Here is a 130,984-nt window from a genome sequence, read left to right on the forward strand (position 1 = left end):
GGCTGGTTTGGGGTTTGCACAGCATGATGGTCTCCAGATAGTGAGACTGATGACCTGGCGGCATGTCACCAAGGTGGAGGAAGGCGAAGCTGCCCGTCCTCGGTCCTGGGCTCTGAGTCCCAGAACTTTCTATGACGGTCAGTGCATCAAAACCAAGTCCCAGGACCAATTGGGTGGAGCATCGCACACTGACAGAGCAAAGGAATTAGTGACAAATTGAGACAGCTGACCACACCAGCCAGCAGCAGAACCAACCAGCTGAGCCCAATCTGGATTGCAGAACCAAGCCGGGAAGGTCTGGGGTGGTTTGTCAGGCACCAATACATAACTGGGACAGACACTGCTTTCATAGTGGCGGCACCCATTTGTAATCCCACAACAACGCGCCAGCGTTGCCTTTCCCCCATCCTCGCCCGCACTTGTTTGACTCCTTGGTGATAACCATCTGATGGGTGTGTGGTGGTATCTCATTGTTTCCGCCCTTCTTTCTGGGTGTAAAAGTCAAAGTCCTGCCAAGAGCCTATTGCTTCTCCTGCCCTCCAGTCTGGGCACAATAGCCACCTCCATTTTGTTATCTTTTTTTTTATTATTAAATATGTTTCCATTGATTTTAGAGAGAGAGGAAGAGAGAGGGAGAGAGAGAAACATCCAGGCTGGTCTCTCCCCCCCCCCCCCCCCCCCCAATGGAGCAACAACGCAGGCATGTGCCCTGACTGGGAATTGAACAGGTGACCACTTGGTGCGTAAGACGATGCTCAACCAACTGAGCCACACCAGCCGGCGGCCGCCTCCATTTTCAAACATGCCAGGAATGTCCCCAGGGGCCTTTGCAGCGGCGGCTCATCCCCGAGCGCTGACAGGACTCACGCCCTCTCCTTCCACTGACTTGTCCGTCAGGCCTACTCTGCTCACCGCCTTCACCAGGACCCCGACCTCTAAAGCCGATCTACGCGTTCCCCCGCGGCATGGATGGCCTCCCAACCGCACAGAACTCACTCCTCACGGGCTTCTGCCTTCCCCGCTGGAATAGGAGCAGGCGCTTTAAATGTATGCGCACTGGTGGGTCCTGGGCGCAAAAGCCAAGCTGGAGTGGTTGCCAGGAGGCAAGGCTGGTAGGCAGGCCCCCCCAAGAGGCAGGCCCCCAAAGAGGCAGGCCCCCAAAGAGGCAGCCCCCCCCAAGAGGCAGGCCCCCCGAAGAGGCAGGCCCCCAAAGAGGCAGCCCCCCCCAAGAGGCAGGCCCCCGAAGAGGCAGGCCCCCCAAGAGGCAGGTTCCGGAAGAGGCAGGTCCCCCAAGAGGCAGGCCGAGAGTCCCCGGGGAAGCGGTTCTACGCCCTGGACGTCGCCCACCTCAGTTAAGGAGCCTGCGGCCGGGGAAGGCTGGTATCGCCTGGGTTGGGGGCCGGCTGCCTGGTCGGGAACGGGGCCCAGTGCGGAGGAGACACGGCGGCGGGGGCGGGGGGTAGGCGGGTCCTCAGCTGGGCTTCTCCGGTGTCCTGCAGGCGCGGCCGGGGCACCGGGGTCCCGCGCTCACTCCCGATCCCGCCCCTGCCGGCTGCCCTGGACGCAGGCCGTTTATGGGAGCCGCGGCGAGTCCTGCACCCTGACCACGGGGCCTCGGACCGCCGGGGGCGCAACGCCCGGAACTGCCCAGGGATCGGGGCGCGGGATCGCGGGTAAAACGCGGGGTCGGGGCGGCCGGAGAGCCGGTGCCGGCACAAAGCTTCCCGCGAAACTGACGTTGCGGGGCGGCCGCGCAGGCCCCGCCCCCGGCCGCGCCCCGCCCCCGGCCGCGCCCCTCCCCCGCGGTCGCACTGCTGCCCCGCGCGCCTGCGCACTGGCCGGCTCCCCATTGGCCGCGGCGAAGCGGCGCGCTCCGGCTGGTGCAGGGCGCGCCCCGCTATTGGCCGGGAGGCGGCGGGCGGGGGTGTGTCCGCGCCGCGCCCCGCCCTCGTCTCCGCTCGCGGTGGTGCGCGCGGCGGCAGCGGCGGCGCGTGGCAGGTCCGGCGGGCTCGAGGCGGCGGCTGAGGCGGCCCGGTCCCGGCCCAGCCTCGTCCCGCCCGGCTGCCCGGACCCGACCCCTGACCGCCCGCCCGCCCGGCTCGCTCGGCGCGCCGCGGCCCCGCCCCGGCCCGGCACCTCCCCAGGGAGCGGCGCCGCCGGCCGAGCGCAGGCCTGGCCATGACCGACTTCAAACTGGGCATCGTGCGGCTCGGCCGGGTGGCCGGGAAGGTGAGCGGCACGGGCCGGGGGCTGGGCCGGGGGGCGCGGCGTCGGGGCGCGGGGCTGGGGCTGGGTCGGGGCCGCGGGGCCTGGCCGGGGGGACAGGGCCCGGCGGTTGTGCGGGTGGCGGGCCGGCGGCGTGTCCCCGCGGGGCACCCTCCTGGGGCCGCGGCCTGGGGCTCGGACGGTGCGTCGCGGCCCGGGAGGCGGCGGCTCTGGCGGCACCTGCGGCGCGGGGACCGCAGCGCCCTTCCGAGGCGGCGCGCTCGCTCCAGGGGAGACCGGTGTGCGCGCCGCTCCGAGCCTGCGGGCCCTCGTGGCGCTTCGCGCAGATTTCACGCGGCCCGCGGTGGCCACGTCTGGCCGCGCCTCCGAGGGCCCCGCCGGGCCAGGCCTCTCTCTGCTGCTCTCCCGTCCCGGCCCCGCCTCCGCGTGTCCGAGGCTGGGGCTCCCGCGCCGGTGGGCATTGAGGCTTGGCTGTTTCCAGGAGCCGGCCGCCGTGCCGCTGACCAGCCGCGGACCGTACCCTGGATGGGAACCCTGTTCCCATCGCCGGCGGCGGAAGCTCCGGGTGGGAGAGGAGCAGAGGCGGTCAGATGCAGGTAACACGGGCGCAGACCCTAGGCGACAGCGTCCCGCCCTGCGAGAGGCGTGGCGCTCCAGCTAGGGAAGGGGGGCCCCTCGGCTCTGAGACCCCGACTCCGCGCCCAGCTGCCTCCATGAGCCTCCAGACCTTTTCCATGGCACAGAAAAGACAACGCAGCGGGCAGCTGTGTGCCGGCCGCCCTACTTAAGAAACGAACAGAGTCGAAACCTTCCGGATGTTCTGCCTCAGTCCCAGCCCTCCCCCTGCTCCCCTGCAGCCGCAATGTCCCGCTAGGCTTATTGGCACCTGAAACCGCACAGAGTCGAGGTTGGCCGGCTTGGTGGCAGGTCGGACGGGCAGCCTCCTGCGGGTGGCAAGTGCAGCCTGGTGCCCGCTCCTCTGGTGCAGTCTCGGGTGGGAATGACCAGCCCTGGCACCGCTACCTGCTCTGTGGCAGGCTGCCCACCCCTCGCCTGCTGAGCTCTGACTCCAGAAGGGGCTGGTCCGTTCCTGCCCGAGCCAGGACCTTGCTGGTCCCGAATGTAACTTGTGAAATGTGGTTACTTTGTAGACCAAGTACACGCTGATCGACGAGCAGGACATCCCGCTGGTGGAGGGCTACTCCTTCGAGGTAAGGGCGGGGGCCCCCTTGCCAGCCTGCTGGGGTGGGAGGGCCCGGGAAGCTCCCTGCAGAACCCGGGCTCCGCGCTGCCTCCGTGGCACTCTTCCTCCCCCAGGGCCGCCCTGATCGCTTCTCCTCCCGAAGACCAGTTGTGTCGCATTCGTGACCGAATTCAACTGGACAAGCCCTGGTGCCTTAGGAGACTGTCCCCCCACCTCCCCTCTGGCCCGGGCCCTGGCCCTCCTGGTGCCCTGTGCTCCTTCCTCTCATCTTCTGGCACCCTTGCCTTCCACTGCCGCTGCCTGACCAGCTTGTGTTCATGCCCGGTCCCCCAGCGCTCCGCCCTCCCTGACATCCCCGGGAGACGACCCACACACTCCTGCAGCGGCTGCTGGTGCAGGGGGCCTCTCACTGGTTGTGGGCTTTTGTAAGGGGAGGGAAGCCCCTCTCTCTCTGTCACAGCACTGTGCACAGTGGCTCGTCCGTCGCGCTCAAATGCAGGAGCTTGGGACACGCTGGCTCTCGTGCGGTGTGCTGGGGACTCCCAGGGTCCCAGCAGCAGACCCGCTCCGTCCCTCTGCCTCATTCACGTCACTCGGTTCCTCTAAGAGGAATTGGAACGGCTTCTCAGCAGCCCTGTGCCTGTTCCTCCTCAGGCCAGGATGGAAGTGGACGCAGACGGAAACGGGGCTAAGATCTTCGCCTACGCCTTCGACAAGAACCGGGGAAGGGGCTCGGGCCGGCTGCTGCACGAGCTGCTGTGGTGGGTGTTTCCAGGCTGCGTGCTCCCCGCTGGCCCTGCATGAACCTGGCGCCCACGGGGTCGGGGGGCCAGGGCGGCCTCCCCTCGTGCTCCTGTGCCCCTCTGCTGGCTCAGGGGAGGGGCCGCGTAGGTCTCCAGACCACGTGCTCTTTCTGCTCGCAGCTCACTGGGCCCTTACGGCCTCCCAGGGAGGGTGGGGTCTGGTCCCTGCCGGCTCTTTCTTTTTTATTATTTTTTTATTTTAAAAATTTTACATAGTCTCCTTTTTCCCCCATTGACACCCTCCCCAGCCATTCCCACCCTGGGCAAGCCCCCACCGCCCCAGTGTCTGTGTCCATTGGTTATGCTAAGATGCCTGCCGGCTCTCGCTGAGCCTGTTGGTGGGACGTGGGGAAGCGGCGGCCTTCTTCGGTGTGCACAGGGGGGCCGCTCAGAGGGGCGTCTCTAGACTGGGCTGCAGGGTTCGGGGTTCCAGCCTTGGCTCCCTGCAGCCCACCCAGCTCTTCCATCCAAGGGCTAAACTGTCAACCTGTCTGGTCCAGCTTGGGCCACGGGCTGGCACCCTGGGGTTCCCCTGGCGTGTGCCCGTCAGTGTGCGAGGGGCAGTTCAGATCTCGCGGCCGACACGTGGGGCTGTCTGGAGGCGGGTCGAAGAGTGTTTGTTTCTAGGGAGCGGCACAGGGGCGGCATCGCTCCCGGGTTCCAGGTTGTGCATCTCAACGCGGTGACCGTGGACAATCGCCTGGACAACCTGCAGCTGGTGCCGTGGGGCTGGCGGCCCAAAGCGGAGGAGACCTCCAGCAAACAGAGGTGGGTCTTCCCAGCTGGCCAGGCGGCAGGGCGGCGCGAGGACCGCCCGCTCTGTCACCAGGCCCAGGTCCCCGCTCTGCTCTGATGCCGCTGTGGTTCAGGGACGGGGGGACCTCCTGTTCTTGGAGGCGGGAAAGGTCCCCACGCTTCTCTCTGTGGGAGGGTCACCCGAGGACGGCTCTGTCGGGAGCAGCGTCGTCTGGGCCGGACGCCTGCACGGGGCAGGACTTCTCCCTGTCCTCGAGGCAGGTGAGGTGTCTGCAGCCCGCTGTGCACACAGACAGCTCTTTTTGTCACGCTCCTTGCCCCACAGTTTACGCAGTGGTTGAGGGAAGCAGGCAGCGTGGGCTGGGGCGTGGTCTCCTCTCTGAGTCCTGCAAACAGCGCTTACGCTCAGGACAGCGCAGGCATCCGCCTGGGTGGGAGGGCTGCTCTCAGGGCAGTTCCTGCGGCCCGCGGGGCGCCCAGCTCTGAGCTTCGTGGAGCCCTTGGAACGAGCTGGGGGACCAGCAGGCCGGGGGCTGGGAGCTGACACTGGTTGCCGACACTAGCCAGGGTGTCTCTGGCCACACGTGCATTCCAGGCTCAGAGGGCTCCCTGGGGTTTCTGCGTGTCCTCAGGCCTCTGCGCAGCTGTTCCCGACGGTAGTGGTGACTCCCAGCAGACAGACGTCAGTGAGACGGGGGAAGTGCCGCAGGGGTCATCCTCACGGTCTTGCCCGAGCCTGAGCTGCGGACTGGGAGCGGCAGGGCTCAGAGGCCAGGTGGAGGGTGGTCCCCAGGCGCTCAGGGCGAGAGGGGCAGGGCTGGGGCCAAGCCTCTGCGTTCTCTCCTCTGATGATAGAGTACGGCCCTAAAATTCCCTGATCTTGAGGGAAACTGACCCTTCTGTAATAGTTATCCTCCTAGATTTGTGGTTGAAAGTGACAGAGCCCTGGCTGATAGGTCAGTCGCCAACCGGTGGCCCACGGATCGCTGCTGGTCTGTGAGGTCCGAGAGGTTGGCGACCGCTGGGTTAGAGCATTGGCCTGCTGGGCAAGTTTCCTACAGACTCAACCAATGAATACACAAATGAGTGGAACAAGACAGGGATCTCTCTCCCCCTTCCTGTCTCTACCACAAATCAATAAATTAAAAACAAAAAAGGAAAGAGCCCTGGCTGGTGTCGCTCAGTGGTTAGAGTGTCAGCCTGCAGACTGAAGGGTCCTGGGTTTTATTCCAGTCAAGGGCACGTGCCTGGGTTGCAGCCTTGGTCCTCAGTGGGGGACATGCAGGAGGCAGCCCATTAATGATTCTATCATTGATGTTTCTGTCTCTTTCCCTCTCCCTTCCTCTCTGAAATCAATAAAGTATGTTTTTTTAAAAAAATATATTTTTTCATCGATTTTTTACAGAGAAGAAGGGAGAGGGATAGAAAGTTAGAAACATTAATGAGAGAGAAGCATCGATCAACTGCCTCCGGCACACCCCCTACTGGGGATGTGCCCGCAACCAAGGTACATGCCCTTGACTGGAATCGAACTTGGGACCCCCAAGTCCGCAGGCCAACGCTCTATCCACTGAGCCAAACCGGTTAGGGCTAGTTTGGTTTTTTTTTTTTTTTTTTAAATATTTTATTTATTTTTTACAGAGAGGAAGGGAGATGGATAGAGAGTCAGAAACATCGATGAGAGAGAAACACCGATCAGCCGCCTCCTGCACACCTCCCACCAGGGATGTGCCCGCAACCAAGGCACATGCCCTTGACCGGAATCGAACCCGGGACCCCTCAGTCTGCAGTCCGACGCTCAATCCACTGAGCCAAACCAGCCAGGGCTAGTTTGGTTTTTTTAATAGCAGCCATGACTGGTGTGAGTCGGTATCTCATTGTAGTTTTGCATTTTCCCGACACGAGTGATGTTGAGCATATTTTCATGGGCTTTTGGGCCATTTGTATGTCTTTGGAGAATGTGTGTGTTCAGGTTCTTTGCCTGTAAATTGTGTTATTTTGTTGAATTGCAGTAGTTCTTCACGTCCTCTGTAATCCATGATCAGGCCTATGGTTGGCAAATCTTTCCCTGGTTTTGTGGGTTACTCTGGACAGTGTCTTTTGATGCACAGAGTTTTTAGATTTTGTGAAGTCCAATGTGTCTGCTTTCTCTTTGTCACCAGTGGCTTGGTGCCATATCCAAGAAATCGTTGCCGAGTCAGGGTAGTGCAGCTTTTGTCCCGTATTTGATTCTGGGAGGTCTTGTGTTTGAGGTCTTATGTTTAGGTCCTTGGTTCATTTTGAGTTAACTTTTGTGTATGGTGTTAGGTGAGGGTGACCCTTCCCTTTCCTCTTTTTTTTTAAAAAAATGTTTATTGATTTTTACAAAAAGACAAGGAGAGGGAGACAGAGATAGAAACATCAATGATGAGCGAGAATCACCGTCTGGCTGCCTCCTGCACGCCCCACAGTGGGGATCAAGCCCGTAACCCTGGGCATGTGCCCCGACTGGGAATCGAACCAGTGACCTCTTGGTTCCTGGGTCGATGCTCAACCACTGAGCCACACCGGCCGGGGCCTCTTCCCTCTTTTACGCGAGTCCCCACAGGCCTGGGGGTTAAACTTCTCTGGAAGGTCACGGTGCTGCCTGTCAGGGCGCCTCACTCTGGAGCCCCGGTTGCAGCCCTGCTGTCCACTCACACAGACCGGTGTTTAGAAGGGTGCGGGGCAGCACAGCATCGGGACAGGAGGAGCAGCCGGAGGCAGAAGCAGGCACTGCTGGGGCCCTGAGCAGGGAGGGGACTGCCTGCTGGCTTGGGTGGCGGGCGCGGCTGGGTCCTGAGGCCGGGTCCTGTGCCTGCGTGGCCCTCGTGCGGGAGACCCAGCCCTGCTCTGCGCCTTTCAGTGGGGAGACCACGTGCTACAAAGTAGGACACGTGGAGATGAGCCCACAGTGCGGTGGGGTCTCCTGAGCAAGAGGACACAGGTGGCCATCCTGGGGTCCTGCCTCATCCCCGGTGCCTGGAGCTGGGCCCCTTCTCCTTCAGGGAGCAGAGCTTGTACTGGCTCGCAATCCAGCAGCTTCCCACGGACCCCATCGAGGAGCAGTTCCCCGCGCTGAGCGCCACGCGGTACTACAACGCCAACGGGGACGTGGTGGAGGAGGAGGAGAGCTCCTGCACCTACTACGAGTGCCACTACCCGCCCTGCACGATGATCGAGAAGCAGGTACGGCCGCGCCACCCCCGCCCTTGGGCCCCTCGGGCCTCCTCAGCCGCGGGCCGGGGCCGGGTCCTCCCATCGGAGTAGTCCCTCCGCAGGACCAAGAGGTACCTGCTCTGTGCTTTCAGCTCCGGGAGTTCAACATCTGCGGGCGCTGCCAGGTGGCCCGGTACTGCGGCTCGCAGTGCCAGCAGAAGGACTGGCCCGCCCACAAGAAGCACTGTCGGGAGAAGCGGCGCCCCTTCCAGCACGAGCTGGAGCCGGAGCGGTGACTGGGCAGCGGCAGCACGGCCCTGCGGCTCCAGGCCTGCCCTGGCACCGGGACACGGTGTGGGGAGCCTGGTGTGGAAGGAGCCAGCGCCCGGAGCGGCAGCGGCGGCGGCGGCGGCCCTGGCTGCGGGCACTTGGCGGGGCCCAGCGCTCCCCGGAAAGTGCTCCTCCAGTAGAGACAGCTGGGAGGCTCCCGCCAGGATGCTTCTCATTATTTATATGTTAATATGTTTGTAAACTCATGTACAGTTTTTTGGGGGGGAGGCCGAGGGGGGTTAGGAATTACAAATAGAATCATTTGCTGTCATCCTCAAGCAGCAGGCGGTCAGCCATGTGTCTAAAACTGTCAGGGAGCAGGAGCCGGCCCAGGAGCGCGGCCTCGGGTGTGGCATCTACTAGGAAAGTAAAGGGCAGTCACCTAGCATCTGCTCTGCACTCCTCCTTGACTGCTGAGCCTGTTTCCGAGTGGGCCGGGCCCTGAGGTGGGGGGCACCTGCCTCCATCCCAGGCTTCTCCCAAGGGAGAGGCCCCGACCCCCTGTCCTGTGGCTGTGGAGCCGACCCAGGGGATCGCAGCCCAGCTCTGCGGTTCTCGCCTGGACTCACTGAGTGGCCGGCAGCTCTGTGGTGGTTCGGCTGGCAGGTCTCTGAGGCACTGCCTGTGAGCAGCAACCAGGAGGATGGGAGGTCTACCCCTCACTCAACGGGCTGGACATCCGCTCTCCCTGGAGCCACAAATGTCGGAGCCGGGCCGCTTCTCCCCCGTGGCAGCACGCCTTGCACGGCCACCCTGGGGCAGTGAGCTGGGCTGTGTGGTTGGCATCTGGCAGGAGGGTGAGGCTGGCCCTCCAGTGTGGCTGTCTGGAGGTCCTGCTACGCTCCATGGCAGCTCTTCTGTGTGCCCACTGCATCCCTGGCTGGGCAGCCCCGTGCTGGCCTCTGGTCCCCCTGAGCTTCCTGTCCTTGCATGCGAGGTGTCCTGTGTGTGTGTCCCGGAGAACAGGATCACCGGGAAGGCAGGGCTGTTCTCAGCCTGCAGGAGGGTGTTCTGAACGTGAGGACGCCGTACCCCACACACTTGTTTGCCCCAGAAGCTCCTATGCGGCTGCAGGTCAGGCGTGGGATTCCTGGGTCTGAGACAGTTTTGCTGCACCTGGGAGGTCTGTTCAGGTCCCTCCAGACCCTGGGTTGGGCAGTGATGGGCTCAGAGCCAATGGGGACAGTGACATGTGATCCTGAGAGACGGCTGTCCCTACAGCTTGTTTGAGCTCTTGGGACATTCTCAGGTGACTCCTTCCAGAGGCCAGTTCTGGCCAGGACCGTTGGGGGCGGGGCCTATGTAGGTGGGCATGTTGCGTTTGGATGGTCTTCCCTGCAGGGGCCCCAAGTGCTCAACAGTTGCTTTTAAACAAAGGTTCCTGGGCAAGGAGGCACCAGGCTCTGGCTGTGGGTTTTGCCTGTCCTTTGGGGAGTGGCCAGGGTGATGTCCAGCTGGTCTACACCCCCTGGCCAGCACACAGTGCTCTGCGGTCAGCCATTTGTCAGAAAACCGCACGGGAAGGGCGGTGCCCAGGGTCTGCTGACCACAGCGCCCACTGGGTCCTGACACTTGGCTGCTTTCTACAGTGTCCCGTGGCGTTTCGGGCAAAGCCTTGCCCTGGGGATCGCTGTCGGCCATGGAGCTGGAGCCACAGGAGGCAGCCAGCCCATAGCTGATGTCCATGTGTCCAGTCTGTGCTGATGAAGGGCCCTGGGCTGGAGCTGGGAACATGGCCTTGGCCTAGAGTTGGTCTCTGCAGTAGTCCCTTCCCTGTGCTCATGTCTCCACCATGGCACCTGGAGCACTAGCTAGACTAGACGGTCCACTAGCTTCCCTTGTCCACTGCCTGGTACCCAGCCCCAACCTCTTGATCTTTGTAGCCACGCAGCTGAGAGCAGCTATGAGGCCCATTCAGAGGGTTCGTTCACTGCGGGGCTTGTTTCTAACCTGTTGGGAGTGTGGGGCGGGCTGTTGACCTCGTTTGTCCCAGATAGAAAAACATCTCTTTTCGGGGTCACTACAGCCCATAGCAGGGTCCACGACTTGTCTTCCCTCCTAACTCTTCAACCGTGTCAGCATCCTCTAGCCTCCCGGGTTGACCATGGCTGTGCTGGCCACTCCCTTATATCCTAGATCTAAGTGGCGGGGGACCCCTGCCCTCCCTGGACGCTGGCTGTTCTCCGTGCACCTGCACCTGCTGCCAGGATCCCTCGGCACCTCCAGCTGGGCCTGTGTCCTCCCCCGCTGCCCTGGCGGGCAGGCCTGCGTCCCCGCTGCGCCCACTTGCCTTACTGGGTGGGAAGGAGGGCAGCCGAGGCCCAGCTCCTTCCACCCTGGACCCCGCTGCATGAATGTCTAGGCTCTTTGCACGCTTCCACCCTCCTCCGCTCCCCTCGTGGGCCCAGCTGTCCTGCCAAACCCCAGGCAGGGGGCGCGCCCTGGCACGTGGGGCCGGCTGAGGTCCGCCGGCCGGCAGGGGGCGCAGGAGCCTGGCCTTACGAGGGGCGGCAGCGGCGGCCGGAAGTCCCTCCCCGGCACACCGGAAGGGGTCGGGAGGGAGCCGACAGCGGGTGAGGAAGAAGTACCTCCTCCCACGCTAGGGTTCCAGCCCCAGACCCCAACCCCGCTGTCACCCCGGCCTCGGCCCGACCCGCGTCGCAAACTGGCCTCGCCATCCCACCACCGCAAGTGGGTCCTCGGCGTGCCCGACGGCCGGGAGCCGAGCGGCTGCGTGCAGCTGCTGCAGGCGGTGGACACGGAGTACTCGGCGGACGCGGTGGAGTGGTGCCCGTTGGAAGGCTGCAGGCACGTGCTGGCCTGCGGCACCTACCAGCTGCAGGAGCCGGAGGACGAGGTGCGCGGGCCGGCCCTGGCGTCTGGCCGTGCTCCCCGGCGTGTAGCCGCGCGCAGTGGGTCTGGGAGGGCGAGATGGGGCTCCTGGGGCCGAGCACCCCGCCCCCATGGCCAGACCGCTCTGCAGCCGGGGAGCTGAAGGGCGCCCCCCCCCCCCCTGTGGAGTCACAGGAGGCGGCGGGGCGACGCGGGCCTTGTGGCTGGGAGTAGGCCCTGTGTGCAGCGTGGCTCCAGCTGATGGGTCAGGTCTCCAGTAAAGAGGAAGTGTAGGGACTGCACCCCATCTGTGGGAGCAGACATGGGGGCCCGGCCGGACCCTGGGGAGTGACAGCTGGCGCCGGACGCAGGCCTCCGCCAGGACTGCCCTGCGCGGCCCTGAGCTCAGCTGGCCCCGTCGGCTGGTGTAGGAGGCTCTGCGCTGGGCCCGCACATCGCACACGCGTGGGAGGGACGTTCTCCAGCCCAGAAAGGCCGGGCAGCTCGCAGGCAGGATCCGCTCCCCACCTCTTTCCCTCGCCCCTGCCCCGCCAGCAGCCTGGGTCAGGGCCACCTGGACACATCTGCGTCCTTTGTAGAGCGAGCAGGACGTCCCTAAGCCCCAGGCCCGGCTGGGCCGTCTCTACCTGTACAGCTGCGATGACGGCTCTGTGGCTGAGATCCAAAGAACAGACATGGCTGCCATCCTGGACATGAAATGGTACGAACTCGCTAGCAGCCCCGTGGCCCATATCTTGTCACTGGCAGGGAGCCCGATGCCTGGCAGCACCCCACACAAGGGCAGCCTCTGAGCTGTGGCTTGTCTCTTTGCTGTCCTGCCCACCTGCGGGCACTTGGCGGGGTGATGCAGCCTTGGGGTTCATTTCCTTTGTCGGTCTCCGAGCCCCAGAGCCAGGATTGTTCTGAGAAGTGGTGCTGGTGTTATGATTCATAAGCTGTGAATCTTGTTGGGACGGGGTTGTAGGCTCCAAAACAGTGTAGGGGCTTCCGTGTGAATGGCAAGTTCCTGGGGTGCACTGTGCTGTCCTGTGTCCCGTTCTGACTGGCACGTGAACTCCCCGCTCAGGTGCCATGTCCCGGTGGCCGGCCATGCCCTCTTGGCTGTGGCCGATGCTGATGGGCTCATAGGGCTGTACCAGCTGCTGGGATCCAAGGTTAGTGGCTGGGGACGGGCATCCTCGGCGGGGGGGGGGGGACGCGATGGAGATGGTCTGGGAGGGAGTGTCTTTGGGGGTTCGTCTCTGCCGGGAAGTCTGGCACGCAGTGGTTTAAGGCAGCGCACAGCCCACTTTAAAGTAGCGGGTTCTGCCTCTCACTCCGAGAGGAGGTCGCTTACGTGTCACCCGCAGAAGGGCTAAAGCCACGGGCTGCTGGCTTACCTGTCGATGGGTCTGAAAGGTCCTCTGTAAGGAGAGCCTAGACCACCGTTCTTTTTATTTTATTTTATATTTCTTATTGATTTCAGAGAGGAAGGGAGAGGGAGAAACATCGATGATGAGAATTACTGATCAGCTGTCTCCTGCATGCCCCCCGCTGGGGATCGAGCCCACAACCATGACCTCCTGGTTTATAGGTCGGGGCTCAACCATTGAGCCGCACCGGCCGGGCAGCAGTGACTCTAATGTGGGACTGGCCCTTCTCAGCGACAGTTGGGAGAGCACAGGACCGCTGCGGGGACTCGCTGGGTGTTTGACAGCAGCCCTGACCGTTGCGAGTCCTGCGGGGCGGGGAGTGGACAGCCCCCAGGGCGATGCCTGCTCTGGAGCACACGGCCTGCGGCGAGAGGGCTGGAGCAGAGGCCCAGGGGCGCCGGGTTCGGGTTCGTGGCAGGGGAGGGCTCCGGTGGAAAGGCCTTGCTCCTGGCCTCGGGGAGCAGCAGCCTGTCCTGGGGACGAGGGAGGAAGACGGGACCCAGGGATCCAGGCAGGAGCCGTAACCGGGAGCCGCCTGAGGGGCAACTGCTGGGAGCCTGTGGGTGGGGTGAAGCGGTCCAGGTTGCGTAATAAAACCTACCTAGATCTTAGGAGAGAGACAGCACTTAGTGGCCAGTGGTGGCTTTTGAAAAAGAACCCAGAGGAAAGTCGTCTGTGTCTCTGAGGGCCCAGCGGCCTGGGGAGCTGAGGGCGGCCACCAGGGCCCTTCCAAGCCACGTAGGGGTGTGAGAGCTTGGGGGGCGGGAGGGGAGCACGGGCAGCCAGGGGCTGAGGAGCGAGGCCTGCCTCCCCAAGGTCGCTGCTGGGAATCCCTCCCGCAGGTGTGTGAGCTCTGGGGCCTCCCCGTGAGTGCAGACGTTCACCTGGGAGTGAAGGAGGGCGAGAGGGCGTGGCGGCCGCCGGAGCTGGAGGCTGACCCCCAGGGTCCTGGGCCGCCCTTGACTCGGTCTCTCCCCCAGGAGACCACCTACACCCTGCAGCCATTGGCCAGCTTTGCCCTGGGCAAGCAGTGTCTGGCCTTGTCCCTGGATTGGTCCACTGGGAAGGCGGAAAGGTAAGGGCCACGTCTTCGCGCTCACGGCTCACTCCTGCTTTCACGCGGGAGCATTGGCACCACCTGTGCTGCCCCGGCTGCGGCTCCCCAGACCCGGGGGTGTCACGCCAGCCCCCCGAAAGGACGGAAATGCCAGCCTTCTAGAGGAAGGGCGGGGTCTCCACCAGGAGAGGCTGACACTGACATGTCCACAGGCTGAGTGGGAGCTCCGCTCTGCCAGGTGCCCAGGCACCTGCTTACAACAAGGCACATGCCAGGCCATGCAGAGCCTCGCCCGGGACCGGCTCGGGGCACAGCGTGTTGCTGCGGTGATGAGTTTGGGTCTGGGTGAAGTTCAGCGGGTTCTCCATTGCTCCCCTGTGTCTAGGGCCAGTCCGCAGCCCTTAAAAATCATCAGCAGCGACTCCAAGGGCCAGTTGCACCTCCTGAAGCTGGACGAGGCGGGGCCCGGGCTGCACGAGGTGGCCACCTGGCAGGCCCACAGCTTCGAGGCCTGGATTGCAGCTTTCAATTACTGGCAGACGGAAGTGGTATATTCAGGTGGGTCTCCTGCGCTGGGCGGCGGTCACACGTCGGCCTCACGCTCCCTCTCTGAACACCGAACGTGTGCAGGCAGGAGCGAGCACACGAGGTGGTCGGGCCCTGACCCTGGCCTCGCTGGGATCTGAGACCTTGTGTGCAGAATGCGCTTTCTGGGGCCAAAGCTCTGGCTGGTCCCCACCTCTCAGCACAGCGGCGTCCGCTGCAGGACCTGCGGGGCCTGGGTGGCGGCAGCGGGAGCCCTCCCTCTGCGGTGCTGTCTGTGCCGAGTCATCGGAGTCCCGGGCTGGCTTGGTAGCTGGATTTCGTGTTGCTGCTGCCCTTATGGGGGGTTACCTTCCTGAATGAAGGGGAAAGGGAGAGATGGGTCGACTTCCTGGGGCTGCGACTTGGGGACGAGAAGGGAACGGTGGCCTGTGCAGCCTCTGACCCAGGCAAGTTCTCCCCCCGGAGGTGGTGGCCTTGGTCTCTGGGGGGACAGGAGAGGAGCGGCTGGATGTGCAGGACGCAAAGACCCCACCTATTCCTTCTCCGTCGCGGCTGGGAGGAGAGGCAGGCTGTTCTGTCAGACCCAGGAGCTGGGCACCCCCACCAGAGCCGTTCCTGCCAAGGTTCTGGCCGCGGCTCATTCGGCCCATCTTGCTTGGCTCCTCACCAGCCGTCCCTTCTTCCCCTGCAGGCGCCTGAGTCTGAAGGCAGTTGTGGCTCAGGGGTGCTCTTCAGTCTGGTGGCAACCAGAAACTCCAGGAAAAGTTGCCCCTCAGACTCGGGTTCCCTCCCTGAGACACGGCCACCTGCTGCCCCAGGGCCCTCGTCAGTGGTGCTTCTCTCCCACAGGTGGGGACGACAGCCTGCTGAGGGGCTGGGACACCAGGGCACCTGGCGAGCCTACGTTCACCAGCAGGAGGTAAACCCAGGGCCGGCAGAGGCTGTGACCGCGCCGCGTCCGCCTGCCCCGCGCCTGCTGAGGTCTCGCCCTTTGGTTGCAGACATCGCATGGGGGTGTGCAGCATCCAGAGTCACCCCCACCAGGAGGGCATCCTGGCCACAGGGAGGTGAGGCCGCGGCGGTTCCCCGGTCCTTCCTGCCATGGGGCCAGGGTGCGGGTGTGGGCGGGGGCTCGGTCCCGGGTCCTGGTGCGTGGGGCGGGCTCCCGGGAGACGTGCCGCACTGGGGCCCTGTTGTTGGGTTTCAGCTATGACGAGCACGTTCTGCTGTGGGACACGCGGAACATGAAGCAGCCGTTCGCAGACGTGCCTGTGCAGGGCGGGGTGTGGAGGCTCCGGTGGCACCCCCTGCACAGCCACCTGCTCCTGGCCGCCTGCATGCACGGTGGCTTCAGTGTCATCGACTGCCAGCAGGCCACGGGTGAGTGGGGCTCCCAGCTCCTGCCCGCAGCCACCAAGCCCCGCACACCCCAGGGTCCCAGGCCCGGCTGTGGTCGCCCCGAGTCTCAGTTGCGAGCACTGGGCCCTTGCGCTGCAGCTCTTCCCTGACCAGCTTGGGTGTTCTGGAACCTTCTGCATTGCTAGGGACCTCTGTGGCAGGAGCCTTCGCACTTTCACGTTCCTCACCACCCTTGGCCCACCTTCTGCCTGTTCTTCCTGCCGGCGCAGTGTGGTCTGCGTGGCCTGGGGCCCCAAACATGCTTCACTGACCCTCACTATGGGCGGAACCAGCACCGGTTCCGCCAGCTCTGCTGGGCCTTCCTGCAGCGTGTGCTATGGCAGGTCCTGAGAATTGCCAGGCATCGCCCTGGCCTGCGCGGCCCTGCTTCGTCCTTGCGCGTTCTGATCGCGAGTCAGGTTGCTGTGCCCCTGACCCCTGCGCACCCTCACTGGCCCTGGCTTTCCCCAGCGGCTCCTGCCAGCCTCGGCCCTGCCCTGGACCCGGGACCCCCTCAGGGTTAGAGACCGCTCATTTCTTCTGGTCGTGTTGCTCTCAGACCTTCCTCAGCTTTGTGCCTCTGGATGGAGGCCTGGCCTCTTCCCAGTCCCACCTCCAGCCTCAAAGTTGCCATAGCAAATCACCACCAGGAAACTGCTCCTGTTCAGACTCTCCGAGCTGAGCATGCTGACGGGGTGACCTGCCCGCCTGGTCGCAGCCCCAGGCCCTTCCCCCGTCCCTTGTGTGTGGTTCCTCACGGGAGCCCTGTTCTCCCTCCGCCTCACGGGTGCTTGTTCCGCTCCTCCTGCCTCCCCCTCCCCTCCCCGGCAGCTCCTTTGTCCTCAGCTGCGCACGTGTCCTGCCAGCCCGGCCGAGTGCTCTCAGGTGCAGGGCGCGTCACGCCTGGTGTCGCTCGCCTCTGTCCACATTGCATGACTGAGGGCGGGCAGGGCCAGTGGCGGGGTTGAGACCGGCTCTGCGTAACGTTGCGTTCCCTGTTCCATCTGTCCAGAGAAGCAGCAGGACATGTGTACTATCTCTGTGTCCCGCACGCTGCCCAGTTCCCTGCTGTACGGAGCCGACTGGTCCTGGCTCACCTTCTGCCGCCTGCCTGAGACTGAGCCATCATCCCACTCGGGGTCCTTGTCCGGCAGCGACCCAGGAGCCGGAACAGAAGACGAGGCTGGAGACCAGTGGCCGGAACCTCCCTGTCCTGGTAGTCTAACAGCCGACGGGAGCGGAAGCAAGGAGAGGACTCCTCCCCAGCCGTCCCCTGAGGACGTGAGGAGGGGCAGCAGCCAGCTGCACAGCCCCAGGACCAAGATCTGTGTCTGTGACTCGGGCATGGAAGCAGACCTTAGCATCCACCTGCTGGCCACTTGCTCCTTCTATGACCACGTTCTTCACCTCTGGGGGTGGGAGAACAGCTGAGGCGGGGGACGGGTCCCGGCTGGGGATCATAAAGACCGTGCTGGGAACGAGCTCTCAGACCCTCACTGGGCTTGCTGGTCTCCGACGCCTGGTGTAGGGCCGCATCTCGGGGAATCTGCAGAGTGGACAGCCAGGAGCTGTTGGCTCTTAGTGACCCTTATCTGCTGGGCCCTTCCAACGGTGACGCTGGCCCTGACTGGTGCGGCTCAGTGGGTACATCGGCCTGCAGACTGAAGGGTCCCAGGTTCGATTCTGGTCAAGGGCACAGGCCTGGGTGGTGGGCTCGATCCCCATGGGGGCGTGCAGGAGGCAGTTGATCCATGATTCTCTCTCATCATTGATGTTGCTATCTCTCCCTCCCTTCTTCTCTCTCTGAAATCAATTAAAAAAACACAAAATGTGGTGATCCTGGCCGGAGGGCCTGGTGGGCAGTGGAGGGCCTCTCCCAGTTCTCGGGCTTGTCTTCTATGGTTCCGATTTTCAGTTCTTCCTCTTCATTTAAGCAACATTTATAGTAATTGGAGGAAGTTTTTTAAAGCTACTTTATATCACCAGAGGGATCGTACATGAAATTTTAAAATAGCGGTTCTCAACCTGTGGGTTGAGACCCCTTTGGGGGTTGAACGACCCTTCCACAGGGGTCGCCTAAGACCATCCTGCATATCAGATATTTACATGTCGATTCATAACAGTAGCAACATGACAGTGACGAAGTAGCAACGAAAATGTTATGGTTGGGGGTGACCACAACGTAAGGAACTGTTGGGGCATCAGGAAGGTTGAGAGCCACTGTAAAGGATCACCTACCCACCGAGGAACCAGAAGCACACATTTGCCGGCTTTGCAGCACCAAGAGGGTGTGTGCGCATGCAGTTGCCTGACCTGTGGGGGGAGGGGGGGGCTGGGGCTGGCCACTTCCTCGTGTGGCGTCGGGGTGGGAGCTTCCCGGGTTTGCACATGAGACCCAGACACACTGGGCTCCTGACCCCCGGCTTTCAGACCGTTCATCGTAGGGGCCACTGTTGGACTCCAAACCGTCAGCGTTACCGAGGAGGCGGGTGTTGAGCGGCAACGTGGCTTCTGGTTTATTTTCTGATGATGCAACTCAGCACGCGGGCGGTCGGGTGTTCGGCTCTTGTAGGCCAGTGGCCGGCAAACTCATTAGTCACCAGAGCCAAATATCAACAGGACGACGACTGAAATTCCTTTTGAGAGCGAAATTTTTTAAACTTTATCTAGGTAGGGACATTGTGATTAACTTAATTAGATTACCCCCATGCTGGCCTTTGCTAAAAACGTCCTCGGTCTGATTGAGGTCGACCCCTTCCAACTCTCCCATCCACTCTCGTCTCCCACCCAACCCGTCCTGTATACCTGTTCCATCTCCTTTCCGAAAACCCAGCTCTGCGCATGGGCCTCCAAGTTTCAATCGCACTGTACCCGCGCCCACACGTTATTTTGTGGAAGAGCCACACTCAGGGGGCCGAAGAGCCGCATGTGGCTCGCGAGCTGCGGTTTGCAGACCACGGTCTTTATGTCCACAAGCGCTTACCGTCCTTCAGAGCTTAGGTGACTGAAGGTCCACCACGTACTAAGGTCACAGGGCCCTGGGGTCGCCGCCGGGCACACAGGAAGCCAAGTGACCAGAGACCCTGCGGTCCCCGCCTCACCCTCGGTTGGCCCCAGGGGCGCGGCGCCTCCACGTGACATGCCCCCACCCCGCCGAGCCGCTCGGGACCCCGTGATCGGGTCACCCCGGGCCACCGCAGGGGGTGAAGGGCGGAGACCGCCCGCGGGGCCGCTACCCCCACCCTCCGTTCCCAATGACCACAGGCCAAACGCGCGCCGAGGAAGCCACGGCCTTTAATGGGCGCCGGGGACGGAGGCGCCGGGGGTGGGGGGCGCGGCGGGCTAGCGCGGGAAGTTCTTGGGGTACAGCTGGAAGAGCTTGCCCTCCTGCGTGGGCTCGAAGCCGTACTTCTCCAGGCGCTCGGGGTCGAAGGTGCCGGCCCTGAAGTCCTCCTCGATGGCGGGCGCCACCGCCTCGCGGAAGAGCCGCTCGGCCGTCAGGGGCGTGTCGGTGCCCGCGGGCGCGCGGTAGTTGACGTAGGGCTTGAGCTTGAAGCCGGCCAGGTCGGGCACCACCAGCTCGGGCACCTGCTCCCGGACGAGCACGAACTTGCCGCCGCGGGCGAGGTGGCCGGTGCCCTTGGCGCCGCGGCTCTTGTAGAAGGTGCGCGGGCCCCGCTTGCTCGTCCACTTGCTCATGCGGTCGGCCCCGCGGACCACGCAGCGCGCCGCCGCGCCCAGGAGCCCCATGCCGCCGCCGCCGCCGCCCTCGTGCGCCCCGGGCCCTCCGCGGCGCGCTTCCGGCGCTAGAAGCGGCTTCCGGCGCCCGCCCCCCGCGCCGCAGCAAGAGCCGCTCCGATTGGCTGCTCCGCGCCCAATGCGCAGCCGCGGCCCTGCGAGGGGGCGGGACCGGAGGGCGCCCGGCCAATGCGCGGGGAGAGCCGGCGTCGGTGCGCGGCGGCGAGAGCGCGGGCTCGGTGAGTGGCCGCCGCGCGCCCCGAGCGGCGACCGGCGTCCGGCCCGCGGGGAGGGGCGGCCGCTGCTCCCCACCCGCGCCGGGCGCACTCGGCCGCTCCCCTCGGGCCGGACGCCGACCGTGCCCCCACCGGCGCCCCCAGCTCCTGCCCCGTAACCGTGTTGCTGCTCTAACACCAGCGCCCTAACCGCGTCGCCCCTCACACCCCAGGAACCATGAAGCCCCCTACCGACGCCCCTCTTAACACCCATGTCCCTGTAACACCGACGCCCCCTACCCGTGGCCCCTGAACCCCGAAGCCACGGTAACACCGACACCCCCTAACCTGACGCCCCTGTCACACTGACGCCCCATTACCCCGACCCCCGCAAACCCCCAACTGACGCCTCCCTAACCCTGGTGCCCTCGCAACCCCAGTGGCCCCCCTAAATCTCACGCCTGTTAATACTCCTGTTCCCTAACCGCCACAGCCAGCTCAGACACCCCCTAACTTGCCATTCCCACTAATCCTGACACCCTAACGCTGGACACCCCTAACCCGGTATCCCCCCAACCTCGACCCGGGCTCTGCAGGCCCCCAACCCTGATGCCAGGGCCCTCGCCTCTGCACCGCGTCCCTCCCCTCTGGCCCCAGAGCAGTGGCAGCAGGTGCTGGCGGGTGTGGGGAGGCCTGGTCAGGGCAGTAGCCGGCCACAGGGGGCGTCCAGGTCTGCTGGCCCTGGGGGACTCCGACGGGTTTCCCGCGGGGTGGGGAGGGCACAGGACATTGGACCCCGGGAGCAAAGGCACCTGACCCCACGCCTGCCGGCTCCCTGACCTCTGGGTGGGATTTTGGAAGAGAGAGACCCTCCCTTGCTCCCACTTTGCCGCGGGGCCTGGGAGCTGCAGGGCGAAGACCCCAGACCTGGCCAGGGGAGCGAGGCTGGCCCCCTGGACCCAACACACCCCCTTGAGGGCTCAGCCACACGGGGCCGGCGGGGGGAGAGGTCCCCAAGCCCGGGCCTCTGGGGAGGGTGCCCTCCGACCTGTGCCCAGCGCCAGCTTGGAACTGGCGCTGGCTGGGCAGGCATGGGGCCAGCTGCTCGCTGCCCTGCCGGCTGCGTGGGGGGGGCGGGGGGCAGGGCTGGCGGAGGGTGTGTGTGGGGGGGCCTGGGCTGCAGTTCCAGGTGCCGGCGGCCTCCTGGGGGCTGTTCATGGCGAGGGGGCGGCGTGGTGCTTCGGAAAAGGCAGCCCCTCTTCGGGGAGAGACGTCTCCTTCCCCGTCTGGGCCTTGCTGTCGGTGAAAACAGGGTTGTTTGTTTACCTTAGCTCGTGTTTGTCTGTTGTTGGCCTCCCCGAGGGTATTTCCCGTGGGTTGTTCGAGTAGAAGCGAGAGGGAAAGTCAGACAGAAACAGCAAGGAGAGAGAAACATCAGCTGGCTGCCTCCTGCACGAGCCCTGACCTGGGCCCCGGCCAGGGAGGAGCCTGCGACCCCGGTACATGCCCTTGATCGGCTCGAACCCGGGACTCTTGGGTCTGCAGGCTGGCACTCTACCCACTGAGCCAAACTGGCTAGGGCTGAAAACATAATTTTAAAAAACCCTTTTAAATATGTTTTTAACGATTTTAGAGAGAGGGAGGGGGGGAGAGAGAAACACGGGCCGGCTCTCTCCAGCACTCCCGCTGCTGGGGATTGAGCGGGACCGAGCCTGCCACCGGCATGTGCCCAGACCGGGATCGAGCTGGTGACCTTTGGTGCACAGGGCCGTGTGCCAGCCACCTGGGCCCTCGGGCCAGGGCTGAAAACCTAGCTTCACGCGGAAGGGAGCCCAGGGCAAGGCGGGAGGCTCGCTCTCCTAGGCGGCTGAGTTGGTGGGACACTCATCCTCGGGGGAACGTCTCTCTCGTTTTCACCTGGACCGTCTGCTTCCCTTCCAGCCATGGAGCAGGAGGAGCACGCCGGCCCGCAGGTAGGGAGCTCGCGTTTCCCCGTTGTGGACCGGGGGTGGGGGGGTGGTGGGGGGTCCGCGCAGCCTCTGGCCAGCTCCCTGGGGCCTGCGGAGCGAGGCGGTGGCCCTGCGTCTCCCTCCCCCGGGTGGTTCCTGGCCTCAGCGTCACCGTGAGGCGTTGGGAGTCTGAGGCGCGGGACCTCGGGGACTGCACGTGGGCTCTGGACAGTCCTGAGCTTGGCGTGAGGGGTGTGGCCGTGGGGCTGAGCACCCCGTCTGGGTTTCCGGGACGCTTCCTGTGGCCCGGACGGACGCAGCGCTCTGCTCGGTGCTGTCCTGCGGGCCCGGCCGTGCCCGTGGTTTTCTGGCTCCGGTGCCAGCTCTGGGGGGTCAGGCAGGAGCTGGTGCAGAGCTCGAAAGGACGGACCGGCGCCATCCTGCTCCTCCGCCCGGGGAGCAACCTGCGGACAGGGAGGGGCGGGGCCGAGCTGGCTTGTGTGCTGGTCTCCTTTTCCTCCTCACCTTCTGGGTGGGCGGGGGGGCGGGGCAGCGTCCTCCGCCCCTGCCTCTGCCACTCTCCAGGGCTCACCCCCCCCCCCGGATTTCTGAAGGCAGCTTAGCTCTTCCCCAGGGGCAGCGTGGGGGGGCGGGGGCAGGCTGGCAGCCTTCTCTGAGCTTCTCAAAGCCCAGGTGGCTCCTGGGGTTTCCCGGCACCACTGGCGCTTGGGCTCCTGAGTGCCCAGGGACCAGCAGCTCGAGGTCCTGGTGGTGACCGGAGGGCGCTGAGGGGTGGCCTCTGCACCCCCACGGCCAGCGGGCCTTTCCCTCTGGACTCGCAGCCTGAGAGCGTAGGATTCAGATGCGTTAATGGCGCATGGAGCGTTTGCCGTCGGCACAGCCGGGCTGCCGGCCCTGCCCCGCAGGCCCGAGGGCGGCCGTGGACACAGGTCTCGCTCCTGAGAGGGGCCCAGGCCCTCAGCGTCCGGAAGTCCGCTGCCTCCCTGGGTCCCCTCCCCGACCCTGAGCGCGGTCTCTGCCCTGGAACCCGGGCCTGCCCTGCCTTCCTGACCTCTGCGCTCTCCCCCAGGCTGGCGTCTGCCTGGGCACCGCCCTGCAGTCCTGGTGGCTGCTGGTGATGGAGCAGCAGCCGCAGTCTACCATGGTAACCAGCGCCCCGGCCCTCCTGCCCCTGGGCCCCCCGTGCTCTGCCTGTGGTCGGGTGGGACAGGCCTCAGCCTCGCTGACGGGCGCTGTCTGCCCTCTCCCAGCTGACGGGGATGGCGATCGGAGCCCTCCTGGCCCTGGCCCTCGTGGGCATCGCCGTCCTTCTTGTGCGCAGGAGGCTTAACCGGCAACGTGAGTCCGTGGCTACCGACTCCGGCTCTGGGAGGGACGGGGAGGTCCGGTGACTTGCCCCGTGTTCCGAGCTCCTGGGAGCGGCCATCAGGCCCCTCCCCCGCCCCCGCGGCTTTGGGTGGAGACCCCTGGCTGTGCAGGCAACGCTGAGCCTGTGGGCCCCACAGGGTCTGTGTCTGTCCACACTTTCTCCAGTCCCGTCCAGGCCGCCTTCCCTCTGGGGGTCCCCTCGGTGGGTGTGTCAGCCTGGACGCTCGCTGCCCTTCCTCCCAGCACTGAGCGGGGAGGGGCTCAGGCGGCCACTCTGCTCCCTTGCAGGACAGGTGCAGCCCACCCCCCAGTACAGGTTCCGGAAGAGAGACAAAGTGATGTTCTACGGCCGGAAGATCATGAGGAAGGTAGCCTGGCTGTGGCCCACGCTCGGCCTTGACCCCGAGGCCGAGGCCCCTGCTAGCCTGGCGGGGGTGGCTCTGTGGCTCTGTGCTGGGCGGTGGGGCTGGGGGGATCTGGGGGGGCTGGGTGTGGCTTGCCCTGGGCTGAAGCCCTGAGCTGCTCTGGCACGTGTGCCGAGACCGAGGCCCTGTGGCCCTGGGGTGGACATTCGCTGGAGAAGAGGTCGGAGGCCCCTTCTGGAAACATCTCGAGGGCGTGTGGGCACAGCGGGTCCCTGCTCCAGGGCTGAGGTGGGCGGTCCTGCCAGGATTTGGGGCCAGGTCCCCACGGGTGGAAGCCCCTATCTGGGGATGAGCAGCCCGGCCCCGCCGGTCCTAGTGACCCGAGCCCACTCCCAGCTCTGAGGGCGGGAAGGACTCCAGACGCCCGAGGCCGCTGTGCTCAGAGTACAGGCTCCGAGGAACCCGTGAGCTGCCTGGTCACACGGGTAACTCGCGTTCTTCACAGACAACGCGCAGCGTCAGACGAGAAGCGTGTGCGCCTGGCCTGGGGCCTGTGCTCCGACCAGTGTCGGGTGTGGGACGCGAGGTCGGCTGGGGCTGCTCCCGGCGTGGCGGCCGCTCAGGGCCTGGACGCGCTGCACCTGCTGCTGGCAGGGGCCGGGCCTGGGTGTGGGCACAGTGCCGCCGCCTCCAGCCTCTGCAGGGCACACAGATGGCCCGGGCAGGGTGAAGGAGCGGTGCCTGTCGGGCAGGGCCAACGGGGGCCCAGGAATGCGGTCCAGGGTGCGGGGGCACCTGGCAGGGCCCACACCCACCGCGCAGCTGAGACCCTGGGCCTGACACCTCCCGGGGAGGGAGAGCTGAGGGACAGCCAGGGGCCAGGACGGGTCCTTGTTGCGGGGGGCAGCCCCGTTGGCCTGACCCTGGGGAAGGGGAAGGGCTTTCCAGCCCCGGGCGATGGTGCAGAGCCGGGCTGGAGGGAGGCGGCAGGGCAGGCTCCAGAGGCTGTGGGAAGAGGTGGCCAGGCCTCCTCTGGGGGAGGGGTCAGGCGCTCTGTGGGCAGCACTGGCCTGTGGGGGTCACTGTCCAGAGCACCGAGGTTGGTCCCACGTCCTGGCTGGCTGAGGGCAGGAGCTGCGGGCTGGGACTGACCCCCAGGCCGAGACCTGGGTCTGGCCTGTCTCGGCTTGTGACGTGGCCCCCCCCCCCCCCCCGTTCACTCTGCAGGTGACCACGCTCCCCCACACGCTTGTGGGCAGCACGGCCGCCCCCCGGCAGCGGGTGAGGAAGAGGACCAAGGTGCTGTCCTTGGCCAAGAGGTACTGGGGCTCTCCCAGGGGCCCCTGCTGAGCTCCCGGCTGCGGGCTCTGCTCAGGGCGCGTCTCTGCTTTGTAGGATCCTGCGTTTCAAGAAGGAGTACCCGACCCTGCAGCCCAAGGAGCCGCCGCCCTCCCTGCTGGAGGCCGACCTCACGGAGTTCGACGTGAAGAACTCGCACCTGCCGCTGGAGGTCCTGTACATGCTGAAGAATGTCAGGTGAGGAGCCACCTGCGGGGCCTGTTCCGTGGCCCCGAGGGTCCCCAGAGGCCCCTCCTGCCGCCTCGGCCTGCCGGTCGGAGGCGCCTCCTTACCCGTCTTGCTGTTGTGTTTGCGTGCGTGCCAGCGCGCTCACCTGCCGCAGGGCACTCGGAGCGAGTGTGGGAGTCGCAAGTCCGGGTCCCCCGCCTCTCCCTGACCCTTCCCTCCTCTTCTAGCCCCTTCCCTGGCCGGGAGGTGCCCCTCACCTGGCCTTGGCGGTGGGTGTGGCTCACGTTCAGAGTCCCGGAGCCACGGAGCTTGGAGCTGAAAACAGCTGGGGGCGTTTCTGTCCCGATGGGGACTCCAGGCTGCAGCCCGGGGGGAGCTGGGTCTGGGTCCGGCAGGGGAGGGCGGGAGGCTGGCCGGGCCCCATCAACCTCTTCCCAGGCCTCCCCCTCCCTGAAGGCGCCACCTGCCCTTCGGCCTCGCAGGGTCCTGGGCCACTTTGAGAAGCCGCTGTTCCTGGAACTCTGCAAGCACATGGTCTTCATGCAGCTGCTGGAAGGGGAGCACGTGTTCCGGCCGGGGGAGCCGGACACCAGCATCTACGTGGTGCAGGACGGGCGGCTGGAGGTCTGCATCCAGGACGCGGTGAGAGCCCGGGCGCGAGGGCGGGGCCTCGGGGTGCGCGAGGGCCAGGAGGGCGCCTGCTGTGTGTTTCCTGGAGGTCTGCCCTCTTAACGTTTTCTTAAGTTTTTCCCTTGAAAAGTTAGTGCAAACTCTTAAGTTTTAGGACTTCGAGGAAAAAGGCACACGTAGATCCTGTCCTCGGGTGTGGACGGCCCTGTGGGTGGACGGCCGTCACGCGGGCGGCTTAGCTGTTCTCACGCGTGTCCCGTCGTCTGCTTTCGAGCGCATCGCTCTGGTCCTGCAAGTCTGCCCGGGGGTGGCCCCTGCCGCTCGGACGGGCCATGGAGGCCGGCTTGTCCAGCTGGCCGAGCCCCCGCCAGTGGACCCCTCTGCTCTGCTCCCACACGCAGGACGGCTCCGAGGTGGCGGTCAAAGAGGTGCTGGCCGGGGACAGTGTCCACAGTCTGCTCAGCATCCTGGACGTCATCACCGTGAGTGCCCCGCCCGCCCCCCGAGCCGGCAGCCAGGGCCTCCGCCCAGGACAGGGGCCCCGGGGGCCGTGCGTCTCCGCAGAGCTGGTTGCTCACGGCCGTGGGGTGTCTCTTAAACGACTGTGTTGGGACTGGGTCACCCCCACACGTGGTCCAAGACCCAAAAGGCCTGCAGCGTCACGGGTGGAAACGTCCCTTGCGCCCCAGGGGGACTCAGCTGGCACCTCCTGGTCACTGTCACCGGGTGGCCTTGTATGGGCGTCGATTCGTGTGCTTGAGTCCAGTCTGTAGGACAGTCCTCCTGGGTCCCAGGGGCGCCCCGCTCAACGGAGGCTGAGCCCCTCACGCTCCTGCCCCAGCTGGTGAGCCGTCTGAGAGGTGGTTTTGCTGGTCTAGTTGGTGACGGCACCGCATCGCCTGTTACCTTGGGGTTTCTAAGCGTTTATCGTGGAACGTTCCAACATTCAGCAGCCGGGAGGCAGGCAGGCAGGGATGAGTGTGTGTGCCGGGCGCCAGCCGCGGCTCTGCCCCTCGCCTGCCCCGCCCTGGAAAGTTTCCTTCTGAGTCGAGTCCACGCCGTAACCCAGACCTTCCCGCACGTTAGCCACGCTCATCAGCGCGCACGCCTCTGTCACGCGACAGGTGCACTGATTTCAGCCTCTCCTCGGAAGTGGCACCTCCTTTGTTAACGCTCACCTGGACGTTTCCCCCTTGTGTTTTAGAGAGAGTGGGAGGGAGGGCGGTGGAGGGAGAGAGACACCGATGCTTGCCTCCCACCCATGCCCGACCAGGGCCAGGGCGGGGACCAGGCAGGTGCGATGCGTATGCGGGTCCACGGCTGGTGGAGAGCCAGCGAGAGAAACACCGGCTCCTAAAGCCCGTGTGAATGCCCGCAGCAGCTTCCGGCGTGACTGTCCTGCCCTGGGAGCAGGGGTCCGAGAACCGCCCCGTTCTGGGCAGTTAGCCGTCCTGACCAGGGACAGGAGCCAGGCCTCACGTGCACAGAAGAGAGCTGGCCGGTGGCAGGGACAGTGGTGGGAGGAGCGGGGGCGGGACTTAGCTGGGCAGAGCGGGCGGGCCACCCAAGGGGACCCTCTTCCGCGAACATCAAGCCGGGGCCGTGCTGACCAGCGCCTCCTTGGCGCACGGGTGAGGCTCCGTGGGGGCCGCTGGCTCCAGGCGCCTGGCGGGAGGCCCTCACTGGTGCCTGGTGTGCCTGTTGCAGCAGGGACTTGAAAGCCGGGTGCGAACCCCAGGCTGGGGGAGCCCCGACGTGCCTGTCATTGCAGGGCCACACCGCGCCCTACAAGACCGTGTCTGCCCGCGCCGCCGCCCCATCCACCGTGCTCAGGCTCCCCGCCGTGGCCTTCCAGGGCGTGTTTGAGAAGTACCCGGAGACCCTGGTCAGGGTGGTGCAGGTGGGTGCTCCCCGGGCTTGTGGGTGTGCGGGCTCCAGTCCGTGCAGGCAGGGGGAGGTGTGCTCCACAGTCAGAGCCCACACCTGTGACCTCCGAGGGGCTCAGACCTGCACGAGCCCCAGAGCTTCCTTAGCCTTAAGTTCCTGTTTGAAGCGGTTTTAGATGGATAGGAAACTCACAAAGATGACGCAGAGAGCTCACGCCCGGTGCTGACATCTTAGGCGACCATGGAGACTGCCCAAATGGGGGGGGGGGGGTTCCGGCCCGCGAGGCCCCGGCGGGCTCGCGGCTCATGGCGTGCGGCCCTGTTGCCCAGATCATCATGGTGCGGCTGCAGCGGGTCACCTTCCTGGCTCTGCACAACTACCTGGGCCTGACCACGGAGCTCTTCAACCCCGTGAGTGGCGGGGGGGGGGTCGGGGGTGACAGGGGGGGGCAGCCGCGGGGCCGGCTGGGAGGAGCGCTCCTCTCCAGGCCGGGCTGGTCTCTCCTGGCCGCACTACCCGTCTGCCGGTGGCCTGTGTACCCTGCGCTCCATGAGGAGTCCCGGGTCTGAGCCCGGCTCCTGTCACCTGGCGCATCCAAGGGACGGCCGTCATGGAGGCTGTCTCCTCCTTCCCCGGGCGCCCTTGACCCTCTTCCTGTCGGCCGGCCGGCGGTGAGCTGGTGGCTGGGAGGTGGGCTACGCCGGCTCCCACCCCGAGTCCTCGGGAAGTAGATGGGACCCGCATGACCCGCTCTGTCCCCAAGCCTGGGGGCCGCCTAGCCCTGCGAGCCCGGGGCCCGGTCCGAGCCCAGCACCCGCACGGGGCCTCTCCCGCCTGGCCCTCTCCGGTGCTGCGCTGGTCTCAGGCCAAGCCCTCCTGCTCCCACGCTATTTTCATCTGATGAAGAGTTACGGTTTCTGGCCATTTTGATCCTTTTTTATGCTGGGTCTCTGTCGCCTTGAGCGAGCCAGCTCTCCTTTTACGGAACTGGTTTCAAGTCCCCCCTGCCGGCTGCCCCACTCCGAGGGTGCACGCCGACCGGGCGCCCGGACGCTCAGGGCAGCCCCTTCTTGCTCACGTCCCAGGAGAGCCAGGCCATCCCCCTGGTGTCTGTAGCCAGTGTGGCAGCTGGAAAGGCCAAGAGGCAGATGAGCTGTGGCCCCGAGGAGCGGCCGGAGCGGCCCCTGCGGCCCCAGGAGCCCTGCGACCCAGGTACTAGTCCGGGACAGGCTCCACCTGGTCCTGGCCTCCTCCCCCGACTGGCCCTCGGCCACCGCTGTCTCCCCGTCTCTGCTGGGGTCTGGCCCGGGGAGAAGGTGTTGCGGGGTAGGCTCTGCGCTCTGAGCCCCAACCATGGTCATCCGAGATCTCAGGAGGGGCTGAGATTTGGGGAGAGAAACCGACCGTGGAGGCTCCTCGGCCAGGGGTCCCCTCCAGGAGACGCACTGGACTTGATAGGCACGTGGCTGACGGTGCGTGCGGTGCAGTGCAGCCTGTTGCTGGGGTCCCTCCTGCGGGCGGTGTGACCCACGCGCCCGAGGACGGTGGGGCGCTGCCGCTCGCAGGGCTGGCAGCTGTGCCCGGGGCCGCCGCCGAGGGATGGCTCTGAGGAAAGGGCACCGTGGCTTCCTCTGGGCAGGAATCGGCCCTCACGGGGCCCAGCCAGCAGGCAGGGGCCGGCCAGTTCAGGAAGCCCGTGGGTCGGGCAGAGCAGGGCCTGGGCCCAAGGCTGTCCCTGGCGCATCAGTCACCTGGGCAGGTGGGCACAGGCGGTGGGCCGGGCAGGTGCAGAGGACGTGGCCTGCGAGGCCCCGAGACGGCGGCGTGTGCTGCTGTGGGGACGGAGGCCCGCCTCACCACGCCCTCCGCAGACCACGGGGGCGGCCGGGCAGCTGCGGGCGGGCCGCTGCTGAAGAGGAGCCTCTCCTTCCCGCTGCCCTCCGTCCACGAGGAGATCGCGGACGACCTCGGCCAGGCCCAGGCGGGCGACCAGGCCGCTGCGGCCCCCCCAGGTGAGGACAGGCCACACGCACACGGGCTCCCTCCAGCACCCCTGGCCTTGAAGGTTACACACTGCGGTCGTGACACCTACATCTACACGCAGCCCAGGCGGGCGGCCTGGGATGGGCGCATGCCTACCACGGGGCGTGGGGTCGGTTTGTTTTTAAAATAGACGTTGGTGTCCTAGTACCTTGGCTTACTAGTTCTTTACATTATGCTTTTACTGATTTCAGAGAGGAAGGGAGAGAGAGAGAGAGAAACATCACCGATGAGAGAGTCATGGATATCATGGATTGGCTGCCTCCTGCACGCCCCACACTGGGGATCGGGCCTGTAACCTGGGCTTGTCCCCTGACTGGGAATCGAACCCTCACCTGGTTCATAGGTCGACACTCTAACCATTTAGCCACACCAGTTGGGGCAAAATATGATATGTACTTAACATTGTAGCACAGCGGTTCTCCACCTTCTGGCCCTTTAAATGCAGTTCCTCATGCTGTGACCCAACCATAACATTATTTTCGTGGCTACTTCATCACTGTCATGTGGCTACTGTGATGAATCGTCATGTAAATATCTGAGATGCAGGATGGTCTCAGGCGACCCCTGTGAAAGGGTCGTTCGGCCGCCAAAGGGGTCGCGACCCACAGGTTGAGAACCGCTGCTGCAGTAGAATAATGTAAGGACTGGAAATACATGGTATCCCAGGATGGGAAAAGTAGTTATAAGCTGTTGTTTTTTATTTTTATTACTTGTTTTTTGTTTTTTGTTAATCCTCGCCCGAGGGTTTTCCAGTGATTTTTAGAGGGAGAGGAAGGGAGGAGGAGAGACAGAGAGACCGACGTTGGTGAGAGACGTTGGTTGGTGGCCAGGGGTCGAGCCTGCCGCCGCGGTGCGTGCCGGATGGAACAAGCCGGACCCTTCCGTCCTCCGGCCGATGCGCTACCTGAGCCACCGGCTGGGGCAGAAACTGTTACTTAAACGCTTTGGAATCTTAGTCACGTAAGCCAGTAGCTGTACAGACTTATTTCCTGTGAAACGCGACCTGGAGACACTCGTGGGAACTGGCCGTGCGGTTCCTGGCGAGAGTCCGTCTGTTGTTTCCCCTTCGAGTGCAGGCTGTTCGGAGCCGGAGCCGGAGCCGGAGCCGGAGCCGGGCCGTGGAGGGCGGTGTGGCCCCGCCCCCGGGGCTTTCCCGAGTGTCCCCTCGCAGCCCTCGCGCTCCGTCGGCTCCCTTGGAGCCCTCAGCCCCTCTGGCGGCCTCTCCTCCGCGGGCCCTGAGCCTGGCTGCACCCCGGGGCGGGCGCGGCTGGACCCGCTGCAGGGCGCCTGTCCCCACCTTCTGAGGTGGAGGCTTTCAGTGCGGACAGGACTGTGGGCGCCACCTGGTCCGCAGCACCCCGCCTGCCTCTCCTCCCCTCGGGGCCTCCTCCGGGAGCCCGCTGACCTCCCCCAGCCTGACACGCGACCCGGACTCTGCGTCTGTGGGGGACTCCCGGCTCTGCTGGTGGCCGGAGGCAGGCCCAGAGGCTGAACTGGGAGTGTCTGGGCCGAGATGGGCTAATGCCGCTCGCTGCCCGTGTGAAAGGCCCGCCAGCACCGGGGCCTCCCTCGGGAACGGGCTCCTCCACACCGCAGGCGTGGGGGCCGCCAGCACGACCCTGAGTCTCCCTGTCTGCAGGTGCCCCCTCGGACCTGCGCATGGCCTGTGACCGCGCCAGGGTGCCCCTGCGGGCCGAGGAGCGCCCCGGGAGCGCGGCCAGCAAGGTAGCGGTGCCCTCCTATGCTCTCCCTCCCCACACCGGCGACCCCCTCCCTGCCCCCTCCCTCTGACCCCACCGCGACCCCCCTCCCTGCCCCCTCCCTCTGACCCCACCGCGACCCCCCTCCCGGCCCCTCCCTCTGACCCCACTGCGACCCCCCTCCCTGCCCCCTCCCTCTGACCCCACCGCGACCCCCCTCCCTGCCCCCTCCCTCTGACCCCACCGCGACCCCCCTTCCCTGCCCCCTCCCTCTGACCCCACCGCGACCCCCCTCCCTGCCCCCTCCCTCTGACCCCACCGCGACCCCCCTCCCTGCCCCCTCCCTCTGACCCCACTGCGACCCCCCTCCCTGCCCCCTCCCTCTGACCCCACCGCGACCCCCCTTCCCTGCCCCCTCCCTCTGACCCCACCGCGACCCCCCTTCCCTGCCCCCTCCCTCTGACCCCACCGCGACCCCCCTCCCTGCCCCCTCCCTCTGACCCCACCGCGACCCCCCTCCCTGCCCCCTCCCTCTGACCCCACCACGACCCCCCTCCCTGCTCCCTCCCTCTGACCGCTGTCCGTGCCTCTCAAGTCCAAGAAGAGCGTGCTGGTGGCAGAGACGCCCTCCGCCGTCTTCCTCTACTCGGACTGCAACCTGGACGAGACCGTCGCCAGCACCAAGACGGACGCCATCTTCCGTGCCGCCAAGAAGGACCTGCTGACCCTGATGAAGCTGGATGTAGGTGCCCCCCCACCCCCCCACCTGACTCCCACAGACCGGGCGCTGCCCCATCCACGGCACCAGGACCTGCCGTGCTGTCCGAGCCGCGTCGACGCCCTGTAGCCTGCTGCCTGGCTCGGAGCCGCGTCCTCACGGCTTCACAGGGAATCTCCTCGAGTTGTCTCCGGAGGCTCCTGCCACGCCCTCCCGAGGCTTCGCGCAGAGGGAGTAACGGAAGGACGTGCGCAGGGTCCCAGGAAGGGCCGGCACAGACATCTCCTCGGCCAGGGCTGCAGGCCGGCCTCCCGCTGCCCCCCGCGGCCCCCCTGGGCTCCGTGCGCACTGGGTCCACAGCAGCGGGTGTTGGACGCGTTGCACGAGACGCCGGCTCGAGTCCCCTGTCCCTCAGGCCGCCAAGGTGTCCGCCGCACGTCTGGCGCTCTGCGGGTCGCACTGATGTCTGCTGGGCGCCATCACAGGGTGGCGCCGGGTGGCAGGGTGCCAGGGCGGCCTCCGCTTGCACTGGCTGCTCCGAGCTCCCTGTGCTGACTCCGTTTCTGTTCCTAGGACCCTTCGCTGTTGGACGGCCGCGTGACGTTCCTGCACGTCCCGGGGGGCACGGTGGTGTCCAAGCAGGGAGACCAGGTGAGCAGGAGGCCTGGCTTCGAGCCCTCGGGACACGAGCGAGTCCCTCATCCCTGTCCCAGAGGGCTCTCCCAGGCTTGTCCTCCCGGGCTAGGCACGTGCCCACCCTCCCACTACTCCCACCCCTCCCTTCGCTTTTGTCCCCCTCGGAGGAAAGAAGGGCTTTCCCCGTCCTCACAGGAGGCAGGCGTTGGCTTGCCTCCCACACTCCGGGTCTGGGTCACCTGTGGCAAGTCCTCTCCAGGGCCTCTGCGCCCTCGGCCTGACCCCCAGCTGCCCACTGGCCTGTGCCCACACGGCCTGTGCCCACACTGACCAAGTCCATTTTGGTCTCTGGCCCTTCCTGCCCAGACCACAGGGACGAGGTCCGGGGGGCAGGGTGAGCAGGTTTGGAGAGAGGCCTCGTGCGGACAGATAAGGTGGGGTTGGCACGAGCGTGGTTTCCCTTGTCAAGGTCGGACCCGGGATGCCTGTGATGGGGGCGGGCGGGCGCCTTGTCGGGCCGCGCTGACCGCCTGGCCTGGCCTGGCAGGACGTGAACGTGGTCTTCGTGGTCTCGGGGCTGCTCCACGTGTACCAGCGGAAGATCGACAGCGAGGAGGACAGCTGCCTGTTCGTGACGCGGCCCGGGGAGATGGTGGGCCAGCTGGCCGTGCTCACGGGCGAGCCCCTCATCTTCACCATCAGGGCCAACAGGGACTGCAGCTTCCTGTCCATCTCCAAGGCACACTTCTACGAGTGAGTCCCCCCGGGCCCATGCCCACGTGCGCCCCAGGCCCTGCCCTGGAGCCGAGGCGAACCCACTGGGCGCCCTGGTCAACACGCCAGCCCCTCCAGGCCCCGACGTGGGAGCAGCCGCTGGGGCGCGTGGCCTGGTCCTATGTGTCCTCCCGTGTGTGTGTCCGTGTTGTGTGTGTGCTCGCTGCGTGAGTCCCTGATGCGGCAGCTCCCTCCCTGCAGCCATGCCCACCTGCTGTCCCCAGGGTCCTCGTCCCCTCAGACTTCAAGCACCAAATCCCGTCCCCCAGCCTCGCTCCTGCGTCCCGGCTCGAGTGCCGGCGGGTGCTGGGCGTCCCCTGGCGGTGCAGGGGCTTCCACGCGGCCTCGGCAGAGCCCAGGTCCCCAGCTTGCTCGGCTCCTGCTTTTGTGATTGTCACTCCATCCGCCCACGGCTCGGGCTGTGTCCTGAGCCTCCCTGTCCAGCCAGTGCAGCTGCGAGCTGTGTGCTCCCCCCTCCCCGCTGCCTTCCGGAGCCCGCACAGTGCAGTGGGCCTGCTTCTGCCCTCAGCAGCCTGTGACACGGGCAGCCGGGGGGCAGGTGGGCCATGTGCCCACGGAGCCTCTGGGTGCCCCGCCCCCCATCTTTGTGGCACATTGGGGGGCAGGGCCCTGCAGCCGCAGCCGGATGGGCCTCGTGTCTGTGCTCCAGGGACCTCCCTGGGAGGGTGGCCGCTGGGAGGGGCTTCACGGCTCCCCCGAGGCTGCCGGCGGCCGGTCGCTAGGGCGGATGGGCAGGTGGAGGCTGTGCTCTGCGCTCCTCAGTGGGAGTCGTGGTCTGACAAGTGGGGCGCAGGTCCCGTGTCCTCTCGAGGGCCGGGCCTGGCGGGAGGGGCCTGCTGATGGGCCGTCTCGGCAGGATCATGCGGAAGCAGCCGACCGTGGTCCTGGGCGTCGCGCACACGGTCGTGAAGCGCATGTCAGCCTTCGTGCGGCAGATCGACTTCGCCCTGGACTGGATGGAGGTGGAGGCGGGGCGCGCCGTGTACAGGTGGGTGCGGCGAGGGGTGCGGGCTGCGTGAGGGTCCTGAGATGGCGCAGAGCTCGGGGTGGAGGCTCCAGGTGTGGCTCCCAGGGCTCCCGTGGCCCGTGCTCACCTGCTGGGCCGGCTGGGCCTGGGCTCGCGCACACGATGCCCGGCAGATCCACACCCGCCTGGCACGGCCCGCGGTGCCGGCAGCGCAGCGTGTGCAGGTGCTGCTGGGCCCGGCGTCCCGGCGCCTCTGCAGAGGGAGGGCTGAGTGCAGACGGGGTCACAGCGCCCACGTTCCGTCAGCTGTCAATCAGAACCAAGGACGCTTAGGACGCTGCCTGGCTGAAGGGTCACCGTAGACCTGTCATGTGCAGGCGCACGTAGTCTTTTCACGGAAAACAACTGTATTTTCCCAAACGAAAGGACCCAGTGAGAAGGCTCTTTCCTTTGCTCTGTGGGGTGCGCGGGCTCCTGGCCAGTGCCCTGCCCGCTCCCAGCGCCCCGTCCCTGCAGGCAGGGGGACAAGTCGGACTGCACCTACATCGTGCTCAGCGGCCGGCTGCGCTCCGTGATCCGCAAGGACGACCTCAAGAAGCGCCTGGCCGGGGAGTATGGCCGCGGAGACCTCATCGGTGTGGTAGGGCTGGGCGCAGTAGGGCCGGGGTGCAGTCCCAATGGGTGCTGCCCTGGGTGCGGGGAGGAGCCCTCACCGTGGCATCAGGAGGGCGTGCGCCCCGTGGTTTTCCAGCCAGTGCAGCTGCGAGCTGTGTGGCACAGGTGGAATCCCAGGGTCAAAGGTGGAATCTCCAGACCTTTGGGGGCAGCCACCTGGCCTTTTCCTGGTGCCAACAGGGGCCTGGCTCAGGCGCCCTCCCCGGCGCGGCTGATGAGCGCCTTTCCTCCGGTCCTCACCGGCTCCCACGTGCAGGAAGCGCCGCCACGCGCCCTGCCCTCTGTCCTGGGCGCCGGGCAGCGGGTGTGAGCAGTGCAGCCGGCACCCAGCTCCTCTCTCTCAGGTGGAGACGCTCACCCGCCAGCCCCGAGCGACCACAGTGCACGCGGTCCGGGACTCGGAGCTCGCCAAGCTGCCGGCAGGAGCCCTGACGTCCATCAAGCGCAGGTACCCGCAGGTGAGGGTCTGCGCCTGAGCGGGCAGCCAGGGGCAGGTGTCCGAACGGGTCCCGCTGATCCTAACATGCACCCTGAACGGAACCTTTTACACCGGGGGGGCTGCTGCTTCTGGACACAGCGCCAGCTAAACAGTTAAACAGCTGAGACTGCGGGCGCGTTTGGAAAAGGGGTAAAATAACGTTTGCAGATAATGTGCCTTTTTTACTAGAAAACTGCAGCGGCAGCTGAGTGTTTAGAAGAGAGACCGGCAGGTCGTGTGGGTTGGATTGGCCTTTCCGTCCTTCGCGCCAGGGAGATGGGAGTGGAGCAGCCCCGCTAAATCGCGGCGTCCTGCCCCGGCCCGGGTGGCTCAGTGGCTAGAGCGTCAGCCTGTGGGCTGCAGGGTCCCGGGTTCGATTCCAGTCAAGGGCACCCACCTTGCTTGCAGGCTCCTCCCTGGCCTGGGCCCTGGTCAGGGTGCGTGCAGGAGGCAACCCATTGACATGTTTCTCTCACGTCGATGTTTCTGTCTGTCTTTCCCTCTCTCCCCCACTCCCACTAACAGTCAGTGGAGAGAATGCCTGTGGGTGAGGAGTAAATACACACATGTACACGTGTGTGCGTGTGCATCGCAGAGTTCTTAAAAGTCAGGTCAGCCAGGACCTGAGTCAGGTCAGCATGCCCCACAGGGTAGTGCAGCGCGGAGGCTGCTGGTCCGTGTGGCAGCCCCTGCCACCCCCGGCCAGGGCTTCCCCCGGGAGACCCAGGAGCAGACTGACGGGCGGGCACGAACACAGGGAGACGCTGGGCAGAGGGACCGAGCGGTGGCATGAGCTCTCGTCACGCTCACCATCACCCGTGGCCTGGCGCGTCCAGCCTGGTGCCTTGGGAGACACGGACCCAGGGACATGGCCTGTTGGCTGAAAGGTGTGGGTTGGGGTCTGCTCTCCGCCAGGTCGTGACCCGGCTGATCCACCTGCTGGGGGAGAAGATCCTGGGCAGCCTGCAGCAGGGGCCTGCGACCAGTGAGTCCCCGCGGGCGCTCGGCCTCCCGCCCCCCTGCACCGGGCCCTCAGACCCCTCTGCCCAGCTCCCCTGCAGCGGGGCAGGGCTGCATCCCAGACCTGGAGACTCCCTTCTTCACCCTGTCTGACCTCCCCTCAGTGGGGGTGCCGCCTCTGCTGGCTCAGGGCATAGAGAGTTGGGGTCCACCTCACACTCACTGTGGGTGTCTGCTTAGTGCTGGGGACCCTGGGAGAATCTCCCTGGAGGCAGCAGCCAGCGGGGAGGGGCGGGATGGAGCCCACCTGCCTGGAGCTGGCAGGGGCAGGGCCACTGCTGACTGTGGCCTCAGGAGGGTGGTCTCCCCGTGCCCTTCTGAGGGCTGTGCCTGATGAGCGTGGGATTGCCCGCCCCTCCCCCATGGCCAGGACCAGACCCTCCCACGTGCCTTAGAGGCAACACGGCTGCACAGAGCTAGCAGGCCCCTGTTCCTCCCTCCCTCGGAGGACTGTGACGTCAGAGGTCACTGGGAAGGACGGGAGGAAGGGGACCCCAAGGTTCTTGCATTCGTCTCTGCTCCCCTCCTGGGGGCCGAGCCCTGGTGTGAGATGTGGGCGCAGTGGCCTGGCGTCCCAGTGGGAAGGCAGAGTGGAGGGCAGGTTGGAGGAGTCCCGGTGCGCGGCTCGTCCCAGGCTGCTGGCGCCAGCATGTCCTCCAGAAACAACTGGTGACACCTGGAGAGAGTCAGGGGTGCCCACCCCTCGGGCCGACCCACGACCCCGCGCTTCCAGGTCACCAGTTTGGGCTGCACTCCACCGGCAGCAAGTGGGACTCGGGGAACCCGGCCAGCAACCTGTCCACGGTGGCCGTCATGCCCGTGTCGGAGGACGTGCCCCTCACCGCCTTCGCCCTGGAGCTCAAGCACGCCCTCAGCGCCATCGGTGAGCCACCCTCCTCCCCCACGGGGCCCTCAGGTGCTTCCGCGGGCGCCGTGGTGGCGCCGGGGCTGGGCTGCCGCAGGGGCGCTGGCCTCTTCACCTGCCGTGGCCTCCGTCTCCTGTTCGCGTGTAAACCTGCGGTCTGCGTGGGGACTGGCTTTTGTGTGAAGTGGGACCTGTAGGCAGTGGTTGGTGTTCTGCACGTGGAGGCCGGCCAAAGAGCCTCCCTCCCCGCGGCGCGGCCCCGGCCCCGGCGGGCTGGCACCGACGTCCACGGGGCTCATCCCGGCCCGCTGGCCCTGGCCCCGGCCCCCACGCCTGTCCTGAGCCGGCCCTCACGGTCTTCACGGGGCGGCTTTGCAGCAAGTGGTCAAACCAGGAGGCTGAGCGCTCAGCTTTGCGGTTCCAAGGTGGTTTGGAGCCTTCAGGGCCCGGACCCCTGGGAGTCAGGACGAGCGTGTCCAGTTGTGTGAGAGCCTGACGGTCTGGCGGGTGCACTGGCTCCATCGCTCTGGGCGCTGACACCTGACGACTCTTCCCACCCAGCAGCCCGGACGCGCGTCGGCTTAGGAGCACCTTTACTTTCCTCAGCAGCGTCGATAGCTTCACGGCGAGTCCTTGTTAAGTTTATTCCAGAGTACGGACTGGCTTTGGTGCTGCTGTCAGTGGCGTGGTGGTATAATCCCCTCAGAGTGCTCACTGACAGCGGGAGGGACCCGCTGCCTCCGTGTGCTGCCGGGACCCTGCAGCCTTGCGGAAGGTGCTCATTCCGCCCGCTTCCGAGCGCGTATGTGGGTGGAACCGACGGAGGTCGCCGCTGCTTCCTCTCGTGCGGATGCCTGTCGCACCCACTCGGGTCCTGATGGCGCTGAGCGGAGCCGTGTTGCGAAGTGGTGGTGGACCAGGCATCCCCGCCTTGCTCCTGGCCTTGGGGGAGCCCAGGGTCCGCCGAGTGTGAGGGTCGCTGCCAGCTGTCCATGCGCGGCCTGCGGTGTGTTGAAGGCTTTCTGCACGTAGTTTACTGAGGGGTTTTGTTGTGCCAAGAGGTTGACTTTGGCCGGTGCCTTTTCTGCATCAGCTGAAATGGTGGTGTGCTTCCCTTTGTCCTGTTAATGCGATGAGTCCTTTGATGGACAGTCCTGTGTTGAGCCGTCCTTGCATTCCGGGAACAGACCCCAGGGGCTGTGTGTCAGGCCTTCAACAGGCCGCTGGCCTGGCTCGCTGGCCTCCTGTTGATGTTGATGGAGGTCATTGTCTACAGCTTTCTCCTGCTGACGTGGCCTCCTGTGGCTTTGGAGTGCTGGCCGCGGAGTGAGTGAGAAAGCGCCCTCCTCCATTGTTTTACAAGAGTTCGAGGAGGAGGGTGTCAGTTCCTCTTTAAACGTTTGATAGGCCCTCCAGCGAAGCTGTCTCGTCCAGGGCTCTCCTTGCTCGGTTACTGTTGTTGTTATTGTCGTTACTGATCCAACCTTCTCATGTTTCTTCATGAATCGGTCTCGGTAGGTCTTGTGTTTCCGGAAATTCCTCCCTTTCGTCTCGATCGTCCGCCTTGTTGCTGTGCAGGTGCTCACAGTGCTCCTTGCGCTCCCGTGCGTGTCTGTGGGGAGTGATGTCCCACCGCTTTCCATTTCAGCGACTTGCATCTTTTTACTCTTTATTCACTTGCTAAAGGCTCATCAACTTTAATTCTTTCAAAGAGCCAGCTTTTGCGTTTATCTCCATCTCTATTTTAGTGACCTCTGTCCTGATCTTTATTTTTTCTTCCCTCCTGTCAGCTCTGGGTTTAGTTAATACTCTCTCCTCGTTCCTCGAGGCCTGGAGCTGGGCTGCTGGCTGAGGCCGCCTTTGTGACGTCACGTTGGCGCTGTGTCCCGCCCCGCGCTGCTCTTGCTGGTCCCTGGGTTTGGGACCCTGTGTTTCCTTCTACACGTGGCTCGTGACTGTCCACCTTCCCTGTGACGGCTCTCCCCACGGGGGTGTGAGCGGGTTATTTCCACATGTTTCGAGTTTTCCTGCTGTTCCTGAGTTCCCGTTTCACACCTTGTGATCAGGAAAGACACTACGATTTCGCCTTTTAAAGTTTTACTCGACGCGTTTTGTGGCCCGACCTGGGCCGGCCCTGGAGAGTGTCCTGTGCGCCTAGAGCGCGTGTTCTGTGTCGGTCTTCCCACGCGTGTGGTAGTGAGTGTGCAGCGCCTCGCTAGGGCTGGAGCCTGCATTCCGCCTGACGGAGACGCTGGCTTGTGACTGGCCGTCAGGTGCCCCCTTCGCCGGCTGTCACTCCTCCGGGGGCGGGGGCGGGGGCGGGGGCGGGGTTCTCCCTGTGGTTGCACACGGCTCCTTTTTGGGTGCAGATACTGCAGATGCCTTCCCTCTCGGCGGTGCCTTTCTTATCTTAATGATGTGTTTTGACGAACGGAAGGTCTTCACTGACCAATGCATCAACTCTCTCCTATGTTGTTGTTGCTTTTGCATTTTGCTTAAGACATTTTATTTTGCCCCCAAATCATGAAGATGTTCTTTTAACACAGTCCATCTGAGCCTGGTTCTGGTTCTGATATGAGGTGGAATCAAGATTTATTTTGCCTGTTGGGGTCTCCAGCCGACCCAGAACCCTCGCTGACGAGTGGAAAGACCGAGCTCTGCCCGCAGCCATGGCGACGCCTTTGCCGAAAGGCAGGTGGCCATGTTGGAGGAGGTCGCCCTCACTCCTCAAGGGCATTTTTGCTGAGTGGAGGTTTAGGCTGATAGTCTAACCCTCGCCCGCCCTCGGTCTTGCCCTGGCCTTCCTGGGGAGCAGGCCCTGACCGCTGTGTCTGTGGCTCTAAGACACAGTAGACGGGAGGCCCTTGCTGACCTCAGACGCGGCGGGGAGCTGTGCTTCGCAAGCCTGTGCCCTAACTGTACGCCCAGCCGGCGGGTCTGGGCTCGGGCGTCGCGGTATCTTGCGTTTACGAGCTTATGCCTCCCCTGCCCCCAGCACTCAGCCTCTGTGCTGCGGAGCCTCCACTCTGTGGGTAGACGAGGAGGTGGAGGTTCAGAGAGGCCCCCTGTCCCCGGGGAGCCCTGAGCGGTGCAGTCCTCCCACTTCGCACCGTGTGCACACCTGCCCCGAGGCCCCCGAGGCCACAGGCACTTCCGTGTTGAAAGGCGCGAGGCTCCTGTGGCTCAGGGAGGGGCTGCTCCTCCCGCTCCTGGCTGCCCGGCTGCCCCCGTGGTCGGCCCTGCTGTCCCGGAGGGGGGCTGCCGGGCAGCTTCCACCACCAGGTGCTGTTCCCAGGCCCCGTCCTGCTGCTGACCAGTGACAACATCAAACAGCGCCTGGGCTCTGCCGCCCTGGACAGGTACAGGCTGCAGGGGGACAGCGGGCTGCCCTGCCCGCGGGTCTGAGCACAGCCTGGGAACGGCCTGTGTCTGTGTGTGCCCTGAGGCCTGCCCCCATGTCTGCGCCCCATGTCTGCCCCCCATGTCTATGCCCCACATGTCTATGCCCCACAAGTCTGCATCCCCCACATGTCTGTGTCTCCATGTTTGCTCTCCCATATGTCTGTACCCCCATGTCTGCATCCCCCACATATCTGCACCCCATGTCTATACCCCCACATGTCTGCGCCCATGTCTGTGCCCCCCTTGGATGCATCTCCACATGTCTGTACCCCCATATGTCTGTGCCCCATGTCTTCAGCCCTTGCCTGCACCCCATGACCATGCCCATGTCGGCCTGCAGCATCCACGAGTACCGGCTGTCCAGCTGGCTGGGGCAGCAGGAGGACATCCACCGGATCGTGCTCTACCAGGCGGACAGCTCGCTCACGCCCTGGACCCAGCGCTGCATCCGGCAGGCCGACTGCATCCTCATCGTGGGCCTGGGCGAGCAGGAGCCCAGCGTGGGCGAGGTGGGGGCTGCAGGCAGGGCTGTGGGTGGGGTGGGGGCTGCAGGCCAGGCATGTCAGGCTGGGGCAGCCACGCTCTCCTCAGATCCCTCCCTCTGCTGCTCTCCTTTGAATGAGATGTTTCCAGGGCGGGTAAAGGCGCCCACACCCAGACCTTTACCTGGTGGTGGTTTCAGCGTCTCCCCCCGCCTCCCCCCGCCCCCTCGCCGTGGCCTCCTGTGCAGTCGGCGCCTCTGCCGTGTCTCACACTTGCTGCGTGTGCAGCTGGTCACAGGCCTGACTTCGGTGTCACGGTGCCTGGTTTTGACCATTTTGAAACCTCCCAGTTGGTGAGCCCCCACCTGCCCGTCCCCGGTCCCGGGCGGGGACATTGTTTCCTGACACGGGCCCACCTGGACCCCAGGGTGTGCGCCTTCCGTTCACTGAGGCGGGCGCGGCCTCTGGGGCTTCACGGCAGCAGGCGGCCACTCGGCACCCCTCAGTGGCGTCCTCGCCTGTCCCTTCCTCTGTCCAGGCGGCTCCCACCTCAGCTCCACCCCTGGCCCTGCGGCCGCCGGGGCTCCTGCTCTGCAGGGAGTGGGGCTCCCCGCAGGGAGAGCCTTCGCAGAATCCCTCATCCGAGAAGGTTCCTGTGTTCCAGGGGCCGTGGGCACAGCCTCACAGCCGGGCCGAGCCCCGCAGCCCCGCTGGTCAGAGCCTGGGCGCCGCCCGGTCAGCGTGGGGCCTCTGGGCAGCCCCGTCCTGGCTTCAGGCCCCCTGACCGCAGCTCTGCCCCCGCAGCTGGAGCGGATGCTGGAGAGCACGGCCGTGCGCGCCCAGAAGCAGCTGGTGCTCCTGCACCGGGAGGAGGGCCCGGCGCCCGCCCGCACCGTCGAGTGGCTCAACATGCGTGGCTGGTGCTCCGGCCACCTGCACCTGTGCTGCCCGCGCCGCGTCTTCTCCAGGCGGAGCCTGCCCAGGCTGGTGAGGGCAGCATGGCGAGCCCCTCTCAGGGCCTGGCTCGGGGTTTGGGGCCACGGGTGCTGCTGTGCCCCCGGGAGGCGGGCCCCGGCCTGGCGTGAGCCTGGGGTTCCAGAGTCCTGGGGGCCTCGGGGGCGTAGCCTCCTGCCTCGGGCGGAAGCTGTGCAGACCTTGAGCCCTCTTCCCGGGGGGGGCCTCGGCGGGGGGGCCGGAGGGACACAGAGGCTGCCAGGCGTCCCAGCCTGCTGGCCGCTCGGGGGACAGCGTTGGACAGCTGCATCCACACTCCCGAGTCCCCGCCCAGAGCACCTGCCCTGGGGCTGGCGGGTCAGCTGAGGTGTGGCGGGTGACAGACCGAGGGCAGAGCCGAGGCGAGGAGCCCCGCTGTCCGCCTCTGCAGGTGGAGATGTACGAGCGGCTCTTCCAGCGGCCCCCGGACCGGCACTCGGACTTCTCCCGCCTGGCACGGGTGCTGACAGGAAACGCCATCGCCCTGGTGCTGGGAGGAGGCGGGGCAAGGTGAGTCCCGCTCTGTCCCAGGCACAGCTGCCGGCAGATGCTGATGAGCTCAGAGCGGCACCTGGCGGGCCCAGGGCACGTGGCCAGGCCGGGCCTCCACAGGCTGACGGTGGTCCCTCCAGAAGCTTCCGTCGCCTGTGTCACCACGCGTGTGTTCTGAAGGCTGCTCTGTCCTTTGCCGGCCGTCCCCAGGCCCCCGAGTCTCTCCGCCGTGGCCCCACCTGTGGAGGTGCGGCCTGACACCTGAGCTGGCTGCCGGGCCAGGGAGGGTGCAAACCCTCTTCTCTAGGAAGTGATGCCCGTGTCCTCGGAGCTGCTCCTCTAACGGAACTCACCACATGGGAGACTGCGGCTTGCAGGCCTCACAGACAGGGCAGTGGGTGGACTGGGGCCGCCCCTGTGCACCCTGTTTCCTTCACAGCCGAGTTCCTGCCTGGAGCCCCACGAGGGCTGGGGTGGAGCTGCTGGGAGGGGAGGGCCTGCCGTGGTCCCTGTGGCCTGGCGGGTAGTGAAGTGCAGACACTAAGCTCACTTCCCTCTGAGGATCCCGAGCCTCACCTGGGGCCACACTGTCACCGGGTTACTCGCAGGCTGAGCCGTGGGCCTGGGAGGTCGGGCCTGCCCCAGGGGCAGGGGCAGGGGCAGGGGCAGCTGCGGGAGGACCGGGTGGCCGAGTGGCTGGCCCAGACTTTGACCTGGTTGGCATGTCAGTTCGGCTCGATCAGCAGCATTTCTAATGAAAAGTTAGTCACCATCCAAGTGACGCCAGTCTGAAGGCCGCATCGGCGCTGCAGGTGCGCAGGGAGCTCCGTCTCCAGCTCTGGGTCAGGGCTGGCGCGTGACGTCGCTCCAGGGACGTGTCTGTCTGATCGCCCTGCTCTCAGCATGAGGCCCACGCACTGCTGTCCTCTCTGCCGGGGCATCTGGACGAGGGTCCTGTTTGTTCCCAGGCAGCTGCTGACGTCCCCCTGCTCGCCTTCCCTCCCGGCCCCGCGGGGCTGGCCGGCCCCTGGGCGCTCTGCTCATTGCTTCCGTGCTCGCACGCGCTCTGAGGGGCGTGTCCTCTTGTTCTCGGCGGTGAGGCTCCTTGGTTGGCAGCCACTTAGGAACGATTTTCTTTCGGTTTATGCTTGGAGTTCATCCCGCTTCTGAATCTGATTCTGGGTTTCAGTCATCATTTCTAAGCACTTCGAAGCGTTTCCCCTCAGACACGGCGTTCGTCCCGACCCTGAACGCATCTGGGCCCCAGGGAGACGCGGACGGGCCCCTGGCCACAGCCCACGTGGTCTCCGCCGTCTCACAGGTTTCAGCCAGCCTTTCACATGCCCCGCCCTCTACATGGTCCGGGAGCCGCCTTCCCCTCGGTCCCGCTCCTGCCTCCCGGGCCTCGCTGCTCTGAACCCCTCCTCTCAGTTCCCTTCTCACGCCAGCTCCCTTTCAGCCCCACTTTGTCGTCTCCAATCCTGTGTCACATTTTATTTGTGTGAAAACAGGTGGGCCACAAAGTTTACCTTCTACCTGGGTTTGCAAAGTGATCCAGGGGCGCCCGGCACAGCACAGGCCGAGCAGGTCCCACGTCCCCTGGGGACCCCCTCGTCCCACGCTGACTGTCCCGCCGGCCCCGCCTGTGTCTGTGGGTCCCACAGGCCCCTCCTCCAGGGCCTGGCTCTGCCACTGAGCGCAGCGCCCCGGGCCCCGGACCCTGTTCGCCGCTGAGAGGCACCCTCTCCTGGGCTTACCCCACACTCGGCCCTCCTCACCGTCGCGGGCAGCAGGCGGCTCCCCGGTCGGCAGCCCCGCCCTCTTATAGCGGCGCCTGCACCTCCGTGACCGGGTCCTCTGGGCCCACGCCGGAGGCCTGCGTGCTCGGGCTGTGGCCACGCGGTCCTCTCACAGGCGTGTCATTGCTGGGAGGGATGGACGTCGTGAGAGACATGGTATCAGAGTTCGAGGCTCAGTGACCAGTTCAGTCCGAGGCCGGCTTTCCCACCCGAGGGGGTTCGTGCGTCCCACTGACCGACTCCCTTCCGGGGGCCTGGCCTGTGTCCCCCTCGCCCCTCCTGAGTCCACCCAAAGTCCGGCCGGTGCAGGCCTCTCGGACGCTGGTGGGAGACGAGGCCGAGTGCTGGCTGCCACTCAGGACACCAGAGCATCTGCGTGGTGCCCGTCTCTCCTCTGAGCCGGACCTGCCGGGCCTGTCACTCAGGCGAGAGCCGGCATGGCGGAGAGGGGTGGGACGGCAGCCGTCCGGGCTCTGCGGGCACAGTGGGGGCCGGTCCTGGCGGTGGCACTTACCCCTGTCCCTGCTCCCGGTGGGCAGAGGCTGTGCCCAGGTTGGCATCATCCGAGCGCTGGCGGAGTGCGGCATCCCCGTGGACATGGTCGGGGGGACGTCCATCGGGGCCTTCATGGGCGCCCTGTACGCCGAGGAGAGGAGCTACAGCCAGATTCGCATCCGGGCCAAGCAGTGGACTGAGGTAGGGCCGCTCCCTGGAGCCGGCTTGTCCCATGACCACCCGTGGGGCAGCGGGGAGCACGGGTGCGGCCACACCATGTGGGGGCTGGCTGTGTTGGTTTCCGGTGTCAGTCCACCCAGGTGACCGGGGACCACACGGAGGTTCGCTGGACCCACAGTTCCGCTGGAAACGGGGCGGGGCCACGGGGAGCCCCAGGCCAGAGCCGCATTGGGGGTTCTGTGGGACAGGCGGGGTCAGCAGCTGCAGGTCAGCTCCTCTGAGGGGCTGGGACCTGGGCTGAGCCTGTCGGCTGGGGCCCTGGCCTGGGCGGAGCGGGCGGGGGTGCTGGCTTGGTGTGAGGTTTTGATGGGGGGTGGGGGGGCAGTGCATTGATCAGTTTGCGGGAGAGACACCCGGGGGATCAGCAGTGTCCCCGCAGCACCTCCCGGAGAGCTGCTCAGGCCACAGCGTTCATCCCCCCGAGACCCACCCCCAGGTGCCTCCGACACTCTGCTCTGTCTGGGGGCCCAGCCAGGTCCCTGCTCCCTCCTCCGATGCAGCCCTGCTGGGCCTGAGGGCCGCCTGCTGCCCGGGGATGAGTCCTCACCAGCCTACTGCCCCCCCAGGACATGACGTCCATGATGAAGACGATGCTGGACCTGACCTACCCCATCACCTCCATGTTCTCGGGGGCTGGCTTCAACAGCAGCATCTGCAGCGTCTTCAAGGACCGGCAGATCGAGGTGCTGCACCCTCACTCCTCCCCACCCCTCCCCATCCCTCCTGCACCCCTGCTCACCCCTCCCCACCCTTCCTCACTCCTCCCCACCCCTCTCCACCCCTGCTCACCCCACCCCTCCCGTACCCCTCCCCATCCTTCCTCACTCCTCCCCACCCCTCCCGTACCCCTCCCCACCCCTCACACACCCCTTGGGTGGCGGCTGGCGAGGACGCCCTCTAAGCCCCGCCCTCCCTGCAGGACCTGTGGATCCCCTACTTCACCATCACCACGGACATCTCAGCCTCTGCCATGCGGGTCCACACAGACGGTTAGCGCCTGCTCCCCGAGGGGCTCCCACAGAGAGGACCTTCCGCACACGGACGACGGGGTGGTGGGGAAATGACCAGGAGCCCAGAGTGGGTGGCCTGTGGGCGGCATGTCTGGAGCTGCTTGACCGTCTCGGGGTGGGGGAGGGCTGGCTGAGGCCTCGGCACACCCGTGTGGGGCCGGCACTCGGAAGGCAGGACACCCGGAGCGCGCCCGGCTCTGGGCCTCGGGGAGGGGATGTCCAGGAGGCATGTCCAGGCCTGCGCGGTGCCCCCCGGAGGCCAGCGCGGCCGGGGTGCCGGCAGGAGCCCGGGTCGGGAGAGGCTCCTTCCTGCCCGGGCATGGCTGGGACCTCCGCCCTCTGGCCCCCCAGGCTCCCTGTGGAGGTACGTGCGTGCCAGCATGTCCCTGTCCGGCTACATGCCCCCCCTCTGCGACCCCAAGGACGGACACCTGCTGATGGACGGCGGCTACATCAACAACCTCCCAGGTGCGCCCCTCCCCAGCGCCTCCCTCCGCCGGCTCCGCACGCTTCCTCCAGCCGGTGCCAAGAGCGTCACAGGCTGGCTCGGAGCAGGGAACACGCGCGCGCGCGCGCGCGCGCACACACACACACACACACACACACACACGCCCGCGCCCGGGCACCGCGAGCCCAGCATATGGCTCCGTTTGTCAGCTCAGCAGCTCCCAGAACAAGGGCCAGGGAGAGGCGGGGAGCAGTTACCTCCCGTCTGTGCCACAGCGGGAACTAACAGCCCACAGGTGCCGCGTGTGCTGGGGGAGCCCCTCCCTCGGGCACACCTGTCACCTGTTGGACACTTCAGTGCGCTCCGCGGGCCTCGGGGCTGGTGGGGCAGGCTCTGCCCCGACTGGGCTCCGGGCACCTGTCCCGGGTGACCAGGGTCTCCTTGTCCCCAGCGGACGTGGCCAGGTCGATGGGGGCGAAGGTGGTGATCGCCATCGACGTGGGCAGCCGGGACGAGACGGACCTCACCAACTACGGTGACGCGCTGTCGGGGTGGTGGCTGCTGTGGAAGCGCTGGAACCCCTTGGCCACCAAAGTCAAGGTGGGCACAGCCCTAGGCGGGGCAGGCCGGCCCCGCCGCCCCCCTGCGCCTCTGGGTCCCCGGCCCTCCCACCCCTGCCCCCCGGGCAGGCGGCCAGCGCTGGGAGAGGGTGGGCCTGGCCGAGCTATTGCCCCTGGGCCGGGGAGGCAGGCGGGACCCAGGGCACGAGAGCCGAGGCCTTGGTGGCGGTAGGTGCTGAACATGGCAGAGATCCAGACGCGCCTGGCCTACGTGTGCTGCGTGCGGCAGCTGGAGGAGGTGCGGAACAGCGACTACTGCGAGTACCTGCGCCCGCCCATCGACAGCTACGGCACCCTGGACTTTGGCAAGTTCGCCGAGATCTGCGTGAGTGCGGGGGCGGGGGCGGGGGCGGGGGCGGTGGGGCCAGGCCAGCGGGGCTCACGTCTGGCTGCCTTTTCTATAAAAAAAATGTTTTTATTGATTTCAGAGAGGAAGGGAGAGGAAGAGAGAGAGAAACATCCATGATGAGAGAGAAAGGGAGAGGGAGAGAAACATCAGTGATGAGAGAGAATCATTGACTGGCTGCCTCCTGCGCACCCCCTCCTGGGGTCATGCCCACAACCCGGCATGTGCCCTGACCTGGTTCATACGTCAACGCTCAACCAGTGAGCCACACTGGCCAGGCTCTGGCTACTTCTTTCCCAGCCCCGTGCCCTACTGAGAGCAGGAGATGGGCCCCACACCCAGGCCCAGCGCCCCCTGTGAGCAGGAGATGGGCCCCACATTCAGGCCCAGGGCCCCCTGTGAGCAGGAGATGGGCCCCACATTCAGGCCCAGGGCCCCCTGTTGCAGGAGGTGGGCCCCACATTCAGGCCCAGGGCCCCCTGTTGCAGGAGGTGGGCCCCACACCCAGGCCCAGCGCCCCCTGTTGCAGGAGGTGGGCCCCACATTCAGGCCCAGGGCCCCCTGTTGCAGGAGGTGGGCCCCACATTCAGGCCCAGGGCCCCCTGTTGCAGGAGGTGGGCCCCACATTCAGGCCCAGGGCCCCCTGTTGCAGGAGGTGGGCCCCACACCCAGGCCCAGGGCCCCCTGTTGCAGGAGGTGGGCCCCACACCCAGGCCCAGGGCCCCCTGTTGCAGGAGGTGGGCCCCACACCCAGGCCCAGCACCCCCTGTTGCAGGAGGTGGGCCCCACATTCAGGCCCAGGGCCCCCTGTTGCAGGAGGTGGGCCCCACATTCAGGCCCAGGGCCCCCTGTTGCAGGAGGTGGGCCCCACATTCAGGCCCAGGGCCCCCTGTTGCAGGAGGTGGGGTACCAGCACGGCCGGACGGTGTTTGACATCTGGAGGCGCAGTGGGGTGCTGGAGAAGATGCTGCAGGACCGGCAGGGCACGAGCAAGATGAAGGCCTTCGACGTGAGTGCCCACGGACACCCTCTGCCTTCCCTCTTCTGCGACCTGCTCCCCCCCATGCACCTGCGATAGGTGCCCTGTAGCCAGCAGCACCCCAGAGCACCCCTCAGCTGCTCGTGCTGTGGCGCCCCTGTGGGCCAGCATAGTCGAAGGCAGCAGGCCTAGGAGCTGTCTCCCAGTCTCTCTGTCCCCTGCCCCCTCCCTTTCCACCCCTTCCAAGAGGATAGGGGTCTGCGCAGGACTCTGCCCATCTTTCACGTCTCTGCCCCCACTCCAGGCTGGGGGTCCTCAGCCAGCCAGGGTCCCGGGGGTGACAGGGCACGGGGCGGGCCTTGGGCCTGGCTGGGCAGGCGGCTGTGCGGGGACACGGGGAGCAGGGCCTGGCCTAGGGGTGTCCTCCTCCTCGCCCCGCAGGTCCTCACCTGCCCCAACGCCTCCTTCACGGACCTCGCCGAGATCGTGTCGCGCATCGAGCCCACCAAGGTGGCCGTCGTGGACGGTGAGTGGACACCCAGGAAAGGCACCCACACGGCCAGGGTGCTGGGAGCCGCATCCCTTCCACACCTTGACACGGACCAGGGGCCCTGGACCTGGCTGGCTGTGGGCGGGGCCTGTGCCCTCGGAGGGAACCAACATGGCCCACCCCTCTGCCCAGACGAGTCTGACTACCTCACCGAGTGCGAGGACGGCTTGCCCGATGGCCCCCAGGAGGCCTACGCGGACTTCCAGAGCTCCCCGGCCGACGGGGGCTCCGACTCGGTGAGCTGTCTGGGCCCGCCTGGCCCCTCGCCCACACCTGCTCTGAGGCCCAAGGGCAGGGGCGCCCTCAGGGTGAGCCCTCCCCTGTCCCCACCCCGACTGTGACTGCGGTCTGCTTCCAGGAGGAGGAGCCCTCGCTGCATCACCAGCACCCCAGCGTGGCTCCCCCCAAACCATCCGTGGATGCCGCGCCCCCCTGGTTCTCTGGCCAGGACGGGCAGAGGCCTCCCTCCGACGCTCCCTGAAGCCAGCGCCTGCCTCCGTGGCCTGTCCTGGAGCCCACGGCTCCCGGGGCAGGAGACCTGGCTGGGCCCGGGCTGTGCTGGGTGTCAGGCCTCTACACTGGCCGCTCCTGGGGGCGCTTGGTCCTGGTGCCTCCTGCACACACCGCAGCCCTCTGGGTGCAAGCCCCTGCACCCCCCCGCCAGAGGTGTTGGAGCCTCTGAGCCCTGATGCTTCTGCTTAGGTGGGAATAAAGGAGATCTGATCGTGTGGGTGTGTCGTCCTTACGCCCGGTCCAGGGAGCAGCTGCCCCGTTGCTGGCCGCTGTGGGCCGCAGTGGGGCTGCGGGCGGACATCGCCTGCCCTCCCCAGGGGTCGCCTTGTGGGGCCCTGGACCAGACCCCCTCTGCTGGGACTTGAAACTCCTGGGCCACAATCCAGGCCAAGCCGGGTGGGTGCCCAGGACCTGGGGTCCCCAGAGCAAGGAGGAGCCTCGGGGGGCCTCGGGCATCGTTCCCACAGGGGCACGCGGACGCTCCGGAGAGGGGGAGGCCGGCACTTCTTTTCCGGGTCAGCGAGCAGCGCCGGGGAGAACTGCCGCGGGCCCGGGCCTGCAGGGGTCGGGGTGGGGGGTGGGGGGCCCTGACCCCAGCGCCTAGGGCCTTGCAGACAGGGGCCTGCCGTGGTGCGGACCGACCGTGACCGCGCTAGTGCCGGAGCTGCCACCCAGGTCCTGACGTCAGGTGGACGGCCACGGTGCACGACCGCCGGGCCCCGCCCCGTCCCTGACGTCACGGTGGGCGGAGCATCGCCCCCGGTCCTGGCCGCGGCTCCCGGCTCCGGCTCCCGGTGCGGGACGCGCGGAGGGCCCCGGCGAGGCCATGCGGGTCCCGAGCCCGAGCCCCCGTGCGGCGCGGCTCCCCCGGTGGCGGCGGCGGGCGCGGGGCGCACTCTGAGCCCGGGGATGCGCCGGCGCCTCGACCATGGGCGCCGCCGCCTCCCGGAGGAGGGCGCTGCGGAGCGAGGCCATGTCCTCCGTGGCGGCCAAAGTGCGGTGAGTGCGCCCGCGGCCCCTGCCGGCTCCCGCCCCCGCCGCCCCCGTGCGCCCTCCCGGACCGCCCACCACGCGCGGGCGGCAGGACCCGGCGGAAGGCTGACCAGCCCGGTCTGCAGGTCCGGCCACGCTGCCCTGGGCCCACGGGTCCTGGAGCTGCGACCTGCCAGCCGGGCTCCCTGGGGGGGAGGAGTGCCCGCCTGGGTGACCGAGGCCGGGTCGGGGCGGGGACCCCACGCTCCTGCCGCGGGAGAGGCCATGTGCCCTGACGGCGCCCCGCTGTCCACCCCCAGAGCCGCCCGGGCTTTCGGCGAGTACCTGTCGCAGAGTCACCCTGAGAACCGGAACGGAGCAGGTAGGGGCGCGGGAGGCGGTGCCAGGGTGGGGTCCGCACAGCCCTGCACCCTGGGGCCCGCTGGCCCTGGGGGCTGGGGAGTGGGGTGAGCTGAGTGGCAGCAGCTGCCCCGCTGGGCTGGCTCCCTCATGCCCCTGCCCAGGGCCCCAGGAAGAGCTCATCACCATGGCACCCACCCAGCCTGGGCCGTTGGCATGGCAACAGGCCTCCTGGCACCCCCGGGGTTGGCACCGCTGTCTCTGGGGGCCAGCTGGCCGGGGGAGGGGAGGAGTTGGCACTGGGCACATGTGAGCGGTGCCAGGCTAGGAGGGGGACTCTTATCCTGTCCTCCCCATCACCCAGCAGGTAGTACATCCTGTCGCCCACACACACAAGGGGCTTGGGGCCCAGCTGGACGGAGGTGGGAGCCGCTGGGAGGAGCCCTCGGAGCCCCCTGCTAGGACGGCAGGGACTGGGTGGGTCGGGGGCCGGGCAGCCCCAGGCCCACGTCCCGGCCACGCACCCACGGTGTTTCCTGCCTCTGAGCACCAGCAGACGGGGTGGGGAGGCCTCGGGCCGGGGCTCACCTGGCGCCGCTCCCCCAGATCACCTGCTGGCTGACGCCTACTCTGGCCACGAAGGGTCCCCCGAGATGCAGCCCGCGCCCCAGAACAAGCGCCGCCTCTCGCTGGTCTCCAACGGCCGCTACGAGGGCAGCCTCTCTGAGGAGGTGGTCGCCGGGAAGCCGGCGGGAGAGGGCCCCCAGCCCCGCGTGTACACCATCTCCGGGGAGCCCGCCCTGCTGCCCGGCCCCGAGGCTGAGGTCATCGAGCTGGCAGTGGTGAAGGGGCGGCGGCACCGGGAGCACCCCCACCACCACAGCCAGTCCCTGCGCGGCAGCCACGAGGATGTCAGCACACCCTGCCAGAGCTGGGCGGGCAGCCGCCAGGGCTCCCAGGAGTGTCCCGGGTGCGCCCAGCTGGCTCCGGGCTCCTCCCCTCGGGCCTTTGGGCCGGACCAGCGCCCCCTGCCCCAGGCCTCCAGCCGCCGCAAGAAGCTGGAGAGGATGTACAGTGTTGACCGCGTGTCTGGTGAGGGGCTTGGCGCGGGCGCGGCTGCGGGCGAGCTTGGGTAAAGTGCTGGTGCCAGGGTGGGGGGTGCCAGGTCACAGGCAGGTCACAGCCCACAGGTAGTCCTGCGGCTATGCCCCATGCCCATGGCCCATGGTTGGCCGTGACCCTGCCAGCGCCAAGTCAATCAAAGAGTGCTTCCCGGAGGAGGGGCATTGGAGGATCTTGAGGGCTGAGGAGGCAGAAAACATGGGCTTAGGTGGAAGGTTGTGCTGCCTCTGCCAGGCCCCAAGCAGGGCTCCCACTTTCTTCAGGACACACATAGCTGTCTGGGGCCTGGCCAGCCCGTGGGCCTCTCCCCAGGTTGGTGGGCTGTGTGGGTGGTGGGGACCCCCCGAGGCCGCTGTGTCTTGAACAGACCTCCCTGGGCCTCAAGCAGCCCTGCCTCCTGGCCCTGAGGCCGCCTCCTGAGGAGCAGAGCTCTCACCAGCTGAGCCGCCACGTCCCCCGTGGACACCGCCTGGGCCTCGGGCACTGGCCTGGCCGTGGGCAGGTTCCCTCCACAACGCCAGCTCCTGAGGGACACAGGCTGGGGGTTGGGCGAGGGTCAGGGTGAGCGGGCAGAGCTGCTTCAGCCTCCCCCACCTCGTCTGGAGGCTCAGGGTGGACACGTGCCCTCCGTCCGGGAAGGCGGGGGGAGGTCTGGCCAGCTCACACCAGGGCGTCGTGGCTGCTGCGAAGGCACGTCCCGAGTCCCGGACCTGACCTGCCTCTCCTCCTGACGGAGACGAGCCCTTGCCCAGGGCCCCCTGGGGACAGGCTGTGCTTTCACGGGAACGCTCCCCACTGTGGCAGCCAAAGGGAGAGCTGCGCAAGGACAGGCAGATGTCACGAGGCCGCGCGGGGTGGGTGCACGTGGCCGAGCCTGCGCCCGCCTCACCGGCTGCGGCCGAAGCGCCCGTCCCCCTGCAGGCCCCCCGCTCCCCTGCGGCCCCCCCCACTCCCCTGCAGGCCGCCCGCCCCTGGTCACCACTCCTCTGTCTCTTCCAGACGACGCCCACACCCCCATCCGCACCTGGTTCCCCAAGGAAAACCTCTTCAGCTTCCAGACCGCAACCACAACTATGCAAGCGTGAGTCGCGTCCCCGCCACGTGCCCCGTGCCCCGGGCCTGGGAGCCACTGCGGCCCCTCCTCCGGGCCCCGGGCCTGTGTCTCACTCTGAAGGCAGGCGGGCCAGCTGCTCTTCTCACCCTCCCCCGCCCCCAGGCCTCCCCCGCTCTTCATGGCTCCTCCTGTCTGTCCGTCTGTCCTGTCCGTCCACGGCTGGGACAGTCACCAGGGGGGGCGGCTCTTCTGGGCCCGTGTCACCCAGCTCTTCCCACAAGGCTCTGCCTCACCGCCCCAGACAGCGGCCTGCTGGTGGTCCGTGTGCCCCCGAGGGACAGCTTAGGGCTCCGGGGTCTGCCCTTCTGCGCCTGCGACACCGCTGGGCTCTCCGTCCTCTGTCCCGGCTCTTCCCAGGGGCCCCTGGCTGTCCTGTGCTCCACACAGGCTCCCTGCCCTGGGCCGGGAAGTGGGGCCACCACACCCTCGGGGCCCAGGGCTGGCAGGCCACAGCGCCTAGCGGCGCGGCCCACAGCGTGCAGCACCGCGCTGGGTGGCGTGGCCTGGGGAGGGATGACCGCAGGGCGCTCATGGGGGGTGAGGGGTCAAGGCTCACTGTGTCTTCTCTCTCCCGCTGCCCCTCGGCCGTGCCTCCAGCATCTCGTAAGTACCCTGTGGACCTGCAGCCTGGGGCAGACAGTTGTCCCTGGGAGCACGCCCCCCCCCACCCCCCGCAAAGAGGTTCGGGCAGGCCAGCCACTGGGCCTCGACTGTGAGGAGTGCCATGTCCCCAGAGCTCCGAGGCGGCAGGCCAGGGCGAGGCAGGCGGGACCCTCTGCCAGGCCCAGTGCCCTGGATGGCCCACGGCCCCTGTGCTCTCGCCTCTGTCCCCATGTCTGTCCCTCTGCCCGTGGCCAAGGGCAGTGCTGACTCCCCGGTTTCCCAGGGTGTTCAGGGGCTACGCGGAGAGGAAGCGCCGGAAACGGGAGAGTGATTCCGCGTCCGTAATCCAGAGGTAGGGCCTGCCAGCCACTCGCCACCAGGGTCCGTCTCTTGTCGGTGCTGGTCTGGCCTGGGCCCCCCCGAGGCCCCCGCAGACCGGATGGGGGAAGGGCGGTGGCGACCACTGGCCTGGCCCTGCTCTGGGGACGCAGCAGGCAGGAGAGGGCACGTGGCCTGGGCCCCAGGCTTTCGTTTGGGGGCACCATGAAGCCAGAGCTGTGGGGTCAGTGGCAAGGCTTGACCCTCCCGGCCCTCACCTCAGATGTGGCCAGGAGGCCGCCTGTCCGTTTCGGAAGTCGGCCTTGTCAGGAGGCAACGGAGACCTGCCTCTGAGCGGGGGGAGGGGCGTGGTCCCCAGGCCCAAACCCCCTGTGGGTGGTGCAGACGTGGCCCTGCCACTGAGCGCAGGAGCCCTTGGCCCGGGGGAGGGAGGCCGGCCTGGGCCGTGCGGGGTGGGAGGGCGTGCCATGGAGGTGGGCACTGCGTGCCCTGCACCAGGGGATGGAGGGGCCGGGGAGGGCCTGGTGTGGTGCCTTTGTCCAGGCAGCTAGGGGAGGTCTGGAAGGGCCTCAGGAGGGGGACTGGGTGGGCTTTGCCTCTGGTGGGCACTGAGCCAGCAGGAGGGTCCGGGCTGGGAGGGCATCTCTCACGGGGGCGAGGGCAGGGGCGGTGGGCAGGGAGCGGGAGGGGCAGGGCCGGAGGGGCAGGGCCGCCGCTCACCCTCGCAGCCCTCAGCAGCCCCCGTGCCCCTCTTCCCCCAGGAACTTCCGAAAGCACCTGCGCATGGTCGGCAGCCGGAGGGTGAAGGCCCAGAGTAAGGGGGAGGGGGTGGGGGCGGGGGCGCGGGACGGGGCGCCTGCTCTTGGCTGGGCTTGGAATGCTGCTCGCTGCGGGAAGACCCCTAAGGCCCAGCCTCTGCGCAAGATACGACTCCCCAAGCCCCGCCCAGAACCCCAGACTCCGCCCACCGCCCCCATCCACCGTCACCCCCTCCCGCCCCGCCGCCGCGTTCTCCAGTTCCCCAGCCTGGAACTTCCCGACTCTGCCTCCTGCAGCCGCAAACCCTACCCCAGAGTCCATCCCGTCACCGTCCCCGCCGCCCCGCCCGCCCCGCTCATGCGGGTTTGCTCTCCCTGCAGCGTTCGCGGAGCGGCGCGAGCGGAGCTTCAGCCGGTCCTGGAGCGACCCCACCCCCATGAAAGCCGACACTTCCCACGACTCTCGAGACAGTAGGTGCCCTGCGCAGGCCGGCCCACCTCTCCAGGGGCGCCCCAGGCCCGGCCCCGCGCCCCGCAGGGCAAGTCCCTCTCCCAGCGGCGCCCCAGGCCCCCAACCCCGCGCTCCGCAGGGCGGGTCCCTCTGGGGCAGCTAAGCTTCTGCGCTTCTGCTCTGAGCCTCAGGTTGCCCGTTTGGGTGAACAGGGCGCCGGCACCGCTTTCCTCGCGGGCCGATAACTAGCAGCTGTGGGGTGCTGGGCCGCCGGCCGGAGGGGCACGTGGCTGCCAGGCAGCTCCTCACCAGTCCAGGGCCCCTGGCACGCTGGCCGGAATGGCACTGGCATCCTGGCTCCCACAGCCTGGCCGCGGGGTCCACCGGCTTCCGGCCCGGCAGCTGCTGCTGGTGGTGCCCGCGGCTTCTCTCCCTCACCCCCTGTTCCCTCGCTGGCCTGGAGGACCCTCCAGGGCGTGGCCTGCCAGCTCTGTCCACCACCGCTGCTGGGAACCGCGAGCAGGTGGGCGGCGGCCGCCCGCAGCCCGGTGACCCACCTGCCCCTCAGGTGGCGACCTGCAGAGCTCGCACTGCACCTTGGGCGAGGCCTTCGAGGACCTGGACTGGGAGGCCGAGAAGGGCCTGGAGGCTGTGGCCTGCGACGCCGAGGGCTTCCTGCCGCCCAAGGTCATGGTGAGGACCGACCCGGCGCCTCTCAGCCAGCCTGGGGATCCTTTTCCTCAGGAGCGTGCTGTCTGCCAGGGAGGGAGGCAGCCGCTGCCTCTGCCCGCGGGGTGAGGGGCTGTCTCACGGGGCTCCCCTGGGGGGTCTCATCGTAGCTGCTGCTGCGGGTGGGCTGACCACGGGGGCTCCTGCTGCCCCTGGGCTCCCAGGCGGCCGAGCCTCCCCTGAGCCGCTCCCTGTGTCCCCAGCTCATCTCCTCCAAGGTGCCCAGAGCGGAGTACATCCCCACCATCATCCGCAGGGACGACCCTTCCATCATCCCCATCCTCTATGTGAGTGCCCACCCAGCCCCCAGCCCCCAGCGCCGGGGCGGGGGGTGGTGCTGCCCAAGAGGGACTGATTCAGGGTGGCTTGTGTCTGTCCCAGGACCACGAGCACGCGACCTTCGAGGACATCCTGGGTAGGTGCCCTCCATTCCCACCGTCTTCCGGGGCGGGGGCGGGGTGCGCAGGCTGTGGGGGAGCACTGGGGGCAGCGCTCACACCCCTCCCTCCCCAGAGGAGATCGAGAAGAAGCTGAACATCTACCACAAGGGTGCCAAGATCTGGAAGATGCTCATATTCTGCCAGGTGGGGCCTGGCACCCCGTGTGTGTGGACTGGGGGAGCAGTGGATGGACCCCGGGCATGTGCAGCCCTCCAGGCTGACCACCGTCTCTCACAGGGCGGCCCGGGACACCTGTACCTGCTCAAGAACAAGGTGGCCACCTTCGCCAAAGTGGAGAAGGAGGAAGACATGATCCAGTGAGCGGGCGGGTGGGCGGGGGCTGGGGGGGGCCGGGCCCTGCGCCCCCCGCACCCAGGGCCTGGGTTGGAGGCCGCCTGTGACGCACCCTTCCCCCACCAGCTTCTGGAAGCGCTTGAGCCGCTTGATGAGCAAAGTGAACCCAGAGCCAAACGTCATCCACATCATGGGCTGCTACATTCTGGGGAACCCCAACGGGGAGAAGGTACAGGGACCCCAGGCCCCACCAGGCTTCTGGGGGTCCCAGGCCCATGAACAGAGGTGACAGAATGCCCCTCCCCACCTGTGTCTGCTCAGACTCCCTCTCCTCTTTCCTTAAACTCTCCAGAGAGCCTGGCCGGTATGGCTCAGTGGATAGAGCGTCGGCCTGGGGACTGAAGGGTCCCGGGTTCGATTCCGGTCAAGGGCACATGCGGGGGTTGTGGGCTCGATCCCCAGGAGGGGCGTTCAGGAGGCAGCCGATCAATGATTCTCTCTCATCATTGATGTGTCTCTCTCTCCCTCTCCCTTCCTCTCTGAAACCAATACAAATATATTTTTTAAAAAACCCTCCGAGGAACCCCTTGTGCCTCAGCCCAGCCGGTTGTGAGGGGTCCTGCCCCCCCATCTTGCCCTTAAGCTCCCTCCCTTCCTCCCCGCCCTGGACTCATGGCCCCGCCCCTCCTTCCAGCTGTTCCAGAATCTCAGGACCCTCATGACCCCTTACAGGGTCATCTTTGAGTCCCCACTGGAGCTGTCGGCCCAAGGTGAGTTGGTCAGGCTGCTTCCCCGCCCTGGGATGGGGTCCCGAGGCAGCGCCCCCTTCCCCCAGGCCTGCCCCAGCCCACCCGGAGCCCCGCCCCTTCCGCCACAGCCCACCCGGAGCCCCGCCCCTTCCTCCCCAGCCCACCCGGACCCCCGCCCCTTCCGCCACAGCCCGCCCTCAGCCCTGGCCCCGCCCCCATCACGACCCCGACTCCACCCGGAGCCCCGCCCCTCGGCGCCGGCCCCGCCCCCGCTCTGCCTGAGCCCCGCCCACCTCCCCCCAGGGAAGCAGATGATCGAGACCTACTTCGACTTCCGGCTGTACCGCCTGTGGAAGAGCCGCCAGCACTCGAAGCTGCTGGACTTCGAGGACGTGCTGTGAGGCCAGGCGGCCCCTCGCCGCGTCCTGGGCGCCGCCGGTCCTGGCTCAGGTCTCAGCCCGCGGAGCGCCCGCGGCCGCAGAACAAGTGCAATTCCCTCCGGCCCCGGGAGCCGGTGCGGGGCGCCCGGCCGCGTGGTGCCCGCCGGCCGCGAACCCATCACCAGCACGGGCGCCTGGTCGGCTCGCGGGCGCGCCTCTGCCCGCCCGTCCCCGCGGGTCCCCGGTGGGGGGTGCTGTCTCCAGGGCCCGCCCTCCGCCCCCCTCCCGGAGGACGGGCAGTGCGGGCCGGTCGGGCGGAGCGGGCCCAGCCACGGCTGGGTCCCCGTGGGTGAGACCCGCCCACCGCACTGGGGGCCTGGACCCCACATCCAGGCCCAGGAGCCGAGCGCTGGCGGGCGGGCTGGCACCGGCCTGGCCCTGGCGGCACTCTTGTACATACAGCTGGCGCTGGGGGCAGGTCCCCCTTTGCAGAGCCCGGGTGGGAGGGCACCTGGCTGTGCCCGAGGCTGAGCGGGGGCGGGAGTGGCCGGGCTCTAACCATGTACGATATCCGTAGAGTGACCATTAAAGCTGACCCTCCGCCGCTCTGCCCGTGTCCTCTCTCCGCCCGCGGGGTACCTCCCGGTCGGAGCTGCTGAGCCTGCTGATGAGTCCGCCGAGGTGGCCGCCGGCTGGGCCTGAGGCTGCTGAGCTTCCAGACCACCCCAGCCAGGGGCCGCTCCATGGGGGTGGGGACCCGCTGCAGGGAGTGGAGGGCAGGCCCTGAGCCGCGAAGCCTGGGGTCTGAGAAGGGGCAGGACGGGGAGTGAGGTGCCCTGCCCCTCGCCACCTCTGTCCCCACCCGGGCAGTGAGGCCAGGGAGTGACCACAGGACCGGCGGGCCTCCCTTAGCCTCCTCATTTCCAGATATGCCCACTGCCACCTGTTCCCTAGCAACCAAGCTGTCACTGGGCATGGCCAGGCCTGCCAACCCCGGTGGCTCCTGGTCCAGTGGCCCGGGGACAAACAGCCGGTGCCAGCCGGTTACCCACAGTGGACGGCGTGGTGCGGCCGGGACAGGGGGACCGGAGGGCGGCGGACCTGCTCGGGGACAGCCCTGCATCACATCACCCTGCTGGGCAGGGGCGTAGAAGTTTGGGCACCAACTTGAATGGGTCAACTTTTAGGGGTTTAGATTCAATCCCACATGCTGGTCCACATGCTTGAACTTACTATATCACGCACCACAAGGTCATGTGACTCGGGAGGCCTCCGCACCCGCTCAGCTCCTGGGGCCTGAGGGACCCCCGCCCCTCAGGCCTGGCATCTGGGCGACGCTACCGGCACTTCCGTTTGTAGGTGAAACCCTGCGGCCTGAGCAGACGGCGGCCCACCTACCCGCGCACCGGGGCTCAGAGGCCTCAGTGCCGCCCCCAGGGCAGCCCGAGGCTCTGCGATGTGCCCTGGCCCCTCGCCCGGCCTCTGCTGGGAACCCTGCAGTCTCGGATGGGGGTCACTTCCGCGAGTGTGTCCCCCCCCCCCCCCCCGGTCCCGAGGGTCGGCCCGGCCGAGGCGGGTAGGGTTCTGGGTGTGCCCCGCCCTTAGGAGGCTCCAGGTTTACACCTGGTTCACCAGGTTCCACTCCCCACACCCACAACCACCCAGGAGCGGCCTCGTGGAGGGAAAGGTGGCAAACCGGGAGGTGCCCAAGGACAGACAGTACAAACACGGGGAAGCATTCTGGGAAAAGCACAAAACCAGTGAAGTGATGGCTGACGCAGAGGCAGCCGGGGGGGGGGGGGGGGCGGCCAGTACAGGGGCCAGAGCCGCCTCCGTGACAGGGCGGCTGCCCACGGCCCCGCGGAGACACGAACACGGCCGAGGTGGTTGGGGAAGAAGTGTTCCCGGCACGGAGAGAGGGTCAGGTCCTCAACAGGGAGAACGTTTCTATGTTTTGGTAAAAGACAAGCCAACAGGAAAAAACGAACAGCGATCTGAAGAGACAACTCCTAGAGCAGCGGTTCTCAACCTGTGGGTCGCGACCCCTCTGGCGGTCGAACGACCCTCTCACAGGGGTCACCTAAGACCATCCTGCCTATCAGATATTTACATGACGATTCATCACAGTAGCAACATGACAGTGATGAAGTAGCCACGAAAATGATTGTGTGGTTGGGTCACAACATGAGGAGCTGTATTTAAGGGCCAGAAGGTTGAGAACCGCTGTCCTAGAGGAAAGCAGTCGCCAGAGCGTCTGCATAGAGCGTCTTAGCCCCGCTCGGGACTGAGGAAAAGAGCAGGAGGACGGAGGTGTGACTGCTTCGCTGTTGGTCTGGGAAAACCTTCAGGGCTCTCGGTGCCTGTGCTGGTGGACGGGGGGAAGGCCATGGGAGCGGCTGTCGTCTTGGGAAATAATCTGGCAGCAACGGTTAAGTGTAATGAATCCTGGTGGAATAGGAAAGCTGGACGGACTAATTACTAGCAATGGGGTTGAATCAGTAATTAAAAACCTCCCAAAAAACAAGAATCCAGGACCAGATGGCTTCACTGGTGAATTCTACCAAACATTCAAAGAAAAATTAATACCAATCCTTCTCAAACTATTCTTAAAAAAATACCAAAACCTTACCCTGATACCAAAACCAGACAAGGATGCCACACACACACACACACACACACACACACACACACAACATAAAGACCAATATCCCTGGTGACTATAGATGCCAAAATCCTCAGCAAAATATCAGCGAATTCAACAATACATGAAAAGGACACTACGTCACAGTCATGTGTGATTTATTCCAGAGATGCAAGGATGAGTCAACATCTACAAATCAGAACAAACCACCCCAAAAGGTGTATGAAACCACGAACGACCCCAAATAGCCAGAGCAAGCTTAAGAAAGAAGAAGAAAGCTGGAGGTGTTTCACCCCCTGATTTCAAACTATATTGCAGAGCTACAGTCATCAAAACAGCATGGCATTGACAGGAAAACATATCGCTGGAACAGAGCAGGGAACCCAGAAAGAAACCCATGGGTTTCTACACGGTCAATTAATTTATGACAAAGGAGCCAAAATTATGCAATGGGGGAAGGACAATCTCTTCCATAAACGATGTTGGGAAAACTGGGCAGCCACACGCAGAAGAATGAAACTGAACCCCTATCTTACCCCACACACAAGAATTAACATAAGGGATTAAAGGCTTGAGCAGAAAGCCCCTAGAACAGTGGTTCTCAACCTTCTGGCCCTTTAAACACAGTTCCTCATGTTGTGCCCCAACCACACAATTATGTTCGTGGCTACTTCATCACTGTCATGTTGCTACTGTGATGAATCGTCATGTGAATATCTGAGATGCAGGATGGTCTGAGGTGACCCCTGTGAAAAGGGTCGTTTGACCGCCAAAGGGGTGGGGACCCACAGGTTGAGAACCGCTGCCCTAGAAGAAAATGCAGGCGGTAATCTCCTTGACATCGGACTTGGCAATGATTCCTTCAGACCTGACACCGAAAGCAAAAGTAACAAAAATAGCAACAGACAAGTTCACCAAACGAAAAGCTTCTGCCCAGAAAGGAAGCCGCCAGCAGGACGAAGGGCAGCTTACAGGATGGGAGAGAGGAACTGCACGCCACGTGTCTGATAAGGGGCCAGCGCGTAATACGAGTGAAGAAGTCACACAACAGCTCAAAACAATTTAAAAATCCAACTAAACAATGGGCAGAAGAGCTTGTCAAAGCGTATGACAGAGCCGGGCCGGTGTGGCTCCGTGGTTGAGCGCGGACCCAAGAACCAAGAGGTCGCTGGGGAGGGAGCAGAGAACTGGCTCTCTCCTGCTGGGAAAGTGGGGGGGGGGCAGTTAAAAGTGGCCTGACTTCAGGACCCCGTGGTCTGTGTCCTCAGTCGGTCAGGGGAGACCTGTGCCCAGACGTCCCTCACCTGTCTCTTCAGGGTCCGAATGCCTTGGACCTTGGATGGGGAGGACGGGAGGTGGGCGCAGAGGAGGGACCGGCGCCTGTGCATCCCTGGGACCTCGCCCCCCAAGACAAGCTGTGGAGAAGGAGCCGCTGTTTGGGGAGGGAGGCCAGGGCCCTCCAGCTGTGCAACCAGCAGGCGCCCAGGCTGCAGCCCCGGCCCCCTGACCAGGGCTGGGCCGCCTCCGGCCTTTGCTCCCGCTGAGCCCTGGCTCCCCTTCTAGTCACCTGACTCACCTGACTCTGACCTGCCCTCAGCCCAGCCCTGGCGCTTCTGCCAACTGGGGGAGGGTGGGGTCGGAGGGTAACGTCCACCTCCCAGGAGGGGCGGGCCCACCTGCTTGGGTCCCAGAACAGGGAGGGCAGAGGGGGGACCCCCAGGGGGACAACCTGGGCGCAGGTGGCTGGGGAGAGCCTGGGGGGGCGGTGTGACTGGCAGGGGCCTGGACTTGGCTTCAGAAGCCTCAGCCGCTGGTCTGCAAGCTCGGGGGGTGGGGGTGGGGCTGGCGCAGGGCTCCGGCTTCCAGGCTTGTCACCCGCCTGCAGATGCAGGTGGGGAGGCTGTGACTAACGGGGTGGGGAGGGGACAGGCAGGGCCGCAGCCACAGGTGCCTGAGGGACAGCCGTCCAGCTTCCTCCTGCTGCCGCCAGCCCAGGTGAGGGGCCCACCAGTCCTGGGGGTGTCCGGAGGGACTGTCCTGGTCTGAGGGGGGCTTACCAGTCCTAGGAGGGTGCTGACCGTCCTGGGGGCTCTCCTGACTCTGGGGAGTCGGCCCATTCTCTTTGCCCGCCCACTGGGGGCTCAATGCCGTATCCCCTGGAGATGGGGTGTGACATGGCGTCCTGGGTCCTGGGCTCTGACCTGTCACCTGCTTGTCTCTGAGCCGTGGCCAGGCCTGGCCTCGCTGCAGCCCAAGCAGCACCTGCTGCCTCTGGGCCTCTGTCTTCCCCCCTCAAAGTGGCATCAGAGCCACACAGCGGACAGCCCCCCAGCTGTCAGCACCCCTTCAGGGCTGGTCAGGACTGCGGCTGGAGAGGACGGAGGCAGCCTGCCTCCCTGCTCCCTCCTCCCCCTTCCCTGCTCCCTGCTCCCTGCTGGCACAGCCTGAACGGAGCACACCGCACTAGCCGTGTCTGCCTTCCTGGGGGAATAGATGATACAATACAGAATCACGGGGACCCCACAGTGCTGCGGACTCTGAGATCAGGTTTCCCCGGCAGCGGTGCCAGCTGGCTCGAGGCTCTGGGTGACCCTGGTGAGCAGCAGCTGAGGCCCTGCCCTCGGGGTCAGCCAGGCCGCTGCCGGGGTGTGGTGGCGTCAGGGGCCGGAATAAAACCTTTCAGCTCAGACTGCAGAAGCTGAGGCTGGGTTTCCCACACAAACCCGGTCTCTGCTAACTGCCCCTCAGGTCCTGTAGTGGAGACACGCTTCCCGGGACGCGGCGACCTCGTTTGTCCATCGGGGTGCAGGTCACCTGTGCCTTTCCGGGTAGGCCTGACCTCAGGGCCCAGGGAGGAACCCCGCCTGGGAGAGGCCTGGGGGCGGCCCTGAGAGGAGGCAGGAGGTTGGGAGGTGGGGTCCTGGGAGGGCTCCACAGGGCCAGCTGCCAGGACAACGGGGAGGGGCAGGCGGGTGGCCCTGGCCTGCCATGTGGCCTTACAAAGGCGCTGTGGGACTCCCAGTGCAGACCCGGCCTCCGGGGCCCGGCTCCCACCCCCTCCAGCGCCTGTCGCTCCCTGGGCTCCCGAGACGTGGCCTTCGGGCGCCCACTGGCCCAGCGGGGTGGGCAGAACCCCAGGAGGGCGAGTGGTGGAGTCTGACCACTGCCGCCCACCCCCAGGTCCAGCCCTGCCCCCAGCATGAAGCTGACGGGCAAGACACAGGTGCTCACGGCCCTGCTGGGCGCCACGGCAGCCCTGGCCGTCACCGCGCTGGTGCTCACCCTGGTTGAGGCCATCAACGTCCTCCTGCCCACAGACACCAAGGTGCGCCCGCAGGGCAGGGGCGGGGCTGAGGGGTGCACCTGCTGGGCAGGGGCGGGGCTGAGGGGTGCACCTGCTGGGCAGGGGCGGGGCTGAGGGGTGCACCTGCTGGGCAGGGGCGGGGCCCAGGTGTGCCCACAGGGCAGGGGGCAGGGCCGGGGTGTGTGGGGGTGGGGGTCCCCCCACACCCTCCTGGCCCTGTGTCACTCCCAGTTTGGGATCGTGTTCGATGCGGGGTCCTCCCACACGTCCCTCTTTGTGTACCGGTGGCCGGCGGACAAGGAGAACGACACCGGTGTGGTCAGCCAAGCCCTGGCCTGCCAGGTGAAAGGTCAGCGGCCGCTCGGTCCGAGGGGGCGGTGTTGGGAGCTGCCCCCTCCCCCGAGGCTGGACCTCCCAGCCGGTGGAGGGCTGGGAGCTGGCCTAGGCTGGTCTCTGTCCCTCAGCAAGTCGGCAAATTACCCTCAAGGAAAGGGGCTCCGAGGGGTTGGGGGAGTGGCCCCCGGAGGCCCAGCTGGTCTGTGGGTGCTGGGCCGGAGCCTGCAATTGCCCCCCGGGGTCTGGACAGGTCCCGCCTGAGCCCTTCCTGCCTCTCCAGCCTCGGGGGTCCCAGCCCCCCAGCCTCTGCCCCGGCCCCTGTGTGGCTTCCTCCCGGTCTGCAGGCCCCTCCCTTCCTGCATAAGGACCCCGTCACTGGAGGTGGGGCCCCCAGGGTGACCTCACCTAATTAATCTGCAAAGACCCCTTTCCCCAACGAGGCCGCATGGAAGGTGCTGGCAGCGGGGAGGATGTGGACATGCCTTTTGGGGACCACTGTCCACCCCCACAGGCCCTTTCAGCCCAGCCAGCCTTCGGGGCCTGGAGCCTGGGCCTGGGATGCCGTTTCAGGGCCGGGGATCTCCTCCTACGCCAGCGACCCTGCGCAGGCTGGCGAGAGCCTGCGGGGCTGCCTGGAGGAGGCGCTGGCCGTGGTCCCGGAGGCGCAGCAGCAGCGGACGCCGGTGTTCCTGGGGGCCACGGCCGGCATGAGGCTGCTCAGGTGAGGAGGGCCGGGTGGAGCCGCACTTGTCGCCGGGAGGGGGGGCCGGAGCCGAGTGCTCAGCGCCCTGGGCGGGGGACGGGCGGGCAGGGCCGCCCGCCAGCTTCGCCCCGTCCGCTCTGCGCAGCCAGAAGAACAGCTCCCAGGCCGAGCACATCTTTGCAGCGGTCGCCCAAGTCCTGGGCCGGGCTCCCCTGGCCTTCTGGGGCGCCGAGCTCCTGTCGGGGCAGGATGAAGGCGCCTTGGGCTGGATCACCATTAACTACGTCCTGGGCCGGCTAGTCAAGGTGCCCCGGGCGGCCTGGTGGGGGCGGGAGGGGCCGGGCTGGCCTGCGTGGCCGGTCCTGGAACCTGGTGCCCGTCTGTGCTCAGTACTCCTTCTCCGGAGAGTGGATCCGGCCCCCGGAGGGGACGCTGGTGGGCGCCCTGGACATGGGCGGGGCCTCCACCCAGATCACCTTCGTGCCCCGAGGCCCCATTCGGGACGAGAGCACCCAGGCCTCCTTCCGCCTCTACGGCTTCGAGCACCGCGTCTACACCCACAGCTACCTCTGCTTCGGCCGCGACCAGATGCTGAAGAGGCTGCTGGCCAGGCTGGTGCAGGTGGGCTCTCGGGGAGCTGGGGGGGCCCAAGGGGGGCCTGCCCCAGGCTGGCGCTCACGGCCGTCTCCTGCCCCCCTGCAGAGCAGCCCGGCCCCCCGTGTCCGTCACCCGTGCTACCACAGTGGCTACGTGGACTCGCTGTCCCTGGCCCCGCTGTACGAGTCGCCGTGTGTCCAGGCCGCGCCTCCCCCGGACTTCCCCCCGAGCCTGCCTGTGGAGGGGACTGGGAACCCCGGGGCCTGCGTCTCGGCCATCCGGGAGCTTTTCAACTTCCCCAGCTGCCACGGCCGAGAGGACTGCGCCTTCAACGGCGTCTACCAGCCCCCCGTGCGGGGCCAGTTCTATGTGAGCGCTCGGGTCCCAGCCCCGGGGCCTGGTGCCAGGTGGGCCCGGCTGAGCCCTGGGCAGGCGGACAGGCGGGCTCCTGGGGACTGGGTGTGGGGTCGGGGGCACCTGGCCTGCCCGGCGACGCCCCATTGCAGACACCCCCATCTCCCCCCCCCCCCAGGCCTTCTCTAACTTCTACCACACCTTCCACTTCCTGAACCTCACGGCCGGGCAGCCGCTGGCCACGGTCAACGCCACCGTCTGGGAGTTCTGCCAGAAGCCCTGGAGGCTGGTGGGTGGGCCCGGACGCCTCGCTGAGCAGGGACTCGGGGACCCACCCGGACAGGACAGGGTGGCCAGTGGGTTTGGAGGAGCCGTGGGAGGGAGGACACCCCTGGGCCTCAGGTGGAACCAGCCCCTCGGGCCTGGGAGGTGTGGCCTCACCTGGCTCCTCACCGTCCCGCCCAGGTGGAGGCGGCCTGGCCCGAGCAGCAGCCGTGGCTGCGGGACCACTGCGCCTCCGGCCTCTACATCCTCACGCTCCTGCTCGAGGGCTATGGGTTCAGCGAGGAGACCTGGCCCAGCATTGCGTTCCGCAAGCAGGTGGCTGCCCCCAGGCCCGGGAGGGCGGCTGGAAGGGTGGGGGCCGCACGGCCCTGACCGCAGCCCTGACTGCCTGTGTGCCCGCAGGCTGGGGGCGCCGACATCGTCTGGACGCTGGGCTACATGCTGAACCTGACCAACATGATCCCCGCCGAGGCGCCCGTCCAGTGGCGGGCAGAGAGCCACGCCGTCTGGGTGGCCAGCGTCGTGTTTGCGGCGCTGACCCTCGCGGCCATTCTCACGGTGGCCGCGGTCCAGCTCCTCTGGCCCCGGGACTGAGCACAGCCTCCTGGGGCTGGGGAGGCCCAGCGCCCACAGCCCCGAGCCGCCCGGCCGGGACCCCCAGGCGCCTGCCCGCAGTCCCCCGCGGGGCTCGTCTGTGGGCTCTGACCCGAGTTACTCTGGCCAAGGAGGCCGTGCTGGGGCCCCCATCCTGGCCGCGGGACGCTGGGCTGTGTGACTGCGGCGTAGGGGGATGTGGGCCAGGTGCAGCCCAAAGGGGCCTGACTCCCTGGGAGGGGCAGGTGGGGGGCCAGGGTGCCCGGAGTCAGCAGAGCCTCGGGGGGGCAGGGGAGGCCCAGCCTGGAGCCCCGTGTTACCGGCCCGCACCCGCAGAATCGGTCACACCTTGGCGGGAGCACTGCTTTTATTAAAACCCTCTCGCCACAGGACTTCTCAGGGCTGGTCTTGCAGGCGGGGGGAGGGGGTTCGGGGGAGGGGGGCAGGGCAGTTGGCGGGTGGGGGGCGGGGGATAGGGCAGTTGGCGGGTGGGGGGCGGGGGACAGGGCAGTTGGCGGGTGGGGGGCGGGGGGCAGGGCAGTTGGCGGGTGGGGGGCGGGGGCGGGGGGCAGGGCAGTTGGCGGGTGGGGGGCAGCAGCCGGCTCCTCAGCGCGGGCCCGCGGGGACCACGAAGCTCTTGGGGAAGATGCCGATGCGGCCGTCGCAGTGGCCCTCCAGCCAGGCCTGGTCCACTGCAAGGGTCCGGCGTGAGCCACGTCCACGCACGGACCCCGGGCGCCCGTGGCCCAGAAGGGGACGGAGGGCGCTGCTGCCTACCCTCACACAGCACGTCCACGGTGTCCCCCGGCTGCAGGCCCAGGTCCGCGGGCCCCTGGGCGGAGTAGCTGTGCTGGGCCACCACCTGGTAGAGGACAGGCCGGCCGCCCGCTGCCTGCGGCGGAGGGGACACTGCAGGGCTGCGGGCACCAGAGGGCCTGGGGCCGCCCCCTCCCCGAGCCTCCCCACCAGGCCCAGCCCAGCCCAGGCTCACCCGGCACTGCAGCCGCAGCCCTTCAGGGCCCAAGGCCGCCTCCTGCTGGGCCCCCCGCAGGCCCTCCTCGGGGAGGGGGACCCAGCGCCCGCTGTCACCCGGCTCTTGGTAACTGCAAAGAGACCCGTCAGAGCGGCCGCCATGGCGCCCGCTGTGCAGGGAGGGCTGGGGGAGGCTGCTGGCCTCCGACATCACAGCCTCTGCTGGGCCAGCCTCCTCCAGCTGGGCCCTGGCTCCCTCCCTGGTCCCTCCCTGGTCCTCCCTGGGTCCCTCTCTGAGTCCCAGGCGGGGAGACGCCCAGCTGAGCCCCCCAGGCCACCTGAGCTGCCCATGCTGGGCCTGGAGAGGGAGGGCCTGGCCCAGCAGGGCCCTCAGGCGGGACAGGTCTGCTCCGCGGGGGGCCTGCAGGGCCAGGGTGAAGGCGCACTGCACCGTGACGGTCACCCAGGACTCGGGGTCCCCGGCGGCCACGCCCTGGGGTCAGACAGAAAGGTCGGGTGGGATTTGGATGGGGGCTGAGGGCAGGGGCTGAGGGTGGGAGGCTGGGCCTATGGGACTGGGAGGCTAAGTCAGCCGGGGTCCCCGGGGCCATTCAGAGGGACAGGGCCTGGGCTCGGGGCCCCCACGTCCCTGGGGAGTTGGGACCTCTTACCCCAGCACCTGTGGGGCCCTCAGAAGGTTCAGGGTCCGGCCCCCCGGGCGCCAGCGGCCCTGCAGAGGGGACAGAGCAGGGACTCAGGCGCCCGAGAGGGGAACGTTTCGGAGGAACTGCCAGAACCACCGGGAGGCCCGAGGCCACCAGCTTCCTCCTTGCTCCCGGCTCCCCAGTGCCTGCTCCCCCCACAGTGCTGCCCCCCCACCCCCCACAGGACACCTTACCTAGAGGAACCTGCTTGCCAAGTTGGTCCGCGCGGGGCCTCTGCAAGGGAAGCCAGGGCTCTGCTGGGCCGGGGGTGGGGGCCAGGGCAGGGGCCTGAGGAGGGGGCTAGGGGTGGGGGCCAGGATAGGACTGACGGGTGGGGGGCCAGGGGCCGGTGGGAACAGCAGTGAATGGAGTGGAGGGCCCTTGATAAACCGAATGTGAAATTGAACGGCTCCTCTGTGCGGCAGGACCCCCGACCCTGGTGCTGCCGGTGGGCACACTCAGGGCGCCCTGCCCGTGAAGCCACGGCCCTCCCTCCTCAGCCTCGCCCAGCACCTGGGCGCCCCGTGGCCAGGAGGGGAGGCCGGTGCTGGGGCCGTGACTGAGGCGGGAGACCCACAGCAGGACGTGAGGCCGGCAGGCCAGGCTCTGGGGACCGCCAGGCCCCGTGCATGGAGAGCACCAGCCGCTGTCCCCCTGGCTGGTCCCCCAGCAGACACGGAGCTGCCTGCCCAGCAGTGGCCACCAGTCCCCACGCTCAGCCCGGGGGCCCTTCAGTACTGCGCCCTGCCACCCCGCTGGGCTCACTCACCTGCTCGTCAGAGGTGCCGGGCGCACAGGGGCCGGCCCGCCCGGCCTGGTCAGGCCCAGCCTCCAGGTCTGCATGGGAGGGCGTCTTGGGGTCCACGGGGGTGTCGGCTCTGCAGGCGCCTGTGTCGAGGGCCCTGGGGGGAGGGAACCCCAGTCTCAGCGCTCACTTCTCCATGACGCAGCCCCCCCCCCCCCGGCTGCCCCCTCGGTCCAGGGCTCTGCAAAAGGTGGGCCCGGGGGAGCCCCAGCACCGAGGAGGGAGCAGTGTGGGCCCACACCCTGTGCAACCATGGGCACCACCAGCCGGACGGCCCTCCCTCCAAGGCTGGGGGGGGGGCTGACCTCACCCACAGCCCAGCCTGTGCCCCTTCCCGGAGCCTCACTCTGACCCTCCACGCAGCCTGGAGCCCCTCGAGGCCCGAGAGGTGGTCCCATGGGGGCAGGACGGGCTCAGGCAGAGGGAACCTGGGCCTTTGACACATGGGACACGGGAAGGGCTGATGGGACACGGGAAGAGCTGATGGGACACGGGTAGGGCTGATGGGACACGGGAAGGGCTGATGGGACATGGGTAAGGCTGATGGGACACGGGAAGAGCTGATGGGACACGGGAAGGGTTGATGGGACATGGGTAGGGCTGATGGGACACGGGAAGAGCTGATGGGACACGGGTAGGGCTGATGGGACACGGGTAGGGCTGATGGGACACGGGTAAGGCTGATGGGACACGGGAAGGGCTAATGGGACACGGGAAGGGCTGATGGGACATGGGTAGGGCTGATGGGACACGGGAAGAGCTGATGGGACACGGGTAGGGCTGATGGGACACGGGAAGGGCTGATGGGACACGGGAAGAGCTGATGGGACACGGGTAGGGCTGATGGGACACAGGAAGGGCTGATGGGACACGGGAAGAGCTGATGGGACACGGGTAGGGCTGATGGGACACGGGAAGGGCTGATGGGACACGGGAAGAGCTGATGGGACACGGGTAGGGCTGATGGGACACGGGAAGGGCTGATGGGACACAGGAAGAGCTGATGGGACACGGGTAGGGCTGATGGGACACGGGTAGGGCTGATGGGACACGGGAAGAGCTGATGGGACACGGGTAGGGCTGATGGGACACGGGTAGGGCTGATGGGACACGGGAAGGGCTGATGGGACACGGGAAGGGCTGATGGGACACGGGTAGGGCTGATGGGACACGGGAAGGGCTCATGGGACACGGGAAGGACTGTGGGGACTGGCCCTGGGGCTCCGGCCAGTTCCGATCTGAGAGAGGACAGGACGGGAGTGGCCATGCTGGTGCCCGGGGCTCCTTCTGGCCCGACAGGAGAGGAAGCTCGCAGGGGAGGCACCCCTTCCTACCTTGGGCCAGCCTGGGGCCTGGCTCCACCATCCTCACCCTGAACCTGTGGGCACAGGGTGGCATCCGGCTCAGCACAGACCCCGGGGGAGTGCCAGGCCAGGCAGCTGGCAGGGCTCCCCCAGCAGGACTGGGATGCACAGACTGTCGCATAGGAGGGGACGGCCACCCCCAACTTCCCATTAGAGGAAAGTTGGGGAGCCCGGGGAGGGCTCAGAGCAGGTGGCATCTCCCTCCCTCGGCAGGAGAGAGCTGCCACCCTCTGACCCCAAACCCCGAGGCGGGGGCTGGGGAGGTGCCCACCCACCTGAGGCCGCTGAGGCCAGACGCCCTGGTTTCGGGCCTCGAGCGCAGGAGAGGCCACCACCACCTGGGGAGGGACGGCAGGGGGGTGCCGGTCAGGGGCACCAGCCGCACCCCAGGGCCTGTGATGTCCACTCCCAGCCCTGGCTGCCTGCCCACACCCCAAGTCTCCACCTGCGGGGCGGGGCTGCCCTGGCCCTCGGCCTCCCGGCCACGCGGGGCTGGCCTGTGCCGGTCACTAAGCTATTTCTAGTACAACTTTGAAAGCATCCTTGCTTCTTAGGAAGTCTACTGTGAAGACGGAGTCTAATTGGACTCACTTCCCCGGTGCACCTGCCCGCGGGGACCAGCTGCTCCGTGTCCTGTGAGGCGGTGCTGCCGCCCGACCCGGCCCGACCCGGCGGGCACCCTGTGGCCAGGCCAGCCTGCTCGGCCTCCCTGGGCCCTCGGCTCTGAGGACACGGTGAGGCGGGAGCACCTGGGTCCCAGGCACGTGAGCCATTTGGAGACACGCCCCCAGCCCTGCGCCCACTCTCCACCCATCAAGGCCTTTCCAGGGACACGCTCAGACCCCGTGTGTCCCCGTGAGCACAGCCGGGTGCTCAGGACACCCTGTGAGCCGCCCCTCCCGCCCTCCCGCGCTGGGCCAGGAGACCTGGGGCCCCGGCAGCGGGAAGAGCCCCTACCTTGGCCTTGCCCAGGAAGTCCACACGCTCCAGGTGCTCCAGGTGCCGCCGGGGGGGCCGGAAGACCTCGCCCCTGGGGACCAGCCGGGGCTGCAGGGGAGCCTGTTTCTGGGGGCGTGGGCCACGCAGACGTGTCTGAGCAGGAGGGTCTCCCCACATCCACGCCGCGCCCCCGCCCAGCCCCGCCACACCCAGCCGCCTCCCTCGGAAGCGGCTTCGTCTCCGATGGCTGGTCCGAGGCGTCTGCACGTGTGTGAGCCCCAGGCTGCAGCTCTGAGCCCCGGAAGCCGATCTGGGTCGGTTCGGGAGCCAGCGGAGGGCCGGCCGGCTCTCCTCACCGACCCTCACCTGCACTTGAGCCAGGGCGACGCGCAGGTCCCCGCGGGCCCCGTCGGGCCCCGTGGCGGCGGCTGCCTCGAGGCTGCGGGTGGCCTCGGCCCAGAGCCCCAGTGCGCACTGCGCGGTCGCCGCGTTGAACAGCACCTGGGGGCCAGGTGAACGGTGGGGCGCAGCCAGGCCCCGCCCCGGTCCCACCCCAGGTCAGCCCTTCGCGCCCCAGCCAAGCCCTGGTCTTGCTCCAGGCCCGTCCCCAGTCCCACGGCAGGGTCCCCCCTGGTCCAGCCGCCACACTCCCGGCCACAGCGCCAGGGCCTCCCGGTGCCTGGTTCAGTGGTGGTCGCTCCCGGACCCACCTCCCATCCCTGGGGCATCCTCTGGCCTGTCTCACCCCCGTTCTGCGCCCGGCGGGACCCCTCATGGCCCCTTCCTCCCTGCACTGCACCCCGCGGGTCTGGGGTGCTGCCTTCTCGGCCCGTCCCCTCCCCCCATGGGAAAGGGCTTTTGACGGACACATGGGATTGGGGTAAGGCCTGCAGTGACACGACCCTCCTAGAGCCGCTTCCACCCCTGGGTCCCGCACCAGGGCCTGCTGGGAGCTACCTGCACTGCTCAGTGCCCTGGGCCGGGGACACAGGTGGGCTGTGGGCCCGCACCTGACGGGCCTTTCCCACGATCCCCAGAGGCTCCGAGGCCCCATGTTGCTGGACATGCTGGGGGTGCTGTGGGCACGGGGGTGTGTGCCTCCCGATGCCCCTCTCCCCCAGGGCCCCAGCCTCCTTGGGGTAGAAGAGTGACCAGCGGGGACTGGGGGGCCCCTGGCCAGAGGGAGCCTCTGTGCACATAGCCCCCCCCCGTGACAGTAACAGACAGGGGGGCCCCCTGAGTGGCCACCTGCCATGGACAGCGTCCAGAGGCCTGGCCGGCCCCGCCCTCACGCTTACCTCCCAGGCCTGCAGCTTGAAGCGCAGGCCCAGCTGCGTGTAGTCGATGGCGGCGTTCCCCCTCAGCTGGGCCAGGGCCTGCTGGAAGTCCGCCAGGGCCTCCTGGGACCTGCAGGAGCCGGGGCCGCGGCTTTAGGGGGCAGCCCTGCCCAGCCTGCCCCGCCCAGGCTCCAGGGACACCTGCTGGGGCCGTGGCGGTCACTCAGGTCCCAACGAAGGGCTCAATGCTCAGATGTGGCTGCATCTCGAATGTTGGGTGGTGCCCAGCTCTGAATTCTGGGCATCTCGCTCCCATGCCTGGGGCCCGTCTGTACCCCAGACCGTCTCTCGAACCCCAGCTGTGCCCTGGGCATTTCCCTCCTGCTTCTCAGGCCCCCCTTCCCGGTAGAGCCCCACTGAGAGCTCCCTTCCCCCACCAACCCCCGGCCCCCAGGAGGCTCCAGCTGAGTGTGGGGCCATCTGTGGGGCTCATCTCGGGAAGGGCCACAGTGGGACAGCCTGGTGAGCAGCGAGGACCCCAGGCACCCGTGGACAGATCCCTCCAGCCCTGCCTCAGCTTCCACAGGCCCTGCTGCAGCGACAGAGCAAGGGGGGGGGGGCGCCCTCCATGGCGCTGTGTGCGCCTCACAGCGACTAGAGACTGTGGCTCTGGCCTGCACCCTGCCCCGTCCAGTCCCGGGGGTGACCCTGGGAGGGGCGGAGGCAGGCGCACAAGGGGCCTTCAGAGGAGGAACCCGGAGCCCTGCGCTCACCTCCCCACCTGGAGGCGGGCCACTCCGCGCTGGAAGAAGCCAACAGCCAGGCAGGCGTCCTTGGTCACTGCCTGGTCAAATGCCTGGGAAGAAAAATGCCCGTGGAATGCCAAGGTCTGTAACCCACCACCCCGTGTCCCAGACCCCGGCCGGGCGCATGACCAGTGACGGGCCAAGGAATTCCATCCGCCCTGGGACAGCCGCCTGCAGGGACGGCCCCTGCACCAGCCAGGGGCCCTCGGAGCTCTCGCCTGGGCGCACAGGGCATTCAGGCCCCTTCGCTGCCACAGCCTCAACCCCACCCCACCCTGAGCTCCCCAGATGCCTTTCCAGGGCTCAGAGCACAGTGAGGTCCTGCCGCACCATGTTGTTTGCCAGGAGGACCAGGGGAGCCGACCGGAGGCGCACTGATGAGTCACCTCGGGATGCAGTTATGCAAGACTTTTGTCTTGTGGAAACCCTATTTTTGGGAGCTCACACGCAATGACACACTTATCTAGTGGAATCAGAAAGAACACACAGCTCTTCCCTAAACCACACTCGGGAGTGACGTCATCTGTTCCTGAGGAGGACGGAGGCCGAGGGTCAGGGTCCTGCTCTCGCAGCTGTGGGGGGAGGGGGAGGGGCCTGTAGGCTGAACCTGACCCAGGTGGGAGGTGCACAGAGGCTGTGCGGGCGCGCAGGGCAGTGACGTCTTTTGTTTGTTCGCTGTCCCACCCGGGAGCCGCCAGACCCAGGCTCCTGTGGAGCCCACACACAGGGTGCGGCCCCGCGCGCCCCCTCACCGGGCTGCTCCCCAAAGCAGTTACTAATGGTAGCTGTCCTGTCTTTTTTTACTTTAAAAATATATATATATATATATTTGTGTTGATTTCAGAGAGGAAGGGAGAGGGAGAGAGAAACATCAATGAAGAGAGAGAATCACGGAGCGGCTGCCTCCTGCACGCCCCACACTGGGGATGGAGCCCGCAACCTGGGCCTGTGCTCCTGGTTCATGGGTCGGCGCTCAGCCCCTGAGCCCCCGCGGCAGGGCTGCCTGGTTGTTTTTTTAAATCTCTGTACGGTGGGGCCTTGACTTACGAGTGTCCCTCGGCCGATTTTTTGCATTGAGTTGACAGAGTAATTTGAGAGCTTGTTTGGAGGGTCTAGCAGGGGAGCGCAGCTACTTGTATGCCCTTGACCGAAGACTGGTCCTCTCCTGGGGGGGGGGGGTCGTCCTCTTCGACCGAGCGCGCAGCTTCGGGGGGACGGGGGGGAGACGCACATGGATCGGTGAGGGAGGAGGGGGACACCCGCCTAGCCAGCCAGATCAGCCGAATCAACCCTGGCGATCAGTGGGGTGACAGATGTCGCAGCCAGATCGCCCTCGCAGCATCCAGACAGAGTAATTTGAGTTAACGAGTTCGTTAATGAGCTCCGTCTCTGAACGAATTAAACTCGTCAGTCAAGGCCCCACTGTATTAGTAATGAGTCCCATGGACTGCTACCTGAGGTTACTGACCTCAGACAACACTCGGCTCCTCCTCTGAGCCAGGGGAGCCTCGAACACGCAGACACCTCCGCCACACCTGCGTCCCTCTCTAGTTAAACCGCAGTTTAGGCGGGTGTGATGACTGGACTCCTGTGACCTGGTTTGCTGCTGAACTACCTGGTGTCCAGTGATCAGATTCCCTTCCGTGGACAACATTTAACGGGAAGGGTCACCGAGAGCTGTGGGTCCGTATGCAAGGCCAGACAGGGCGGAGGGTCCCCGGTGCACTTTGCCCAGTCCCGCCGCTGGAGGAGTTTGGGAGGCCCTGACCTGGATGTCTTTATAATATATATATTTTATGGATTGCAGAGAGGAAGGGAGAGGGAGAGAGGGACAGAAACATCAATGATGAGAGAGAATCATGGGTCAGCTGCCTCCTGCACGCCCCACACTGGGGATGGAGCCCGCAACCCAGGCCTGTGGCCTGACAGGGAATGGAACCGTGACCTCCTGGTTCTTAGGTCAACGTTCAACCACGGAGCCACGCCCTGCCGGCTGGGCATACACTCTTTTTTCATTTTCACCGACAGAAATTGGGGTACAGCCTCGTTGCTGGATGAGCTTTAAAGCCTTTGAAGGGCAGAGAGTTGCTCTGTGCTGCCCCCTGGGTAAAGCCAGGTGTGTGCGCCGTTGTGCACCCCTGAGTTCTTGGTTGTTTGCGGGGGCAGGTTGGGAGACAGGTGGGCACTCACATCTGGGGTTTGGGCAAAGAACCGTCTCCTACCACAAGCATCTGCTGAAACCCCAGACTTTACATCTGCGGGACAGGTGTGTCCCTTCTCAGCGGGATCCAGCCGCCAGCTTGTTTCCCGGTATGTGAGCACGTCGCCGGGAGCACCTGAGCAGGTGTTGGCCCTGGCACTGGGTCAGCGCACAGGGGAGGCGCGGAGGAACCTGACCCTCGTGCTGGCCCTGACTCAGCTCCGGGGGGGAGAGGGTCCCCGCCCACCGGCTCCCGCCCGCCTCAGGTGTCCACGGGGGCAGAACACTGACTGGATGTCTCCAGGTGACCCCGGGAGGAAGGGCGGGGCCCTGCAGCGGGGTCTTTATCACTTGGCTGTGCACCCGGAGCGGTAAGGCCCCGGTGTCGGTGTCCCGGAGCGGCCTCCCCCAGAGGTGGAGTCTCCGCGACCAACCCGGGCGCCCTGGCTCACCCGCAGCGCGGCCTCCGGGTCCCCGGCCAGCAGGTGCACGCAGCCCACGTTGAAGCACATCTTGGCGGGCGGCTCCGGGAAGCCCGAGAAGAGGCGCAGCGCGCAGCCCCAGTCCCCGCGCTCCACGGCCTCCACGCCCCGCTGCCAGTCTCGCACCTGGTCCCCGAGCGAGGGCATGGCGGCGTCGGCACCTGTCTCGCCGCCGCGGAAGTCCCTGCTTCCGGGTAGGAGCGCGGCAGGTGGCGGGTGGGGTCCAGGGAAGGGTCCGGGGAGATGACCGCAGAGCAGGGAAGTCTGGGTCCGGAGATGGGGTCGGGCTGTGGGGTCCCCCCGAGGCGGGTCGGGGGGTCAGGGGAGACGGACTGACTGTTGGGCACGTGCCCGGGGGCAGGATGTCCGTGAGAGCCAGGTGCGCCACGCCACCTGCTCTCCTAGGCGCCCCCCGGGGCAGGAAGGCCCCGCCCCTTCCCGCATGACCACGCCCCCACGACCCTGCTCTGCCCACGCCCCGCCCAGTAGTCCGGCCCCACTGGGAAATGGCCCCGCCCTTTGTATGGCAGCCCCGCCCCTCCATGGCCTGACCACGCCCCCTCAGGACTTCCGCCAAAACGCTCCAAGCGCTCGCGCCGCCGCTTCAGCCCGGATCCTGGGACCCGCCCGGCTGCGTGGCCTGGGTGCTCCAGGGAAAGCCGTCCGGGTCCTTCGCTACCGCTGCTGCCGGGGCTGAGCCAAGGTTCCGGGCGGGCCCCGAGTTCAGGTGAGCGCCCCCCGGGGTGCGCGCAGAGGCGGCCGGGCTGGGCCTCGGGGCAGCGGGTGGGCAGGGCCTCGGCCCAGCACCCTCAGGGGCCGAGCTGTCGCCGCCACCCGCCCGGCCGGGCCGAGTCTGACGGGCGCGAAGTCCAGGTCTTTGCGCTCCGGAGCCGAGTTGCGCCTGGAGCGCGTCCTGGCCTCGGGCCACCGGCCGGCGCTGCGGTGGGCACCCGGGGGGACCCAGAGGCGGGTCACCACTGGGCGGGGGGCCGGGGAAAGCAGGGTGCAGCGCCCCGGCCACACTTCTGGGTCTGCCTCTCAGGAGCCCACGGCCCTCGTCCCCGCCTCCCAGGGCCCCCATCCTCCCCCGAGGTGGGGTCTTGGCGAGCGGGCCAAACCCAGCCTCCTCCGGCCTCGGGGCGGGTTGTCCCCAGATGGGCCCTGGGGCCCCGAAGGCGGAAGTCCTGCCACAAAGACGGGTTTGCTTGGGGGCCGCAGCGAATGGCTGCCCGGGCAGGCAGGCTGCGTACACCGAGCCCGTCTCACGAGACAGGGAAGGAGGAAGTGGGAGCGGCGGGGCGGCGAACGTCCGCGGGGCGGAGAGGCGGAGTGCGGGGCGGAGCGCAGGGCGGGGAGGCGGAATGCGGGGCGGGAGCGCGGAGCGGAGAGGCGGAGTGCGGGGCGGGAGCGCGGAGCGGGGAGGCGGAGTGCGGGGCGGGAGGCGGAATGCGGGGCGGGAGCGCGGAGCGGGGAGGCGGAGTGCGGGGCGGGAGCGCGGAGCGGGGAGGCGGAGTGCGGGGCGGAGCGCAGTGCGGGGAGGCGGAGCGGGAGCGCGGGGCGGGGAGGCGGAGTGCGGAGAGGCGGAGTGCGGGGAGGCGGAGTGCGGAGCGGGGAGGCGGAGTGCGGGGCGGAGCGCAGAGCGGGGAGGCGGGGCGGGAGCGCGGGGCGGGGAGGCGGAGAGCGGGGAGGCGGAGTGCGGGGCGGAGCGCAGAGCGGGGAGGCGGGGCGGGAGCGCGGGGCGGGGAGGCGGAGTGCGGGGAGGCGGAGTGCGGGGCGGAGCGCAGGGCGGAGCGCAGGGCGGGGAGCGCGGGGCGGGAGCGCGGGGCGCGGGGCCGGTCCTGCATCGCACAGCGCCCCCTGCTGGCCCCGAAGGCGGCTTCCTTCCTGCGCTTCCCGAAGCCCAGGAGGGTCCAGGATCAGGACCGCCCCGCGCGGAGCGAGACCTCGCTTTTATTTTTTATTTATTATTATTTTTTAAAATATATTTCTTTATTGATTTTAGAGAGGAAGGGAGAGAGAGATAGAAACATCAATGATGAGAGAATCATTGATCGGCTGCCTCCTGCACGCCCCCTACTGGAGGTGGAGCCCGCAACCCAGGCCTGTGCCCTGAGCCGGAATCGAACCCGGGACCCCTCCGTCCGCAGTCCGACGCTCTGTCCACGGAACCAAACCCTCCCTGGCGAGATGCGTTGAGCTTTAGGAATTCGCTCAGGCCGTGGTGGGCCGGCAAGTCCCGAACCCGCCGGCGGGTCCCAGGCCGGGCCGGGCCGAGCTGGTGCTGCAGCTCCCTCTTCCCAGGACCCTCCACGTGGCCCTCGGGAGCAGCACAGGCTAGCAGTTCGGAGGAGCTCCTGCAGCAGATCCGCGGGCGGGCGACGAAGGAGGGGACCTCCCTTTGGGAAAAGGGAGGAGGCTGGGGAGGCGGTGGCCACAGTCCGTGCGGAAGGGAGAGCTCGGGAAGGTGGTTTCTCGCTGGCCCAGGTGCCGGCCGGGGTCCCGCTGGTGGACCTGCCGGGTGGCCTCTCTGGGTCTGTAACTGACACGGGGGTTGAGCGCCCCCTGCCGGCCTCGCATCCGTTTTAAGTGACTGCGCCCAGCATGCCAGCGGCCTGGGTCGCCTGTGAACTGACCCCATGGAAACCTGGGGCCTGGCCAGCTTCCTGTGGCGGCCCCTGGCAAGTCCAAGTCATCCTCCCTGTGAGGTCAGAGGGCCCCAGAGATGGGGCGGCCCAGCCATTAGGGACCGTGGGGTCGGGCTGCCCTCTCCGTGCCCAGCGCGGTGCCGAGTCCCCCAGGAGAGGCCAGGCGGGATATGGACAGACAGGTGGGCTCATGGGAGACCCGGATGGAGAGCAGCCGTGATGGGGTGAGCAGCACCTGGACAACAGATGGGCCCCCAGCTCCCGGCCGCTGCCAACTCGGGACCCTGGAGGGTGGGGGTCTGGGGAAGGGGGATGGGGAAGTGGGGGCTGGCCTGGGGACTGTATGGGGTGCGGTACTCGGGGGTTGTGGGGGGGGGCAGTGGCTCCGTGTGGGCCCTGCTGTGGCTGGTGCCCTGGAACGTGTGGGGAAGGCGTGGCACCTGTCCAGGCGGCAAGCAGCCGGTCTGACTGCCCACATGGGGCGCTGCCCTGACCGCATGTCTCTAGGAGAGAGTGAAAGGGAATCGGGGTGCCGTGGGAGGAACGGGCCAAGCCTTGGTTCTCTCCCCTGTGTGTGGCCAGCAGCCCCCTCCTGCTCTCACAGAGGGTCGGAGAAAAGGGGCACCTGGCTGCTGGGCCCCCCACCTCCCCAGGGCCCGAACAGCTAGCATGGGGCAGCACTGCCACTTTCAGGAGAAGGAACCATGGGTGTCCAGGTCCCCTGTTATGGTTGAACCGTGTCGACCCCCAAATTCATCTTGAAGCCGTGACTCCCAGTGGCCATATTTGGAGATGGGGCTTTTATTTGTTTACTAGAGGCCCGGTGCACGAAATTAGTGCATTTGGGGGGGTCCTCAGCCCAGGTTGCGAGAGGGCACAGGCCAGGCCGAGGGACCCCACTGGTGCACAATTGGGGCCAGGGAGGGACGCGGGAGGTTGGCCAGCCAGGGAGGGACTGTGGGAGGGCTCCAGGGCGTGTCCGGCCTGTCTCCCTCAGTCCTGATTGGCTGGACCCCAGCAGCAAGCTAACCTACTGGTCAGAGCGTCTGCCCCCTGGTGGTCAGTGCACATTATAGCGACTGGTCGACTGGTCAACTCTCTGCCCCCTGGTGGTCAGTTCACGTCATAGCAAGCAGTTGAGCGGAGTCAGCATATCATTAGCATATTATGCTTTGATTGGTTGAATGGACGACCAGATGACTGGACACTTAGCATATTAGGCTTTTATTATATAGGATTTTTAAAATATATTTTCGTTGATTTTAGAGAGGAAGGGAGAGAGATAGAGATAGAAACATCAGTGATGAGAGAATCATGGATTGGCTGCCTCCTTCATGCCCCCCACTGGGGATCAAGCCCACAGCCCGGGCACATGCCCTTGACCAGAATTGAACCCGGGATCCTTCAGTCCACAGGCCGACGCTCTACCCACTGAGCCACACCGGCTTGGGCTGGAGACAGGGGTTTTTAAAGAGGCGATTTAGGTAAAATGAGGTTCTCTGTAACTGGTGACCTCATGAGAGGAGGAGAGGAGGACCGTGAGGACACGGGAGAGGACAGCCTGTCCACAGACCTGCCACCTCCTCTGCGGCAGGACGCAGTGCGCCGGGCCCAGGTCAGGGGGCGTGGCTGGCAGGTCACCCCAGGCCCCCCGCGGGCCCTGCCCCGCTCGCAGGAAGCAGGGCCGCGTGTTGCTTGATGCCCGCAATCAGTGCCCGAACTCTGTTTTCCGGTTGATGTGTTTGCACTGGGAGGGCTGGCCGGCACCGGCGCTCCACATGGCCAGAGCGGACGGTGCAGGGAAGAGGCGTCGGGTGGTCCCCACGCGGCTCAGCTGTGAGCAGGGTTTGCAGGACTGTCTTCGCAGGCCCGCCGCATGCCTGGTGCCGGGAGCCCACTGCTCTGCCGCCGCCTCCAGGAGCTGCGGTGCGTGGGCCCACAGCGAGCTCTTACCTCTAAGCTGGCCAGTCAGACAGGAAACCCAAGAAATGGCCAAACTGTATGTTCCTTAGGAATATGGACATGCCCGGCCAGTGTGGCTCAGTGGTTGAGCGATGTCCTGTGAACCAGAAGGTCAGGGTTCAATTCCCAGTCAGGGCGCATGCCTGGATGGCAGGCTCCATCCCCAGTGGGGGGCGTGCAGGAGGCAGCCGATCCATGATCCTCTCTCATCACTGATGTCTCTCTCTCCCTCTTCTTTACTCTCTGAGATCAATAAAAACGTATTAAAAAAAGAGAAATATGGACACAAAGATCCACAGAGACAGCCGAGGAGCCCCTGGGAGCGGCCTCCAGGTGGGCTGTCTCCGACGCCTGGGTCAGGCCGGCCTGGACCTGCAGGCGGCCACGTGTGGTCCTGTGATACCCACAGCCGCCTGTGAGCAGGAAGTCTTTATTTTTTAAAAAATATATTTTATTGATTTTTTACAGAGAGGAAGGGAGAGGGATAGAGAGTCAGAAACATCGATGAGAGAGAAACATCGATCAGCTGCCTCCTGCACACCCCCCACTGGGGATGTGCCCGCAACCCAGGTACATGCCCCCTTGGCCAGAATCGAACCCGGGACCTTTCAGTCCGCAGGCCGACGCTCTATCCACTGAGCCACACCGACCAGAGCATAGCAAGAAGTCTTTACAAGGCCTCGAGAAAACAGGCTCAAGGAGGAAAAATAGGGTGCTCCCCGCAAATGCCGGGGCGCGTCCAGCGTCAAATGCGCATCGGCGGGAACCTGGTGGCCACCTGCGCCGGGTCCAGCCTGGGCGAGCCGCGGGGGCTCGTGGGTTCTCGCTGCAGGTCCACCCGGGGTCCCCGGCCCCTGAGATAGGGAGGTGGCCCTGCGTGCCTGCGTCGGGATCCCTCCGCCTCCCCGGGTGGGACCCAGGCCTGATTGTCCCTCTCCTCTAGTCCCGCCTTCCTCAGGCTGCCTGCGCCTCCCTGTGCCGGCCCCGCCCTGAGGATGGACCCCGGACACCCCCCCGCTCCCGCTGGTGCAGACCCCGCTGGTGACCCTGCTCCTGGTGAGTGCTGTTGTGGGGGGGGCTGTGTCCCCACAGTCCTCAGTCCAGCTGGGCTGCGTTTGGCGGGGGGAGGGGTGCGGGGTGCGCGCTGGGGCGTGTGTCGGGGGAGTGACACGGGTCTGTGAGTGTGGTGTGTGCTGTGGTGCACGTGCATGGCATGATCCACGTGTGGGATGCATGTGCGTGTGCAGAGCGGGGGTCCTGGGCCGGGGTACACGGGGTACGGGTGCTGGCCCCTGTCTGTGCTGAGCAGCTGGCGGTGAGGCTCCCCGTTGCTGATGAAGCAGGACAACGGGCTCAGGTGGGGTGGACCAGGGCCGCGGCGGCAGAGCAGTGGGCTCCCGGCGGGCGGCCTCTCAGAAACAGCCCGCGGGTGGGAGTGCGGGCGCGAGACTCGCGGGGCTCACACCTTGGCCCTTTCCCGGGTGGACGGCCCGGGCTGGGCCCCTCGGCGCCGTGGGGAGGGTGGATGGCCAGTCCCGGACTGACAGCCACTGTGACGAACACAGGTGTCCGGTGCCCCCGGGTGCTCAGGCCGCCGGTGGACACACCCTGTGGTCTGGGCAGCCCGGGTCAGCGTTGGGACTGGGTCCTGCTGGGCCGACGGCCGCGCCAGGCCGGGGTAGGAGCCTTTGAGATCCTGAGCCGAGAGCCGCCACCTGCCCCGGGGTGTGCCTGCGCCGGCTGCTCGGTGGGGCTCGGGGTGGCTCCGTGGAGACCGCCCGCTGCTGGAGGCCAGGTGTCTGCCAACCAGCTCTCAGTCCAGCCCACCCGGGACTCCCTGCCCCCGCTCCACCCACTTGGTGTCCCATTTCTCAGCCCGGCTGCGCGATGAAGTAACCGGGTCTGTATAGACAGTAACTTGGCAGCTGGGTTTTTCTGGAACGTGTCTGTGTCTCACAGGGAAGTGGGTCTGCCCTGCCCCTCCCCATGGGGTCAGAGACCCTGCAGGCAGCCCCACAACTGTCGAGGTCTGGGGGTGCTGAGGATGGTGGGCAGGTCCCTTGCCTGGCCCTGCTGCCTGCCCCTCCTGGGGGGGAGGGTGCTGTTGGGCGTGGCCTGGCCCTGCTGCCCCTCCTGGGGGGGGCGGGTACTGTCGGGCGTGGCCTGAGAGGCCCCAAACACAGGCACAACCAGCGAGTAGTTAGTGTCACACCATGTGGAGCCCTGTCAGTCTAGCGCAGCGGTTCTCAACCTGTGGGTCGCGACCCCTTTGGGGTTCGGGGTCACCTAAGACCATCGGAAAACACATCTATAATTACATATTGTTTTTGTGGTTCATCACTATGCTTTAATTATGTCCAATTTGTCACAATGGAAATCCATCCTGCATGTCAGATATTTACATGACGATTCATAACAGTAGCAACATTACAGTTAGGAAGTAGCCACGAGAATAATGTTATGGTTGGGGGTCACCACAACAGGAGGAGCTGTATGAAAGGGTCGCGGCATCAGGAAGGTTGAGAACCACTGGCCTAGCGTCTCTCAGTCACAGGCGTGCGAGGTTCCTCCATGTCGCTTTTTTTTTAAATCCTCCATTGATTTTTATTTTTTAAAATATATTTTTATTGATTTCAGAGGGGAAGGGAGGGGGTGAGAGAGAGAAAAACATCAATGATGAGACAGAATACAGAATCATTGATTGACTGCCTCTCGCACGTTCCACATGGGAGATCGAGTCTGCAACCGAGGTGCGTACCCTTGACTGGAATCGAACCTGGACTCTTTAGTCCGCAGGCCGATGCTCTGTCCACTGAGCCGCACCGGCCAGGGGCCCAGCCTCCCTGCTGCCGTCCCCCCTGTGCTCCCAGCGCTGAGCCCAGGGGCCGGGGTAGCTCTGGACAGAACGGAGTTTCTCGGACATTCCCTCTGGGTCCTGTGCTCAGCACCGGCTCAGTGAGGAGGGGCCTGGCGGGGGCAGGGCCTGTTCTGCCTGGGGTCTGTGGAGGGCAGGGGTGTGGGTGGGATGGGATAGAGAGGAGGCTGGTGAGGCACAGGTGGGGGCCTGGGTGGCCCTCTGAAGCAGCCGGGGGTGCCGGTGGCTGTGGGTGACGCAGAGCTGGTGCCCGGGCCCCTGGCTCACAGGTGGCAGCGACGTTTCCAGACCAGCTGGCCCTGCTGGTGCTGACCTTGGCCTGGTCTGAGGCACTGTCCTTGCCCACGCTGAGGGGGGCCCTGACCTCCCCTGGGGCTGGCGGCCAGCACTGGGCGAAGCGCGTGCCCGCTCTGTGGTCTCAGGCCGTCCTGCGGGGCCGGCTGGACGAGCAGCAGGGCTGTGGTGGGGCCCAGGGGCCCTTGGCCGTGTGGGGAGGTTGCGGGGAACGGCCGGCCTGCCAGGGCGCAGCAGGAGCCCGGGCACCAGAGGCGGGGGCGGTGGTTGGGGGGGGCTCTGACATGATGCGGAGGTGGGGGGTGCAGACCCCGCTGCACGTGCCTGCAGGCTCGGCGGGCCCTCGGGGGGCCTGGTCAGGGCTGTGGGCGTGGTCCTGCTGCCGGCCCCCCAGCTCACAGAGCTGTTTCGAGACCTGCAGCTCCCGCGGCTGCAATGCCAGCTGGGCTCCCAGCCGCTAGGTGATGCCCGCTGGTGAGGGGCAGGGACAGGCCCAGGGGAGGGACAGTGGGAGCTCCGGCCAGAGGGGGCGGGAGGCCCTGGGCACTGGGTGGTGTCAGGTGCGCCGCCCCCCACCCACAGCCCGCGTGGCCCTGTCTTGTTCCTCAGGCCAGGACATGCTGGGGTTCCTGCCGACCCTGCAGGCGCTGTGGTCCGCGCGGCAGCCGCAGCAGGTGAGCTGTGGGTGCGGGTGGCCTGCCCGTGGGAGCTCCGGAGGACACAGGCCTGTGGCCTAGAGCGCGAGGGCGGGAGCACCAGCTGCCACCGTGGGGGCTGCCGAGCCCGTCCCGCCTCCCGATAGGCCGCTGTGCCCCTGAGCCCGGCAGGGCTGGCACGAGCACGCATGACTGAGGCGTCTCCACAGTTCAAGGAGGAGGCCTGGCGGGGCTTCGCTGCCCTGGACGACCCGCGCGCTGCCCTCCTGGACCTGCTGGAGGGCCGCAGGGCCTGGCGGCGGAAGGGCTCCTCCCTGGAGGCCTGGCTCATGAGGGAGCTGGAGCGCTGGCTGCAGGCACAGCCTCCCCCGGGGCCCCCCCAGGTAAGACCCCCTCCCCCGGGGCGCCCCCAGGTAACACCCCCTCCCCCGGGCCCCCCCAGGTAAGACCCCCTCCCCCGGGGCCCCCCCAGGTAAGACCCCCTCCCCCGGGGCCCCCCCAGGTAAGACCCCCTCCCCGGGGCCCCCCCAGGTAACACCCCCTCCCCCGGGGCCCCCCAGGTAAGACCCCCTCCCCGGGGCCCCCCCAGGTAAGACCCCCTCCCCCGGGCCCCCCCAGGTAAGACCCCCTCCCCCGGGCCCCCCCAGGTAAGACCCCCTCCCCCGGGCCCCCCCAGGTAAGACCCCCTCCCCGGGGCCCCCCCAGGTAAGACCCTCTCCCCTGGGGCCCCCCCCCCGTAACACCCCCTCCCCCGGGGCCCCCCCAGGTAAGACCCCCTCCCCCGGGCCCCCCCAGGTAAGACCCCCTCCCCCGGGCCCCCCCAGGTAAGACCCCCTCCCCCGGGGCCCCCCCAGGTAAGACCCCCTCCCCCGGGGCCCCCCCAGGTAAGACCCCCTCCCCCGGGCCCCCCCAGGTAAGACCCCCTCCCCCGGGCCCCCCCAGGTAACACCCCCTCCCCGGGGCCCCCCCAGGTAAGACCCCCTCCCCCGGGCCCCCCCCAGGTAACACCCCCTCCCCCGGGGCCCCCCAGGTAAGACCCCCTCCCCCGGGCCCCCCCCAGGTAACACCCCCTCCCCCGGGGCCCCCCCCCAGGTAACACCCCCTCCCCCGGGCCCCCCCCAGGTAACACCCCCTCCCCCGGGGCCCCCCCAGGTAAGACCCCCTCCCCCGGGGCCCCCCCCAGGTAAGACCCCCTCCCTCGGGGCCCCCCCCCAGGTAAGACCCCCTCCCCCGGGGCCCCCCCCAGGTAAGACCCCCTCCCCCGGGGCTCCCCCAGGTAAGCCCCCCTCCCCCGGGGCCCCCCCAGGTAAGACCCTCTCCCCTGGGGCCCCCCCCGTAACACCCCCTCCCCCGGGGCCCCCCCAGGTAAGACCCCCTCCCCCGGGGCCCCATTGGCCACGTCCCACAGACGGCTTCTCCCACCTGCTTACCCAGCTGACGGGCCTCTGCAGCCACTGGGGTTGCCCGGGTGGTGGGGGCTGGGGACTCGGCCTGAAGACCGGCCATCGCACCTTGGCCTGTGGGCTTGACCCTCAGCCCCTGACATCTCCCTCAACGGTATCTCCACCTCCGGGCCTTGCCCGCCCCGCACCAAGCCCCTGGCCAGGTCACCACCAGCTGAGGCCAGGTCTCGGGCTTCCAGGGCAGCCCGGGGCTGGGGCCACTGCAGGCCCGTGCGGCCACGCTCCTGGCTGAGAGCCCCCCGAGTCTCGTAGAGCCGCTGGTCAGCATCTTCCAGCTGCAGGAAGCAGACCGGGGGTCCCTGCTGGCCCACGTCCACCAGCTGCACCAGGAGGGCAAGTTCAAGGAGGTGAGTGTGACCTCCCTGTGGCAGCGGTGCCTCGGGGTCACTCCCGATTCTCGGCTGCGGCTCCGTCTGCTGGTGGGGTCTGTGGGGTGAGCGAGAGGGCTGGGCTCAAAGGGTCCACCCGGAAGTACCTCATTGCCTCTCCGCCTGGGGGTTCCGGGGCTTGGGGACCAGCCACCTGGGACCCAGCTCAGGGCCATGCTGTGCCCGGGTCCTTCCTCCTGAGGTGCTGGGCCCTCGCCCTCTGCCCGCGGCACGGGGGCACCCGGCTCTGGCCCGAAAGCCATGCACCAAAGCCCCTTGCCTGGGACGCTGCCCGGCCTCCTTTTACATCCTGCACACCCTCTGGGGGCCGGAAGGGCAGGGCCATGGGAGAAGCTAGTGATGGTCCCTCTGCCCCCACATGCCACCCCTGAGCCTGGGTCAGCCTGCTGCCCCCCTCTCCTGCCCTGAGGTCGCTGGGCTTCTGTCGCCGTCCCCGCCTGGCCCACCAGCTGCCGTGAAGACGGGCCCTCCTGTGGGTCCCTGTGTGCCCTATGGCCACGGCCACGGCCACACCAGGCCGGGCTGGGAGATGCCTGGTCTGCTCAGTGACAGTGCACATCCGGCCTCTATCGCGAGAGCCCTGGGCACCGCGTCTGCCGCTCCTGGGACCTGCCAGGGCCCTGCCCGGAGCTGAGGGCCAAGCTGTGGGCGTCCCCCTGCGTTTTTCCTGGTCAGGCCAGCGGTGGCAATATGAGGGACTGGCTCCCCGAGGTCCTGGGGGCTCCCGGCCGTCACCGGCTCAGGCAGGACCCGCATCCCACCTGCACCAGCAGCCCCGGGGCCAGCCCCTAGCATCACGCTCCTGTTTGGGACGGAGGTTCAGTGGGGGGCACAGGGCTGGCACCTGGGACACAGATCACCGGCCGTGTGGGTGAGGCTGCCCGTGTGAGCTGTGCGTGTGGTGCCCAAGAGGCGTCCTCTGCCCCCTGCTGGGGGGAAGGCGGTCACAGAAGCGACTGGAAATGGGGCTGCGGCGTGGGCCTGGGGTGAGGACGGAGGGTGAGGACCGAGGCTTGGCGTCGGGGGTGCTCGCTGGGCTGTCTGTGAGCCTGGAGATGGGAGGGGAGCCTGGCCAGCGGCTCCTGGGGACTCGGGTCCCAGTGGGGCAATAGGCAGCGGGAGGTGCCTGGGCGGCGGCTGAGCTGTGCTGTGGTGCAGGGTGCCTGGGGGAGCCGTGATCTGACAGCCACAGCCTGGGGCGTGGGGCAGGGCTGCGACCGGGGTCCTGGTGCAGGTGCGGGCAGGGCCGGGTGGGGGGCTCCCGTGGAGGGAGGAGTCCAGTGTCCGGGGATCAGAGACAGTCCTGCTCCCACACCACGGCCTCCTGGGCCCAGAGACGAGCCTGACCAGGGACAGGGCTCGGCGTGACCTCACACCCGTGGCGGCCGGGGCTGGACGGGCACCGAGGCCGGACCCCGCCCCTGCGTGGGCCCTCGTTCCCGAGAGCCCGTCCTGGCGAGGAGGCTCACGGGAAAGTAGGCGCTGGGGGCCGGGAGGTGCGGGCAGCTGGGCTCCCTGCCACCGGCCCCGGGCCGCCCGGGCTCGCGTCTGGACACCAGGATGGCCGCGGGGACAATGCGGGGCCGGCCCCTGCTCGTGGGGCTCAGCCGTTCTCAGGCTGAATGGCGGCTGCGCCCGGAGGACGCGGGAGGCGGGAGGCAGGAGACGGCCGTGGCCGCGTCTCCTGTTACACTCGGGCCTTTCAGAGTGTCTGGCGCTGACTGCGCCTCCTCGCTCCGAGGCAGCTCCCACACAAAGGGGGCCCTTGTCCCCCGCAGGCCCTTCTGCGCAGAGCGGCCATTGTCCCGCGGGCGGTGTACGCTCCAGTGCCCGCGCCGCGGCGCATTCAGCCCGCGGAGCAGCGGGCACCCCACTCAATGCGACGCGGTATTTCATGTCCCGGCGGCGGCTGGCTCTGGGCCGGATGAATGCCCGCTTTTGTCTGCGGAGTTATTTTATTTACATTTTTTAAACAGCTTATCAAGGTAAAAAGAGAGCTTTGCTTAAAAGGGGAGGCTTGGCTCCAGGCCCAGCCGAGCCTCAGAGGTGGGAGGCGGCGTCCTGGGTCCGAGGCCACTGCCACGGGCAGCCCGGGCACTAGGCCCCCTCCCAACGTGGCCACCTGGCCCTGTGGGTTCTCTTGGTTATTGTCCCCAAAGGCAGCAGCTCTGGGCCTGTCTGGTGAGGCTCCCACAGTCCCGCCCTGGCCCCCAGGCAGCCTGGGCTCCCCTCCGGCTCTGGTCTTCTGTGCGGAGGTCAGAGAGGCCGGCAGGGGCCGGGCGACTCAGCCCTGGGCAGTTCCCTCTGCGGGGCCCAGGCCGTCCCACCCCTGTGCCTCTCTGGACCTGGGTCTGAGGCCGGTTGCAGGCACCTGGGCGGGCAGTGATCTTCCCACACCTGCTGGGACACCCACGTGACTGGGCACCAGGCAGTCTGGCCCGTCGCACCTCAGGTGCAGTTCGTACAGAAATGACCAGAGATTGACTCTAAGCCCAGCCAGAGTCAATCTAGCAGAACCATGGGAAAACCCCACCCAAGCCCAAGATGGGGCTGGGCTAGGGGGCCTTCCTGGAGGAGGCGGTTCTGCTACCAGCGGTCCCCCAGATTACAGTGGTCGCCCCAGATGGAGTGGGGGTGCCCTCCCGTGGCTGGGTGAGACTAGACAGCCTCTCCCCTGGACCTGTGCCCTCCCCCAGCCCAACCTCCAGCCACAGAGCAGGCCGCCTGGCCGCCCGCCGGCCGGGAGAGGGCACCCAGGTTGCACGGAGAGCGCTGGCCGTGCCTGGGCAGGAAGCTGGCTGCTCTGGAGAGACCAGGGGATGAGCAGGGAAAACCCTTTGACAGAGTCGTGTGCGGCCAGCAGGTGGGCATGCTTCTCCCAGGAGAGGCTTGAGCTCGAGCGCAGCCCGCCCGCCACACTGGCCCCACCCCAGGCAGAGGCCCTGCCCCCAGCAGTGGGCAGGTGGGGTGTCGGCACAGCAGCCCCCGGACGCCACTGGCTCCTTGGGGTGAAGGGAGTCCTGGCAGGCAGAGGAGGGAGCCCGGGGGCTGGAGAACAGGGAGGGGCCGTGCCTGGCCTGCATGTGGCCTTCCCCTGACCACCTGCAACCCAGGCCACCCCCACTAGGCCTGAGGGCTCACTCCAGGACTCAGAGGGGGTCTTGGAGGGGTGGGGGCCCATGGAGGGTGGGGCCTGAGGGAGGTGGTCTCATCCTCAGAGGAGCTGGACCCACCTGACTTGAGCGCTGATAACCCCTCGCCTGGCCCTACGGCCCCTCCCCTGGCCCTGCACCCCCTCCCCTGGCCTTGCGCCCCCTCCCCTGGCCCTGCACCCCCTCCCCTGGCCTTGCGCCCCCTCCCCTGGCCCTGCACCCCCTCCTTTGGCCTTATGCCCACCCGGCCACCTTGTGCCCCCTTTCTCGGCCCTGGGCCCCAGGAGGCTGGTGGAGACCCATCGCTGGAGCCCGGCCAGGCTGTGGGCAGGGGTCAGTGTGCACTGGGAGAGGCCCCGGCCTGGCCCTGCCCTTGAGATCCGGCCGGAGGCCTGGGGAGCCTTTCCCAGCCGCTATTTTCGTCCTTTCTGTGAGCCTGCGGGCGGGCGGCTGCCCTGTGGTTATTTTTGCTCATAATGGGAGCGTGATGTATGGAAAGTATTAATAGCATGGCCTGCGCTACGTGCGGGCGCTCAGGACCCGGCGTGTTCTCTGTCCAGGGCCCGAGGTCAGGGACCGGCCCCAGCGCACGCCCCCTTCCCCCCCACCCGTCTGAGGGACAGCTGCCCCCACAAAGCCGCCGGCCCAGAGCCTCTTCCTCCGCAGGTCCCGGGGCGGCTCTGGGCTCCAGGGCACGTGATGAGGGCTTCTGCCCGCCGCCCCGTCCTCCACCCACTCAGGAGCAGGCCCGGGTTGGGCCACTTGGGTCCAGCCCCCAATTGAGACCCCATCCAGGGGCGGCACAGGGTTGTCCCCACCTGCCTCCCCTCCCATGCAGAGTCTGGCTCAGAGCAGGGGCCAGGCCCCTTGGCCTGGGGGCCACGCGGCTGGACGGGCAGCCCTCGCTGCGTCCCTGCAGAAGGGTGGCCGCCCTCCAGGGCTGCCTGTCCCCAGCCCAGTGTGACGGTTCCTTTGTGTCCGCCAGGCTGTCATGCTGGGCACGAAGCTGCGTCTGCAGCCAGAACTGGACGTTGAAATGGTGAGTGTCTTTCTCATGCAAATGCCAGGTTCCAACTTGGATGCAGCCCAGGCCTGTCGGCGGGCGGCTGCCCACGCTGGGCCTGGGCTTGGCTCCCACCAGGCGGGCCGGGCCCGGAGGACAGGGGTCATGTGTGAGGGGGACCTCGAGGCGGGCGGGGAGGGACGCACCTGCCCCTGAGTGTCAGATGCTCAGAGCGTGGCCAGCCCCAGGAGCCCCGCGCCAGTCTGCCTCTGCCCTGCGGTGGCCACCGGGGCTCCCAGGGGTGGGTCCTGTGAGGACCGCCGGGGGGGCCCCCGTCCAGCCTGGCCTCTGAGGGTGCATGGGGGCGCTGACGGGAGCGAGGGGCTGGTTGAGGCCTGGTTCTGGCAGGGGAGTGGTTGGCGTTTCCACATCCAATACCACAGCAGGGGCTCCCCTGGGTGCCCGCGGAACCGGGCAGCTTGCGGTCTGTGGCTGCGGCAGGCCGTGTGCGGGCACGCCCTCCTGCCGGGCCTGGGGCCGTTGCCGCTGGGGGTCTCCATGCTGCTCCGCAGCTCCGTGAAGATGAGGACCCGCCCTTCATCACGGACATGGGACCACAGCCGCAGGGACCAGGCCCAGAGCGGCAGGGGCCCGTGCATGTGCATATGAGTGTGTGTGCAGGCACACGTATGTTCATGCATGAGTTGTGGTTCGTGCATGTGTGCGCGCTGGGGTGTGCGCGTGTGCAGGGTTCGCCCAGGGGCTCTGAGCCGCTGGGCTGTGCTCCCCGGGGCAGGTCCGCAGGTGGGCCCGGGCCCTGTGGTTCTGACATGCTGGCTGCTCCCTGCACCCGAGGAGGACGGTGGGTCTCCGCAGGCCGGGCCGCAGCCTGAGGTGTGCCCCTCGCCCTCCCACCCACAGATGAGCGCCCCGCTGCTGCTCCAGGACCAGCTGGGCCTCGTGGAGCGCTACGTGGATGGCTTCCCGGGCCTGCAGTGGAGGCTCCTGACCCTCATGGACTCCTGGTGCCGGCCTGGCTTCGACATCAGCGTCGTTGCCAGGTGAGTCCTGGGGTGGCGGGGGCCAGGGCGGGGCACAGGTGGCAGGCACTGGGAAAGCCACACGCAAGGCCACGTGCTCGCACCAGGCGATCTGCAGCCAGGTCAGGGGGTGAGGCCAGGCCAGAGGCTGGGCCGCAGGAAGTGGGTGAGAGTGGATGCCCTGAGGCCTGCAGCTCGAGTCAGAGCTGGCCTGTCCAGCGGCTCCGTCCCTTCTCTAGCGACTCTCGGCGGGGCCTGCCGTGCGCTCCATCCCCGCACACAGAGAAGGCGGCACACGTGGGGCTGTGCGCACACACACGTGTGCGTGTGTGCATGCACATGTGTACATGCATGTGAGATACGAGGGTGTCACCGAGCGTGGGGCACAGGGATGCAGCAGGTGGCCTGAGGGTGACGCAGTCTGGAGCAGGCCCTTGCTGCGCCCGCCACCCCCACGCAGCCCAGGTGTCTCGCCCCTCGCCATCCCCGGAGCCACGGCCAGGCCCCTTTCCCTCACTGGGTTGTTTCCTCTTCCCTAACGTGGGGCCCACGCTGCCCGTCCCACGGTGGTGTGATGTCACAGCTGGGCTCCCCTGTGAGGGGGGCAGGGTGGGGAGTTCGATTTACTGCAGACTCTGGTTTAAATGAGTGAATTTAACGTTTCCTAGCTCTGGGCTCTGAAAGGGCCTGGAACAGTGGCATCGCTCAGCGGTGCCCGCCCGGACCTCGGTCTCTCAGGGCCGTTCTCCCTGAAGGAGCCAGGCCTGGGGGTCAGGCTGCGGAGGGAGCGCCCTGTGCCTGCGCACCTGCTGCGTCTCCAGTGGGCGGGGGGGGGGCGCGGGGCGCGGGAGGGGCAGCCGGTAGGACCTTGTCCCCGTGGAGCCCCGTCTGAGGATGAGGCCAGGGCGATGCCGGTGCAGGAGGTGCCGGAGGAGAAAGTGCCAACGGGCCTCCTCAGGGCCATGGCATCGCGGGCCCCGCGACATTCCACGGCCACGAGAGAGGCCGGTCACCGCGGTCACGCTGGACAGTTTAGATGGAAGAGACCAAAGTCTAGAAAAACAGAACCTGCCACAAGCAGCCCTGGGAGGAGGAGGAGATGGGCTCGTCCTGTGTTAACACAGCAGCCACGTGGCTTCAGACCGGACCGGACGGCTTCGCGGTGACTTCTCTCCGGGGGTGAGGGCGAGCGCTCCCGCTCCCGCCAGCAGACGCCCAGGAAGCAGGAGGGGGTGTCGGGGAGGGAAAGCTGATGTCCAGCATCAGGGACAAGACACAGAAATGCTGACGAAACTTCCGCCAGCAGATCGCGGGGCGGGGCCTAGAGGGGGAGCGGGCGTCGCAGCCCGGTTGGGGCTCAGTGGGTTGGGCGTCGTCCTGAGCGCCGAAAGGTCGTCAGTTCCGTTCCCGGTCAGGGCATGTGCCCAGGTTGCGGGTTCGATCCCCGGTGAGGGTGCATACGGGAGGCAACCGATCGATGTTTCTCTCTCTCTGTCTCTTTTGCTCTCTTCCCTCCTCTTTCTAAAATCGGTAAACAAACAAAAAATAAAATCAATAAGCATATCCTCAGGTGAGGATTTCCAGAAAAGGTGGGAGTGAGCACATGAAAAGACGTTCCATCTACGTCAAGGGATTGAAATGGAAACCGATGGGATGTGCCCCGCGCCCCCAGAAAGGCCACGCCAGCCCCCGACGACCCCGGTCGCTGGGAGGACACGGAGCGCAGGGCCTCCCCTGCTGGGGTGCAGGGGTGCAGACGCTCTGGAAGAAAGGCAGCGGGGTGGCTTCTCGCCGCTCAGCACCCTCCCCGTGCGACCAGCACCGGCGCTCCACGGGGTTCACCCGAAGGTGCTGCCAGCTTCGTCCACACAACCCGCTAGCAGGGCGCATGGGAGCTACCAAGACGCCCTCGGAGCAGGCGATGGTGAGCGCGGTCCATCCAGACGGGTTAGTCAGCACTGACGCCCCCCAGCCATGGCCAGGCCCCTTCCCACAGGCGCCGTGGGCCAAGGAGGAACCTCACGCACATGTGACTGAGCGAGAGCAGCCAATCGGGCGAGACTCCACAGTGCGATGCCAGCTCCGCCCAGGCCGTGGGACAGCCCAGGCCGCGGGACAGCGACGTGACGGGGGATGATCAGGTGGAGCACAGGGCTCAGGGCAGTGAAGCTGCTGTGACACTGTAACGATTCCCGTCGGGGCCCAGGCCCAGGTTGTGCGCTCGGTCCCAGTGGGGGCTGTGCAGGAGGCAGCCGATCCATGAGTCTCTCTCATCGTCGATGTTTCTGTCTCTCCTCTCCCTTCCTCTCTGAAATCAATAAAATGTATTTATACTTCAGACAGCCTCCTGGCAGGGAGCACAGCCAGGGTGCGGGCGCGGGCCTCGCCGGCGCTGAAGAGCGAACGTGGGAACCGCAGCGGCTGGACTGGGACCCGCGGGGCCGGGCCCTGCGTCTGCAGTGAGCACACGGCTCAGCGGGGAGCCTCCTCGCATAGGACCGGCTCCCTGACGGCCACGGGCAGTGCGGAGCTCAGAGCTGGAAGATGCACTTGAAGGGATCCTCCGAGACGCCGTGTGGAAATCGGGGAGAAAAGGTGAAAAACAATGAAATTCTTTCAAGAAGGCCCAGCATCACGGGATGGGAATCCCAGGAAGACGGAGGGCGATCGGGCGGGAGGCGTGCACGGAGCTCAGCCAGCCCTTCCCAGCGGGAGGACGGGGCCCAACCTGAGGCGGAGCCGGAGCCGGAGCCCACGGCCTCCTGGGAGCAGCGCCGCCCACCTGGGGTCCTTCCGGCCCAGGCCCCTCGGCCCGTCGCCCTCACGGGACAAAGGACAAGGACAGCCTGGGACACGCACGTCTCCAGAAACACGGCCCCATCGAGGGAAGCTTCTGGGATGTGCAGCCTGGAGGGGGGCAGGGGCCTCTCACTGTATTGACGGCCTGGGCGGGGGGCGCTCGGTCCCCAGGGAGCCACACCCCCCGACAGTGTCCACCCTCGGGGAGAAGACGGCTTCGCTGGGTGCTCGGTCGTGATGCTGTGACCGCAGGGCCCGGCTGACCTGGGAGCTCGCAGGGTCTGTGGGGGTGGGGGGGTCCTTCCAGGCGAGACGGGCACACGAACACCCACCGCTGAGCCGTCGGGAGGTCCCAGTGCAGCCGTGTGACTGAGGCTCGGGGTCCAGCGGCCGAGCCGGGCTGAGCCGGCGGGTGTGGTGACCGCCGCCTTTCCTGTGAGCCCCGAGCAACTACCTGCCTTTAAGACGGCATCTGGGTGACTTTGATGGGAATGAACATCTTACAGGGTTGGGGTTTTTTTTATGATTTTTATTGATCTCAGAGAGGAAGGGAGAGGGAGAGAGAGATGGAAACATCAATGATGAGAGAGAATCATCGATCGCTGCCTCCTGCACACCCCCCACTGGGGATGGAGCCCACAACCCAGGCCTGTGCCCTGACTGGGAATGGAACCCTGACCTCCTGGTTCAGAGGTCGACGCTCAACCACTGAGCCACACCAGCCGGGCCGGACAGGTGTCCATTAGACAGAGAGCAGGCTGGGCAGGAGCCGTGTCTCTCCTGCAGGCGGTACCCGCAGGCGACCCCCCTGACGCTGGAGAAGCTGCGGCCCCGGGCGCTGACTCGGCAGGTGCTGCGCCTGCAGAAGCGCTTCGGCCTGGATCCAGGTGAGTGAGGCTCCCGCCTGCGCTCAGGGACCCGGGGCTGCTGCCACCTGTGGCTCAGGCCACCCGGGACCCACTGACCCAGCGTCACCTCCCGCCTCCGCCTGCTCCCCTTACCTGCCCTCCCCCGGGGCCTGGTCACGGAGCAGCAGGGGGTCTGTGAGCCCCTCTGCCCACCCAGGATCCTGGGAGGCGGGCCTGCCCTGCACCCCTCCCCCAGATCCCCTCCCCCACTCCTGCCTCCTCCCCCCAGTGATCACTGTGGTCACGGGCATGCTCCCTTCCATTACCCTCGAAGCCAGAGTCTTCCTGAGGGAGTTTTGTGGATTCCCCTCATTTACTTGATCATGGGAATCCTGTTCGACTCGTTTCCTGGTCAGGCAGGGCTGTGGGTCTGTCACGGACCCTCTGCGCCTCAGGATGGCGTGGCCTCTCCCGTTTCGTCTGGGACCTGGCGGGCGCCCTGCGCTGAGCCTCCGTGTTAAACCAGCCTTGCGTTCCTGGGCAGCAGGCCGCTTGCCAGCTGTCCCTGTGCCGAGGGCGGTCCGTGTCCGTGTTCACGTGACCCAGAGGCACTGGGCCGGGCTGTGTCCTGTGTGGAGGGCGGTCCGTGTCCGTGTTCACGTGGCCCCGGAGGCAGCGGGCCGGGCTGTGTCCTGTGTGGAGGGCGGTCCGTGTCCGTGTTCACGTGGCCCCGGAGGCAGCGGGCCGGGCTGTGTCCTGTGTGGAGGGCGGTCCGTGTCCGTGTTCACGTGGCCCCAGAGGCACCAGGCCGGGCTGTGTCCTGTGTGGAGGGCGGTCCATGTCCGTGTTCACGTGGCCCCGGAGGCAGCGGGCCGGGCTGTGTCCTGTGTGGAGGCCGGTCCGTGTCCGTGTTCACGTGGCCCCAGAGGCACCGGGCCGGGCTGTGTCCTGTGTGGAGGGCGGTCCGTGTCCGTGTTCACGTGGCCCCGGAGGCAGCGGGCCGGGCTGTGTCCTGTGTGGAGGGCGGTCCGTGTCCGTGTTCACGTGGCCCCAGAGGCACCAGGCCGGGCTGTGTCCTGTGTGGAGGGCGGTCCGTGTCCGTGTTCACGTGGCCCCGGAGGCAGCGGGCCGGGCTGTGTCCTGTGTGGAGGGCGGTCCGTGTCCATGTTCACGTGGCCCCGGAGGCAGCGGGCCGGGCTGTGTCCTGTGTGGAGGGCGGTCCGTGTCTGTGTTCACGTGGCCCCGGAGGCAGCGGGCCGGGCTGTGTCCTGTGTGGAGGGCGGTCCGTGTCCGTGTTCACGTGGCCCCAGAGGCACCAGGCCGGGCTGTGTCCTGTGTGGAGGGCGGTCCGTGTCCGTGTTCACGTGGCCCCGGAGGCAGCGGGCCGGGCTGTGTCCTGTGTGGAGGGCGGTCCGTGTCCGTGTTCACGTGGCCCCGGAGGCACCGGGCCGGGCTGTGTCCTGTGTGGAGGGCGGTCCGTGTCCGTGTTCAGGCACCGGGCCGGGCTGTGTCCTGTGTGGAGGCGGTCCGTGTCCGTGTTCAGGCACCGGGCCGGGCTGTGTCCTGTGTGGAGGGCGGTCCGTGTCCGTGTTCAGGCACCGGGCCGGGCTGTGTCCTGTGTGGAGGGCGGTCCGTGTCTGTGTTCAGGCACCGGGCCGGGCTGTGTCCTGTGTGGAGGGCGGTCTGTGTCTGTGTTCAGGCACCGGGCCGGGCTGTGTCCTGTGTGGAGGGCGGACCGTGTCCGTGTCCACGTGGCCCCGGGGGCACCGGGCCGGGCTGTGTCCTGTGTGGAGGGCGGTCTGTGTCCGTGTTCAGGCACCGGGCCGGGCTGTGTCCTGTGTGGAGGGCTGTCTGTGTCTGTGTTCAGGCACCGGGCCGGGCTGTGTCCTGTGTGGAGGGCGGACCGTGTCCGTGTCCACGTGGCCCCGGGGGCACCGGGCCGGGCTGTGTCCTGTGTGGAGGGCGGTCCGTGTCCATGTTCAGGCACCGGGCCGGGCTGTGTCCTGTGTGGAGGGCTGTCTGTGTCTGTGTTCAGGCACCGGGCCGGGCTGTGTCCTGTGTGGAGGGCGGACCGTGTCCGTGTCCACGTGGCCCCGGGGGCACCGGGCCGGGCTGTGTCCTGTGTGGAGGGCGGTCCGTGTCCATGTTCAGGCACCGGGCCGGGCTGTGTCCTGTGTGGAGGGCTGTCTGTGTCTGTGTTCAGGCACCGGGCCGGGCTGTGTCCTGTGTGGAGGGCTGTCTGTGTCTGTGTTCAGGCACCGGGCCGGGCTGTGTCCTGTGTGGAGGGCGGTCTGTGTCTGTGTTCAGGCACCGGGCCGGGCTGTGTCCTGTGTGGAGGGCGGTCTGTGTCTGTGTTCAGGCACCGGGCCGGGCTGTGTCCTGTGTGGAGGGCGGTCTGTGTCTGTGTTCAGGCACCGGGCCGGGCTGTGTCCTGTGTGGAGGGCTGTCTGTGTCTGTGTTCAGGCACCGGGCCGGGCTGTGTCCTGTGTGGAGGGCGGTCTGTGTCTGTGTTCAGGCACCGGGCCGGGCTGTGTCCTGTGTGGAGGGCGGACCGTGTCCGTGTCCACGTGGCCCCGGGGGCACCGGGCCGGGCTGTGTCTGCGGCTGCGCGGCCTCTGGAAGTGAGACAGACACCAGCCCTCTTTCCTGGGAGTACACGTGTCTGGGGTTGGAATTATTTCTTCCTTCAAAGTTGGGTAGAAACGGCCTGGGGGCGGCTCCTTTCCGTGGAGTCGTGCGGGCGGCCCCGTCTCGGCCGTGGAGAGTCCGAGGATGTGCCTGCAGTCCCGCCTGCGCTGCGCCCCCTGCGTGCGCCCCACAGCCTTCACCATGACAGCGTCTGGAGGCCGGCGCAGGCCTTCTCTCTCCATTGCCCGCTCCTGGCCGGTCGCTGGAGGCTTAGCTTTTCAGAGGACCCGCTCCTGGCTTTGTCCCGGGTGTGGCTTGAGATGCGACTGCCCTATAGCGTCGTGCTGACATAACCGTGTGCCGCGGTGACTCGCTGTGTCTGCGCTGTGAGATGGTACCACAGTGAGCTCAGCTACAGGGTGCAGGTTGTTCCCGTGTGGGAGCGTGTAACGCCTGTGTGGTGCAGGTTCTTCCCATGTGGGAGTGTGTAACGTCTGGGTGGTGCAGGTTCTTCCCGTGTGGGAGCATGTAACGCCTGTGTGGTGCAGGTTCTTCCCATGTGGGAGTGTGTAACGCCTGTGTGGTGCAGGTTCTTCCCATGTAGGAGCGTGTAACGTCTGGGTGGTGCAGGTTCTTCCCGTGTGGGAGCATGTAACGTCTGTGTTGTGCAGGCTCTTCCCATGTGGGAGTGTGTAACATGTGTGGTGCAGGTTATTCCTGTGTGGGACCGTGTAATGTCTGTGTGATGCAGGCTCTTCCCATGTGGGAGCATGTAACATGTGTGGTGCAGGTTATTCCTGTGTGGGACCGTGTAATGTCTTGTGGTGAAGGTTCTTCCCGTGTGGGACCGTGTAATGTCTGTGTGGTGCAGGTTCTTCCCACGTGGGAGCGTGTAACATGTGTGGTGCAGGTTCTTCCCATGTGGGACCATGTAACGTCTGTGTGGTGCAGGTTCTTCCCATGTGGGAGCGTGTAACATGTGTGGTGCAGGTTCTTCCCATGTGGGACCATGTAACGTCTGTGTGGTGCAGGTTCTTCCCGTGTGGGAGCGTGTAACATGTGTGGTGCAGGTTCTTCCCGTGTGGGAGTGTGTATGTCTGTGTGGTGCAGGTTCTTCCCGTGTGGGAGCGTGTAACATGTGTGGTGCAGGTTCTTCCCATGTGGGAGCGTGTACGTCTGTGTGGTGCAGGTTCTTCCCGTGTGGGAGTGTGTACGTCTGTGTGGTGCAGGTTCTTCCCGTGTGGGAGCGTGTAACATGTGTGGCGCAGGTTCTTCCCGTGTGGGAGCGTGTACGTCTGTGTGGTGCAGGTTCTTCCCGTGTGGGAGCGTGTACGTCTGTGTGGCGCAGGTTCTTCCCGTGTGGGAGCGTGTAACATGTGTGGTGCAGGTTCTTCCCGTGTGGGAGCGTGTAACGTCTGTGTGGTGCAGGTTCTTCCCGTGTGGGAGCGTGTACGTCCGTGTGGTGCAGGCGTTGTTAACCTCGGCTACCCTGCTGTGCCTCACCCCGGACGTCGTTTCTCTTTGAGCTGGAATGTGGACCTTGTGACGCCCTCCATCCATTTCCCACCCCCACCAGCCCGCCCCGACCTCCCCGCAGCCTCCCCTCCTCTGTGGACGGGGAGGGTCAGACTCCACTCGCAGTGCCGCACGGCCCGTGACCTCATGGCAGTAAAGGCAGGACTTCCTCCGTTCTGCTGTTTTCCTTCTCGAATGGCTGAGTGACGGTCCGTGTATGTGTGACCCACGTCTGCCGCTCGTGGCTGATGGGCACTTTGGTGGTTCCGTGCCCAGACCCTGGGTGCTGCCGTGAGCCTGGGGCGGGGGAGGGGGGGGGTCTCTCCACGACCCGGTCTCACGTCCTCCGGGTACGTGCCCAGAGCTGGGCTGCCCTAAGGGAGCGCTGGCTTTTCACGGAGGAGCCTCCGTGCTGTTCGCCTCGTAGCTGCCCCGGTTCCCACCGCAGCCACGGGCACGCAGCCCCGTCCGCCCGCGCGCCGGCACGTGCCTCCTGTCCTTCGTGCGGCCGTCCGGCGGGCGAGGCGAGGCCCGGGGCTCCCGCCGGCTGCGGTGGGAGTGGCGTCGGCACCTGTCGCGGCTGCTGCCCGCGGGTCCCCCTGGAACCTCTGTTCGCGGCTCCGCCCCTCGTCCCACCAGGCGGTGGGGGGCGGGGGTTGGCTTCCTCTCCGGGCGGGCGGACGGACGCTCTCTCCGCAGGTGGCGGTGGCTCTCTGGCTCGTTCCCTTGCTGTGCGGAGGGTGTTCGTGTGAGGCCGGCCGTGTGGAGTTTCGCTTCTCTTGTCCTGCCTTGGGCTGTCTGGCCCTGTCTCCGGACGCCCGCCCGCCCACTGAGCCCGAGGCTGAGCCTCCGTCCTCTGCGCGTCCCGGAGGTCAGGGCGCTGCCTTCGTTGTTTGACGCGAGGCAGTTCCCTCCGTGACTTTTCCGTCGCCCACGGGCTGGTTGGGAATGTGCTTTGGGGCCCCAGCAGCGGGACTTTTCCGTCGCCTGCCGGCTGGGCTTGCTCCCCGTGGTGGTCAGAGGCCAGCCGTGCGCGACCTGAGCCCGCGGGCGGCGGAAATGCGTCGTTACAAAGACTTAACTTCTCATCTTTTTTTAATGTATTTTTTTATGGATTTCAGAGAGGAAGAGAGAGGGAGAGAGAGAAACATCCATGATGAGAGAGAATCACGGATCGGCTGCCTCCTGCACGCCCCCCGCTGGGGTCGAGCCCACAACCGGGCCTGAGCCCTGAGCGGGAGTCGAATGGCGACCTCCTGGCTCCTCGGTCGACGCTCAGCCCCTGAGCCCCGCGGCCAGGCTCCCGCTCGTCTCTGAGAGCATCTCTCCGCTCCGGCTCCGGCTGCGTGGTCCCCATCCTGGTGCTTACTCGCCGGCAGCGCGGGGCTGTGAGCTCTGCGGGTCGGCATCCGAGGCCCCTCAGGGCCTGACGAGCGGCCGATATGGATGGGTGGAGGCAGCAGAGGCCGAGGCTGCAGAGGGGAGAGGGGGTGAGGCCGTGGGGAGGGGGGTGAGGCCGAGGGGAGGGGGGTGAGGCCGAGGGGAGGGGGGGAAGGCCGTGGGGAGGGGGGGAGGCCGTGGGAGGGGGGGAGGCCGTGGGAGGGGGGGAGGCCGTGGGAGGGGGGATGGCCGTGGGAGGGGGGGAGGCCGTGGGGAGGGGGGAGGCCGTGGGGAGGGGGGGAGGCCGAGGGGAGGGGGGCAGGCCGTGGGGAGGGGGGAGGGCCATGGGGAGGGGTGAGGCCGAGGGGAGGGGTGAGGCCGAGGGGAGGGGGGCAGGCCGTGGGAGGGGGGCAGGCCGTGGGGAGGGGGGAGGCCGAGGGGAGGGGGGAGGCCGAGGGGAGGGGGGGAGGCCGAGGGGAGGGGGGCAGGCCGTGGGGAGGGGAGGAGGCCGAGGGGGAGGGGGGGAGGCCGAGGGGAGGGGGGCAGGCCGTGGGGGAGGGGGGAGAGGCCGAGGGGAGGGGGGCAGGCCTTGGGAGCCGCAGACCCACGCTAAGCCGCCCTCTCCTGCAGCGTCGTGTCCCCACGCTGTGGGCCAGCAGCGCCTGGCGGCCCTGCGCTACCTGTGCTACAAGCGGTTTGTGGAGGTGCGTGTGCGTCGCAGGCCGGGCCGGGCCTGGGGGGAGGGCCCGTGAGGCGCGTGCGGAGCGGCCGCTGGAACAGGCCCTTGGTGTCCCCGCAGGGCAGCCTGTCTCAGGAGGACTGGGCCGACTTCGTGCGGGTGAGTCAGCGGGAGGCCGGCCTTTGGGCCAGCAGGTGCCGAGGAAGGGCCCTCCCAGCAGCCCCTGCCCTTTAGGCCGTGCTGGAGGCGGGGCTGCCCCCTGACCCCGGGGTCATCTCATCCACAGGGCTGCCCCCTGACCCCCGGGGTCATCTCAGCCACGGGGCTGCCCCCTGACCCCGGGGTCATCTCAGCCACGGGGCTGCCCCCTGACCCCGGGGGTCATCTCAGCCACGGGGCTGCCCCCTGACCCCGGGGTCATCTCAGCCACAGGGCTGCCCCCTGACCCCGCGGTCATCTCAGCCACGGGGGCTGCCCCCTGACCCCGGGGTCATCTCGGCCACGGGGCTGCCCCCTGACCCCCGCGGTCATCTCGGCCACGGGGCTGCCCCCTGACCCCGGGGTCATCTCGGCCACGGGGCTGCCCCCTGACCCCGCGGTCATCTCAGCCACGGGGCTGCCCCCTGACCCCACGGTCATCTCGGCCACGGGGCTGCCCCCTGACCCCGGGGTCATCACAGCCACAGGGCTGAAGTGGCCTTGGAGGCGGGGGTCTGTGGGGACCGGTGCCGTGTGCACAGGGCCCGGTCATGGGGCTGGTCACCTCCCTCCCGGATGGGCAGACGCCATCTGGTGTCCTGAGTGGCATCCAGTGGGGGGCAGTGCTGAGCTGCCCTGGTGAGGGGGGCGGCGGGAGAGGGGTGTGAGTCACCGGAGAGGAACGCGGACCCCAGGCAAGGCCCGGAAGGCAGTTCCCCGGGTGCCAGCCGCCGGGGCAGCGGACATCCTGAAGAATGCGGAGGGTTTCCACGTATTGTCCGCGTGGGAACCTGCGGGAAGCGGAGGCCCAGCCCGCTGGGGGCGGAGCCATGCGGGGGCGGAGCCATGCGGGCGGCGGGGGCGGAGCCGGGCGGGGGGCGGGGCCATGCGGGGGGGCGGAGCCGGGCGCTTCCCGGCTGAGCGGATGCTGGTGGGAAGCCCCCTGCTCCCACGCGGGTGCCGGTGTGGGGCGGCCGGGGCTGGGAGTGCCCACGGGGAGGGGGGAGGAGCGCGGCCCAACCACAGGCTGGTGGCAGGGCCCGTGGCTGAGAGGAGGTGCTGGCCGGTCCCGCGAGCCTGGCAGCGAGAGGGGCCGGCGGAGGGTGGGCAGGGGCCAGCCGACCGCTGTGGGTGCAGCGGCCGCCGCGGCTCAGGACAGAGAGCCCTCCTGAGGCTGCGCCCGGCTGCAGGGTGAGGTCTGGGCTGGGCTTCGGGCGTCTGCACCCACCTCCCCGCCCGCAGGAGCAGGCGGTACAGCCCCTCCTGCCTGTCCCCAGGGCCTGGTGGGGTCCAGCGAGTGGCTGCAGGGCCGGCTGCTGCGGCTGCTGACCTCTCGCAACGATGCGGCCACGGTGGCCCGGTGCGCGCTGGACCTGTCGCTGCCCGAGGAGTGGCTGCCGGCCACAGTGGCCACGGAGCTCTGCCGGCTCAGGCTCCAGGGCAGGTGAGCCCCCCAGGCTGGGGGCCAGCGAGGGGGACGCGCCCTTGGGCCCCTGTCCCTGAGGTTTTATATGCCAGTGGTTTGGAAATCAGAAACAGAAAGCATGTGCACACCCCTTCCCAGCGAGCAGACAGGCAGGCAGCGCACGGGAGACGGGGGGTCCCTCTGGGAGCCCCGCCAGGGCCGCCCACCCCAGGAAGCTCTCATGCCCACAGAGGCCTGTGGGAGGAGGACGGAGGGCAGGCCCCCCCCAGCCAGGCCAGGAGGGGGGGCGGGGGCGGACACCAGGTGCAGCGCTGCCTCCTCCCAGGACGGCCAAGGCGCCCCTCGAGGACACGGCGGGCCGTCACTACCAGCTGCCCATCGCCAGGGAGGACGTCCGCGTCCTGGCCTCATGGGAGGAGCTGGCCAGGCACGAGGCCGAGCTCCTGCAGGTGGGTCGCCGGGGGCTGCCCCGCGAGGCTCTGTCCACACCTGCCCCGTCCTCACGCACCGGCCCGTCCGCCGCACACGGGGCTCACAGGGCAGCCCGGCCTCCCAGCAGCCCCCCCACCCCACCCGGCTGCACCCGCTCAGGCCGCCTCTCTCTGCAGCCCGGCCAGGTGGTCGGCCTGGACCTGGAGTGGAGGCCTTCGTTCGGCGCCTGGGGACCGACCCCCAGCGTCACTCATGCAGGTGGCCGTGGAGGGCCGCGTGTTCCTGCTGGACCTGCTCACGCTCACGCAGCCGGTGGACGGGCAGGCGTCCCAGGCCCTCTCCGGGCTGGTGTCCCGGCTGCTCTCAGACCCGTCCATCACCAAACTGGGTAAGCGCAGTCTGCCCCCAGCTCGGCCGCGCCCGCCCCAGGGAGGGGGCCGGTGCTGGGCGAGTTGGCCCCTGGCTTGGTGCCCATCACCCTCTGGGCCTGCCCACAGGCTATGGGATGGCAGGCGACCTGAAGAGGCTGGCGGCCTCCTGCCCCGCCCTGGCCCTCGCGCCTGAGCAGCTGCAGGGGGGCCTGGACCTGCTGCCGGTGCACGGGCAGGTGAGCGCGGGGCGGGCGGCCCGCAGGCTTGGTCCGTCCTCCCAGGCCCTCCCACCCCAGCCCTGCCCCGGACCACAGTGACCAGGGCCCAGTCGGCAGGTCCCCCGAGGGTGTCCCTGCCTGTGCCCCGATTTCCCCAGAGCCAGCCCTGCTCTGGGCTCCTCTCAGGAGCTCTCAGCACAAACCCAGAGCTGACAGGTGGGCAGGGACCCCAGCCCCAGCCCCCGGTACAGCCAGCTTCTGCCACCCTCGTCCCTCCGTCCTCGCACTGACCACTGTGCGCCGGGCAGCGAGGGCGTGGGCCGTGCCACCCTCCCCTGGGCGGCCTCACCAGGGCCCTGTCTTTGCAGATTCGGGAGGCCGATGTGCCTGTCCCAGGCGTGGACCAGGCTCAGGGGCCGCGGGGCCTCAGCCTCCTGGTGCAGCAGGTGCTGGGCAAGCCCCTGGACAAGTCGCAGCAGCTCTCCAACTGGGACCGGCGGCCCCTGGCCGAGGGGCAGCTGCTGTACGCCGGTACGTGCCCCTGCCCGCCCTGCCCCACGCCCCCGCGCCCCCTGGCGGGAGGCTAAGGCTGCCCCTGCCCCCAGCTGCCGATGCCTACTGCCTGCTGGAGGTGTACTGGGCGCTGTGCCGGGAGCCCGCCCGCTGCCACCTGGTGGGGGACCTGGCCAGGAGCCCGAGGCCCGGACACTGCGAGCGGCCGGGGGCTCCGGAGCCACCCGCCCCACCCCAGCAGGTGACTGGAGATGGGGGTCCCTCCACCGGATTCTTGGGTCCTGGTGAGGGTGGAGGCCGGGGGGGGGGGCCCGGGGTGGGGGGCCTGGGTTCCTCCACCCGGAGAGCAGGAGCCCAGAGCGTGGGCAATTTCCTGGAGGGGCCCCAGCCCCTCCCGACACAGGCCTGGTGTCCCTGGCCCCCACGAGGTCCAGGGCTGCATCTGGCTGTGCTCTGCTCCCTGAACCCCACTTCAGGGTCCACGGGACCCCCAGGGACCGAGCAGGGTCCTCTCGGGATCTAGTGTGGGTGACTATCATTTTATCTGTTTTCTGCATCGAGCTCATTGCTCACGATTCTCTTTACAAATTTTTTTTTTTTAAAGCGACCAGCCCAGCCTGTGTGGCTCAGTGGTTGAGCATCAACCTATGAACCAGGAGGTCATGGTTTGATTCCCAGTCGGGGCACATGCCCGGGTTGTGGACTTGATCCCCAGCAGGGGGCATGCAGGAGGCAGCCGGTCCATGATTCTCTCTCATTGATGTTTCTCTCTCTCCCTCTCCCTTCCTCTCTGAAATCAACAAAATATTTTTTTAAAAAAAAACAACAAACCACCACACAGCCCTGGGGCCGCCCTCCCCCAGAGTCCCGGTGGCAGGCGGCTGCTGAGTGGGGCTGTGTTGCAGGTGCCGGTGGCTGCGGTCGAGGGCGCGGTCCCGGAGATCCCGGCCCGGGCCTTCCGCGTGGTGTGTGACAACATGCTACAGGGGCTGGCGCGCAGCCTGCGCCTCCTGGGCGCCGACGTGCTGGCGCTGGGCAACAGCGAGGACCACCGCCGGGCGGCCGAGGTGGGTGGCAGGGCTCCACGCGGCCCTCAGTCCCGTGTCCCGTTCGCGGGGTCCCATGTCCCATCCCCCGGGCTCTGTTGGGCGCAGGGCTGTGTGTGGTGCTGCCGCGGCCGCTGCGTGGACGCCACCGGGCCAAGGGCACCACGCCCCTGCAGCCCCGGCCGCAGCTGTGGCTGACCCTCTCCTGATCCCGTCTGTGGGCCAGCTTGACCCACGTCTCTCTGAACCCCATCAGCCGTGCGTCTGCCGCCCGTGCCCGCGAGCAGCGGCCCCATTCCCACTGCGTCGGCTCGCCGCTCCCGTGAGCAGGTGGCGTCTTCCCCCCAGAACGTTCCTAGCGTTGGGAACCCTCGCATCCCTCTCACCTCCCAGGGGCGCGTCCCCATCGGAACTCCGAGGGGCAGACGGGCGTTTCGTATGAAAGGCCACGTGAGCTCCCTTTCGGTTCCTTCTGTGAGAGCTGGGGTCACTCTTACAAACGCAGCACCAGCCGGGGGCTTGGGAGGGCACTGACCCGAGCCGGGAGCCTGCTGGCCAGGTGGCAGGAGGGCACCATGCAGTGACCGCTTCCCAGGCGTGGCCTGGAGAGGAGGCTGAGTGGCCACGTGAGAACGGAAGGTCAGAGGACGCAGCGCCAAGGGCCAGGCCCTCTCCAAGGTCTTGGCAAAACGGAGCCTCAGCCACCTCCACAGGAGCCACAGTGAGGAGCGTCCCCGTGTGGCCCCACGGTCCCTGGCAGTGAGTCTGTTTACACGTGTTCATGGCTTCTGCTCCTCTGGGCGACTCCATGTGGCACAGAGGTTGGTGCCCAGCAGCTCCAGGCACGGTCCTCAGGCCAAGTCCTCCAAGTGCTTCTGAAATCGGGCCTCCGATCTGATGGCTTCCAATCTGATGGCCTCCAGTCTGATGGGCCTCCAATCTGATGGCCTCCAGTCTGATGGGCCTCCGATCTGATGGCCTCCAGTCTGATGGGCCTCCAATCTGATGGCCTCCAGTCTGATGGCCTCCGATCTGATGGCCTCCAGTCTGATGGCCTCCAATCTGATGGCCTCCGTTCTGATGGCCTCCAGTCTGATGGCCTCCAGTCTGATGGCCTCCGATCTGATGGCCTCCAGTCTGATGGGCCTCCAATCTGATGGCCTCCAGTCTGATGGGCCTCCAGCGGAAAGAGGGCTCGAGGAGCGCAGGTGGACGTGGCAGAAATGGACTGTGCCCGGTGCCCGGGAGGGGGCGATGCTGGCCATCAGGCAGTCCCTGTTTGGAGGCCCCACCTCAGGAGCCTGTCCAGGCGGAACTTTCCTTTCCGTCGCCTTGTCCCAGGCCTCAGAGACAAGCGGGGCTTCCCCTCCTCTCCCTTCCTGCAGCCGAGGGCCGCGGAGTCTCCTTGCGATGCCGCTGACCTCCCACAGGCGCTCCTTGTCCACCCCCAGGCCCCGCAGTCACGCTGATGACTGGGCCTTTCTCCGGGTGTCAAAGGGGACAGTGGCCGGGCCTCTCCGAGGAGCCGGGGGCACCCGTGACGCCCGCAGAGCCCACCTCGCGCCGGCAGCCTCAGGCCTGCCCGCCTCACGGGTCTTTTCCCGTAACGAGCACGGGCGCTGCGGGTCCTTCTGTTGCGTTTTGGTTTCTGTCTCGTTAACTTCTGTTCTGATCGTTATCGTTTCCTTCCTTTGCTTTTGGGGTTATTTCCGAGTGGAGTGCTCAGCTCTTTAATTCTCAGCCTTTTAAATTTTACGACGTAAACAGTCAAGACCGTGAATGTATCTTGAAGTCCCGTGTTCAGCGCATTCCATTTTCCCCAGTTCTGGTCATGTGTGAGTGTCTGTTACAATCACGCGTCTGACTTGAGTTCTCAGAAGGTGTTTTAATTCCAGAGCACGTGGGGTCGGGGGCCTTTCAGTTTTCCTTTTAAAACGGATTTCTGACCTGACGGGGCTGTGCTCACGCTCCCAGGGGTGTGTGCAGCCTGCTGTGTGGCCCAGGGGGTGGCCCAGTCCGTCAAGTCCCAGGTGGACCTCACTTCTTTGTTACTCTTCACCCAAGGATCTTTTTTCCATTGGTTTTTAGAGAGAGTGGAAGGGAGGGAGGAAGAGAGAGAGAGAAACATGGATGTGAGAGAGAGACACAGCACCCACCCCAGGCCGGGGCCGGGATGGAACCTGCAACCCAGGTGCATGCCCTCGACTGGAATCGAACCCGGACCCTCCGGTGCACAGCCTGATGCTCCAACCCTGAGCCACACCGGCCAGGGCACAGGGCTGGCTCTTGTTTCCAGGCCTCTGCAGTAGACAGAGGGATGAAATACATACGTACATATGTGTGGTACACACGTACATACGTGTAACACACCAGGAGCTGGACTGAAGGCTTCCATTCAGATCTGGGGCTCGTGGCATAGTCGGTTTGGCTTTAACCCACATCTCCTCCTCTCAGTAGCATCAACACTGTTGCCGCTCCACACGGACACTCGGGTGACTGCAGCGTCGCCAACCGGGGATTCCCGAGGGCGCTCGCCTTGGTCTGTGCGTGGCCCCGGGCTGAGTGGCCAGTGTGCTGTCTCCCCGTCGCTGGGGCACCTCTCTGGGGCTCATTTCTTTCGCCTCCCCTGGATGTTGAGAGATTGCATTTTAAATTTAATTTTGTCGGCAGTCATGTAAAATCTTTGCATGATTCTGAGACCAAATCTACACAAAGAGGCGGCTCCCAGGCCTCGTGCTGCAGGGCCCACGGCTGCCCTGGTCCCGGGCGGAGGCACCTCGGGACAGCAGCCGCCGGTCCTGGGCAGGTGCCCTCACCAGGTGGTCTTGCCTCCTCGCAGGTGGCCAGGCAGGAGGGCAGGATCATCCTGACGTCGGGGCTGCCGTACCACACGGTGAGGATCCCCCTGCGGGCCCCGCCCCTGGCACCCCAACAGCTCTGCTGTGGGCCAGCGGCCCTCTGGCGTCCTGGTGGGCTGAGGGGAAGCTCGGGGGCCCAGGGCAGGGGGGCCCGGGGCTGGGGGGCCGGGGGCAGGGGGGCCGGGGCGGTTCTGGGCTCAGCGCCGATCTCTCCGCAGCTCCGGTCCCAGGTCGGGGCTGGGCGCTGCCTCTGGGTGGACTGCAGCCTCAAGGCCCCGCAGCAGGCCAAGGCCGTGCTCAGACACTTCAACGTGCGCGTCACCCACGCAGACGTCTTCAGCCGCTGCCAGGTGAGTCGCGCCCTGGCCGTTCTCGGGCCGGGAGTCCTGCCAGGGGGCTGGACACTGAGGCCACCTGCCTTGGCGTGTCTGCTCATCTGAGCTGTCGCCACTGCGTCGTTTTCTCCTCTTCTGCCCACCTGACCCCCACGCCCCACGCCAGGTGGGTACGAGCTGCGGGCAAGGGAGCTGCTCAGATGCGATGATGTCTGTCAGACCTGGACTGCCCTGCGCGGGGCGGCCTCGAGGGCCTCGGGGGGAGGGAAGGGAGCCTGGAAGTCCTCTCTGGCTGGGTCCACCCGACATCCGGAGGCCGGGTGAGGAAATCCCAGGTGGGGCCGGATCCTGGGTCGAGACCCGAGAGGGGTCGGGCCGGGCGTCCTGTGCTGACTCACCCGCCCTGCGCCCGGGCCTCTGAGCGCTGAGCCCCTGCCCGCCTGGGGGTTGTCTGGCTGAGGGGGGTGCAGCCTTTCAGCTGGTCCTGCGGGTTGGGCCAGGCCTCCTGGTGCAGAACATTCTGGAATCCAGGCCCCCATGAGGAGGCGCCCGCCTCGGGCTGGTTACGGCAGCAGCCCCTCCGGCCACCCCTCCGAGTGTGAGGAAGGAAGGGGAGGCCTGTGGCAGGCGGGCCCTGCCCTGCCAGGGCCACGGGGCCACCGGCAGCGGAGCCACTCCGGCCTTCCCTGCGGCCGGGGGACAGGAACCCTGTCGCTGCCTCGCTGCCTCCGTGTGCTGCCGAGGGGGGGGTGCTGTCAAGGCCCCAGGGCCTCCCAGAAGCGGGGGGGGGGGGGGGGCTGCGTTCATGAGCTTCAGAGAAAACAGGAAGTTGGGGAGCTGGGAGGAAGTCCCCTCTGGCTCCCTGGGAAGTGTGAGCTGGGGAGCAGCCTGATGTCCATCAGCTGGAGGACAGGCCAGGAGGGGCCGTCAGGAGGCTGTACCCTCCGCCCCCGGGAGGCAGAGCTCCCCCTGGGGCCCCGCAGTGGCTGGGGGGCAGGCAGTGCTCGGCAGAAGTGGACGGATTCGGAGTGTCTGACCACAGGGCAGGAGGAGAGGGCGTGCAGCTGTGTGCAGCTGGGGTGGGCGCCGCAGGGCAGAGGGTCAGTAGGGTTGATGGGTGCGGCCAGGTTCCCAGGTTTCAGGATGAGCCCTGGGGCTGGTGGGGAGGTGGGTGGGGACACGAGAAGGGGGTTGGGTTGCCTCAGCCCCCAATTCGCTGTCCAGCGGGGGCCCTGCCACCATCCCGTTTGCACATGGTCACTGGTGAGGAGGTGGGGACAGTGCAGCTGCCCTGACTCGCATGAGAGGCCACGGCGGGAGGGGGTGGGCTCTCAGGCAGAGACCTGTGTGCGTGGCCCCAGTGGGGGCTGGCGCTGCCCGGGCAGCAGGTGATGGCACCCAGTGGGCTTTGTCAGGAAGTGGGGACCCTCGGGCCTGGGGAGCCACTGAAGCGCACAGCTGTCCACAGCTCCCAGCGGGCTCAGCCCCAGAGGAAACAGGCAGGTGGCCCCGGGCAGGACCCCCTGGTGCCAGGCAGGTGTTTTGGAGGATCCACAGGCCCCCAGAAAGGCGGGCATGAGCAGGGCCAAGTGAGCAGAGAAGGGGGGTCTCTGAGAAGCCAGGGTTTCTAACTTGAACCCCGCCTTGTGACCCGGGAGGCGGAGAGGGTGGGGAGGGGAGGGGGAGGCGCGCTGTGTGCGTTAGTGCTGAGGCCAGAGCTGGTCCCTGTCGCAGGGGCAGCAGCTTCCTGCCCAGTGGCGGGGGCATCTGTGGGGTCCAGGCGGCCTCAGGCCTCGCCCCCAGCCCACTCTGCTCCGAGCCCCTTGTGTGGCCCTCCCAGCAGCAGCTGGGGACAGCTGAGCGCCGCCCTGCCCAGTGCCCGGGAGATGCTGTTCCCAGGGTGGCCAGGGGGCCAGGCCCTCACAGGGGGACGCCGACAGGCCCAGAACTCCCAGAACCGGCGCCACACGGTGCGCCAAGGAGGCAGGCTGAGGCGGCCCTGCCCCCACCCGCACTGCACCGCACCGAGGCTGGGTCTGCTCCTACACTGTCTGGACGTCAGAGGGCGCTGGCGGCAGAGCGGTGCCCTCAGACTGACCCACGGGGCCTCTGTGCTGTGTCCGCAGCAGGGCCGCCCGCACCCCCAGCCCAGCCTGAGTGCCCTGGACGCTGGCTCCCAGCCCCTGCCCCGCCCTGGCCAGAGCTGGCCGCCTCCCTGGAGAGCTCCCGCCGGGTCGTTTCCATCCCTTCCCTTCCTTCTGCTATTTTGGTGCCGTTCCCAGAGGGAAACGCACTCAGCGCACGAGCTCCCAGAGCAGGCCTCCCGCCCGGGCTGGTGCCGGGCACCCGGGGTGCGTGAAGGTGGGAGAGGCGGCGGGGCGGGGGCTCCTGCAGCCCTGCACCCCCAGCGCCCAGCACCTGACCCCCGGCAGTGGCCGCTGCACGTGGGGGTGCCCTGGGCACGGGCAGGCGATTTCTGGGCCGCCGGCGGTGGGACGGGGAGCCCTGCGAGCCGCGGGCGGGTATGGGCGGAGGGCGGGATGCGGCCCCGCAGCTGGCCATCGGGCCCGGGACTGTCCGCCAGCGGCCGCTGCCAGGAGCACGTTCCCAGTGCCGTCCATGGGAAAATATTTTATCAAAGAAGTTTGAGTTTAAAAAAAAAGCCTACGCACGAACCCTGACACGGCCGGCACGGCGTCTATTTTTACTGCCCCTCAGTCCCCCGCGGTGAGAGCGCCCAGCCCGGCGGGAGGGGGTCCCGGATGTCAGCTACGTGGCCCCGGAAGGGGGCCCCCAGATAGTGGCATGTGAGGGGGACTCCAGGCAGCTGCCCCCAGTGCCCACACCCGGGGCCCAGGCTGGCGGGCGGTGGGATGCCCGTGCTGGCCCGGCCCGGGCCCAGAGACCTGCCTCTCCTGAGGACCAACCCCAGACAGAGGGACAGGCAGGAAGAGGCTCGGAGGGCTGGCCCCACCCTCCCCGGCCATTGTGCTCAGGCCCCCAGCCCAGTTCCCACACTCGGTGCCCCTGGGGTCACACAGGCACAAAGGCTGCGGGAGGGAGGGGCCTTGGGGCCCAGAGGCCGGTCAGCAGCCGGCGGGGCGGCTGGCGTGGAGGCCCCAGAGCTGTCAGAGTCACGGGGGCTGGGCCCCGAGCGCCCCAGACTGGACGCCGGCTGGGACGATGGCCCAATGGGCAGGGTCAGCACAGCCCCAGGAGCGGCAGCGGGTGAGCCAGGCTGGTCACCTCATCCCACGAGGCCCCCGGCCCTCCCCCCCCACAGTCCATGGGGCCTCCCGGCTGCCCCTCCCCTGTCAGGGAGCCCTGGTCCCACCAGATGGCCCCTGGGGGACCTGGACCCCACCATCCTGGGGCGCCCTGGCTCCTGTGGCCCTGACCCAACCCCAGCCACTTCAGGAAGGGCCTTGGCACTGAGCCAGCTGACACCCACGCCCTTCCCACCGAAGCCGCTGCTGGACACCGCGGCCTGGCATCAGCCCGGCCCTCGTGCGTCCTCCCCGGGGCCCACACCCGTGCCCGGGTGGGAGGCATGCGGGTCCCCAGCCTGGTTTAGACCCACAGGCAGCGCCACTGCCCTCTGGACCTCTGTCCCGAGTGATTCTCATGGGCTCCATGAGCCCTGGGGCCTCCGGCAGGCTTCTCGGGCTGCACCCTGGACGTTGACGAAAGCGTGAACACAGGCCCCGTCCACCTCGAGCGGGTGGCAAGCTTAAAGTCGAAACAGTGCGCCCAGCGTAGGAGCAGCCCGCTGCCCAGGCTGCTGGAGCCACACCCATGGCAGGGCTGACGGGCGGCTGGTGCAGCCTAACAGGCAGGGGTGGGGGCGGCACCATCAGCCTGTGGGACCCTGAGGCCCAGGGTTGGGGTGAGGGCGCCGCAGCCTCGGAGCTAAATCACGTCTTGGCGGCCACAGTGCCCCTCATGTGCCCAGGCCCGTGGCTGCTCCCCCAGGGCGGAGCGGCCCTTCCAGGCCTTGTGGCAGGGGTGCCGGGGACCCGGGTGGCACCTGATGGGGGCACTCTTCTTGCTTTGGAACAGTTGCAGCCCCAGAGCAGAAGTGGGCCCAGGAGCCAGGGCCGCCAGCCTCAGACGGGGGGTGACAGGCTGACCCTGCAGACCGCTGGCCGCTGGGCCTGGATGGAGGAGGTGGGACAGGCCAGGGGCTGCAGGTACAGGGCCCAGGCCATGGGCAGCTGTGGTTTGAGTCGGGGGAGGGGCCTCAAGGTGGCCAAGGGGTCTGCCAGGCAGTGACCACTCCACCCACGGTCTGACAGGCAGCAGGGCCCCCTGTGGGCATGAGTCTCCCCGACCTTCTGAGGCTGTCAGAGTCCCTGTGGGAGCAGCCTGGCCGGCAGGTTCTGGGAGCCATGCCTCTGGGTGAGACCCCTGCCAGCTGGGTGGGGGGGTGGGGGGGAGGCCTGATCAGCCAAGCCGGCACCCTCCTGGGTGCCCTGGGGGGGTCCCGCAGAGAAGTGGGCAGAGCTGGGCTTGGCAGCAACTGCTGCTTCCTCCCTGTCTCCCAAACCCATGTGAAAGGCACAGGCCCTGGGCCCAACGCCTCAGCCCTGGGGGACAGGAGACCCCTGACACTGCTCACTGCCGGCCCCCTTTCCCCTCAGCCCTGAGCAGCCTCCCTGGCCCCGTCCCCCTCGCTCCTGCAGTATCCCCCCCACCCCCCCGCCTGGCCTGGCCGGGTAGGTGCTGCCCCCCGCAGGAGGTCCTCCTGGCCCCTGGCCCCGTCTCACTGAGGCTCTTTGGAGGAGCACCTTGGGGTTCTCCCTCCCTGGACCTGGATGGGGGACAGGGGTGGCCCCGGCCTTAGTGCAGCCCCCGGGAGTGGGCGGCAGGCGAGAAGGTGAGGAGCTCAGTCCCGGCCGCGGGGCCTGGGTCGGGCCAGCCACCTGCTGCCTGAGCGCCTGGCCCTCCGGTGGGAGGGGACAGCCCGGGGCGCCCCTGGTCCCGCCAGGCCCAGGACTGCCGGCTCCCCCAGCCTCTCCGCACCCGCAGCCTGGGAGGGGGTGGCCCCGGGCGCGGGAAGGCGGGCAGGCGGGCGGCCGTTTGCTTTTGAATCTCCTGGCGCCCTGAGTGGCCCTTTCAAAGGCCGGCGGGGGCGGGAGCGGTTCCCAGGCGCGCCCCGCCCTCGCGCCCCTCCCCCCGCTTTCCCACGGCCGCCGGCGGGTTCTCACGCCGCCCCTCCCCCGCCTGGGAATGGCTGCGCGGTCCGAGCCGGCCCGGGCGCCTCCGGGCTCCTGGAGCGGGAGGGGTGTCACGCCCGGGGGCGCTCCAAGGCTGGGGGCGGGGGGGGGTGCTCCGAGGCGGAGGGGCGTGCGTATGTGCTGCCTGGGAGGTACTGGGGGGGCCAAGGGAGGGGTTGGTATGTGCCGCCTGGGGCTGCTCTAGGCAAGGGGCGACCCCTCACCCGCCCCCCCTTCCTCCAAGGGCCTGGGGTCAGAGGGCATCTTCTGGCCCCGATTCTGTTTGATTTAACCCAGGACAGGTGGTTGCCCTGCGCCCACGTCCTGGAGAAATGGGGTCCCAGGCCCGCCTGCTGCGCCCGGGACAGTGGCCGACCCACCCTGGGCCTGGGCGCTGCGGCTCTGAGCCGGGTGTGGTGTAGACGCAGGTGCAGCCGCAGTGCGGCCTCAGGCAGCTCACTGCCCCCTTTACCGGGACACTCGCCTCTTCTCCAGGAGGGGCCTTGGCTGGCGGGCGGCAGGTCCAGGGCTGGGGCCGGAGGCCGCCCTGTCCCCGTGGCTCACAGCCCGCAGGGGCCTGTGCCTGTCCCCGGAGGCCACGCGGCTGGGCTGTGCGGCCTCACCTGGCGGCCCGGGGCCTGCTGGCCCCACACCTGGGTCTCCAGGTGGCACAGTTGTAGAGTGAGGCTCAAGGGGCCACAGCTCCTGGGGGGAGGGGCGAGTAGGAGGCCTGCCTGCTTGTCCAGCCTGCAGGCCCAGGGGTCGCCCTCACACTCCCGTGTCCCTGGCAGGGGCGCCCTTGGGCGGGCAGTGCCTCCCAGTCAGGCCCCAGCTGTCCTTGTGCCAGGGCAGCTAAGACGGGGCTGTCCTCCCCTGCCAGCCCCCTTCCTCCCCCTCCATCGGGGGGTGCCTGGTTCACCCCGCGATGGCCGTTGGGGACCCCACTGCTGGTTGCTGCTGCTCAGCCGCTCGGCAGCGTGTTCTGGGTTTAGGCCAAGGGCTCCACTCCCAGGAAGTCGGGGCAGGTGGCCCTCCTGTCCCGGGGCAGGAGGTGGGCCCAGGGAGCTGGGGGAGGGCCAGACTTGGGGTCCCAGTCCTGTGAGGCTGCAGACGCCATGAGCCCAGCCTGTCAGGGAAAGTCCCAGATGCGGCTGCCCCCTCTCCGTCTGCTCGGAGACGCGCTTATCTAGGACTCCTCGAACCCCAAAACGAGCGCTCGGAACACACCCCCTCATTGCCCGGTGAGGGCACACAGGCATCTGTCCTGGCTGCTCACACGGACATGGGGTCAGGGAGACAGGCAGACAGGGGCGTGCTGGGTGCTGGCGTGCTCGCCCATACACATGGTGCTCCTGAGACCCCTGGCCCCCGGGGACTCCTGGGGTCCCAGTGCCCCCGGGGGACCTGCCCTGTGCTGACAGCGCCCGAGGCCCATCCCCCGCTCGCTCTGTGCAGACATTGTCCTGCCCCACAAAGGGGATGGGCAGTGGCCGGGCGGGGGAGGGGCTGGGCCCGTGGGAATAGACCTTCCGGGCCTGGGGGTGGGGTGTGCGCAGCGAGGACCTGCAGGGCCACCAGCCCAGGGCCCAGGCGCTGAGGGCGAGGCCCAGGGCTGGGGGACCTAGTCGTTACCGGGGTCCTGGGAACAGCAGAGCCGGCCAGAGCACATTCCCCGGCCCTCCCGCCCCCACCAGCATCTCCCGGGGACTTGGGACCGAGCGGGGTCTCCGCGGGCAAAGCTGGGCGACACGCGTATCGCGGAGGAGACCTCTGGGAGCAGATGGCCTGGGCCCACAGGGCCGGCGTGGGAGAGTGAGGTGTGGAGCAGACCCAGGCCTGGGCGCCTGATGGCTTCCTCCTACAGCCCCGCCCCGTCCAGTGAGGTGTCAGGCGACACCCAGGCCCCCAGGCCGCGGCCTGCATCCCAGCCCGGAGCCCAGCACCATTTGTTGAGATGTCTGGACTGGAGGGCGGGGGGTGGGCGTCAAGGTGGACAAGCTGCTGGGAGAGGCCTCGGACCCTCTGGCCTCCGGCGAGCAGCCCTGGCTGTGGGGGTGGGGGCTCAGCAGGGACCAAATGGGCAGCCCCCTGGGGACAGGGACGTGTCTCCAGAAGCTGAGGCGCCCGTGCACCATTTCCCCGAAGCACCTGGGACGCGACTCAGAAGGTGCCGGAGCCACCTGAGGCCGAGCTTGGGGGTGGGGGTGGGGTGCTTCCGTCCGACGTTGGCGCTTGGCTGTCCGCCAGGTTCCTGCCGATGAGCGAGAAGCCGCCGTTCCCCGGAGCAGCCACAGCTCAGCCCAGCGCCCTTCCTCCTGCTGTGGGGGCAGAACCCCAGAGCGGACCCCCAGGGCACCAGGCTGACCACTCCCCTCCCCCGCGGGGGCCCGACTCCCACTGAGGGGAGTGCAGGGGCAGGCGGGGTCCTGGTCCCACCCCTCCCGGGGAGTCGCCGGGGCCGGGCCCAGCGCGGAGGCCCCTCTGACCAGCCCCAGCTGGAAGGTGCCGGGGCGTGGGGGACGGGCCAGGGCCTCCTGCCAAGGGGCTCCTCCTCGGCACCCAGCACCCTCGGGAGCACGGCTGTCGCATGCCCCTGCCTAGCGGGACCCAGGGCAACACATAACCCACCCCCCGCCTCTGCACCCCCCAGTGAGGCTGGGGGCTCAGGGCTGATTGGGCCCAGGGGGTCCGGTTTGCTGCACTCAGTGGTGGGCAGGGCAGGGGGCTCTGGGAAGAGCCTGTCGAGAGGGCCCTCCCCACCCGCACCCATACACCAGCTCCTCTGGGCAGGTGGGCACCGGGACAGGCAGTGACCTGGCCTCTGGGTCAGCCCTGGCTCGTGGGCCGGGTCCCTTCCCTGCAGGTGTGGCTGGGATCCTGGCGCCGAGCAGAGCCGGCCGGCTCAGGGGTAGCTTCCCTCGGCCGCTGGGACTGACCCCTCTGGGCCCTCCAGCTGTGGCCCCCCACGTCTCGGCCGCGGAGGACGGCCAGGTGTTCCAGGGCCTGCTGTGGCCCCACCTCAGACCCTCTCCAGCCCCGAGACCCACCTCCAGGGAAGTGGCCAGAGCAGCCCTCGTCCACCCTCCTCAGCCCGGGGCTGCAGGGGCAGAGCACCAGGGGGCCCTGGCAGTACCCAGGCCCGGCCCTCGTGGTGGCACCGCACGTGGGCTCCTGCCCGGCCCCAGGCTGTCCCTGGGCTGCCCTGAGTCAGGCGGCACTGGGCGGGTGCTGGCCTCTTGCCGCCTCCCAGCCAAGCCGTGGGAACCAGGAGAGCAGGCGGACCCCTGGGACCGGGAGCCAGCAGCCTTCCCAGCCCCTCCTACCCACTCACCTGGCCCCGCCCTCCCAGCCGGGCTCTGGGGGCGGCAGCCAGCCCAGCCCTGCCCTCAGGCTTCCTCGCTGGGGGGGGGCGGGGGGGCGGGGGGGCGGGCCTGGACAGTCTCTCTGCCCAAGGCTGGGGTCTGCCTGGGCCCCAGGAGGTGGGGTGGCTCCAAGGCCCTGTGCACATGCCCCTCGGCCAGCAGGGCCGTGCGGGGTCCTGGCCTCCGGGCCCTGGGACTGGGCAGGTTAGTCCCTCAGGCTCCCCTTTTCTTCCCAATGGGAGGCCAGAGGCGCCGCTGCCCCCTGGGTGTCAGAGAGCCCTTGGGTGGACGGGCACTGAGCCCAGCCCTGAGCCCCCGGGGCCGGGCACAGGCTCGTGCGAGGGGCCACGGCCCCCCAGCAGTGGGCAGGCAGAGTGCAGCACCTCGGAGTGCATGGGAGCCAGAGCCGCAGGGGAGCCGGGTGCCAGGTCTCCTGCTGTGGGAAGCAGGGGCGGGGGAGGGGGGGCAGGAACCGGCTTTTCCAGCCGTAGGGTGGGGTGGGGTGGGGGCAGGGCTCTCAGGGCCTATCGGGGTGACAGTGGGCACCAGCCGTGGGAACTCTGGCACCGGTGGTTCCCGAGGGTGTGGCCAGGGCCCTGTGGATGGCACCGCGTGTGCCCGCTGCCATGACTCAGCGTGAGCTGGCCGCCCCACCCAGGCGTGCACACTGGCCCAGGTCCTGGGAAGCTGGCGACCCTCACAGAGGCCCTCCCGGCCTGCGCTCTGCCCCTGCTGCTGGTTGGTCCTGCGCCTGCTGACTCTCAGTGGCCTGTCCCTCCGTGGCCGGTCCCTCGGTGGCCTGGACAGGGAGAGCAGGGCCATGGCAGGCGGCTCAGGACAGCTCAGCTGGACCTGGAGTGACCACAGGCCAGACCTCAGCCAGGGCTTGGCCTGCACTCCTGGCCCCGGAGCCCCGTAGACCTGCCACCAGGGACACGGCACAGCCTCCCTGTGCCAGAGGCTGAGTGGGGGGCAGGAGGCTCTTGGGGTGGGGCGGCTCTGCGGTGGGATCAGCCCTGCCTCCCCATCCAAGTCCCCCCCAGCAGAGGCGGCCCACCCACCCAGGAGCCCCTGCCCCCCACCCCCGCCCGCCAGCTGCAGAGCCGGAGACCAGCAGGGAGGCCCCAGGTGGAGCTCGGGGTGTCGAAAGGCCGTGGGAAAGGGTGTGTGGGGGCAGGGCGGCACTGCCCTGACGTGGGCTCACCTGCAGCTCCCGGGCCCGAGGCCACCGCCCACCCACCAGCCCCGGAGCCGTGTCACCAGGGCACTTCCAGCTCACCCAGGAGGGCGGCCCTCCTGCAGCCTCGGAACCCGCCCCCCCCCCCCCCGCCCGCTTTCCACGGCGGGAAGGGCTCTGACCAGTGTGCTCTGCATACCCACCCAGGAGCCGGTCTCCATGGGTGCAGACCCTCACCCGCTCCCATGCCCCACACCCCGTCACCCAAAGGAATCCTGGGATCCAGACCCTCCCATGGGGCAGCTGCACGGGGAGGGCAAGGTGGACCCCAAGCCTTGCCCGCACCCCGGTTGACTGGCTCACAGGAGCCCAGTGTGGCCTGGACAAGGACCCTGCACAGCAGCAGCGTGACTTGACCCCTGACCCCTCGGGGACTTGGTGCAGAGAGAGGCCTGGACACTGAGCTGGCCCCGGCAGCCCCCGATGGGCCGCAGGGTCAGGGCCGGCCGGGGAGGACACCAGGCGCTGGCTGGGCCCTGCAGGGTCTCGGGAGCCGGGAGAAGCTGCCCGGGCCCCCTGGAGCCGCTGCAGGCAGTGGGGCTCCCAGGAGGTGGTGCACCCGGGCCCTGCCGGGAGCGGGAGGGATGTGTTGTCTACAGGAAGCACCCTCCAGACCCAGAGCTGCGAGGAGCAGGGCGGAGGGTGGGGGGCGGGAGGCCCCCCTCAGCCCTGCTCTGTCCCCAGGCCTGTAACTGTGACCAGTACCTCAAGGTCTCCAGGGACCTGATGACACAGCTCATGGGGCTCAGTGGCCAGGGAGACCCCAGCAGCGCCGGTGAGTGTGCCCCAAGGTCGGCGGGACCCCGCTGCTGGCTGCCCCTGGGCTCACTTGCAGGGGTGCAGGCGGGGCGGGCAGGTGGGGAGACTGCACCCTGCAGGCTTGGGGTGCGAAGGCTGCTCTGCAGGAGAGGACGCCACGGCCACAGGGCCCTCTGGGTGGGGGCACTCCTCTCCGGGGGCCCTGCTTGGTGCTGCTCAGCCGCCCGAGCACACGTGGGCAGACGGAGCAGGACACGCCCAGCCACCCGCCCGCCAGGGCCGGTCCGACCCGCGCCCAGCCTCAGTTTCCCTTTTTAGAAGCTTAGAAAGAGGAGGGTGGCCATGACGTTGCCGGCTGGTCGGTGAACGGGCCCTGCCCTCGGCCACTGTCTCCTGCCTCCGGGGAGAGGGGCCCGGTGAGAGCCATGCAGGGACCTCTGGGGTCTCTGGGGGGACGGGGTGGATAAGGGGCATCTTAGGGCCCTCTTGTGGGGTCATCCTGAGGCCAGGATGCTTCTCTGGGAACCTGACGTCCCACCCAGCTGCTCCTGTCCTTCCCGCCTCCCTCCGAAGTGTGGGGTCAGCGTAGGGGCCCCCACACCGCGGGAGAGCCGTCCTGGCAGCCCATGTCCACCCCAGTCAAGGCCCGGGAGGGAAGGACTTGGCTGTGCCCTCCGCAGGGCCCCCCGTCACCCCCAGGCTCTCTCTGGTGTGTGTGGGGGGCGCACCCATGCCCGTCGAGTGCCCCAGGAGCCACCAGGGAAGGGCCGGGGTCAGGCCGGGCCAAGCGGAAGTGGTGGCCTTGCTGGGCTCCAGGAGGCCATGAGCTGAGGGGCGTCCCCCACTCAGACCCCGGCCCAGCTCCTCGGGGGCCAGCTGTAGGGAAATGTTTGCCAAGCAAATTACGAGGGCGCACAGGGCGGGGAGGCCGCTCCTGCCGGCTGAGCAGGCCACTGAGCTGGGCACCCTGGCCCTCCCGGGCTCTCTGTGGGGCGGGCCCTCTCGGGGTCTCTCGGGCACCCTGAGCTCCAGCAGGGCCCCCAGGTCCCGCCACCTGCCCTGGTGCGGATTGTGCAAGGACTCCTGGCAATGGCTTATCTGCTCATCACACGCGGGCCGCCCGCCCGCCGCCCGCAGGCCCCTGGTGCCTGAGACCTTTGAGCCCCAAGAACCGTCCAAGGTGTGCGTTCCCATGGGCGGGGCCTGGGCTGGCACTGACGCCTCTTGCCCCTGCCCTTTGGCCCTCGCCCCCGGGGGTGAGGGCGAGGCTGGGCTGCCAGGGCCCTGTTCTCAGGGGTTCCTGATGTCCTTGATTGACAGGTGACAAGGCCCAGAGCGAGGACACACAGGAGCCAGGTGAGCACTGGGACGGCCCACGGAGGACGCCCGGGCCCGGCACCTGCCTGCCCTGAGACGGGGTTTGGGTCCCGGCCCAGTAGAGGGGCCACTTGAGGGGACGGTCCTGTGCCCGGGGCTGGCGGGGTCAGTGGTGGGGTCCCTGGGGAGGGGAGGAGAGGGGTGGGCGCCAGGAAGCCAGGCCTCAGGTGGCTGCCTCCACCCACCCAGGCTCCGCCCCCGGGGAGACGCCGGGCCTCACGTATGACCCCCCCTGCCGCTGGCTGGAGGCGGCGGAGCTGCGGGCCCGCGACCCGGCCACGCTGGGCAACGGCACGCGGCTGCAGCTGGCGGGGGTCCCTGCGGGCGTGCTGCGGCGGCCAGGCCTGCGCCACTTCTTCTGCTGCTCGGGCTGCGGCAAGGTCTTCTGGGAGGGCTCCCACCTGGGCCGCGTGGCCTCGCAGTTCCACGACGTCCTGGCCGGCCCCCCGGGCTCCCAGGAGCCCGGCCCGGCCCCCAGCCCCTCCTGAGGCGCCCAGGCCCACGGGCCGGCCTGTGACAATAAAAGCGGAAAAGGCCGCACCTGCGTGGGCCCGGCCGTGCATCATTGCTCACACCTGGCGCCCGGCTGTGGGCCGAGTGGCCTCCACGTGTCGGCGCCGGCGCCTCAGCCGGGGCTGCCCTGTGCTCGGGTGGGGCGGCAGGGCGGGCAGGGCTTGCCTGGGAGGAAACGGCCTGGGCAGCGGCCCAAGGGCCGGACGTGGTGGCTCCCACGTCCGCTGGAGCCCAGTGAGACCTGAGGTGGGCAGGGGCAGGCTGGCCCCAGGCGCTTGCGGCCCACCCACCAAGCCACCCTCTCCACCCCACCCTCTCTGCCTTCTCACGCCAGGAGCCAGGCAAGGGCCCCCCTCCCCCACCCCGCTCAAAGGAGCATGGATGGTGGTGTCCTGGGGTCACTCTCTAGGGAATGGGCCCAGTGCGCCTGGTGCCCGCGGCAGGCAGGGCAGCCATCCTGGAGGAGGGGCCCCTGCTCTGCACGCTGGCTCCCGGCTCTCCCTCCCTCACGCCTGGTCAGGGCTGGTGGCCTCCTCTTGGGAGAGAAGCCAGCGACCACGTTACAAGTCAGGGCCCTGCACCCCAGTGTGCTCATGCCTCGCCTCGCACCTGCTAGGCCCAGTCGGGGGGAAACTGAGGCTCGGGCTCCTGGCTGACCTCACGGGAGGCCTGAGGGCACCATTGCCAGGCGTGGCGCACAGGAGGGGCCAGGGGACGCGGCCCACAGTGGAGGTTCCTGCCAGTGGCAGGCCTGGTCCCGGCTGCATTTTGCTCCCGCCCACCCTGCCCACCCCCTCCGCTCGCCCCAGGAATGCGCCCCCCCCCCCCCCCCGTCACATCCCTTTCCTGTCCTTCCTGCCTGGAGCGGAAACCGAGCAGAGTTGGCCCAGGAGCCCGGGCGGAAGCCTCCGGGGTCGGCGGCCTGGGGTTGTGCTGGGCCCCTGTCTCCCCCGGGGCAGGCTCACCTGCAGGCCCAGGTGCCACGGCCTCAGTGCAGGGCGGCACCGGAAATGCCAGGCCAGCCCCTGCCCCAGAGCTGGCCATGGACCCTGAGCCCCAGGGGTGCACCCCTAGTGGGGGTCAGACTGAGGCGTGTGCAGGCGAGGGCTGCACGGGGCCCATGGGCGACCTGCCACCCTCTGAGCCCTTCCTGTCGTTCGGAGCCCACCTTGTGCCAGGTGCCGGCCCACTTAGCGCCCCAGCAACCCTGGCCTTCCACTCCCCATGGGCACTGTGGAGCCCAAGGGCCAGGCAGGGTGCCAAGATGAGCGGGCAAGCTGGACCCCATCAGGGAGGGGGACCCTCTGAAGCTGGGGTGGCCTGTCCTGGGGCAGACTGACCACACGCCTGCTTCTTGGGGGCCCCCTCTGACCGAGCCCTGGGGTAGCCAGCCCCGGACAGACAGAAGCTGGACCGGGAGGCCGGGGCCGCGAGGGGGCGAAGGCTGTGTCCTTCCGTCCCGCAGGTCTGACCCCCACCTCCCTCTGCCCTGCCACACGCACAACTCTGAGGGGAGAGGGCAGCTGATGGGGGTGCCTGGCCGGTCCAGCCTGCCTTCCCCCGCCCCGTCCTCTGCTCCCAGCCTGGCCGCGTCCCTCCGGGACCCCCTGGGCTCACAGGCTCACGCCAGCCCACCCGGCTCCGGCCTTCCCAACGCGGGTCTGAGCTGGGCACTCCCTTCGGCCCTTCCCCAGCTGGGGTCAGACACCGGCCGGGCGGGCGGCCTGCGAGGCCCGCGGGTCGGGCAGGAGCCACGATTGTCTGCGGCAGTTCCTGCCCGGGCGGGCGGGCGGGCGGGCGGGCGTCCTTCCTGCGCCCTGGCCGCGCTGGCCGGCCGAGTGTTTGTTATTTGATCCGTATCCTCGCTCGGCCCCTCTACCAGGTGCCTGGGCTGCTGGGAAGAAACCCGCTCCTCTTTCCCACGCTCCCAACACATTTTCATGAATTAGCTGGAAGCCCCGCCCCCACCGCCCGCCTGCCCACGGCCTGTTCGCCCTCCTTCGCCTGCCCAGTGCCTTTAAGGTGGCCACAGGCCTCGGCCGGGCTCTGCCGCTGCCCCATCAGCGCTGCCCTCCCCCGCGAGACCTTCCCAGCCGGGTTCCAAACTGTCCTCCAACCTGCCCCCACCCCCACGGCTGAGCCTCCAAAGATGGGCCCCGGGGGAGAAGGGGTCCCTGCAACTCCGGCCTCCTCCTCGCCACCCCCCCAAGGACAAGGCCCAGCCCGGTGGTCAGGGTGGGTCTGGACCCCATCCCAGGGTGGGCTTCTTCAGAGCCAGCAAACGGACACACACACACACACACATTCACACACACACACACTCACACACACTCACACACACACATTCACATACACACACACACATTCACACACATACACTCACACATTCACACACACACACACTCACTCACACACTCACACACACACATTCACACACACACACACTCACTCACACACACACACACATTCACACACACACACACACACATTCACACACACATTCACACACACACACACACATTCACACACATACACTCACACACTCACACACACTCACTCACACACTCACACACACACATTCACACACATACACTCACACACTCACACACACACATTCACATACACACACACACACACACATTCACACACATACACTCACACATTCACACACACATACACTCACACACACATTCACACACACACACACATTCACACACACATACACTCACACACACATTCACACACACACACATTCACACACACACACATTCACACACACATACACTCACACACACATTCACACACACACACATTCACACACACATACACTCACACACACATTCACACTCACACATTCACACACACACACGCATACACACACGCATACACTCACACACGCATTCACTCACACATACACACACATACACACACATACACTCACACACACACACATTCACATACATACACATTCACACACACATTCACACACACACTCACACACACTCACACACATTCACACACACACACTCACACACACACACATTCACATACATACACATTCACACACACACATTCACACACACATTCACATACACACATACACATTCACACACATTCACACACACATTCACATACACATACACTCACATACACACATTCACATACATACACATTCACACACACACACACACGCACGCACGCTTCTCAGCCCCAGGGAGCCCGCCCCCTCCCCCGGGGCATTTGGAACAAACGTCCCCCTCTGGGACTGTCCTTCAGCAACACTGAGGCCGTGTGTGTTGGGGCCCGGCCGCACCAGGTCAGCTCTGGGCCGCGGGGTGCGGACCAGCGAGATGCAGGCCACCGTGTGGCGTCACCTAGCCCACAGAGCAGCAGCCTGGCCAGGGGGCTCAGCCGTGGCCGGCCCAGAAGCCCATCTGACCCGTACCCCCAACGAACCGGGGCAGGCGGCTCGCAACCTCGGGCCAGACCCCCGGGGCCATTCCAGCCACACGGTCCCCGCAGGGGGCGCCTCGGCTGCCAGTTCCCTGGCCCGTGGTGGCGCCGGGAGTTCCCACACTGCGTGCACAGGGCCCCTTTGTCTGCCCACCCCGACGCCTGTGGGGGGGTCAGTGGGCCTTCTCCCCCCCGCTCTGCTCCGGGCCCAGCCGCCTCCAGATGCCCTCCAGCCGCGGAGCTCAGGCCCGTCTGGACGCCCACCTCTGGGAGGGCCCTGGGCGCGCGGGGCCCTGGCAGGTGCCTGAGAAACACGGGCCGAGGGGAAGAGGCCCCGGCCCATCCGAACATGTTCCCGGAGCTCAGCCGCCTTCCCCACCCACCTGTTCCCGGCAGCAGGCGGGTCCCTGCGCAGCCGCCCCGGCCCTGGCCCGTGCTGGGGGTTGTGGGCTGGGTCAGCAGCCCCCTCCAGGTGTTCGCAGCTCAGCAGCCACGGACCCCAGGCCCTCTGTTGAGACAGGGGCGCCCCCTCGCAGGATGAGTGGGACCAGGACGGGCTCCCGATGGCAGCGGCACCGCCAGGTCACGCCCATGGCCCGGCCCGTGCAGCGCTGGGCTCACCCCCCTGCTCGGGGCAGGTCCGAGCAGACCGGCTGGACCCCCAGCCTCAGGAGCAAGGGACTCCGGGGCCCTTGCTACCAGGAGGACCCCAGGGGAGCTGCCCCGCGGGGGCACCCCCACGGGTCGTGAGGCCTGGGGAGAGCCCGTCCTCAGACAAGGCCTCACAGGGTGGTCTCCCAGCTGCACCCAGAGCCGCCTCCTGGGGAACCCCCGCAGCTTCTGCAGGAATGCAAGTCCCAGGCTGCTGGCTGCGGGGGAAGAAGCTCCCAGAACCCGCCTCCCGCACTCCCAGCGGCCACGGCCGGGCCATAAACTGGAAACCCTAATGAGATTTGGGGCCGAGCCCTGTAAATTAAAGGCGGTTTATGGTTTGGAGTCACTTCAGGGCTCCCTCTCGGAGCAGAGCCCGGGGCGCTCGCTCGCCTGGCCGGGCCCTCCTGTCCCCAACATGCTGTTGGGGGAGCCCCAGGGGGCGGCAGGCCGCCAGCCCCGGGCTTCCTCCCCGGGAGCCCCAGATCTCTGTCAGGGCAGGGGTGTGAGCCAGCCAGGCTGGGGGACAAACGGGGTGACCCGGGAAGGACCCGCGTGGCTGAGACCACACACCCGAGATGTTCGTCGAGTGGTCACCCGAGTTGACCCTGCGTCCCGGCGGCCGGGCTGGGCGGGTCTGAGCTGCGCGCCGGGGGCCCGGAGGGTCGCGGCCGCACTCCCGCAGCGGGAGAGGGAAGGGGTCTCCACCCGGACCTCCGGGGTCTGCGATGCTCGCGAACCCCCACCCAGGACAGGTCGCCCGCGGGTCCATCGGGGTCGCGCTCTGCTCGGGCCGGTCCCGTCCGCGCGGGGCGCCTGGAATTCCCCGGGTGGCCGGAGGGAAAGTGGGCGGGCGACGGCGGAGACACGGAGGGCGGGAGCCCCGGGGGGCGGGGCGGCGGCGCGGCGAGACAGAGACCCCCCCCCGCGGCCTCGGGGCTCCCGGTCCCGCGTGGCCGGCGACCAGCGCCCCCTGCGGCGAAGCGCGCCTCCCCGACGCGCCCCCGGACACGCCCCGCCCCGCCAGCGCCGCCTCCACGCAGCGCCGCCCAATCGGCGGGCGGCCGGCGGGCGCGTCACGGATGCCCATTGTTATGCAAATATAAAGGCGCTAAAAGGCGCCCCGGCGCGGCGGGCGGGCGAGCGAGTGCAGCGGCGCGTGGGGAGGCGCGCGGGGTCCGCGCGGGAACTGCAGCCGGAGCGAGCAGGGACCCGAGAGCGCGGCGCCGCCGCCCCGGCTCGGCCGGCCCCCGAGAGCGCCGCGCCAGCCTCCGTCGCCCGCTCGCCCGGGCGCGGCTGGATGCGGCGGGGCCCTGCGGCGGCGCCCCCCGGCCCCCAGCGCCCGGAGCGCCCAGGGGCGGCGTGCGGGGCCCGGGGGCGCCGCGCCCTCCATGCGCCCAGGCGGGCCCCGAGACAGCCGGGGGCCCGCGCCGCCGCCGCCCGCGCTGAGCCCGGCCCGCCCCGCCGCGCGCGCCCGGCGGCAGCATGAGCCAGGCCGAGCTGTCCACCTGCGCGGCGGCGCCCACGCAGCGCGTCTTCCAGGAGGCCGTGCGCCGGGGCAACACGCAGGAGCTGCAGTCGCTGCTGCAGAACATGAGCGGCTGCGAGTTCAACGTGAACTCGTTCGGGCCCGAGGGCCAGACGGCGCTGCACCAGTCGGTCATCGACGGGAACCTGGAGCTGGTGAAGCTGCTGGTTAAGTTCGGCGCCGACATCCGCCTGGCCAACCGCGACGGCTGGAGCGCGCTGCACATGGCGGCGTTCGGCGGCCACCAGGACATCGTGCTCTATCTCATCACCAAGGCCAAGTACGCGGGCGGCGGCCGGTGACGCCCGCCCCGAGCCGGCCGCGGGCCCCACGCGTGTCGCCTCTGCTGGACCTTCCCGCCAACTACCTCGGTGTGCGCCGCGGCCACGACGAGTCCGGCGCGCGCGCGTCTGTGCCCACGGGACCCGCGCGGCGCCCGTTCCCCGGGGCCGGCGCCCCCCCTGGCGGCCCGCGCCGGGCAGGAGCGCTTCCCACAGCCCCGCCCGCGGCCTCGCGGGTGGGGGCGGGGCGCGGGCTCTCGCCCCTTTGAAATTTGAGTCCGGCGACCAGCAAGTTCGGAATCCCGCGACACCGGATCCTCCGCTGGAAATGCCGCCCCGGAGGAGGAGGCGGGTGGCGGGGACGCCGGGCTCGGGGCGCCCCGCCCGCAGCACCGCGGCCGACGCGCCCCGGAGGAGAGCCGCGCGGTGGCCGGGGTTCGGAACTATTTATCGTGTGTGTTTGTATTTGTGGGTGAGGTTCGTGCGCTTGATTCCTTTCTGTTTGGGAAACACTGCGCGTGGTTACGGGGGAAGATGCATTTTTTTCCTGGTCTCACAGCTGAAAACTTGAGTCTGTCCTTTCGGGGTTGCACTGAGCACCGCCCGCCGGCCTGCCTTGCTGCTTCCTCTCGCCTGGCTCTCTCCCCGCTCCTTCCCTCCCCCTCCTGGCCCCTCCCCCTTCTACCCCTGCCCCTCCGCCCCCTCTCCCCCTCCTTCCCCCTCCCCTCCCCCCCTCTCCCCTCTCTTGCCCCCCGCCCCCTCCCCCTTCTCACACACACGGCTCCGTGTGAGTTTGGGAAGCCCTAGGCCGCCCCCCAAACCTGGTTCTCTGCTGAGTCCGCGGGAGGACCCTGGGCGCCGGGCGGGCGGTGATGGGGGGGTGGGGCATCCCTGGTCTCGAGCCCTGTGAGAGTGAACAGTCGGTTGCACACTTTTTAAAAAAAGTAAATGGATTTGCCACGATTATATGTCATAACATTTATGACAATATAAACTATTAACATATTGTAAGCCAAGTGCTAGGTGTATTTTGTGAATCTTGGTTATAACCCCATTTTAAAGGGCGTTGTGTAGGCAACAGTGTACCCATATTTATATTTTTATAAAATGCCTATAAGACTGTGAATCGCTTGTGCTAATGGCCGAGTTGAAGGACTCTTTGCCCTTCCTCGGCCTCCCGGGGTTTCAGGAACCCGATTCGAACCCCAAAATCCTGCCGTGGGGGAGGGGCCGGGACGGCCGCGGGGGGGGAGGGGCGGGGGCGGTGCTTCCGCGTCGCTCTCTGTCGGGGAGGCCTCCCCGGCCCCCCTCGGTCCAGTTTCCTATGCAGCCCCACACCCCTGGCTGTTTTGATCCCGAGAAATAAAAGGGGACTGAATTATTCACATTTAAATGAGGCTCCCTGGGTGGAAGTGCTGCTGACCCTCCCTGCGAAAATGGGGGGCACTTGAGGACACAGGTGGGGGGGCCCTGCCGGTCGGCCTCACCATCCTGGCTGCGGCCGAGCCCCGTCAGAACATGCTGATGACGGGCCGCAGGCGCGGGGCGGAGGCACAGATTGCTCCACAAGGAGTTTTTCTGTATATTTTTTTCTAGATGCAAATAACGTTTTAATTATGTTAATTAATGCCAAGACTGTCTAGGCTTATGGAAGCTGTGTGTGGGCCCGGTCTGATCTTCTAACTGGATGAAGTCTGCAGCCCATCCCCGCGTGTACGATACCCTGTAGCCCAGCGTGGGAGATTTGTCAATAAATTTTTCATTGATCTTTTTATATTAAAAAGCAAAAGGGTTGTTGGTGCTTCTTGGGCTGGGCCCCGGGGTCCGGCTGCACGGTGCGTGGCTCGCTTTCACCTCCCGACCCCGGCTCCGGGCTCGGCCCGGACCCCTCTGCGGCCCGTGGGCCACACGCAGGACTCGGAGAAGCCAGGGCCCCGGTTGGCACCCTGAGCGCAGCCGCTTCCTCCGCTCCCTGCAGAGCCGCTGAGGTCTCCGCTGGGGAACTTCTGCTCCGAGCTCTTCCCTGACCCCCAGCCTGAGAGGTGAGGTCGAGGGGGACCCTCTCCAGCTGCTGCACTGAGGGGCACCTTCTAAATCTGGGGGAACATCATGGTTGCTCGCTCCTGACAAGGGGGGCCCTTCTCCTTGACCCCGGGGGTGGCGTTCGGGAGCTGAGGAGGCCGGGCCCTGGAGCCGGCCCCTCCCCGGAGAGCACAGCCCTGAGCTGGACGCGTGGAGCCTCGGGGAGCAGTGACTGTGTCTGCACCTGCTGAGCGGAGCTGGGGGTCCCTCCGGGGCCCCTGGGGAGGGCTGGACGCCCACCAGCAGGATGTGCCCGGGGAGCCAGGCAGGCGGAGGGAGGTCACGCAGCCCCGGGGGCCCCAGGCCGAAGGCTCTCTGCTCCCTGGTCAGCAGGTGGACACAGGCCACTCCCTCTCCCGCCCTGTCACCCTCCAGGCCTTGCCAGCGCTGGTGTCAGGCATTTCCTGTCCGCCCAGCTCCCTCCGGCCACCTGCAGAGGTGAGTGGACTGTTGGATGCAAATAAGCCTGGGGGAGGGGTCCTGGCCGCGGGGGAGGGGTCCTGGCCGCGGGGCAGGGAGAGTGGCCGCAGGAACCCGGAAGTTGCGGTCCCTGGAGCCCGAAGTCGGCTGGGGCACCGTGGGCAGCCCATGGGCATGGGGGCTGGGCCTCCTCTGCCCGCCCACAGCGCTTGGCCACCTCGGTCGGGGCGCCATCTGAAGACCAAGGACGCGCTGGTTTGGGCCTTATCCTGGGGGGGCGGGGGGGCACGGCCCTGACTGTCCTCTCCTTGGGGTCTCCCTGGTGAAAAGGCAGACCGGGGGGAGGCCTGGGAGCTGGGGGGCTTTCCAGGCACGTGGCTGCCGCTGGGGGAGACGGGGGCTCAGAGACGCGGACTGAGCAAGGCTTTGGTCTCACAGGAGGCGCCGACCAGCCGCTCAGCCCCACGAGGGGGACCTGGGGGTTCCTGCTGCCTCTGCCCAGGGCCTGTCTGTGCACAGACCCCCTTCCAGCCCGGTCCCCCAGCAGCGAGGGGCGCCGGGGACAGGCTGCCCTTTCACCGGCAGAGGCCAGGGGAGCGGCCCCTAAACCAGGTTCACCCCCCACGTGGTCAGGGGGCAGCACACAGGAGTGTGTCCTCCCCTCCCCGGCCTGCGGGAGCGGAAGAGGCTCGGGGTGCGGGGAGGCACAGTGGCCCGGGGTCTGCAGGTGTGGGGGGCATGGGGGTCCCGGGACGCCAGGCCACAGGAGACCCAGGGGGCGGTCTGGCGGGCAGCGGCTGGGCCGCGGGGACCCTGGAGTGGCCGCCACGGAGAAAAGAGACAGACCAGATGGACGAGGACAGGCCCACCCCACGGCTTCAGCCAAGAACTCGGCGAGCCCGTCCAGCTGCTCCCTGGCCCCCGGCGCCGGGAAGGACTCTGTTGGGAAGGACGCGGAGGCCGGAGGCCAGGAAGTCG

At 67.5% G+C, this 130,984-nt stretch overlaps 8 protein-coding genes across 26 annotated transcripts; 7 read left to right on the forward strand and 1 right to left on the reverse strand.

Moving 5' to 3' along the window:
• The first annotated feature begins 1,942 nt into the window (after positions 1-1,942).
• On the forward strand, positions 1,943-8,777 carry ZMYND19 (zinc finger MYND-type containing 19). Of its 3 annotated transcripts, XM_059658560.1 has the most exons (7): positions 1,943-2,229; positions 2,708-2,822; positions 3,378-3,437; positions 4,085-4,191; positions 4,861-5,001; positions 8,016-8,196; positions 8,319-8,777. In XM_059658560.1, exons 2-7 carry the CDS (start codon positions 2,817-2,819, stop codon positions 8,460-8,462), a joined length of 639 nt encoding a protein of 212 aa, XP_059514543.1. In that variant the 5' UTR covers positions 1,943-2,229; positions 2,708-2,816; the 3' UTR covers positions 8,463-8,777. The 3 variants fall into 3 exon arrangements, with proteins under 3 accessions (XP_059514543.1, XP_059514542.1, XP_059514544.1); XM_059658559.1 differs by lacking the exon at positions 2,708-2,822; XM_059658561.1 differs by lacking the exons at positions 1,943-2,229; positions 2,708-2,822; positions 3,378-3,437 and adding an exon at positions 3,492-3,957.
• A 2,442-nt stretch (positions 8,778-11,219) lies between these two features.
• DPH7 (diphthamide biosynthesis 7) lies at positions 11,220-17,240 on the forward strand. Of its 2 annotated transcripts, XM_059658554.1 has the most exons (8): positions 11,220-11,353; positions 11,928-12,049; positions 12,416-12,503; positions 13,742-13,836; positions 14,204-14,376; positions 15,214-15,283; positions 15,572-15,744; positions 16,775-17,240. In XM_059658554.1, exons 2-8 carry the CDS (start codon positions 12,024-12,026, stop codon positions 17,191-17,193), a joined length of 1,044 nt encoding a protein of 347 aa, XP_059514537.1. In that variant the 5' UTR covers positions 11,220-11,353; positions 11,928-12,023; the 3' UTR covers positions 17,194-17,240. The 2 variants fall into 2 exon arrangements, with proteins under 2 accessions (XP_059514537.1, XP_059514538.1); XM_059658555.1 differs by lacking the exons at positions 11,220-11,353; positions 12,416-12,503 and adding an exon at positions 15,366-15,431 and having other exon boundaries at positions 11,922-12,049.
• A 1,799-nt stretch (positions 17,241-19,039) lies between these two features.
• On the forward strand, positions 19,040-49,943 carry PNPLA7 (patatin like phospholipase domain containing 7). 5 transcript variants are annotated; one of them, XM_059658564.1, is made up of 36 exons: positions 19,040-19,739; positions 21,657-21,688; positions 22,755-22,829; positions 22,936-23,023; positions 23,342-23,421; positions 24,646-24,737; positions 24,814-24,954; positions 25,428-25,587; positions 25,977-26,057; positions 27,347-27,475; positions 27,792-27,872; positions 28,548-28,674; positions 29,334-29,474; positions 31,145-31,230; positions 31,801-31,947; positions 32,497-32,574; positions 33,107-33,312; positions 34,211-34,342; positions 34,838-34,961; positions 35,341-35,454; positions 36,390-36,459; positions 37,228-37,377; positions 40,655-40,718; positions 41,102-41,270; positions 42,048-42,230; positions 42,628-42,746; positions 45,067-45,223; positions 45,829-45,945; positions 46,182-46,251; positions 46,624-46,740; positions 47,172-47,320; positions 47,513-47,665; positions 48,585-48,695; positions 49,107-49,191; positions 49,348-49,451; positions 49,574-49,943. In XM_059658564.1, exons 1-36 carry the CDS (start codon positions 19,460-19,462, stop codon positions 49,694-49,696), a joined length of 4,335 nt encoding a protein of 1,444 aa, XP_059514547.1. In that variant the 5' UTR covers positions 19,040-19,459; the 3' UTR covers positions 49,697-49,943. The 5 variants fall into 5 exon arrangements, with proteins under 5 accessions (XP_059514547.1, XP_059514551.1, XP_059514550.1 ...); XM_059658568.1 differs by lacking the exon at positions 19,040-19,739 and adding an exon at positions 19,869-20,042; XM_059658567.1 differs by lacking the exon at positions 19,040-19,739 and adding an exon at positions 20,106-20,386.
• Positions 49,944-50,460: 517 nt separating this feature from the next.
• Positions 50,461-58,647, forward strand: NSMF (NMDA receptor synaptonuclear signaling and neuronal migration factor). 8 transcript variants are annotated; one of them, XM_059658570.1, is made up of 15 exons: positions 50,462-50,727; positions 51,021-51,082; positions 51,667-52,152; positions 53,182-53,263; positions 54,192-54,251; positions 55,000-55,052; positions 55,378-55,467; positions 56,016-56,140; positions 56,380-56,463; positions 56,558-56,591; positions 56,690-56,760; positions 56,854-56,933; positions 57,037-57,139; positions 57,605-57,680; positions 57,971-58,647. In XM_059658570.1, exons 1-15 carry the CDS (start codon positions 50,657-50,659, stop codon positions 58,390-58,392), a joined length of 1,899 nt encoding a protein of 632 aa, XP_059514553.1. In that variant the 5' UTR covers positions 50,462-50,656; the 3' UTR covers positions 58,393-58,647. The 8 variants fall into 8 exon arrangements, with proteins under 8 accessions (XP_059514556.1, XP_059514553.1, XP_059514555.1 ...); XM_059658569.1 differs by having other exon boundaries at positions 50,463-50,727; positions 54,183-54,251; XM_059658574.1 differs by having other exon boundaries at positions 50,465-50,727; positions 54,183-54,251; positions 57,963-58,203.
• A 4,706-nt stretch (positions 58,648-63,353) lies between these two features.
• On the forward strand, positions 63,354-67,232 carry ENTPD8 (ectonucleoside triphosphate diphosphohydrolase 8). Of its 3 annotated transcripts, XM_059658579.1 has the most exons (10): positions 63,359-63,508; positions 63,861-64,005; positions 64,216-64,333; positions 64,891-65,041; positions 65,169-65,328; positions 65,414-65,644; positions 65,726-65,989; positions 66,153-66,263; positions 66,440-66,574; positions 66,662-67,232. In XM_059658579.1, the coding sequence occupies exons 2-10, from the start codon at positions 63,880-63,882 to the stop codon at positions 66,851-66,853; spliced, it is 1,488 nt and encodes a 495-aa protein (XP_059514562.1). In that variant the 5' UTR covers positions 63,359-63,508; positions 63,861-63,879; the 3' UTR covers positions 66,854-67,232. The 3 variants fall into 3 exon arrangements, with proteins under 3 accessions (XP_059514564.1, XP_059514562.1, XP_059514563.1); XM_059658581.1 differs by lacking the exon at positions 63,861-64,005 and having other exon boundaries at positions 63,354-63,508; positions 64,216-64,326; positions 64,832-65,041; XM_059658580.1 differs by lacking the exon at positions 63,359-63,508 and having other exon boundaries at positions 63,864-64,005; positions 64,216-64,326; positions 64,832-65,041.
• A 154-nt stretch (positions 67,233-67,386) lies between these two features.
• On the reverse strand, positions 67,387-76,857 carry NOXA1 (NADPH oxidase activator 1). Of its 3 annotated transcripts, none has more exons than XM_059658583.1 (14): positions 76,373-76,855; positions 73,688-73,770; positions 72,936-73,044; positions 72,004-72,138; positions 71,656-71,763; positions 70,974-71,036; positions 70,669-70,712; positions 69,299-69,431; positions 68,724-68,763; positions 68,497-68,555; positions 68,164-68,318; positions 67,845-67,956; positions 67,631-67,745; positions 67,388-67,545 (listed from the first exon to the last, which is right to left on the reverse strand). In XM_059658583.1, exons 1-14 carry the CDS (start codon positions 76,547-76,549, stop codon positions 67,460-67,462), a joined length of 1,419 nt encoding a protein of 472 aa, XP_059514566.1. In that variant the 5' UTR covers positions 76,550-76,855; the 3' UTR covers positions 67,388-67,459. The 3 variants fall into 3 exon arrangements, with proteins under 3 accessions (XP_059514567.1, XP_059514566.1, XP_059514565.1); XM_059658582.1 differs by having other exon boundaries at positions 68,724-68,817; XM_059658584.1 differs by lacking the exon at positions 70,974-71,036 and having other exon boundaries at positions 67,387-67,545; positions 68,724-68,817; positions 76,373-76,857.
• Positions 76,858-76,970: 113 nt separating this feature from the next.
• EXD3 (exonuclease 3'-5' domain containing 3) lies at positions 76,971-121,618 on the forward strand. Its single transcript, XM_059658578.1, is given in 23 exon segments — positions 76,971-77,129; positions 81,953-82,065; positions 84,788-84,852; positions 85,044-85,217; positions 86,477-86,644; positions 90,824-90,877; positions 91,763-91,902; positions 95,467-95,567; positions 101,682-101,755; positions 101,851-101,889; positions 103,206-103,372; positions 103,680-103,803; positions 103,963-104,013; positions 104,015-104,174; positions 104,284-104,393; positions 104,744-104,906; positions 104,981-105,129; positions 105,794-105,955; positions 108,774-108,827; positions 109,011-109,142; positions 119,627-119,717; positions 121,022-121,057; positions 121,268-121,618. Coding segments are annotated over 22 exon segments (2,574 nt in total). The 5' UTR covers positions 76,971-77,129; positions 81,953-82,004; the 3' UTR covers positions 121,567-121,618.
• Positions 121,619-126,729: 5,111 nt separating this feature from the next.
• Positions 126,730-129,293, forward strand: NRARP (NOTCH regulated ankyrin repeat protein). The gene has a single exon (XM_059658585.1). It carries the CDS (start codon positions 127,181-127,183, stop codon positions 127,523-127,525), a length of 345 nt encoding a protein of 114 aa, XP_059514568.1. The 5' UTR covers positions 126,730-127,180; the 3' UTR covers positions 127,526-129,293.
• The last annotated feature ends 1,691 nt before the right edge of the window (positions 129,294-130,984 follow it).

Source organism: Myotis daubentonii, chromosome 11 (assembly GCF_963259705.1).
Source record: "Myotis daubentonii chromosome 11, mMyoDau2.1, whole genome shotgun sequence".
Classification (NCBI taxonomy): domain Eukaryota; kingdom Metazoa; phylum Chordata; class Mammalia; order Chiroptera; family Vespertilionidae; genus Myotis; species Myotis daubentonii.

Excerpts from the sequence above, each read along its gene's own strand:
- DPH7 (XM_059658554.1), top strand. The coding sequence starts at position 12,024 with ATGGCTGCCATCCTGGACATGAAATG. Across the intron at positions 13,837-14,203 it reads TCCACTGGGAAGGCGGAAAG|GGCCAGTCCGCAGCCCTTAA; the intron begins GTAAGGGCCACG and ends CCCTGTGTCTAG. Across the intron at positions 14,377-15,213 it reads GACGGAAGTGGTATATTCAG|GTGGGGACGACAGCCTGCTG; the intron begins GTGGGTCTCCTG and ends TCTCTCCCACAG.
- NRARP (XM_059658585.1), top strand. The coding sequence starts at position 127,181 with ATGAGCCAGGCCGAGCTGTCCACCTGCGCGGCGGCGCCCACGCAGCGC.
- ENTPD8 (XM_059658579.1), top strand. The coding sequence starts at position 63,880 with ATGAAGCTGACGGGCAAGACACAGGTGCTCACGGCCCTGCTGGGCGCC. Across the intron at positions 65,042-65,168 it reads GCCGGCATGAGGCTGCTCAG|CCAGAAGAACAGCTCCCAGG; the intron begins GTGAGGAGGGCC and ends CGCTCTGCGCAG. Across the intron at positions 65,645-65,725 it reads TGCTGGCCAGGCTGGTGCAG|AGCAGCCCGGCCCCCCGTGT; the intron begins GTGGGCTCTCGG and ends GCCCCCCTGCAG.
- NOXA1 (XM_059658582.1), bottom strand. The coding sequence starts at position 76,549 with ATGCCCTCGCTCGGGGACCAGGTGCGAGACTGGCAGCGGGGCGTGGAG. Across the intron at positions 73,771-76,372 it reads ACCCGGAGGCCGCGCTGCGG|GCATTTGACCAGGCAGTGAC; the intron begins GTGAGCCAGGGC and ends TTTTCTTCCCAG. Across the intron at positions 67,957-68,163 it reads GCCCAGCATGGGCAGCTCAG|TTACCAAGAGCCGGGTGACA; the intron begins GTGGCCTGGGGG and ends GTCTCTTTGCAG.
- NSMF (XM_059658569.1), top strand. The coding sequence starts at position 50,657 with ATGGGCGCCGCCGCCTCCCGGAGGAGGGCGCTGCGGAGCGAGGCCATG. Across the intron at positions 54,252-54,999 it reads TCCGCGTCCGTAATCCAGAG|GAACTTCCGAAAGCACCTGC; the intron begins GTAGGGCCTGCC and ends CTCTTCCCCCAG. Across the intron at positions 56,761-56,853 it reads AGATGCTCATATTCTGCCAG|GGCGGCCCGGGACACCTGTA; the intron begins GTGGGGCCTGGC and ends CGTCTCTCACAG.
- ZMYND19 (XM_059658559.1), top strand. The coding sequence starts at position 2,179 with ATGACCGACTTCAAACTGGGCATCGTGCGGCTCGGCCGGGTGGCCGGG. Across the intron at positions 2,230-3,377 it reads TCGGCCGGGTGGCCGGGAAG|ACCAAGTACACGCTGATCGA; the intron begins GTGAGCGGCACG and ends GTTACTTTGTAG. Across the intron at positions 5,002-8,015 it reads GAGACCTCCAGCAAACAGAG|GGAGCAGAGCTTGTACTGGC; the intron begins GTGGGTCTTCCC and ends CTTCTCCTTCAG.
- PNPLA7 (XM_059658564.1), top strand. The coding sequence starts at position 19,460 with ATGCGGTCGGCCCCGCGGACCACGCAGCGCGCCGCCGCGCCCAGGAGC. Across the intron at positions 23,422-24,645 it reads GCCGGAAGATCATGAGGAAG|GTGACCACGCTCCCCCACAC; the intron begins GTAGCCTGGCTG and ends TTCACTCTGCAG. Across the intron at positions 27,476-27,791 it reads CCCTGGTCAGGGTGGTGCAG|ATCATCATGGTGCGGCTGCA; the intron begins GTGGGTGCTCCC and ends CCTGTTGCCCAG.